The sequence below is a fragment of the Dermacentor variabilis genome, chromosome 4 (genome assembly GCF_050947875.1).
Source record: "Dermacentor variabilis isolate Ectoservices chromosome 4, ASM5094787v1, whole genome shotgun sequence".
NCBI classification, from domain to species: Eukaryota; Metazoa; Arthropoda; class Arachnida; order Ixodida; family Ixodidae; genus Dermacentor; species Dermacentor variabilis.
The window spans coordinates 52,467,483-52,611,661 of record NC_134571.1 but is presented as its reverse complement, the minus strand read 5'-3'; the positions used below and the strand labels follow the sequence as shown (position 1 = coordinate 52,611,661).

The window sequence follows — 144,179 nt, the reverse complement described above, 5'->3', positions numbered from 1 at the left end:
TATTTCTTTTTCCCCTTTTTTTCAAGCGGTGACAGTTCGTATTCCCTTTGTTTGGAAACATGACTTCAAAACTGATGGCCAGGCCCTACCCTATTTGACTTCGATATTGGCTCTGTCCAGCATACGCATAGCGAGACTCAATTCTACAACAATAATGAGAGGGTAGCTGTAGTCGTAATCAAACTTAATAAGACGTGTAGATTAAAGGTAGTACAAGCCTACGTTCTAACATCCAGTCACGATGATGAGGAAGTAGATCACTTTTATGAAGATGTTGGATCAGCAATGAGAAAAGTGCAAGCTCAGTATTCTGTAGTAATGGGCGCCTTCAATGCAAAAATGCGGGAAAAAACGGGCTGGTGAACAAGCAATTGGCAACTACGGCGTCGATTCTAGGAACGCTAGAAGAGAGAGGCTGGTAGAATTCGCAAAAAAGGATAAGCTTCACATAATGAACACCTTTTTCAGGAAGCGTAACAACAGAAACTGGACCTAGAAAAGCCCTAATGGTGACACAAGAAATGAAATGGACTTCATACTTTCTGCCGATCATAGCATATAGTGCAGGTTGTCGAAGTGAAAGGTAGGGTAAAGTGCAGTAATCATAGAATAGTGAAGGCTAGGATTCACCTCAATTTGAAGAGAGAAAGAGTAAAATTGGTCAAGAAGAAACAAGTCAACCTAGAGGCAGTAAGGATAAAGGTAGACAAATTCACGCAGGTACTTACCAACAGATATGCAGTCTTAGAACAGACAGATGAAGATGACATAGAGGTAATGAATCTTGAGAACAAGTTAAGGATCGCGCAAAGAGCGTGGAACGAAGAATGCTAGGCATAGCGTTAAGAGACAGAAAGAGAGTGGTTTGGATCAGAGAGCAAACGGGTATAGCCGACATTCTAATGGACATTAATAGAAAAAAACAGAGCTGGGCAGCTCATGTAATGCGCAGGTTTGACAACCATTGGACTATTAGGGTCACAGCATTGATACCAAGAGAAGGGAAACGCAGTCGAGGACGGCAGAAGACTAGGTGGAGCGATGAAATTAGGAAATTCGCGAGCGCTTGTTGGAATCGATTGGCGCAAGACAGGGCTAATTCGAGATCGCAGGGAAAGGCCTTCGTCCTGCAGTGGACATAAAATAGGCTGATGATGATTATGATGACGTCGACGACGACGACGACGACGACGACGATGATGATGATGATGATGATGAAGCTATAGCTTTCTCACTTATTGGTTGTCTGTGTACTGTGTGGTTGTTGCAGGGCCTCTATACGGTCAAAAGTGTGAACATATCGATGTTCGATACAAGGTGAGTGGAGATGGCGTGCTACAGTTTGAACCGTTTCGTTTAAAAAACGTTCATTCCTACGTGTAAAGTTATATTAAGGTAAACCAAATGGCCTAGCTCTGATTCGCGTTGGTGGAAATTTCGAGAATGACAATGAACGAAGAAAAGGAGGAAAGACTGCATGCATCTCATGGACTTACTGTAGCAGCGCGCGTGGCGGTGAAAGTGTTATCAGAGCCGTGTGAAGCATATTTGAAAACGTTACACCTGTAGAACAGTGTAGACAATGAGCAAGCTGCAACGTGGAGTTTCATCATTTTTTTTTCTTCTTCTGTTTTTGCGTTAACAGGTTGTTTATTATACCATCAAACATGGTTTCGGGCAGGCGTACCATTCCACATACGTTTATGAAGTTTTCTAAGATCAAGTTCATTCCCGTCTAAAAAACGAGCTGTCCGTAACACTGTAGGCAACTGTGATACCAGGAAAAGCAGGCAAATCTTGATTCAAGCGCGAAACCATCCCTCAAGAAAACAAGCGTTTCTTTGAAAACCCGAAGTAGTCGTGAAAGACATGGTATGCTAAGGATTGCGTTGCCAACGATACGCTGAGCGACGTTCAATATCAGCATGTTTTGCGGTGTTTACGTGAGCCGCCCAGTGCAAGGTGTTGTGACCATGTGCAAGTGGCTATAGGACAACATCCCCCGTAGTCGTTCAAGACGAAAGCCTATGTCACGAAGACTACGTCATTCAAAATGAAAACCATCATGGACGTGTCTTTAGAGCTTACTCTCGTATTTATGAATACGTCTTAACATGAAGGCCATGCTTGACTTGATCTGAGTGACGCCTGGCGTGAGCTTGCCAAAGATGTTCATAGCGTTTCCTTCGGTGCGTTCGCGACAGGCGTCATTTAGATCAAGTCAAGCATGGGCCTCAAGTTAAGGTTCATTTCTGAATACGGGGAAACAGTGCTTGAAGAGCAGGTTCGCAGATCGATTCGGAAAGCTCGCTGTGTTTTCCGGATCGGAAAGCACGGCGAGAGAAAGTGGGCACACGTAGAATACAGGTCTGCAACGACCGCGTTTCTTCCTTCGCACTGCGCCTCCGATTTTTGGCCGTGCGTGCAAATACACCGTGGTTCAATGACACGAGGGAGTCGTCAGTGTCGCCGCAGGGTGCGGCGTCCTCTCCGCTCTGTACTCGCTGCAACCTCCGCTTCCCCTTTGATGCGGGACCGGCCAGGCTCCGGGGAGTCGCCGTGCGGAGGCTGGGGGCCCACGTCTGCGCGACAACGAACCAACTAGTTAATGCCAATGCATACACGCTCGCAAGGGGAACAAGTGATAGCGATCCTGTGCAAGCGAGATGTGCATTAATTGTAGCGAACGCAGTGTGTCCGGTAGAGAGCTCCGGCATGATTTATTTGGCATCTGAAGAGGATTTTTAAGTACAGCAAGTTTTTTTAAGGGCATTGTTGTTTATGGTGCAGCAAACGAAATGGTGAAAGCACGAGTCCCGTCCTATGCAACCTGTTATGGTCATGGACATGATGTGCTGCAAGCAAGTTTCACTCCCAGGAAAAGAAGTGCACTGCTGCTTACTTTCTGCCTTTCGGAGCGTGACAAGTGCAGCAACGGAACGTGTCACAATATAACACCCTGATAATAACGTGAAGCTCATTTCCATGCTTAAGATAAATGCCGTAAAAGTAATGCGATTTTCTAACGAAACACACACACAGACACACACACACACACACACACACACACACACACACACACACACACACACACACACACACACACACACACACACACACACACACACACACACACACACACACACACACACACACACACACACACACACACACACACACACACACGCACACACACACACACACACACACACACACACACACACACACACACACACAAGCACACGCGCGCGCGCGCGCGCGCGTGCGTTTTTTTAAACCAGCTTCCCACACTTCAAACTTTTTTCCATTTGGACACTCCTAATGCTAACGCATTAAAATATAAGAACCGTGGGCAGGAGTCATACCTGGAGTATAGTTGCCTTACATCCAAGCGGGTATTCCAGAGCCAACGTTATAAGACGGGAAGGGCTGAGGAGTAACTTGTGGTTTCGGTCCTGCGTCGGCCACGAATGAGAGTATGCATTCGTTAGTGCGGCGACGGTGCGCAATCGAATCGTTCACCGGTCTGAGCAGACGATCCGGCGCATGCAAGTACACACCTGATCTATTGCCTTGGGGATCGAGTGGAATCACGATGATGGAACGCGGTGGCAAATGCGGTATCAGGGGAACGTGAGGACCTGTAACGACGTAATCGGTCACAGAGTCATCCTACGAGCACAAAGTGGGCACTGTTCAGTTGATTGAACAGTACGAAAACATCGTTGCTCTTGGAGAAAGGAGGCTATCCGCGAGGTGCGCAGTCGGCATATTATGAAACATAATCGCAGTTGAAAATGTGTCACGTGACTATGCTGTGTAGCATCACCACGTAAGTGGGTGATTAATGCACAATGGACTACGGCAATCCGAATCTAACGTAGGCAGGCACATCGCGCACAGCCTTGAAATTGTGCATACAAAGTTGCGTACCATCTTGTCCATTGTATTAGGACAGCGCACATTCTTGGCCAGTAAGATTATAGTACGCTGCGCTTTTCACTTGAGTTCAGCAAAAGAAACTGTCTATTAGGCGCTCTCCCTGAGTGCCCTATTCCACAGGTGATGAACGATTCACCTCTCACGCTTTTTTTTTTTGCGAAGGCAAGGGTACTTGCAATATATAGAAGAGAATCACCTGCTGTTCGCTTTTTGTCCTGACAGCGCAACATTAAGAGAAACGTAATCGATCTTGGCAGGCACCCTGAACGGAATATAAAGCCAACACTCAGTATTTGTTTTCTGAGGCGCCGTAGCATCTTTTGTGTGTTGCTGATTTCTTTTTTAACGATAACGTACGCATATTTTGCTTTCTTCTCTCTTTAGCGAAACTCGCGCCGTGTCCAGGCACGTCGATTTCATGATATTGCGCAAGAGCCTTGCGACGTTTCGCACGGCTGTCGGCGTTTTCGCTTTCAGAAAGCGTATTGGTCAAGTGGAAGCATTGACCTTGCCAGTGTTAAGAACGGCCCAGCTGAGGTGCTAGTTTTGCCAGCCGCGTATGATAGTCGCATAGACTAAAGGAAATGTTGGCGCATAGTATTTAATGTACAGTTTGATGCAAGACAATCTGGCACTGTGCATCTTTAATAATGATTACTGCAAATAACAGTGTCTGATGATACGACATCGCTCCTTATTTGCCTTATGGGACAATTGTACATATCTATATGTGTATATATTACACGTCTATCAAAATACGTACTGTATCTTCGCGTATCCTGGCTGAGGGAAAGCTTCACTGTACACTTACCCCGTTGTATATGCCGCACGGCCAAACTTTACGTCCACAAATTGTACTCTCCTAACTGTATCTCGGACCTCGAGATAGTTACACGTAATGTAATGCAAAGTTCGTGTCTTGACTTAGAATTGCAAATTTGTGCTTGCTACCCTGAATTTACGTTGCTTTTCAGTAGAGGTCGCGTAGTCCAGTCAATATTGTTACGGGGATGTTAGGGATATATAAAGACTGTATTTACGGTATGTATACAGGATGAGTCAGCGTAGACAAGATAGCTGACTACCAACAATGAAGCACCATCGCTCTGCATGCTGTTGGATGTATACGTTACGTACGCTTTTACGATAAGTGGAAGTAACGTTGGGGCTCAGTGTACGCACGCATACGCAGGCGCGTGAGTAAGTAAAACGATGTAAAAAAAAAAAAAAGAAAGTCGCACGAGACGACAACTTCATTAGCTGCCTTTGCGAATCTGAGCTGTTAAATTTGCTATAACTCGCTGTAGATATACCACACGTCTGTCGCGTGACTGTATAGCTGACTGCAGTAACAGTACTTGGGGCAGGCCTCTGCGCTCTGGGCTGTGACGTGAGAAGGGCGGCAAGAAGCGGACAGCAAGAAGCGGTCGCCCCGCTTTTGAAAGTTTGGGACTTTGGGAACGCAGGGATTACGTCGCACGATCTCGGGCTTGCTGCGCATGCGCGGTAGTCTTCTAGACTGGCTTATGCTTGCTCAGAAATTTGCTGTGCCCGGTACCTCCAAGTCGATTTCCTAAACCATTCCAGGTACAGTGTATACGGTGCCACGTGAAGGCCACGGAGGAACTGCGCGTGCGTACGTGGGCGCTGCAGACTTTCGCGCAGGTGCAGGCGTGCGGGACACGAACCGGGCTTAATTATTTAGGTACTAAATGTTTCCTCTCTCAACTCCTTCCTTTCTTTCAATTTCTCGTGTGAAAGATCTGAATGCTATTGAGGTGCATCCTCTGTGTATATGCTGCTACGTAGTTAGCAAGTCGATAGCTTCATGGTATCTGTCATTGTACCAGCGCTGCTTCTCAGTGGGCGTTCTTTCTCCTTCTCTCGCTGGCATGATTGGCTGACTTATCGTATGCTTGTGAAGGGCACAGAAGCTACCTGAAGTTGAATGAAGTCTATGGACTAAAGAGGAGAGAGAAAAAGAAAGACGGGAGAGGGGGGAGGCTTGGCATGTTCCATGCCTAGCCGAAGGGACACGTTTCAAGGAAACTAACGCGATAAAAACAGCGCACACGTACGCCTTCTGGCATAAAGTGCAGACACTGGATTTGCTCGAGGTTGACATCAACGCGCGCTTAGTTGAGCGAACGTCCATCTTTCCTCGTGCTTCACGGTATTTCTTTAGCGGTTATGCATTGAGAGCGATATGCTTCAGCTTCTAAAGGCCTCGTTTTCTTTTCGCAGCGTTGATGCACTATTCCGCTAAAAAAAAAAAGAACAAGAAATGTTTGCTGCATGGAAGAGAACGACATAACTAGCTATTTGATATATATGCAAGATCGTCATTAGCTGTAATCAGCTTCATCAGAGCCTGATAAGCTTCACTGCAACATAGAGACTTCTCATAAATATTTCCGCTTACTTTCATTCTGCTGCAGTCGTACCTTCTATATACCAGAGGAACCGCCTGTTCTTATCCCTACTACGTCTCGCTTCACTTGGCGTCCATTCTTATGCTCGTGTTGGCATAGTTCAAGGAAACCTTCATAGGGAAGACGTGCAGTGTAATACACGTACGATATTGCACGATATTTGCGCGATATTTAGCCCGATAGAAAAGTAAAAAACTATTCGCAGGCATGTACCTCGGGTCCTTGCTCTTGCCTCTGCGCGCGCTACGCCTTTGCACTGGATACGTATTCGAGGTGGTTAAGGCAGTTTGTTTTGACCAAAGAACTTACTTATATGCAAGTTAAGCCCCTTCGTAGTTCTCATTTTGGCTCTTGTTGTACCTTTTTCTTCTTTTTAGTTTAGACGAGATTAGGCCTGTAGGGAGCTTGCGCTTAAAGTAAAATGTTCGGTTAAGATTCCCGTGGTACTTGCTCGATTTCAGAAATTCCCACCTCTTGTGCTAAGAATGACAAGCTGGCCTCGTTGGATCTGGTTGGGACTGTACACTGTACGCGAATCGGCAGGTACGTCCGTATATCGCTGTTACATACAGTGTACATTCTATCCACCTTTTATAGTTTCTGTTTCTCCTGTTCCCATTGCATGTCACAACACTGGACTCGGATAAACGAAAACCCTTGCAGTCAGCGCCGAGTCTTTCGCAACGAGCAAGGCGTTGCAGCGTATAGACTTCGTGCGGTGACGTCCCAATAGCACAGTGACGCCAGCGGAAGCTCCCTACAGACTGCGTGCTAGAGCGGGACGTGCGTGTACCTGGTGTTGTTCTTCTTCCTCCTCCTCCTCCTCTTCCTCCTGATCCCGACGCGGGATTGGGGCAGCACACGATGGGATTGAACAGACTGAAGCTGCAGTAGACCGGCAAGTTGAATAGGAGGATTCCATACCACGCTTCCTCGCACTCGAACTTCGGCGTACACGTGCCGTCCACGTAGCCGCGGCCCGTCGGGTTCTTGGCCCGGCACGACCCTCGCTCCGCTGGCCGGTGTAGGGAAGAGAAACGGTTGATTTTGGACACGTCATGCACTTGCCGCACTCGCGATGGCTCTGCGAACCGCGACGCCGGCAGCATTGCCCACGCAGCGCCCGTCATCCATCGCGGTGGCTTCAGCGTCTATGTCGTTGTGCCGATAAGCACGAAATCGCGGGGGACACTGCCGCGTTCAGATGTGAGCGGCGCCTCCTGTTACCCTGTTGCTGCTCCAGGAGTGGCGCGTTAAGACTCACTACTCAATCGATTGCGCAATCTTTCGCGAGGAAAGGCGCTGCGAGGGTGTCTATTCTACAGTGGCAATATCCTCGGAGCTACTGACGCGTCAATGCAGCGATACGACGAGAGTTGAAGCTGCACCAATGCGCCTTATAAAGGATGTCTATTGCCAAGTTCAATAACGTGGTTTAGGCTGCTTTCCACGGCTGATGGCGGTATAACTTTCTATGGACAGTGCAAAAAGTTTGTTCATACGTATCTTCGTAATGACAGTGTTACACTGGATAGATGAATTAGAGGAAAACACGGAGCTCTTTGTATTAAAGCAAGCGCACAGGCATCGTCATATATGTTTAAGTTGCTTCTCGGCATGTAGCCCCAGCGCCAAATATTACAAAAGTGAAATTAGAGTTAATCTATATATAACTGTGCAAGGGCATACCAACGTGTGGTCAAATACCACATGAAAAAATATTATTCCTGCGTTGACCTTCGTGGCTATTTCCGCAGCATACATTTTTCCTGAGAGCACTGCAAGCGCCATATTTGCTTTCCGGTTTAAAAGACCAGATGTGTTAAGGAAATAGGCGACAACGCTCGTTCTTGCTTTGTTTTCCGCTTTCTTTATTTTACTCGTGTTACCTACTGTATTTTCCACTTTTATAAATACATAATCCCTGTTTATACACAACCACATTTTGGTGCATTAGCTGAAGATATCTTCTAAAGCGCACCGTTTGATGGCTTGGATTTTGTTCCCGATGCATTAAACCAGGCGTTGATCACGAATACTCATCGGAAGCTAATCGGAACATTCGCTAAGTGCCCATTTACGATCGTGGAGCACTGACCTGACCGTTATTATGAGAACAGTAGTGCAGATAAAATTACTTTGGACGTTTCCTACAACTTGTTTCAATACACGTATGCGCGTTCTTCAAGTCATATACACTTGCTTTCGCACATCGGTTATGTGGAACGCGCACTACGATATTACACGAATTCTTGCACAGGTAGCCAACCGGACATCTCTCTTGTCCAAGACACTTGGTCACTGGCATTTGCTCCAGATAGTCGAATAGCTTCCGGGAGTCGTTATATAGACGCAGGAGACATAACATACGACAGGCCACAGGACACACGGAACGTATCTCTGACAGCGCTGATTTCATGCGTGGAAAGCGCATGACCTTACAAAGTTTCACAGTCGCTGAAACGCGCCCTGTTCATACATCTTGCTTTTGTTCATCCGAAAGTTTTCATAACACTTCTCATTGAACACTTATATTAGTCCCGATTCCCAATGCCGATTACATGAGTAGGTTACTCGGCGTGTTTTTCTCAACTATATGCACACGAGCCTTGTAATTTTAGCGCCAAGAAATCTAAGCCGCTGTTTGTTCGCCGCGACTTCCTTTCTTACGCGAAGGAATGCTATTTGTGAATTACGTGGAACGTTACGCTTCCCTTCACTGCCGGCAGATCTGGCGCATTTGCATGTACGTGCAGTCAGATCCGACTTTACAGATTTTTTTTCCGCACCCATTCTTACCCCTATAAAAACGGGGTGAAGATTCTTCGGCACCTGAATAAATTTTACAACTACCTACGTACCTACCTACACAAACGGATAAAATGTATAGAACGCACAAAAGAGAATGTTACACAGTTTGCTCATTCACGCATTGTGACGTATCCGTCTCTTTAAACGTTAGAGAGAACAAAAAAGAAAAAGAAAAGACGGGAGGCCTCCTCTTCTACCTCGCCACTATCCTTCCATCGTGTTCGATAAAAATGTGCTCGGGCTGCCAAGTGACGGCGTCCTCGGGGGTGAGGGGTGGCATAGCTGATGTACGAGGCCTCGCATATGCTACCGCCTTTAACGAAGGCAGCCTGCAAACTGTTCCGCAATCGACGCGCGAAATAATTCCGCCGTCTCGTGGGACTCGTATATGAGTCAAGGTGCGTTCTCGTAAATATTTACAGCGTGCCAGCCACAATTTCGGCGTGGGCACCAGTCTAAACCTGTGCAATCCGCACGTAACTTTGACCTCCAAGCGACGAACATGGGCAAGTAGAAGACGCGCAGCCAATGCTTGAGCGACGCCTAACAGAAGCGGTGCTTAATTGCCTTACCTGTTCTTTTCTTTTTAAATCTTTCTATATCTTTAAACTATATACAACGCTTATCATTACGTACGGTGTTGCCAGCACGGAAAAACTCATTCAGTTGAGCTGTTTTGGAACCTTATTCTTTCAATTTACCGAAACGTTCGAAGTCAAGATATCTTCGTTCAACCAATTGATGACAGTTCCTAAAACGAATACATATTACTTCTAACTCAGTTGGTACTCGCGCGCTAAGTTTACCGAAGAACACGTGACAACAACTGATGTAAAAGAAGACATCTGATCTTCTTTACTCTTTGTTCGCGTTTCTGGAAGAACGATGCAAAGTGAAACGAAAAATAAATCAACGCAACGCGTTTTCGAAGATTACTGCAGCAAGATAAAAGGCGTTTGGCGTATAAGCGCCACTCTAAACTCATACGCGGTCATATAAATTCCGTTAATAACGGAGGCGAACAACGCAAATGATGCACATATACGTAGTTACACAGGTCGTCATCACACGGAGGAGACTGAGCACGTGGGATACTTTCCGAAGCTCGAATTCTGAACTAGTTTGACATCAACTTCTGCTTCTTCACAAGTTTCATACGTCTTTATTCTATGTGCGCGGTCTAGTGATATACTTTCAGATACAACAAAACGTCATGGGACTCCCATCTACTTTTCAATTTCGACAGTCGCACCTGTTACCTTCGCGTGAGGGGGTTATCTCCTGCTGGGTGAACACTACAGAAAACACCAGTTAAAAAGAAGGAGAGATAAAACAAAATAAAACAATAAGGAACAACAAATAAGAAAAGCTAGCCAAGTATCCGAATAACCCCACTCACCTGATTCCCAGAAGAAAGCGTCGCAACCAAGGTCTGAACCGAGGGCCAAAAGGCCCAATGCTAATAGGAGGACGCGCATTTTCGTTCTGCGTCGCGACGACGCCGACTAGTTGGAGGCGCGAGCGCGCGTCTTTACAAAAGTGCGAAGAAAGCGCGCGACGGCTTTTGCCCCTACAATGACGTCGGAGCGGCGGCGCTCTTCTCGAGAAAAAGAAAGCCTCGGCGCAAACCCCTCGCGACCACTCTTTTTATCCCGTGTCTCACCCTCAATCCCCAGACTATCGGATCACGAGAGGGCAACATGTTGCACTTCTGTCTCTATCTCACTCCAGCCAGCAAAGTGAGGCGCGATGCCCAACGACGACATTTTGTCGAGCATGCACGACTTGCACTCCGATAACGGGCGTTACGGAATTACTCGCGCGTGCTGCACGCGAGCGATAGTGAGACGCAAGCGAAGTCGGCCCAAGCGGAGGTTGCATCCTGAAGGGAAAGGGGCCTCGGCAGTGCTGTGTGATCGTGCGTAGGCTTTTCCTTTCGACGCGTGAGCGTGGCGGTCAAAACGATACAGCGCGCCGGGATCTGGAAAGGGGCGGCGGCGAGGCACTTCTTTCACCGCGCTCGAAGCGAGCGGTGGTTGGCCAAGAAATCGGCACGTCGGTGTTACGACGTTCTCCATTTTGACGAGAGCTCCGCGGTCAGAGTCTGTCTAGTTCTTTTCGCGACCACTATGATTCGACAATGCTGTGTTGTGGACTGCAAACGTAGCGACTGGCAATGTGTCAAGCTGCGACATAGTGTCCCTCTGCAAGGCAGCAGACGAGCGGACTTTCCGCTATCCGATAGGCGGCAGGATTTGCGAGTTTTCGGCCGTCACTTTACACCGGAATATTACTAACGCAATAGCGTTTCGCGAGTCCGTTGTTAGGGTAAACGCAAGCGCAAAGGCACAGGGCCTGGCCGTCTGACCGTATCGTTTCACGGGATGAGCAGAAGCGCAAATGAGAATGGTCTGCACTGTGCAGCCACTTGTTGGCACAGAGCACCGCAACACGCAGTAGCTGTAACGAAATGTATTCTTCGTTGCTGCTGGTGTAAATCTTTCGAAGGAGTGTAATCTCAGTGTAATCGTTAACACGTTGTTTGCTAATATTTAAAATGTTTTACATTTGGTTAGAGCAATATTAGCTCTTTGGCTGGTTAAGCTCTGCGCCAGCGGGTGGCTGGACCGTCGAGACCGATCAGTCAGTTCACGTACGACTACGCTAAAATTCCTTCATCAGCTTGAGTTTATGCCTCCACCATTCCGTCGAAACGCCCAGCTCGCCTGTGGTTACTGGAATACCAGAGACGTTCGGCGCTGCGACAGAATGCTCGCAACCTCACGGTGCTTCGACAGCTCTCGCTTGGGGTCGACTGCCAAGCAGCTGGCGGAGAGTTTGAAGAGGCTTCGCGCGCTCGCTCCTAGAGAACTGGAAGTCGACGACACGACGTGCCATCATAACGCAGAGCCAGTGAAGGCGGAGCTTAGCCCCGATCACTCGGCGAACGGGTTGATGAGAAAATGCATGATTATGCAGGAAGGTAACTTGTAATCGTCCGTAGGTCTCTTAATTTGAGACGTTTCACACAAATTGTGCTGCGAACTTTAGCTGTACCCTACGCGTCTTCAAAATTTGTCCGAACCGTTTCAGGGGCCCTTTAACTAGAGGCCACTTCTCGTCAGTGGTCGCACGCCCAGCTTGGAACGAGGGAATGCGCGGTGTTACGGTTGGCGTGTAACACCCCGGGCATAAAGGGTGCTCAACCACGATGCCTCATCGAAACAGCGGATGGATTCCTAATTTGTTATGGTTGTCGCGAGTGGTCGCCGGTCTGGCAGATGCCCGCACTGTTTACAGGCCCCTTTGTGTGTGTGCGTGTGAAAATTCCTTTCCACGAACTGTCCATCTATAGGGGAGGACCCTTTCCGCGAACCAATGACGCTTAGAAGAGAAGAGATCAGCCACCTACGATCCCCAGGATCCGCGGGTTGCCACTAGCAGAGGCAAGCTCGTGAAAAGTCCCCTGCTAGAGGGGATCAGCCACCCGTCCACAACCAGACGCCGTGCCTGTCACGTGACGTTGAGGTGAGCAAAATAGCGCCTACGATTTTAGTGGGCCTATTTAAGGGGCCCCGCAATGCACTTTTTCACTTCATTCATTCTCTTCTTCTTATCCTTCACCAACCATTGAATAAACAGTGGAAGTTTCGCACTAGAAATCGTCTCGTCCCTGCCTAGTCGCTATGGTCAACAGGACGCCTGCAGATTGCCGACAACATGTTCCTGTGTGTGGGCAGCGCAACCCGGACGAAAGGCAAGAGGAAGTACACAATACGAGCGCAGACTAACAACTGGTTTATTTTTTCAAACCAGGGACTGAAATATACAGAAAATGTAAACACGTGTAAAGTGACGCTTACAAGGGTGAAAGGGTATTAGCCCATCTTGCCATTCAAAAACTCATTTTCTTTATCCTGCAGAGTGATAGAAGTCTGGCTGACACATGCGCCTCAGTTTACAAGCAGAAGTTGGCTGGCACAATCTCGCGGTTGATTTGATTCATATTTTCATACAGTATTTCCGTTAGCTCAAACTTTGGTTTGCATAAGCAAACTCTACAATGCGCGCCCAGATTAGGACCTGTTACATTCCTGACCGCACCTTGGTGCTCCCTAAGGCGGATGTTAAGGCAGTCTGCCCAAAGTACTTTTTGCCGCACGAAAGTGGAATGACGTAGACCACTCCCACCGAGCATGCCACAAGCTGCCCCGAGTGTCTGACGTGGCACATAGCATTGGACGCCTGTTTAGGTCTCTTAACAAGATTGCATTACTTGTTTAACGAGTTCTTTGCTGAAAAGAAGACTTGAAAACCATATTTCATGGCTGTCTTTTTTAACCCGTACCCCATCTGATGTACATAAGGGACGACTGCATACTTTTTAACTTTTTCCGTCTGTTATTGGGCTGCTTCCCCTTTTTTTATTTTCTTCCCTAGCCCTTCACATATTGACACGATAATAGATTTTGGAAAACCGGCCTCCTCTAGATGATTGAGTTTTTGCGAAAAGCTCAGATTGGCCAGTTGGTGGCATGACTTTCTAAGCGCGGAACCTAAACACGTCATATCAATTCCTCTTTTCACAAGTTTTGAGTGTGCCGACACGTAGGTTAGAATTGGTTTTCTTGTCCTGCGGTTATATTGGCAACAAATATGTTGCGCTGTTAATCTTCACTGCAAATACAAAAATTGAATTTCGTTATTGATCGGCAGTTCATGAGTAAATCTGATACCCATTCCTTCTTTATCAAAGGCTGCGAGAATAACTCCAATATCTCTGGAACTGGTTTGAGAGCGGATAACTGCCAAGTGGTCGTTAAGAAACTTGAAGCAATTGATCAATGTTGCTGCTAAGACGCTCTCAAGTGCCCGGTCAACAGTGCCGAGAGAGATCTCGCTAAGAATTGGTACGACCTGAGAGCCAATGCAGATCCCCTGCTTCTGAATCATAATGTCATTATCCCAGGTAACGAACGTGGAATTTAAATAAAAAACCAATAGTTCAAGAAAACACTGAACCTGCACGCCACACTCATTCCTAAACATTTACTCGTCGTTCTCCGCAATGCAATCTTTGACTGTCTTGATTGTCTTGATCTTGATGATTGTCTTGATTGTCTTGCCGACAACGCCACGCTACCCAATAATAACATCGGTCGAGGTTGAAGAAACAGGTGTCGCAATAGCGGGTCTCGCTGATGGGGTTGTCGGTTTTTCCGGCCGGTCGTTTACCACGGCCGAACCGGCTGCCCTCGAGTTGTCGGACCAGGGGCAGCCGGTTCGGCCGTGGTAAACGTGGTAATCAAGGGCCGGAGGCGATTGCTCCGGTTACTACCACGCTGTTCTTTTTTAATTATTATTGTTCGAGAACCGAAGGTGTGGTGAGCCTTCAAAAGCTCCCGCTCGTTCCAGTAGCAACGCTTCAAGTGCGATATTGGGTTGGTTATAAAGAAAAATTAAATGGGAGATTAAGACCGTTTTTGACGAACATATGTGGAACGTGAGAACTGTGGCGTAGTGACTCATCTGTTGCTCGTTTACAAATAGATGTTCATGCAAGTAGGCTAATTTTTTATTGTGAATGACGCAGGGAACTCCTTCAGTTGTGGCAAGACTAGTTGCTCTGCTTCTTAGAGTATTTTGTGTCCAGTACTAGCTGCGGCTTCTCATGTTCCTTTACGAGCACCCGTGGAGGTCGGTCCTTTTTGACAGCGCTGAGTTAAGCCAGCGCCGTACTTCGGCGATTGCGCTGAATACGACAGTTAGCGACGTCCTATAATCAAGATGCAGTACACATACTTTCCCATGACGCTCACGAGACTGCACCCCTGACTTCGATGTTTGAGGGCAAAGCCGCTCGGATATTGAGCCTCTGCGCGACTTTCGTGCTGTATCCGTGAGATGTGGCGGATGGTTGCAATATACGTAGCTGGCATTATAGGGCAACTTGTGGCCAGCAATGTCCACTGCTTTGCTTCACGAACTAAGAACAGCTCTTTCGTCGTTTTTTATTTTATTCGTGCCCCGGCAATCTCGCATCGTATCGGCATGTAGACTGGAATACCAAACGGAATGCTTGAAAAATTGGCGAAAGAACTGAACCCGCCAGAGGAGAGCTGGGCTGTCGCAGAGGACTACCCACACCGACGCTGAACGATTAGCGATGCCGTATTCAATGTTGCAGAATGAGATATCCACAACAAAATTTCCGCCGAAGACGAAACGTCGCAGAAGATGTATCGCTATGGCACTTATCAGTGCGAGTAGTAGTGTTGCTTGCCTCTCTCGTCTGCTTCCCTCAAGACGCGAGCCGAACTTATGACTTCGCGCGCACAACATCACTATGGTGACAACTAATAGCAGTCTCCTCCGAGTTCGCGATTCTTTAATGGAATGCCTAAGCTGCGGATCGCTCCAATCTACGGCTCGTCCTTTTCGTGTGTCTCCAGTGGGAACCTTTCTTGGGTGGCATTTTCTTCTAAGAGATGAGACAGCCGAGTTATCGGCTTTGGCGAGGACATAACGGGGCTTTCTTTATAGCGAGCAGTTGGCCGCATATCGCAATATGGCCCCACGTATAAAGGGAGGAGAGTCGACATGGCATTGTGAAGATGGCGCATTCAGTCTACAACAGCAGTGCGTGAGGCGTGCGATACCGGGCCAGTTCCAAAGAACGCACCGGCCGGGCGGCCGTGTACAGGGACGCGCTCGCAGGATTCACCCTCGCGTGAAATGCTTCACGAAGGTGACAGTAATATGTCGCGCAGTAATTCATTTGCTGACTTAACTGAATGGGCTAGCTGTTTTGTAAAAAAAAAAGCATATTGTGTAAAAGCGCGAAACGCTTGACAGGGAGACAAAAACACAAGTACACGAGGAATCGTGTACCTGCTTTCTTAAACTTGCTATCAAACGTTTCGCGCTTTTATTCAAGATAATTGAGTGACGAAGATAGACAGTATTTCTCAAGTGTTTCTTGGCAAACAACGTGTGATTGACTAAGTGTGTGCATATATGTAAGAGAGGGAGAAAGAGAAGGAGGGACGGGGGGGGGGGGAGGGAGCATATAATTTATTTCTTTACAGAAAATTGAGCCAAAGATTAGGACCATTAAGCCTGATATCATATGCGTAACTGCAAAGCGCTCGTTTATAGCAAAATTCAATAACTTTGATCTCAACAAGCGCAGCAGGATATTGTTATTTTGATCACCGTGTACAAGATGGAGGCCACTGACAATTGGTTGGGTGCGTTCCTTGGCGTAAGAATAATATGCTATACAGGACAGTGTCAATATTATATACTCCACCATTTCTCACCATTTTTGGCTTCGATGAGTACTATTGTCTCGCAATTCCGCCGTTACGTATTTTTCAACCTCCGGCCTACACAACTCTAGAGAACATCAGCGCGCATGCGTGCCGACTCCCCACTCGTTTCTCAAACGCTATAGGTATACTTCACGTGCGATTGCGTTAGTGTTCCTGTATATCGCTACGGGAGCCATATGCAGGGCGACTACATTGCGTGAGGCTTCCCAGACTTCTGTCGGGATATACTTCACGGAGTCGAGACGTTGCAAGTAGGTTTTTCTTTTCTTCTACTTTCTTTTCTGGTGGGCCCGTCAGATATTTCGAATGCAGCCTTTCGTTGCGGCGGCGTTGGTTGCGACCAAAGCGGAAGTGAGATACGGCTGCACATCAAAAGTTTGTGTCAGCAAGCGGATGGGAGGAGAGGGGGGTACGAGATAGAGAAAGAGAGCACTAACGGCGCGACGGCGTCGGGTCGACTTTCTTTTCATTTGTCTAAACACGCGCGCGGAGTTGTCTTGCAGAGAAAGTGGCAAACCGGACGCGAAAACGTTTTCCAGGAAATTGCGTCCTCTGCTCAATCCGGGATTGAGATGCAAGCGCGGAATTATCTTTAAACCGTTTTCTATATGCTGTTGCTTTTGCCACGCGTATAGGATTTTGCATATAGCGAATAGCTGTCGTCGCCGGGGCGTCGCTGCGTCTGCGTTTTGTATCTATGCAGATGCCAAAACGAGGAGCAAGAAAGAACAAGCACGAAAAGAGGAGGGCGCTGATGTCGTGTTTGCTAAGGTCGAATATTATCTTCATCGTTGACCACGTCACGCGATAGCAGCGAGGCTGCTATGCCTTTCGGTGGGGTTCGTCGATTCCGATTGGTGCTCGGTCACCAGAGCCTCGTAGTCGGCATTGTCTTCGGCTGTCGCGCTCGAGCGTTCGTCCTCTCCGTCAACGCCTGCCGTCGTCGATGTTTTCTCGGCGTCAGGAGCATTCATCTTGCGCCGCAGTTTCTTCCTAGTGGGTTTTACAGTCCTGCGAGGCAGAAGAAAATTTGAGCTGAAATGGGTTGAACACGGAGAGACGGTGGTTTGCAGAAATTTGTGCTCTGGTTACTGTGACGGGTCAAAATTTCAGCTGCAAATCCCCATCGAAGAGAACACGTGTACATGTGCAAGCAAATGACCTCGTCCTATTCCTTCTAGCCTTCTCTTTAGCCTCGTTCTGGCGCTATTCCATCGTAGGTTCCTAGGTGGGAGTGTTGTTCTACGCGTGTAAGATATATGCATAAGGTAGTCACGCTTCTTGTGTTGCTTGCACTTTCTCATGCGTCGGCGAGGAGATTCTCTAGACTATTTCTAAGGTCAGATATCTCCATCCTAATCCCTTTTCAGTGCTTGCCTGCAGTGCTGCACGTGCGTTTGTGCTGCGAGCCAGGTGACGCTGTGCGATCTGTCTTCGTCCCCGCTTAATTGTTGATATTGACTTGCTGTGTCCGTGGTTTTGTTGTTGCTGAACCACTGAAAGTCATTGTCTTCATCACCGTGACCAGAAAGAGGATTATTTTCTGGGAGCGCGAAAGAAAACAGAGCATGCGTAACGCGCTTTTGCGAAAGGAACATCTATTGCATTCTAATTTACCTGCCACTGGCTTTAGTTGTTCGTTTGCATATATTACGCTTGACCAAGGCCGGGTGTGCCTCTCGGAACAGTCGAAGCAGGCAAAGTTACATGCCAACGTTTGCTGAAAGAAGTTGGAGCTTCGCTCGAAAGGCGTATATAGCACTGTAAGCGATGGCAAGTCATCAGACTACATGAAGTAGGATAAGTAGATTTACCAGCCGTATAAAAATTGCAATAATCATTCACTTAATTTAATTTACAAGCATGGTGTCACATGCGAACGGACAAACATGATCAGATTTCACTCGATGACCGCGAGCATTCGCCGTCACACGCTTACGTGATGAAGAGGGCCGCGGAGCGAATGCTTCGCGCTGCCTCTCGCTTCACAGCGTCTCCGCAACTTGAGATTGCGCGACTTACAATATTAGCCTTGCGTAAAAACAGCACACCTAAAGGTACCGACCATCTATGCTCGTATATAGACTTTGCACCAGCAGCAGATTACTTCCAAGACATGGCGCGCGGAACACGTAAACGCTTAACCGGACGGACCGCCATGCGCTGCCACGAACGACCGGGCTAGAGTAGGAGACGCCCGCTCTCCTCCTCCAGCGCTCGCTTGATCACGTGATCTCCAACACACTGCGCGAGTCAAGACGGCGCGCATGAAGCCACTGATCTCATCGGCTCACTTTCTCACGCTTTCCCTCGCACCCACAGCATACGGCGCTTGAAGCGCTGTCTTATCGCACTTCGACTTTATATGGAACACCACGGCGTGGCCAGAAATTCGCCCGGAGCGTCCATTTAACTGCTATATCGCGAGGAAAAGAAAAGACGCCAAGAACGCTTACTTCGTTTTCGGATGCTTTGTGACGACGATCCGCGGGACTTTACTAGACACCGACCGCTGCTCCGGCTTCAACGATCCCTTCTTTCGAGCCCCGATCGCAGTGGTCCTGCGCCCGCCACGCTTATCTACGCTTCTGCGTTTTGCCATCGTGTTCGAGGTCTTCTGTTTCACTCCCTTGGGTGGCGTCGTCGCTAGCTTCTTCGTCTTCCCCTTGGCACGCGTCTCAGTCGTTTTCTTTGTCATCTTCTTGGTGACAATCTTGGTCGTGTTCTTGATGGCGTTTTTCCTCCTCGCCACTTTTATAGTGGTGACGCCGTACCTCATCGCCCTCTCGGTCAGCAGCGGCATCGGTTCCGTCCTGTCCGTCGGACGTTCGGCGTCCAGCGCCCTGCGGAATGCCAGCACGGTGTCCGTGGTCGAGCCGTCGTCGACCCTCATCTTTGCGGCGGCGCCGAACTCGTCCGAGCTCCCTGCCAATTTGCAAGGAGAAAAGTTGCACAGGTGCTTACGGACTAGTCGATTATTCAGTTTTATATATTAAGCAGCGTACTTGAAAAAAAGAATAGAAGACGAGGAGGCACAATATAATAAGCAGACACAAAGCGCTCAGCTGTCGCAACGCTGCCGACTGGCAGACAAGCAAAACTAACCAGCCAAGCCAGCCTTCAAAACCAACCGACCAACTTGCCAGCCAGTCAGCTAGAACTACCGGTGCGCTTTTCTAGACACTGCCAAATTCCGCCATATTACAGCTCACCATAGACGTATTGTCGTATTCCGCCTTGTTTGAAATGAAATGTTTATTCTTCTCACAGTTACAAAGTAGCCATGGGAGAGGGTATGCCCTGCCACAAGCTTCTTGATGCAGCTTGAAGACCACGTTGCGTTCGTGGATCATACGACAGCAGTTCAGCCAGTGGACATGGCCGCTATACGACTGTCCTGTCGGCGCTTCCACAAAAGTAATACATTTCTACGCATCTCAGGGCAACACGGACACCAAGGCCTACATAAAACCAAGAGAACCGAAAAGAATTCGTTTCGTGCACAACATTTCAGTTAGCACTGAAAGTTCGAGCACTGACGCTTCCTTTCCTGAACGTTTGGCTTTTTGAGCCACTTAAGGAGGCCATACAGCAGCCTTCTGAGCGAGTTGCAGTTGACAAATTAAGAGGGTGAATTGTCCTAAAATAGCATTCCAGCATAGCATTGGGGCCTATCGACCGACCGCCAGATGTCGATTAGAACGATACTTGGCGCGGGCTACGGCTCACCGTGACCCAGGAAGAAGGAGAACAGTCCGACTGCAGCCAAGAGGAACAGCACGGCGCCCGCGATAGGCAGCACCTGCGCGGCTTTCCTGTACGCGCTCTCTCTGCGGAGTTGCGGGAGAGAGCGGACACACGGTGAGATTGAAGAAGGCGTCCTGGTAAACGGGTACTCACTCAGTTAACGCGAGGCAACTGGACGAACGTGTCAGGGTAAGTTTGGGGGATGGACACTGGGCATTGGTCGGTTTGTAGGAACAAAACAATCTATTACCTTTTCTCGAACAGTTTGCAAATATGGCTGCACAAGGTGGGTGATAACGCCAATAAGGTGGCAATAAATTCGGTTAATGATCGGACAGAAGGGAAGAGCACAGTACCGTGTAGTGCTAGTTTGTGCATATAGCTTAAGATGAATGTGTGGCGTGAGGTTAAAACCAACAGAAGCAATAAGGAGATGCAAAAAACGGGCTCTTTCTCTGCCTCCTCTTATTTCATCTATTGGCTTTAATCTTACGCCACGCATCCTTCTAAAGCGTGGAAGAGACTCTTCAGAGTAGCGTCCCCATGTTTAAATCAGTCACTGAGGGTATGAGGACAAGGATAAGGCGTTCGGCAAGGTCAATCTGCATTGTTACAATTAGAATTGGAGGGCCTCCTCAAATTAGTAGTATCGACGTCTTGAAGACTCCTTTATGTGGCGTTTGTGCACAACTAAATTTTCTGTATTTTGGCTCAGAAGCTTCCGCGCAAGTTCGCAAGGGGCGCACAGCGTTTGTATGAGCCACATGCAGACGGCTGGATGTAAGAGGCGACTAATTTTCGGAATTTTTTATTCGCTTCAAAGGCGCACTACTCCGTTATTTTATAGCAACGCATCACCGTCAGAGAAACCAACTTAGTGATCGTGAACATCGTTAATGTGGTATGTATATATCCAAAACTATGCGTATCAATACTGGGCTATTGAGACAATGCAAGCATATATGTGCCGCATTTCCTTTGAAAGTAACGTCGAAATCCGCGTTACTCGCTATTGGTGTTGTCGCCGTGTGCAATGGTGCAGTGACGAACTGTAACAGAAAGTGGCCGTCGTAGTCTACTACACGACACTAGAAAGCACGAAAAAACGTTTCGTTGGAAGCGATTTTTTTTTCGTTATAACTTACTTGGGTCTTGGATCTGAAATTAAAGTTTTGTTGTTTCGATTATTGTAGGGGTTAAGTTACGTTATAATCGCTTTGTAACATCACTGTGACCAGTGTTGTTTTATTTTCTCTTTCTTGTTTTTTTCAAGGAGCGCTTCCAGACATTAAGGGGACATTTTTGTAGGTAACAGGGGCCATGTTGCCATGCTTTTTCACTTAAGCAATGTGAAATTCAAAGAAACAATACAAAGAGCGCATAACTATTAATATTAAGTGATCTATAAAAGCGACCTACCGACACCTTCCGGTCGACACCTGATTAAGAGTACTTGAACTGAATGGCATTGCATGTACATGGAAGCACCGGTAAAAGTTAAATAACCATTGTTGTGTCACATAAACGGAGAACTACATGTATGATGTTCCAGAATGTTGTTTCAATATTGCAGAACAAGGAGGTTGAAATTAAAGCTAAAGAGTTTGATAAGTCAAGCGTACACACTAAAAATAGATCTGGCAGGTTATACTATATTTTCTACTCGATCGACTTATTTATGTTGCATTTTTAACATATGGAAGTACTGCACCTTTTGATGTACGGACCGAATAAGTGATTAATTTGGCAATAACTCACGGCATGTGGAGGTAAATTTTAGCGTAAATTATAACGAGTACGTTCTGTTAGGCAACCGGCGAAAGATTTCGAGATCAGGCGCCCGCTAGCCACTATATATATATATATAGTAGCGGCTCTTGTTTGTTTCATGGTAATGTGAATATGGCAAGGGGCAGCGGGGTATAAGAGGTTATTATTATGTTTACTACTTCAGCTAACTTCAATTTATGTGCTGTTGATACGGGTAATATGCGTAGCTGCTGAAGGAGTGGCATACTGGGGTGAGTACTGTTGGAGTAAGCTTTTATACGAATAGCACGTTTTTGAAGGCGAGAGACAGGGTCTAAATATGTTTTGTATGTGCGGCCTCACGTTTCCATGCAATAGCATAACTGCTGCGCACAAATGGGAAATACAGAATGCATAAGATCGAAAGTCGAAAGCACCCTCCAGCCTTTAGTAATTCATGACAGCGATGGGCTAATTTGGAGCAGACACTAATAATTTGTTGTTTTGAGTTCGTATCAGACTTGAACAGAACACCAAGACACTTGTATGGCGGCTCACTGAGCAGATTCGTGTTGGTAATAGTTAGTGGAACGTGGTCATAATTATGTTCCTTCTTCGCAAGTGAAACAAAGTGTACCTTACTTTCTGGGTATTAATAGTTAGCCGATGACTTATAAACCTCTGTGATACTTCGCCAAGTTCTTCATTAATTTTACATTGTAGTTCCTCTAAATTATTTGCTGTGAAAAGTTATGCAGTGTCATCGGCATACGTAATAGCTTCAGAATCTTTCAGGCCTGACGGAAGATCGTTAATAAACAAAGAAACAAAAACAGCGGACCAAGCACGGAACCTTGCGGAACACCCAGAATAAGTCTTTACGGTAGTGAGGTTAGATTGTTTACAACAACATATTGTTTCCTATTTGTAAAATAAATTTAATCAGATCATAAATTTTTCCTCTCAGACCGTAAGCGTCCATTTTCTGTTGCAGTATTGTGTGATCAATCATATCGAAAGCTTTGGATATATCTAAGTAAACTACTATGACTAGATTGTTATTCATTTCACTAATTACGAGTTGTGTAAGAACAAGAACTTCGGATGAGGTTGATCGTTTGGGCCTGAAGGCATGTTTATTAGGACAGATGATGTTATATTTATTTAGAAAATTCTGTATACGCTTGCAAAGTACCTCTTCAAAAACTGTATTAATTGCATTTAGCACCGATATCGGCTTGGAGCTTCGTATGACGGATCGCTCACCGCTTTCAAAGGTAGGTATGACCTTCGCCACTTTCAGTATATCAGGATACACTCCATTTTCGAACGAATAGTTAATGATACGCAGTAGATGAATTCCCAGTATATCACTGTTGTTTTTTATCTGTGTAACAGGTATCGCATTTGGTCCCGCCGCCTTACCGACTGAAAGGTTGCTAACTGCTGTAATTCTTCAATTTCTATGTCAGACAATGCAAAAGTATTGTTAACACGCTCTGACATCTTAAACGAAGGAGAATCAGCATGTACCAGTGCAGCTACCTTAGGCCATATGGAGGCAAAACAGGCACAAAATGATTCAGCTGTACCTTTGTCAACAGTTTCACGGAAAGTAGTGGTACTGGATCGTAGGCCGATTTCTTCATTTGCGATGTCACAAATTTTTTTTTTAATTTCTATGCGCCTGCTTTACCAGAGATTAATAATATGCTGGCCATGTACGTTTGTGACGATCACCGCGACTGGGACGTCGCTTTACCATACATCTCTATTCTTTTATTTTCTCACAAGAGATACAGACAGGTATCTGCACAATCCCGAATCCCCACTAAATATTTTTACAGGTCAACATCCCGGCACGTGCAGGAATGAGTTAGTGAACGATGAGACATACTAGACAGTTTCCGGCTAATTGCGGATCAGAAGGCAGGACAGTCCTCCTTTCTTTGTTCTTTTTCTCTTTGATGAACAATGACTCAGAAACAAGATTAGAATTTAAAAAGCAAGTCCTTACCCTCCACTACGGGCTCCGACATTATTCTTGACGAAAGCATCGTAGAAATGGAAATCTCCGAGTAATCTGAAACACGAACAATGCAGTATAGGATGACACACGTTCTCTCGGTCGGGCGACTTCTCTGTTGGGATACTATCGCTGCATCGTCTCCAGCGCCGCTATAGCGAGCTAAATCACTCGTCTGCGGAATTGTGCAAATTATTAAGTCTAGGTTGCTGTCATCGCTTCTTCACGGAAAGTGAACTGAACGCTGAGAGGAAGTTCTAGTGAGGGCGCCGTTCATTATCCTTGCGCAGAGTTACTGCATATGCTACCAAAGGTAGCATATAAGAAACTCTGTTTTCGTGCTCTGCACAGCGCCTACTATCGCGAACGAAAGAAACACCGACCACGGGATGCGAAAGAAGCGCAACTTGTCGACCGCCTGCGTTTCTCTTCCAGGTCGGCGTCCTTTTCGGTCCCCGTTAGCTCGCGCTGCTCGCATCACAAGAACAACGAACGTCCGCTGTGGAGCCCGCCTCATCGCCCTTGTAAGGGATTTAACCTTAAGGCCTTTGTAAAGGCCAACATCGATCAGGCCACGAAGAACACATAGCTTTTTTTTTTTTGCAGGCAGCCGAAGATGAACAGCATTTGGCTCGGACACCACCACGGCAGCCACCAGGAAATGCAGATTGCTGATGGCTCTCTTTCTGCCGCAGAAAGTTTGAGGTGTTAGAATTGATCGAGGCACATGGTGTAACCTGGCATAATGTAACCCATTCAACGGAACGCTAACAAGCACCCGATCCGTATGGCTGTTTATTTGTTTGCTATTTATTTATTTATTTATTTATTTATTTATTTATTTATTTATTTAATTGCTGAATGTCAAGCCAAGTCTTAAACCAACACTGACAGTTTAAACGATAGAAAATACATTCGTCAGATTCCGGGCGCAATATGTATTTCTGCTCACTTTAATCCACGCACCAGCTGAAATAATCTGAACGCCAGGCTATTTAATCCGAGTGCCAACCATGTAATCCTAGTGCTAACGCATTTAACCTCGGCAGCAGCACAAACAAGGGGCCCTATAACGTAAGACTATTCCAATGTGTTTTCTCCGATCTCGTGACGTCAAATTTGCGTAACCACAGACGCAAGTATCGGGCGGTCACCCTCAGGATAACCTTAACAGACCAATCAAACGCTCTCCTCGTTCATAAGAGGTCACTTTTGTTTCTTTGAGATACGAATAACAGTGCCTACACTTAGCGAGCTGTCTTATCTAATTGGCTGACAAGCGGCGAGGAGCAAGCTCAAGTGGCGAGGCATGCCATGGGGGCCGAGCCACTGCAATGAAAATCGATAACCGGACGAATGGGTGGTGCCGGCATCTTCGATTGGTCCGCTTTCCTTTACTTACCTTGCGGTGGTTGGTCGAAAATCGCGGCGGCATGCAATGGAAGCTTAAGAATGATGATAAGACAGATCTTCAGCAAGGAAGAGTTAGCAGAGCCAGGTCGTAAGCGTTACGAAAGTTCTCGAAAACGTTACACGACCACACAAAAGGTGTTATTATACGGAAATAAACGCATGCTCTCCGGCAGGTGCGAGTAGCCAGTGCCTGAGCGATCGGCGGCAGCCATCTTTTATTCCTTTCTGAGCTGGGCAGCTTGCGGCTATTCAGAAGGAAATTCAGCTTTTTTCGGTATAATAATGCATCTTTAACGCGTACACGTCACTTTGACGCCGTGAGGTTTTGTGGTTTTGTGTCGCCGCGTGACAGGCAGGTGAAGTGCGCGATGCCCGAATACTTTTGTCCGATAGCCGAGGGCTAATGGCGAAGAAGCGTCGATCGAGAAGTATTTCTTTTTCTTTCGTTCGGTCCAATCATGCATAATCAGTGCGTACACGTAATATCAGATGGGGAGCTATCGCGGTTTGACGTCGCGTGACAGAAAGGCGAAGTAGAGGTGGTCCAAAAAAGTGTTTACCCAATCGCGGAGGGCTGATTGCAGAATTGGAATTGAAACGTTTGGAATAGCTGTACGTTATAGCGCCCAAGTTGTGTGCTACATAGTGAGTTTAATCCAAGTACCAGCAGCTTTAATCAAAGTGTTAGTCAACTTCCTTCATGCAAGAAAAACGGCAGGATTGCGAACCAAAATGGCTGAAACTTTGGAATACAGTTACCGGAGGAATATGGCACTAATTTTTGTGGTTGCTGCTAATAGTTATCAAATGAATGACTTCGGTATTTCGCATTGAAATAAATGTCACATATTGGCTGACTTTTAGCGTTAAAATTGTCAGAAAGTATTTAGAGACTGAATGAACGCTTAAAGCACATCTCGTTAACATTTTATTCAAGAACCTAGAGCTCGCCAGTATAATTACTTATAGCTGTCACAGAATTTCGGCAAATAATGTACGCGGCTGATCGCGTTCTGGCGCAAATTTATTGTCGTCTGCTAGCAGAATGCTTTCAGGACTTTCTCGAGGACGAGTCGAAAGTAATCGCTTGGGCCGGGAAACCACGACGGCGTCAACAGCGTCCTACAGACAGATTTAGCTCTCACTTCAAATCGAAGTATAAATTAAGATTAAAATGTCTTATTTTTATTTTGCAATAATCACTCAAAAAGATGTAATAAAGAGAACCCCGCTCTTCCCTTCCCATGTTGCTGAAAAGACAAGCAACCACCTTTATGCATAAAACTGTTTACCTAACAAATTATCACTTTTTTTTATAACTGCAGCTTGATAATGAGAATTGTGAATATGAGATTACTGAAGCGATCAACATTTATTCGCGAATATTGATTTTTTATTTAAGTACAAGCGCTCCGAGCGCGTCTATCGGCCTCAATCAAAATACCACGGTCATTCGTTTTATAAGTGCTAGCAGCGAAATAAAAAAATAGTGCTGTCGTCTTCCGGTAACTGTATTTTGGCATTTTAGCTGTTTTGACTCAAATTGTTGTTTTTTTAGCCTGGATTAACTTGACAGCTAGTTCGATTAAAGATCCTGGCGCCTGGATTAAACACGTTGGCACTCGGATTAAATTCGCTGGTGCGCGGCGTATGCTTGTGCTGGCATTGGCACAAAATGCGTTGGCGCGAGGACTAAATGTTTGGCTTTTGGAATAAATAGTCTGGCGCTTTGATGATTTTTGTGGTGCTCGAATTTCTTCAGCCGGTGCTTGGATTAAAGTGAGCCAGTCGCCGGGTGACGTTGTTGAAAAGAGGTAAAACAAAAAAATTGGCAGTGGCTTAGCTTGGCTATGCCAGGATATACGTAGCGAAAGCTAAGGTATAGCAAGGTTAGTCTTGGTTAATCTTGATTGCACGTCCAGGTTAGTCTGGTTGTTTAGCTATGTTGCGGCGTTTAGCCGGTAGTTCGGCGCGCTGTTCGTCTGTTTCCTGGGCGATTCGTTTCCTCCTCATCTCGCTCCGATGTCGATTCCAGGCTTCTTCCTGCTTATCAGAATTGTCGCCGTCCATACTGCCGCCTCAACTGCGGTTGCGGCGCACGCGAGCTCTCCTTTTCAATCCTCCGACATGTTATCAAGCATGCAACGCAGCTGGCGAAGCGAGCGGAGGCGAGCGCGGTGTGACGAGGAACGCGGTGTGACGTCATGTGCCTCCTCGGAGCACGGCCACGGCGATATCGCAAGTTCGCGGCCAATGAAGCTTTCGCTTTAAAAGCACTTGCACTCTCAGTAGCATATCCTTCTAGAGTTTTAAGTAATAGAAAGGTGGTTTACCCGATGTTTCAGCTGAAAAAAAGAGAGAAGAGAGAGCGGGGCATTATTTACACCATAATATGAGTTCACAAGACACAATAGGACTGTCGCGCTGTTACCGGCATCGATATAGTAGCATTGAATTCGTTCCTATTAAGTAGAGGCGATCTCGTTGGTGCAGATATTGTGTCGTCCTATACTTGTGCGCTAGACGACGTACTTCAGAACGCACGAAAAACGTGTGCAACACAATAGTCGAACATAAAGAAAATGGCACAAAAATTTGCTGTTTTTTTTTTCTTTCTTGATTATTCGCATGACTTCTCTGTATAGCAGAGTACTTTGTAACGACGTACAAAGCTTCCTCGAGGTGCATCAAATCCATACACGTGTTTTGAGACTCGCAGTCTCGCCTCCCATCGCCGTTACAGTGTCTCGCTGTTTCGTTTTGCTCAGAATTGGAAAACTCGTCCAGCATTCAGTACTTCTAAATAGGTTTTGTGGTCGTTTCGTTTTATTAACGTAACGAAAAAAAAAAACCGCCAAACTTGTACTTCATCCTCTGTGCCCGAGGACTTTGCCGCAATGTTTAAGTGCCGTGATGGTGTTAGCAACTGTGAATTGCCCCTTGTGAATCCCGCTCTTTTCTTCGCTGAACTAATCTAGAAATATTGTCAACAGCGGTAAAGAGTAACGATAAAGAAAAATTAAGCCCACTCGCTTTTTGTGAGTGGTTGCGGAGCCCTTCTCTAACGGCATCCTACGTTGGAGGATTCCGCTAGAAACGCGAAATGTGGTATTTTTGTGGGAAATTATACGACGTTTTCAATGCCCACGTTTGGGAGTAGCGTTAGTTTGTGCGAAGTTAGAATACGGAGATAAGATGCGAGGCAGAACGCCGAGCTCTTACCCATGGCTGGAGTTTGGCTTTATCTTCTTCTTCTCCTTGTTCCTTGTTTCTTCAGCGAAGCTTCTTCTTCCGCTGACCTGTGCGCTGCGGATTTTCGTGCTTTCATGCTCGACACCGATGCGCGTTGTTCAGTTGGTTCCTGGTATAATGTTGTACCCACTCTGGGGGATCGCCGGTGGAAGTGATCAAAAATACATTAAAACAAGGATTTTGGTAAATTTAATTTCAAACGAATATATTTGACCACAGATATGCTGAAACTTATAGTTGGCAAATACAGACATACGAGGAATAATGATAACTGGCTAAATATTACTGTAAAGAAGAAAGTAGAATTATCGAAAGGAGAAAATTTAGCCTGCAATTCTTCTTGTCTCGTTAAACAAATAAAAAAATGGCTTCAAGAACGTTTGTGTGGTGAAAATTCACAATGGTAGCAGTGCGCAAGTGAAGCAAACGTATTTCCTTTTGATAAGTAAAGATATCACATCTTAACAAGACATCTCTTATACTCGTATGTTTGCTCTCAATGCAGAAACGAAATTGTGGGAGGGCGATGAGGATCATGGCGATGACATCGTTCAAAAGATGGCACAAGCTTACTGTGAAGATAGGCCAGGACTCGGGTGCTATTACAAGTTCGAAAAGATGATTACAATTATGAAAGAAGGCGATAATAATTTAAATAAAATAATGCCAGTGCGTAATACAGTATCGCAGCTTTACAAAACACGTACGCACACACGCACGCACAGACGTAATTTAAGAAATGGCAGGGAGGTTCACCCGCCCTTACCTACATTCTCTCGCCTGCAACTCTGCCCAGAGGGAAAAGGAGAAGTGGAAAGAAAAGAGGGAATGAGGAAGGATTAGGAAAATTTAAATAACAATTACGAGACCACGGGGTGGAGTCCCCCCACTCAACTTTTACCTCCAAAGGTCTGGTCTGGCTATGCCACCTTTGCGTCCTTTATGCAATGACAATGCCACACTTCTTTCTGTGACATGTCGCGGGTTCAATATTCAAAGGAAAAGATTTTTAGAAGAACCCTTTGAAAACCTCGGCTCGAATTTGACTCTTCTGCTAATTCTTTCCTTTGGGGCTACCGTACTGGTTTACAGTCACAGGAACGTTTGTGAAGTCCTGTGAAACTTTCTGCGCGAGACAAAAAGAATTGCATGCTAAAATTGTTCTTTTTACTACCTATGCTAACATAATTTTTACTGTAATAATCAGGTGTCTGATCATTCATATCCGTAACAGTAGACATTTTAATTCACATTCAAAAGATAATTATTTCATTTCACTTTATTTTCCTCAAAAACTAAAAAAAAAATTGATAATAGTTTTTCACCACCCGATTCATGGCCGATTTTCCAAAGTGGGTTGCCGCATTTAGAGGGACGCTAGATGTACAATCTTGCATCCCACTGTACAGGCCCACTTCGATGCTACGGAAACGTTCCAGAGTATCCGCGTAGTTTCAAGTTTATTTGAGTTTATGGAAACGATTACAGCACTGGAATATGCAGAAGACTTCTTCGCATGACTTCCCACTGTCAGGCGGCCGTACCAGGACTATCTATACATAGTAGCAAATTACAACCGAGCAGAAAAATCTAAATTTAAGCAAGACGATAGAAAACAGAGCCGACTGTAGAAATAGGGAAACAAAATTAAAAGGCAAATGATCAATTCAAGCAAAACACACAAAGGCACAGTAACAGTGCAGGCGTACAAAATTGCCTTTAACACGCTGGCTGCGGACCAAGCTAGTTGAACGACATCTTGAACTACGACCAATTGTATCGACCAATACAGTGAAAAATTTATTCTAGAACTCGAAACTCCAACTAACAGTGAAAATATACAAGTCAGGTTACATCGTTACCACGTAAAATTGATCAGAAACACCATGCACTAGAAGAGGGAATGCTTACGAAATTGAGCAAGTTATTGAAAATAAGATTTTAGTTACTTTTTAAACATATAGAAAGAGACGACGATGTTTTGCTGATGTCAGATAGACTGTTGCATGTCCTGGTAAGCGACCGCCAATGGAAAGGTCGCACGCACGCACTCACACACGCACGCACGCACGCACGCACGCACGCACGCACGCACGCACGCACGCACGCACGCACGCACGCACGCACGCACGCGCAAAATTAGAATACGGCAAGTTGGGTTTCCCTAAAAAATCCAGGCAATCTGGATGCTTGGCTAAATTAAATATTACCAAAGAATTTTCCAACGCTATCGTCCGAAATCCTTCACTACGGTCTCAAGGCCCTTAATGAGGGAAACTTATTGACCGACACGGCGATTCCCAAGGGATTCCATGCGATGAGAATGTTGCTCAAAAAACACGATTTAACTGAACACGTCGGTACAGTTCTCACTAACTATAGTAACGTCTTAGAGCAGCATTACGTTTTATATAGGTTACACTAAGCGTGGCTACAAAACGAAACTCATCTTTACCTCCCCCCCCTTTTTTTTATTTAGCGGGAAAAATCGCAACTTCCCCACGTATATTTTATCGCACTTTATCTGCAAGGGTATAAGACTGCCGCCTATAGCGAGTTCGTACCAACTGTGTAGATTATACTAAACAGAAGGACAGCGATGTACTTGCTATACGAACCCGTTTAGATTCCATTGAAGCCGAAGACAATAAAATCCGCGAGCCTTGTCGACTTCCGTGTGCAAGCTTGCATATTCCCGTAATCTCAGTGGTCCTTGAATGAACCCTCGCCCCTTAGGGGCATGAAAGTTGGAAGGCCATTCAACCTCTAGCTGATGTCGATGAAAGGCAGTGTCTTCTTGGCCGAATTGGGGGCGAGCGAGGACGGGGTATACGGACTGTGCAATTTATTGTGGGGTCGCGCTGGAGTGAAAACAACGTTTGATATCAACGTCAACTGTAGATGTTTTAATCGCCTTCCAACTTTCTCTCGAGTGCATGCATAGCCGCGGTCTGGCACCCACTTCGTTTCTTCTTCAGCTCTTCAAGCTCCGCCTTGGTCAAAAATTTCTTCGGACGCGGCATGGCAATGCGAGGGCGAGTAGCGAGCGAGCACAGATCTCATTCTGTGCCGCTTTACCGATGCACTTACGCCGGGCGAGCGCGATCTAGCGCTCCTCGGCCACGTGCCGAACGTGGAGTCACCGCCCACGGCACTCTATCGCCTCAATCCGTTCGTGAGGGCAGTAGGAAGAAGTGCGGGCTTCAGACGGCACATGTTCGTTATCACTCCACGCAATAGGCTAGAAGCTAGAAACAGACATATAATAGTGGCGCCAACTCGCCAAGGAAGACATTTCCTTGTAGGCATAATTGACAAAGGCGCGTAAACATATACTCCACAACGGATTCTTTGTAGCAGTGTATATTAGCCCGCCAGCGAACATTACTGAACTCCATAACGAAATTATTTCGCCGAACTTTATTGAGATAAGGCCATCAGCTTTCTACACTGTTACAGCTGGTTTGTGCTCACTGTGTTGTTTGCACGAACTAAAGGCAATGCGGAACAGTTGCTTTATTGGAAGCACTATTCAGGGCACATGAAGTAACATGAGGTAAGCACTATCGGCGAGTTCCTTCAGTCGTGCGCGTTATCTTCTGATGAAATGAAAAAAAAAATGAAAGAAGTGGGAAGAGGGATGTGTGTTAAAGGCAGGTGAGAACAGAGCGCGAAAGTTTTCTAGGCGCGAAACGCGTGGTCCGCTTCGACGCTGTCGCCGTAGAACCTGTTGCTCTGGACACTGCCGATGACCGTCACGTCCAGGTCGTCGTCCGGCGGTGACGTGGCGCCCCGAAAGTCGCCGCATTCCTCGCCACCCGTCACGGCTTTCGGACGGATATGGGACGAAATTCTGCAAACAAGGGTGTGAAGTCGTCAACGTGTTAATGCCGCTATTTTTTTATTTGAACTTCAGACTAGAGAGATCGTCCAACAAAAGCTTCCACAGGTGTTTAATTCGTGTCGCATGTCAGTGCGCTGCTTTCTTAACAAGAATAACAAAACATTCTAAGCGATGTGTTACCTCCATTGTGCTCATGTATTGGAAAGGCGGGCGCAGGAAGTCTAAACGAGAGATTGTCGCTCGATTTTCAACAGTGCTTCCTTCAGATGACTAAGAGTGCCAACAGCAGCAGGTAGTATACGGTCGGACGATTTATAATGGGTGCAACGTACATCTCACCAGTGGCGCTGGCTTTCACGGAATGCAACTGGAATCGCACTGGCTTCAAAATATTTTTTCCCGGCTTTTTCGTGCCATAACCACGCCATAGCAGGTGACTGCAGAATAACTTCGACCAGCTGGAGTTCTTTAAAGTGCATCCACTGCACGTTATGCGACAGTTTTTGCATTTCGCCCCCTTCAAAATGCGGCCGCTACGATTCGATCTTGCAACCTCGTGCTTAGCAACGCAACGGCAAAGCCACTAACAATCATGGCGGGTGAATCGCACCGGCCGATTTGTTGCGTTCCCTGGATGTTTCATTTTCATTGCACTAGCAATTACATGGACACTCTAGGCGCATTTGTGTCGTCGCCGTCAACGTAATGTTTCACATAAAGTCCGAAGACGATAACATCGTCGCCGCGCGTCGTATGCTGCATGTGCGAGTGAAAGCTTGTGAGGGTGAGCCGACGATGGCGGCTCAATCTTGTACGTGAAAGGAAGGAAAGCGGGGAGGAAGCGCGCCGTCTTCCTTCGCGCTCAACGCACCTGGGGAGAAGGACGGAGTGGGGACTGCGTTCTACTCCCGCGGCGGCGTATGGCGCGGACGCACGGGCCCTATCTTGAAGGCAATCTGCGATGGGTACAGATTGTGCCGAGTGCTGATAGTTTCCTGTGCGCTGTGTTCTCGCCGCTTAGTTCGCGCTGAAGCGAGATGCAGCACGAAGGTCACAGCTGGCTCGCTGCTTCTGCCGCGTTTCTCACTCCGGCGTTTTGACGGCAAGCGAGCGCGGCGATCGTGTGAGATGTCTTAACGTCTGCTTGTGCGCGAGGGACGCTATGCTTGTTAATTTAGTTAATAATCGAATGTTTACAAGCTTATACGGCCGACAAAACTACTATTCTTACTTCGTATAGCTGTCTCCTAATTTGATATCACAATCTATGCTTCGCCTTTGGGAGAAACTGCGACTTTTGAAGCGAAAGCTTTACTACGGCAACCAGCGAGCCATTTCGCCTCGTCGCGCCGTAAGCCGTATGCAGGCAGCCGTATGCCATATGCCATATGCCGTGGCCGACGAACGACCTTGAGCCGCCGTTGCTTAGCAACGCGGCAGCCGCGCTCCAACAGATGGCGCCGTTGACGACGCCGCTGCCGTCGCCGCTCACTCCACATGTGCTCCGCTGGGGTAGAGGGAGAGGAGGTGTCGCCTCGCGGGGAGTGTATATATATATATATATATATATATATATATATATATATATATATATATATATATATATATATATATATATATATGCTTCGCCTCAGTGTATTTAGTCGTTATGGTGAGCGCGAAAGAGACGCAACAACGACAGAACGAAGCGAGGAAGAGGCAACGCGCTCAAGAGACGTAAGAAGAACGCGCCGCATGACTCGAGAAGCGTCGTAAAAGCCTAGTCGTTACCTGAGCAGTGTGTCTTGTCGTGTCTATACAATAGAGCTTAACCAAACGCTTAACCACAAGCTAACACCAGAAGCGTAGCCATGCAGCTCTTGCTTTCGCAATTCAACTAGGGTTAACAAGTGCTAAACCACAGGCAACTTTTTCTTAATACCATGCAAAATTATAAAAAAAAATCCTCTGTGGCAGAGCGCTTACTTACTCAAAGCGGCGGACATTACCCACACCAGACGTCGAAATGCATATTTGACTAATTAATAAAAATCGTCATTGACATTTGGATTAATTACCTTATGATACATATTGCAATTTACAAATTGTAGCTGGTGAGCTTGGAAGGCATATTCACTTGGAACGACTTCTGAAGATTTCATGGTTTCATAATCTGCGCCGTAAAACTTGCGGTAAGAATGCACTATTGTTCCGCTTATTATTATTTTTTTTGGCAAAACCGTTTTATTCATTGAAGCACAAAAGTAACTGGAACGCCCATTTCGTCGCACACTGTGGGAAAGAATATCTCGACAAGTGAATATGCCTTGCGAACTCACCGGTAACAAGGTCATCAAGTAATCAATTAAAAATAATCAGTGATTTTATTAATTAGACGATTATATATTTCGATTTCTCGTGCGTGTAATGTCCGCCTCTTTGAGTAATGCATCTCGATAACTAGAATTTTTCTGTTTGCCATAGGTGATTTTTTAAGAAATTGTATAAACTACAAAAAAAAAAAACGTTATTTTCGAGATCCTCCGCTTCCCGCAGGTGAGCTTCGCCGTTTTTCATGAATGCACCACAGAACAGAACTTATACGCATCGAATGTGTTTAGCGGGTAAGCTGCACTATCGCGCTGTTATTCTGCCCCCCCCCCCCCCACTTTATGTTTACCTAACATATTTCTCAAGCAGGGTACATGATCCTGCCGATAAGACGGGAGATACGTCTGCGGCTTACTTTTGGCTGCTTTCCTTGAGGGTGTGTCGCACCGGCTCGCCCTCGGAGACGGCCAGTTCCCGCCTGTTCATCTTGAGACATTGCTTCGAGAGCCGCATAGACGTGAACGAGGCACAGGTTAGCAGCAGCGAGATGATTACTAGCGCCACCCAGAAGCCGTTCTGCAATGAGGGTAACGATTAGAGTGGGAATTCAAATAAGCCAGTTTCAAAACATTGCAAACAGCCCAAGTTAGGAATAGAGAGAGAGAAGCCCGAAGTTGCTCAATGTTTCGCCAATTATTCGCTCAGTTGTAGCTTTACTAGTGGCTGACAAATATTACAGCAGATGCCGTCGACTAGAGGCTCTCGGGCAGAGATCGTCAGCGTGTTTGTTGCTTTTTAGCACTAATCGATCAGTTTTTGTCATTCACGTTCCGTTAGGTAATAATTAGTTAGCAGCTGCATAGCGTGTCATTGTTCTCCTGCTTTTTTTCTTGGCGTGCCGCAGAAGGACAAGTGTAAAAAGCAGGAAAAGTATTTACCGCGTTTGACAGGATGACGTTGCACAAAAGCGACACCCCGGAGTCGTAGGCCTGTTTCAGCTCATCGCAGTGTCCAAGAGCAGCGATCGCCTGTGCAGTTTAATATAGAGCAATGAGCCGAGAGCAGTGAGGCTTCATAATGAAGCAGCTATTTCACAACTCATTCTGCGCCGTCATTATATAGGTGGCCATATGTACATTCTTACGGACCTTCACAAAATAAGTGCGCCGGCAACCAGTTTGTCAGTTCTTTCAACATATATGCGTTACCTCTTGAACATTCGTATTCGTGAAACCGCGGATGCGATTTTGGTTGGAAGCATGCGACACAAAGGGGCAGCATGCGATTACGCACGAACCTAATGGAAATTTGCAGACAAAGCACATAACTTCGACCTGAGTTCGATGCAGTACAGAAAGAGATTTCGGAAGGATAACATTGAACGAAACTCACATTGGTCCTGACGCCAGAAAATGCCGCTTCAAGTCTCAGAACCTTATTTCTCACAATGTTCCGGTAGCTCTGCAATGGAAGACAAATCCCTTGGCTCTCCATTTCTATAAACGTAACCATCTGTGTCAAAAGGCCACTCCCTTGATGTCGACCGCAGTTGTTACTGCAGACCATATATGTAGCCTGCCTTCTGTGGCACTACCGGTCAAACCAATATACGTAGATGGATTGAGAAGCACAGTTCTGTGTGCTCCGTACAAGCCATAAGAACAGTTCGCACTATAATAGGCACACTATAACAGTCCAACGGTAGATTACTTGGGCGTGACACGAAGAACGCAATATTAGATAACCTGCTTGCGTAGCTCTTCCGGAGACAAGCGGATCAGATTTTAAGGTGCCACTTTTTTTTCTTCTTTCTTTCTTTCTTTAAGATGACAGCCACGACGACGTCAGCGCAAGCCATCTGTGGTTGAGGTCATGCTCGGCGTATAAATTTCGTCACAGAGTATAAGTATATGAGCAATCGAGAGGCTACTAACCTTTTCGATGACCTCAGACATCTTCGCAGCCAAGGCGTCACCACCGGCGGCAAGACTTAACGTGATGTAGTCGATAAACTTCTGCGTGGACAAGCAAGCATGCGGGTGCGCAAAACTTTACGACCGATTTCGGCATATGTTTGGTTTCTCCATTGTACGCCTGCTCTGCGTCCCACCGCGCCCAAAGGAAAATATCCTTGTGCTTCGCACAGGTGTGGTGAGAAGCTGTTACGCGTATTAGTTGGGCACTTAACGAAAAATAAGTTTTATTTCGTGCCTCAAACGCGCGCACAGTCAGGAACAGTTCGTCAGGAGACACACGCAGTACAGCTTACATCGCACAGATGGGAGTGCACACGAAAGTAACCAATTGGACGAAGTTAGCAAACAGCTTTTACTCCTCCCGCACCACACGTACCATCCGCCTTCGGGCAGTCGTCACCAGCATGCATCACCACGGGCTGAGATAAAAGCTTTTCAGCTAAGGGCATCGTGTGCACACCTATAAAACAAGCCCTTTACCCGGAGAAAGGAGCTTACTTATAACAAAGTAGAGAGATGCAATAAATGCATCACTGAAAGCGGGGTCACCCTAACCGCGTCCTATTGGAAGCGGGGCAAGGATAAAGGTTGCATGTAGAGCCGAACGTAGGGGAGAGCCAGCGAAATAAGTTTGAGATGGAAAGAAGATTCAGCGTCTATTCCAAGTTTTGTTTATGTGAAGTGAAAAAAACTAGTTATTTAGTAAACTTGCCTTTGCGTTTCGGTACTATTCCACGTGATTCCAACATCTTCGGGCGGGACAAGCATCCGCCCGAAGACGGCGTCATCAGTGCGCTATAGCTTGGCTGCGGCTCCTTAGCCAACACATTAAGTCCATTGCAGTTGGACCGAGAAAATATACGAGCTCTAAATGACCTTGCGTTCTATAGGAGGGTTGCGATTTTCTAACGGCTCGGAAACCAAGCCGTTCGCTTGGCTTCGAGTGATTGACCAAAGTAGCGCTTTCTACAGGAAAAGTGCTATTCTCACCAAATACGCGAGGACAAGCGAACGGTTCGTGTTCCTAACCGTTGTACGATAGCAGGTCGAATATTTCTAGTATACACTCTACCGTAGGGGCTGCAACCTCACTTATGGCAGTGCTTTGCTTTACCGCCTGCCTCTCGAGAGGCTTTGGAGGTTGCGTTACTCCACCCGAGAAAGTGAACAGTTGATTCGACGTCGCAGGACAGCCATCCCGGTACTATAGGGGTCAGGAGAGGCCAAAGTGGGACAAAACACCGCCCCACACGTAAGTCATGGGAGAGCGCGCCAACGGAGCTAAAAGCAAGAAATGTGCCGCGCCAACCGGGACATCTAATGTCCCGATTAGTGTCCACCTGATGGACCGGTCCAGTTCGTCTGCTGCTGAAGTTCTGATTGGCTGAGCTGGAGTACGGGCGGGAAGGAAATAGGCGGCCCCAGCCAATCAGCACTTCAGAAATAGACGAAATGGGCAAGTCCACTATAGGTGGACACTTACAGAATACCCACCCCTCACTACCCCCACCTCGGTCACCTTATTATATACGCAATTTGTCGTTGCATTCATAGCTGGTACGTTGCCACAGCTTGCCACCGTTATTGTTGCAGCACCAATCAGTACTCCAGCGACATTAAGAGAAAAAAAAAACAAAGCGTTTTTACAAATAAAACAGTAATGCGTATAAGATTGCTTACGGTTATACTTGTTTCGGGTATCTGGGGGAAAAAAATGGGTCTGAGACACGCAGAAATGCGAGAACGGCGGGTGGGCTTCTATCACAAACAACGTGCTCACGATGTTTATGCGTTGCCTCTCTTCGTCCACGTAAGCCTTGAAGTCAGTCACGTACTGCATGAAAGTGTTCAAGTCCGCGTCCTTGTGCCGGTACGCTGTTGCTGACGGCCCGCTAAGCAGCTTTCTCCTTACTCGTCCGATTTCCTGGAATTTTCAAAGAAGCGCACTGTTATGCAGGTTCTCAAAGCCCCATAAGATATTTCCTGTCACGTAATTGATACCGACTGGACGTTTTCCCCTGGGCCTTTCATTCGAATATAAAACGCGGACTTGCGTCGCGTCGAAATAATACGCTGTTGTGCCATGAAACCAATATGCATCACAGTGATAAATCGAGAGAAAATAATTATAAAATTATCTGCACTGCGTGTGCGTGTATGTGCTTGTGTGTGTATAGAGGGGGAGAGAGAGAGAGAGAGAGAGAGAGAGAGAGAGAGCCCGACCTCGAAAATGCGGCATTGGTGCAAAAGCTATAGTTTGTGTCAGGACTGGGTGGCTTAGACGGGACAACTGTGCTCCTCGCCAGTGTATGTGTAAACAGCGCCTTTCGGTGCGCCGCCGTTTCTGTTAAAGTGAGCTTAGATCCGTTGCACGTGCAAGACATTTCAAAGTTACGCCAAGCTCTTAGAAAACGTGCGCACCAGAAAACAAATTTGACACTCTGATCACGTGCCCATGCGATGCACGTGAGCTCGTTCTTCTATCGCTGAAAACGCATATAACTATGACGCCATTTGTGGAAGTGTCCGTCCACGAAATGTAAAGAAAAGACACGCAGAGTTAGGGGATTAATATTTCTTTTGGTGTGTGCTTCATTTAGGTGTTCACACGACATGCCGATGGCTGCGATTTCACCAGCAGTGGGATTTAAATTTGACTTACTATTACTTCAAGGGGCTCTATGTCCGTCCTGATCGCCTTCTCGAGGGCGCTTGCACATTTTCTGAAAGCAAGAAAGGTTGTCCATTGATCCCACACGTCCTCATTCACGCGGAAGTGCGAGAACAGTGTACATTCGACTGACGGGCAAATATAGACTAGAGAGAATAGTTCGCCTATACATTTGGAGATGACGCTCCTGAAATTTCAAACAGGGCAATCTTGTCATGAGTGGAAGATTGGTGCGAGAGAAAAACAAAGAAAAGAAAACGAATGACTGGCAGCGGTGACACGCTTAAGTTTCTGCACTATGACGTCACTAACTTTGGCGAAGTCTCAAAGACTGTCGCTCGTTCTTGATAAAAAGGATTAGAAAGCGCCGGTTTTTTAAAGCTTTACGTGCACGAAAGACGCACCACAATCATGTGCCAAATAGCCTAATGATTGTGAAGTCCGGAACGCCGTGCGGTCTATGCGCGAAATGCAAAGTTCGGTAGCTTTATTTTTTTTTTATAATAATCGATCTTCCAACCAGCACATGTAAGGAGCGTATTGAACGTATCTGTCAGTCTATACTGAATTAGTGTGCCATTTAAGTGTTGTTCTCTAACACAGATGGTGTAACACTTCGGGCCATATAACGTAAAACTATAGCAATCTGTTTTTATTCCAATTTTCTGACTTCAAATTCACGTAATTGCCGACGCAGGCACCGGGCGGTGACCTGCAGCGTTGTGTTATTATAGCCCAACCAAACGCTCTCCTCGTTTGTAGGAGGTCACTTTTGTTTGCTTTAAAAACCAACAACATTGCCTGCATTTAACGGTTTTTCTTATCCAATTGGCTGACAAGAGGCGAGGAGCACGCTCAAGGGGTGAGGTTTTCAATGGGTCCGAGTCAGCGCAATGAAAATAGATAACCGGAAGAGGACGGTGGTGCCAGCGTCTGCCATTGGTCCGCTACTCCTTACTTATATAGCTCTCAATCGCTGGTCGAAAATCACGGCGGCGGGCAACGGAAGGTTAAGAATGCCGTTAAAATCGATCCTCAGAACGGAAGAGTTGGCAGAGCGACGTCGTGTACGTGGCTAAGTGCTCGATAACGTTATACTGCCACGCAGAACGTTTTATTAACGCAAATCCATGCTCTCTGGGCAGGTGAGGGTAGTGTAATGGTTGGGGTCGGGCATGAAATAGATGGTAGCTGGCCCATGCCGTCGTCCAACTCGTCCACGCTGAGAACGTTGTTGAAAGGAGCGACTTGTTCTCATCGAGAACGAGGAATATGGGATTTATTTACACTATCAACATGAGAACGTTACAGTTCATGCGTCTAGCATAACGAAAGAGAATGCACACTCAGCGGCTGCTTATAAACGCTCTGTCCTCTTTAGATGCCTAGGTTAGGGAAAACGGCCGTTCAACCGTCAACCAATTCCGAGCGTCCAAAGTCATCGTAGCCGACCCGCCTTTGAGGGGGAGGGTTTACACAATCACTTCCGCACAGGTTTCACTGACCACACCAAGGTGAGAGGGTTTTCGCAGACACGGGTCTTGCCCTGAGCAGGCGGCTCTTGGTCCCAGAGTTGACCCCGCAGACAGTGGCCGCCGCGTCTGTCCATTGACTGACGACTTCTAAGACCCGTGAGATGGCGCCGCAAAACACCTCCTTCCAGGAGTTTCCCCGCTCTAAGCAAACCGTGACGGTGACGGCGAATCAACTAACAATACTTGGTCCGCTAACTGCGTCTAGACATCCCGGCGCCGTTCGCTTGGGGACGCGGCGTATTGTCGTCCTTACAAAGCGAGTCGCCGCAGCAGACATTCCGGTGCAAACGGGTTGTTGACGAAGCGCATTGTTGTTTTCACAAAGCGAGTCATTGCAGCGGGCCGGGCAGAGTTTGACGGTCGCTTCCCCGAAGATTGCCAGCCCCCGCAGGTCGAACGTAACAGTAGACAGTGCCTGAGCGATCGGCGGGCAGCCATCTTCTATTCCTCTCGGAACGGGACAGTCTTTGGCTATTCAGAAATATATCCTTTTTTGTTCGGCATATTAATGCACCTTTAACGCGTACACGTCGCTTTGACGCGGTGAGTTTTCGCAATTTTGTGACGTCGCGTGACAGACAGGTGAAGTGGGTGCAGCCCGAAAACTCTTTACCAATAGCAGATGCCTAATAGCAAAGAAGCGTCGAATGAGAAAGAATAATTTTTCTTTTGTTCCACCTAACCATGCATAATCGTTATGCACATATCATATCTTATAGGACCTTTTCGCGGTTTTCGTGACGTCGCTTGAAGTGCGGGTGGCCCGAAAATTTTTTCAGCAATCGTGAAGCGCTGATGGCAGAATTGTAATAGAGAAGATTAGAATAGCTTTACATTATAAGCGCCCCTCATTAATTCAAACGCGATGCGCCTTAAAAACAAAGAAAAAGAAAGGGGCTTGCTTCTTACGCGAAGCTGGACGGATAAGTGAGGTAGTCCAGAATGTGGGCAGTGTACTTGCGGTTGAGCTCAGCGGCAAAGCGTATCTGCAAGGTGAGAAAAGAAAACTCTCTAATGAACTGATTTTTTGAGCACGCACACCTACGCTAGAACTGTATAATTAGAAATAATAATAATAATAATAATAATAATAATAATAATAATAATAATAATAATAATAATAATAATAATAATAATAATAATAATAATAATAATAATAAAGACCGACGCTTTTGAAGTTGTATTTCTCGCAGCAACGGCCTACATTTTTATCAAACGCATTGATCCCCTTAAGATTGCGGTTCGATTCCGTCGCTGTCCTTTCTCTACCTCTCACAACCGCGTGCACATACACCCTCAAACACGTACGCACATGCACTGAAGTATGCTTATGAATCCCACGCACGTGCGACCACGATAAAGGCTTCATTATTAGTTGATGTTTAACATTTATTTAGCTATACGGGAAAATGCAACGCGCATATATGTTTACTTGAACAGCAGTGCACTTTGCCGAAGATTCCGAGGACGTATTTCTATAGATTGGTGCCAAGCGCAGGTCGTCTAGCAAATCGGTGGGCTTTATTGTCAGTATAAATTAGCGTCAATATTGAAATTACAAGGTGTCCCCTAAAATTCGGAAATAAAAAAAGTAATTAGTGGATTGTAGTTATCAGTTAACCAATTGGTAATTAACGCACGAATCCCAAAACATCTGCTGCCCCGAATAACGTGTCGGAAAAAGAAAATCATCCCTCAAGTCTCTGTTGCTCTGAGTTTTGTAATCATTTAAGCATTCCGTGGAGCATCCGGTATATTGGCAGACTATTGGCAGGTTTTTTTTGTCCAGTGCACCCCAATGGAAACTTTGTGGGCATCTGTTTGTAAATAGCGAAACGGTCTACAGCGCGCCAAGAACTCTAAAAGACGTTTATAGACGGCCTGTGGGTAACGGAGCAAGTCTGACGTTTGCAAGAGAGAAGCTGGACGTACGTGGTCGACGAGGCTGGGATTTCTCCTCGCGTAGGGGTTGCAGATGAAGGCCTGGGCAGCCACGCTCATGTTCATGATGTTCCGGCCAATTACGAGCAGCACGGCCGACGCAGGAAGTGCGCCGTAGGCTGTACTGAAAAGGGCCCCGATAGTGACGGTATGCAAATGACTCGATCTGGATGTGCATTGATAGAGGTGAGGATGGGGAGTGGACGGGAAATTATAGTAGGACAGTCCGAGTCGGAGCAATTACAACTTGTAGGAATCATATACAATTTTGCTATACATATCAAAAGGCTTTAAATATGCGAAATTGAACAATACTATGATGTCAGGCAGGAACACGATGTCAGGAAACACGACGCGTATTCCTCCTGCACTGCACTGAATAAACTCGGGCACACGAATTTAAATACACGAGCTTTCTTTTTTCTCTTTAGTTCTTTATTTATTCTATTTTTTTTGCTCCAGTCACAAATGGAACTGGCGACATCATGCTCAACTGCATGACGCTACAGCTACTAAGTCACAGAAGCGGTTCATGTAATCTAAAGCTTGTTGGGAAATAACTGCCAAAAGTAAACCTCTCACAGTGTAGCTCTATCTGCCGCGGTATCCGCGGCAGGGACCTGCCCTGTACTCTTGTAGTAATCAATTATACATTTCTCCTAGGCGGTCAACCACATGGACACAACCATAGCGAACACCTTAAATGTCAACGCAAATTTTTCTGTGCGAATCGAACTTGAGCATCGAATGCGAATGGCTATAGTTTTGATACGACGATGCAGCTTTTTGCGTCTCTGACAATCAGCCCTAGGTGTAACCACATAATCTCCGGCAGTCCCGTAGCATCCGAGGCACGTAACAGCCACATATGCGACGAAATGTCCAGTGACCGGAGACTTGCATTCACGAGTCTCTGATGGAGCCGGGCCTGCGGTCAGGCCGAGTACCGCGGCATCTGTAAAACTTTCGACGGCGCGGTGGTCCTGTCCATTACGACGCACACTGTACTTCTCACCCTCGTGAAATTCGGAGCGTTAAAAGCCCAAGAGCATGCGCTGCTAGAGCTCGGTGACTGATCTGGCTACTCGTGGAGTGCCCTTGAAACTTCCACAAGGATATTATGCGAGTTTCATAATGGCTTCATCACAAAACAAATTTGTAATGCAGTGAAGTATACACAACGCTTTAAAAACATTCGTTTTGAAAGTATTAAATTTAAACAACGTGTCATTATTCAATAAACTTTTGCATCTCCAAGGCGCCCAAAGAGCAGCAGAGGATCAAATCAGCAAGTATTCTTTGCAATATACATCTGCATTGCGGTGAAGCTTGCAAAAGCACATCTGCCGCATTATGGAACGCTTTTAAGATCGTCGCCAAAACTTCAAAGACTGTACCAGGTCGATCCGAATGAGTTCTGAGGAAATCCGCAAGAAGAGGAAACGAGGAGGAGGGAATGCGCAGGCAAGGGAAATGTGGGGAGGGGGTAAGGGTGTAGGTCCGCAAAAAGAAAAAGTGCCATCCACTTGAGTGTATCATGCGGCCGTACGGGTTTCCCTTGCTTCTGAATCCTACATTTTGACTGAGTTAAATTAAAATGACAGCATATCTGCCTCACGTAATACCGGACCTCTGCCAACCGTCATGGGACACAGAACAAAGAAACAAACATCAAGTGACGTACATCAGCGATGATCACATAACTGCAATAGAGCAACCATAAGAAGAAAAAAAATTTGCTCAGGTGAAATAAATAAATACCACACTGGAACACACTGCTAATTTAGGTGTCATATATAACAGAAAATATATTTCCCTATTTTTAATAGAAACACTTGTGCTGTCTGTACCTTTCGTACGAAGAGAAAAATAAGCGATAGCTTATTCAGAAACACTGCGATGATATGTTCTGCAAGCAGTGATCCGTGCTCATATTCTAATGCGAACGTCAATAAATGCGGTGGTAACCTTTTCATTCTACCTTTGTGAGTAAAACATAATGCAAGTTGACGGCACTATAGTAAGACATGTAATAAAAATCTTATTTAGTGCAAGTAAACCACGGCCACCCCCAGATATGCCGTGCACCGATGCTCGCGTACGCACAAGAGTATAGCCAGGCCGGCGAAGTTCGAGAACTTGTTCTTCTCGGCGGGCATCGTCTCCGGGCTTCGCATCGAGATGCCGAGCGCGATGGTGACCACCAGGGACAACACGAACACGACCACGACCAGGGACGTCACGAAGGTGACCAGCCTCCTGGGAAAGTAAGCCCTCAGATGCTTTATTTGGTAAACGTGAATGAATGACGAAAGCAGCGCTCGTCATTGATTGATTGATTGATTGATTGATTGATTGATTGATTGATTGATTGATTGATTGATTGATTGATTGATTGATTGATTGATTGATTGATTGACAACTATGGGACTACGAGAGACGAAAACGAACTGCGCTTAGTAAATGTGGAAGGCTACATAGACTAGTTTTGTCCACCTGGACTTCTGTAAGGTGCACCTAAATGCAAGTACACGAGCGTTTTCGCTCCCGTCGACATGCGACCGCCGCAACCGGGAGTCGCACCCACCACCTCGGGCTCGTCCGCACTCCATAGTCGTAGGAAACGCTGTCTTTTATTGCATTAAGACGCCTTTTGACTTGAAGAACGGCCAAAAGCGAAGCTTGTTAGCAAGCGGTCTCTGGGTATATGTGGGCCAATAAGATATTTACCGTCATATATGATTCTGGACGGTGACAGCCGAATTGCGCCTAAAGAGTGCTCTTTTTCGGTGTCAGCCTTAATTGGCACGCGACATCTGACACACAGAGTTAACGTAAACTACAGCACAAACAGCAAGCTAGGAAGTTCTGCCTAGGCCCCCTACATAAACTGCATATCAGCTGCCGGGCTCGATTTACGGGTGTCGCTCGTGACGATTAGAGATACGGCAGGTGCGTGGTGTCCGAAACGTGTGCCATCGACTGAGCGAACTTCGCTATTCGCTCATACAGCAAAGTGACCACCGTTTTGTTTCGGCAACACCTCGCGCGAGCTCCTAAAATTTCGGCGCTTAATTAATGGCAACTTGAACTATGTACTTGTGATAACAGCATGGCCTCAGCTAAAGTTACATGGGGACGATGTTTTGTGTTATGGACAATATTTTACAATTTCAGCCGTGCCGCGACTTTACATAGCGGTTGTTATTACACGGACGCGATTTGCGCGGGAACGTGTTGTCACTCCATTATCATCGTTCACATATGCTATACCGACACAATGTTGCGAAAGGACGACAAATAGCTGAACCAGTTGGGATTCGTGTTCGAAAAAGGTTAGGCGTGCAGACGTGGACACAGGAGGAGGTAAACGAAAAGTGGTCGTCGCACTCGCATCTTGGCTCATCGACCTAACGCAGTGCACAGGGCGGTCTGCACTGCGCAGACACTGCCGAACGCAGACAGCCGAGGCCGCTGGGGTTCGTGGCGATATATTCTGGGAACGCAATTCCGAGACGTACCCGTGACTAGAGTGTTCGATATACTACAGTATCAAGGCGGTGCACGCCGGCGATAGCACTCACAGCCGCCGCCTGCCCGTCTGGAAGGGGTCCGTCCGCATTCCCAAGAAGCCCGGGTAGGCGATCTCGTGCGTGACAAGCACGTCCTTGGCCTGCGAGAGACGAGCAAGTGGGCCACGCCTCACTTAAGCCTCGCGCCGGCAGGAACTGCTTTACGCATCGAGCCTCCTTTACATCTTCATTGCTGAGGTCGGCAATCTTTCGGAAATGAAGCTCGTCGGACGCGCATCGAAGAGTAATTTTAGTGGCATGAACACAAGGGAAGAACTTGCTCAGGACGAAATGGTGGGCTAGTTGGTTATACATGTGTATTTGATCACAGCATGGTGTCATTAGTCTGTCTATCGGCGCATTGTGGCGTTTTTACTCTGTCAGTCATTGTCGATTGATTGTGCGCTGTGATCATATAGACAAGAAAAGAAGACACATGGTGTGTCATTGTTGTTTCCTGATAAGTTTGCTAACATTTTGAATGAGGAGGCCGAGTAACCGAAAAGCAGTGCCGAGCGCTGGACGACGAGTAGGTGGGCGAGGAGTGAAAGAAAACTAGATTGACGCATAGAAATATTGAATTACAAGTGTAACGACATGTTTATTTCATCGCGCTAACACAGTACTATAAGCATTTCAATTCCATAAGATGAGGTCTGTTTGATAAAGTGAATGGATAGGTGGTCGTGGGGATGATCGAGGGGGGGGGGCGGATATTTCTGAGTTCGGCTGTGGGCGTCACATCGCATTGCATCGCCGGCCTCCTGTAACGCACCTACGCTTTAATAAATGCATGTAGGGTCTTGTAGCTTTCAATTACTTTGGGAGTCCACGTTAAGAGACATGATAAAATCAAGACGGAACACACTCTGGACTCTCTGTCAGTGACAGGGACGCTTCACTGGCTCTTCTTTCATAAGATTAACTTATAATGTTATGTTCTGTCACGTCTTTATTGTTCAAGTATAATGGTTGTTGCTGGAGATTGTAGCTTATTTCAACACTTCACAATTTGTCCCAGATTTTATTCTAAAACGTGGACAATCAAACGTTTGCAACTGATCATATCGCTCGGCGCTCCACGAGGACAAAGTTTGCCACTTCTTTATGGGGCATAGATCAGCTCTTTCCTATATTGGTATTAGGGAAAAAAAATGTTACCCTATCGAAAATTATATTTCTTTAACAATTGTTAGAAATATCTTATAACACGTGAGACATTTCTCGTCCACTGTTTGCAATGTCGTGCAACATATGCCTCGCTTGTAAATGTCGGACTTCTGCTATGGAATACTGCAAGGAACGTGAATATCAAGGCATGTAAAGGAAAAGAAAGAAAGAAAGAAAGAAAGAAAGAAAGAAAGAAAGAAAGAAAGAAAGAAAGAGGTGGGGATAGGAAATGAAGTAAGGTTCCAGTTTACCGTCGTTATCTTTTTGCGGACGTTGTCTTGCACCGCCTCTGCTATCTTCTGTATCTTGATCACTTGTTCCACAGCGTCTGCGTTTTAACCACGGTATACGTCAGTGCTTTAAGTCGAGAAAGTAGCAGCTGATATCAGACAGTTTGTTCAAAATGGGAGGTCATGGGTTTTTTATGAAATTAGGTGCAGTGCGTGCATCTGAATAAAACGCACGCGTTACATTTAAATTGCACAATGGCGGCTTCGTGGAATTGAACGTTCGCCTCGGCCACTGGAGGCCGTGTGTACGTTCGAGTGCCTCTGACGCCCTGTTAGTGGCCGGCAAAGACAAGTACAGGCGTGCTTCGGCTGGTTGCCTGGACTTCTTCGCGGATTACTCACTTCTGGAAGCAATATGCATCAGCAAACTATACCAGCGAGAGCACAAGCAACCTCGGAAAATTTGTGTTGCGTTCTCGGAAGTGCTTTTCCGTATAACACGGGCGGCACACCGAATTCACGGCATATGTAGGGATGACGGACCTGGGGAAGTGCTTCCGCCTTTATATAAGCGTTGGGGTTATACGAGGAGCAGACCGGGAGGCCGGCGTTGTACCTTCCATAATAAACCGAGTCACTGACTGCCATAGTACACCGAGAGATTGACTACTCCACAAAGGCTAATTGTTCACCCGCAAACTGAGGTCACAACCGATACATTGGTGTCTGAGCAGAAAAAGCAACTTAATCGAGTAAAGAATGCGTGGCGTTCGAGAACGTTTTGTTTAGTGCACATCAAGAACATGCACCAAAATATATCTTAGCAAAAAGGAAAGAAATTGTTTGTTGAAGGCGGAAGGCGGGCCTGTAGTTTGGTTGCAGAGGTGTGTTTTTTGTGAGGGTGGGCGATGTCTCGGCGTACTTTATTCGGCTGTTATATTAAAGCAGGAAAACGGGTGCCAGTGAGCTATCCGGGCTTGGCAATCCAGAAGTACATATAAGGGTCATGCTGCCTTTTCGCATGAAAAGCACCTAGCCGTGAGGCAAACGTGTGTTACCGAGGCATGGCAGGACCAATACTATCTAACGACTCGTGATATTACCGCGTAAAATAAGGGAAGACACCAGATGCCATGACACAGCAATACCATGGGTCGTGCAACTTCCGCGCATTCATCACAAGGACGACCAGTCTGTATACTGTCTATAAACGCTCTGTGGACCACTTCACCTTCTTGTATAGACTTCCCGTTTTGTATATTCAAAGTCGATGTACACTATCTATAAACATAGCGTGACCCCAGTGTGACCCCAGTCTGCACCCTCTCGTCCATTGTGGTCCTTACACTTCCCAGCAGGTTGTTTGCAGGACATATTATAGACATCAGGCGACAGCAAGTGTAAGACAAAATGTCTACAGGCCGTCTATAGACAATCTCTATATCCCTCCCCCCTCCTTCTCCCGTTACAGAAAAGCTTCTGTAAAGTTTCGACAGGATGTAAAAAAATACATTTTGCTAAGGATGACTAAGACCCGACGCCCCTAAGGACCGATTTCCAAGATCGGCTCACACCGGAGCTCCTTAGCAATCTTCAAGGCTCAGTATATATTATGTAAAATCTGGGCTTAATGGCGACTTTCTCATCCTGTAGGAGTTCCGTAGTGGTATTGAAGGAAGAAAAGTATGGAGAAAAAGGTTCACCTCGTCTGGCTTCAGATTTTAGGCTGCCAAAGCGGCTAACCAGCTGCGCCCACAACTCCTGGATCTGGAAAAATATGTAGCCGCTTGTAGTCACGACAGATTGAAGTAGTGTATTGCCTCGTGTATTAGCCAATGACTACAACTTAGTTTATCTTTTCTTTTTGACCAACTTTGTTGATACCAGCTATAATGAAACTACGAAAGTGATATTTTTAAAGAGAAAAAAGTTAAACGGAATGACACCCACCTCATGGTCAGTCTTGTTCGCAGAATCGATGAGGTTGTTGAGACTTGCAGCCACTTCTTCCTAAGTTAAATGCAGTGAGGAGGAACTGCCTTAGCATCACCTGCTCAAACTACATGTATAATGTTAACGCTTTTTCGCCGCTGCCAAGAGGGTCACCTACGCACTATTAGTGGTGGCTTCCGGCAAGGCTATGGTATCGTTAGAAGCGCGAAGATGTCTTCTATAATACAGGACCCTGTATTTCGTCGTGTATTTACCATTCAACCACGTGCCGATTCACTCAACAATTTCTTTTTACTCGTTAGACTCTCACGTCATCGATTAAAATTCCATCGCTCTTTTGGTCGGGCGCAGTTACCCCTTTTATCTTTGGCACTAAGAAACGTGTAGGCCGTCACAATGGTGAGAATGTACTTGCCGAGGGATACTTGCCTTATTCGCATAGACAGCAATAGTTCTGCGTATCACTGTGAACAGGGGAGCAACGAACAATGATGTATAAACGGAATGACACAGGTTATTGGACTACTATAGATTGACAGAACAATTTTAGACGATTAGATAGGCGGATAAACGCACATCATTGGATTGACGCGCGTAAGTTGAACTCCTGGCGCTTATGTTTTAGCTCGCATTTCTCATGTGTGCCTCTGAGCGAGCAAAATTTTTGTCCAAGTTGCGCAATTCATACGTCAAGCTCCCAACATCTATTCTCTGCTGAGAGAGCTTTGCTCAAACAATAATAAATTATGAATAAAAATAAATTACCATGAAGTCCTATTATAGAAGATGAGTTTTACGTCGAACGCTGGAACGCTGAAATTTCTTCAAATGTCTTTATTTTCTCAAAATATTGAACAGGACTAAACTAGACCTTCGAGTAGACTCTCTCTTTCTTTCTCTCTCTTTGTTTTAACTTCCATCTCCGGGTCAGTCTTTTTCAGTGTTCAGTTGCTGTGATTTGGTTTCTACTAAAAAATGTATGTTAAGACAAATTTTTCGCAGACCATCACGTAGCACGGTGAATAAGTAGAAAAAAAAACGGATGACGCTTAAGCTTCGCCTTCAAGAGTGGAACGCGATAGCGTTATCGCACCCCGTTCGCACCGCCCGCTCATTCGCTCGGCATGCTCTTGAGTCACACAAAGACGAAACGTGCTCCTGAGCAAGCGGAACGAACCAAAGAACTCGGTGTCTTGAGGAAGAAACGATCTACGCGAGCCAAACGTCCTAATTGGCACGGACAGCCGGACCGCGACGCGCCATGAAGGCGGACGCGATCATGGGCCTGACGCCTCAATGGCATCGTCCTCTCTCTTGCTTGGGAGCACCACGCAGACGCATGACACCTCGCCAGCAGCACGGCACACATCGCAGGCGACGCTTTCCCACAAGACGCGCTACGGCGCAGCGATCACGTCAGAGGCGTCCCGCATCGGACGCTGCACCTAGGAATCGCGCTGAGAGCGGAAAGAGGAGCCGCGTCGCCTAAACAGAGCGAGAATACTTATTAAACGCAAGGGTATTGGGGCATCATCGCACCGGTCCCCGCACGGCCCCAATGCGCCCAAGCGAGACGAAGATGAGAAGCGGGCGAGTGGTGCGCCACTTGTCGGGGCAGCGCCGTACATTGCGAGGAGGGGGTCTTCTGTGTTTGCCGCAAGATGGCTCTGCGTGTGCGCCAAGCGCAGAAGAAATGTAGCGGAAACGTACTTCGTTACTCGTTTAACTGCGACTTCTGTAATTTACATGCTCATAATTACCGATATACACCACAGTATACCTTTCTACGGCACGTTTCTAGGGCAACACCGCATTCACTAGTGGCGCTTTTGTCCCGCTTTGAACCATCGAACTCGCGGCTTACCTTGAGCCTTTGTGCAAGGCCATCCAAAACAATGAACGGTTAACTGGCTTCAGGTTACAGTCAACACAGGTGAAAATATGGACGTATGCCGATGACATCGCTATATTATGTTCCAATAGAAATAGTATTTGTCAGACCGTGGCGGTAGTTGAATCCTTCTGCAAGTGCACCGGGGCGCAAATAAACTGGGAGAAGAGTTATGGGTTTTGGCACGGTGAATGGGAAGAAACGCCAGACTACTTCGCTCGACTTCGGGGGTCAACCACTGCAACAACCTACCTAGGCGTGCCTCTCGACTCTTATCGCGACCCTGAGCCGTACTGGAATGAACAAGTGGCGAGAATAAAGGAAAAGGCTAACGCGTGGCAGGGGCGACAGCTGTCAATGTTCTCGCGCGCCATAGTCTGTAACCTATTTTTTACGTCCAAGATATGGTATGTAATGAATGTGCTGTGTGCTTCGCGGATCAACATCCAAAAAATCCACCGTATCTTCGCCGTTTTCATTAGGGCATCGACTTGGGAAAGGACCAGCCGCACAAACTTGTTCTTGCCAGTAAAGAAAGGGGGCCTTGGGTTGGCACATTTATTTGAGCGACAAGTTGTGTCGCGCTTTATGTACCTTCGTGGTCAGAATGATGTGTTCCTTCGCACAGTCATGCAAGTGCGTTTATGTCGTCACCTTCCAGGATTTGTTGTATGCTCGTGTGAAACAATGCATGGTGACGTTAAAGGTTACCTTCGAGAAGTCGTGCTTGCGTACAGAATGTTGCATGTGCGGCTTTCAGTGCAGTATCTCGCCAATATTACTAGGAAAAAACTGTATAAGGACTTAATTGGCACTATGCTCCCTGTACCGATTTACCGTATGTCTAATCGTGGAGGCCCAAGAGATGTCCTCAAAAGGGTTAAAAGAATGCCAGTACACCCTTCGGTAAAAACTGTTTTCTTTAAACTACGCATTAACACATTATCAGTTAAAACATGGATGCATAACAGGGGTATTTTTGTCCCGTGGTCCATTAACTGCTTCTTATGCAAGAAACCTCAAACGATAGAGCATGCGTTTCCAGATTGCTGGGATCCCATATTTTTCTGGCATGTGCTACAAAGGACTTTAAAGAAAGAGTCACCTTTAGATCCACATGGAATAAGATTCTTACCGGTAGAAACGGAGGCTTTTCCGTATGACGCTATAATGCTCCTGGGCCTCCACAGTTTGTGGAAAGCTAGAACGCAGTTCAACAATGCTGATGTCAATTCGCGACCTACGCGTGATCTCTTCATTGAATCTGTAGTACGGTTCAGGGATGTCCATCGGGCACTCCCTGAACAGCCAACATGGATTGACATGCTAGATAAACTTGCAGCATTGAAAAATTTTTAATATGTCGTGCCAGCAAAATCCTTGTTGACATGTTTTTTTTTGTGTATTGTGTATGTCAAAGCCGGCAATAAAGCGTTAAAGAGCCCGTGTCGCAGAAAAGCCAGTGTCGGCGGCGTTGACCGTGAGCGAAAAAGCCCGGAGGCTATTCATAAATAAAAAGAACTTGCAAGATGGGCTGGGTGGGAATCGAACCAGGGTCTCCGGACTGTGAGACGGAGACGCTACCACTCAGCCATAAAACTTCTTTTATTGTTATGTTTGGATCAGACAATTTCGAAGGTTACCCGCCGTGGTTGCTTAGTAGCTATAGTGTTGGGCTGCTAAGCACGCGGTCGCGGGATCGAATCCGCCCTCGGCGGCCGCATTGCGATGGTGCCGAAATGCGAAAACATCCGTGGTACTTAGATTTAAGTGCATGGTATAGAACCCCACGTGGTCCAAATTTCCAGAGTCCCTCACTACGGCGGGCCTCATAATCAGATCATGAGTTTGGCACGTAAAACCCCATAATTTAATTTTAATTTCAAAGGTTTATGTTTTCATGCATCTAAGGACTAGAACTCACTTTTGAGGAAGCTGGTGTTGTAGACGGCTTGGAGGTGAGTGTTGCTTATTACTTTCCGTACTTCTCTTGCTAGCTGCTCCGGAAACGAACTGCTTACTAAGAGAAAGTAAAAAAAAATCTTTATGAGGAGATTAACAACGTCACCGAAAAGTGCGCTATTGTCTTTGTACATAAGCGAGGACTTCTCACTGCTTAAGCTGATATCAGTTCTTTTGAGAAATGTCCCACTAAGTGTAAGGATGTCATCATTTATCTGATAAAACAGTGCTGCAGGCTCAACTAGCTGTCGTAAGCTACTTTTTTGAAATCTTACTTCACTGCAAGCAGTTGTTGTAGTGCAACAAAACAAACTTTACTCAATGAACTGGATGAGTAAGAAAGAAAACAATCGGAAATGCTTCTTGTTAAGGCTGCGGAAGTGCTTGGTGGCTTAGAGGATGAAATAGTAAATTACCTATCGCTTGTCCTCAACTAAACTGCCTGCCCAGATATGACCAGCACATGAGAGATTTCAAGTACGCGCTAACTGGATTATGGTATAAGCACGTTTAAAGTGTTGCATGGTTTTTCATCTTATCGGTCCACGTCCGGGGAGCTAGCAACTTACTTCCGGAACCGAAAGTGCCCTTGACGGCTTCTAGCGTTGGCTTGATGTCGCCGTCGAGAAACTGGTCGAATCGCTGAAACAGCAAGCGCCACGAGCTTTTCAGTCGTGAGAACCCACCGTTAGCCTTCTGAACTTCATCAGTGCAGTGCACAGTGAAGCAAAGCCCCACACGTTCACCTCTTCACTTAAAGGAACAGGCAACCGCTCAGGACATGAATCGAGATAACCCTGCTGATAGGATGATTCCCTATCGTAGTGTCTAAAACGAGCCATGTTTTTCTCAATTAACGTGGATTTATATTTTTAATTCTGCACTAAAAGTGGCGAAAAATTACCCTTGACGCCCCACGCGGCAAAAACATGAAGCTACATAAGAGCTCCACCACGTGACCTTTCACTAGTATACGCGGTTCCTGGTCTTTCTATTCCTATTTAAATTTTGCATACTTTTTATTATTATAAGTTTTTCCTGACCTTAATGTACAGATGAGCCTTCGTTTGCAGTGAGCGGAAAAGTGGTGCTGCCTCCGCCTTTGTTTTTGATTATTTGGCTTGGTTCGTCTATAGACCGAACAACGACGACGGGGACCAGACAGCCATGACTGGCCATGACCTAGGCGCGTAAATGGGGAAAACCGCTGTACAAATATAAGAAAGGTCTGTACAACAACGCGAACTTATTGCACCAGCCTTCTATTTTCAAAAGTGGTTGAAACGGTTAAAATGCAAGTGGCTAACCGCAGTTACACTCACTGCTGTGAAAGCACAGTGATAGGCGGCTTTCACAATTTGCGAGGTGGGCTATCGACATCGCTCTCATTTGTGAGCGTTGCATGGAGGAGGGGCTCTTACTTATTTTCGATGCTGCTCAGATAAAAAAAATTCTGCTTACTAAATACCCACGCGCTTTTGGAAGTAACCGCTGCAGATGTAAACACTACCGAGGGTGAGCTTTGCATTGCGCCTTAAAAACTAGTTTCTTATAAATCGGTTATCAGTCCCCTTAAGTAGCGGCGCGCACTACCGTCAATATCAAAAAATAAAAAACTCACACAGTTCATGCTGTTGAGAAAGGAGCGCATGTCCTTCCTTATCTCCCAAGTCTTGGTCTGCATGATGTCGACAGCGTTTTCCGCTCCAAGTGAGGAAAAGATTTGAAAAATGTAGAACAACCTGGAATGGCGCATCAACACGCTGTTTGTGTGGTTTCTCAAACGATTATCTTCAGACACCTGCCAGTGCAGACTTAGAATATATGCTCTGGCGGTGCTCCGCGTTACGCAGCAACAAGGACCACACCGAATAGCGTTGGAACGCGGCTCTCCGTAGCCACGAACTAGAAGAACAGACATGGGCGGTCCATCGGGCCAGCGATGCTGCCGAGAGGCTATAGGCCTTTCGATCCCGACGTGGGAGCGGCCCACTTCGGGATAGGAATCTATAGCGCGACCTGAAGGACCTGAATAAAGATTTTCATGCCATACCATACCCGCCAGTGCTAAGCCGCGAGTTATAGGCTTTTCCCTATCTTTTTTTGCCTTTCTTTTTTATTTTGCGCTTTAACTCAGGGAGAACGCTTTTCTAAGGTTGTATAACAAAGGTTTGGCTGGCGTCCGCATATCTTGCGAGCGAGATTGAACCCTTTTTATTACCAGAATGTTTTCTTGTGCTTTTTGCAGTTGCCTCAGGAAGGAAGAGACAACTTTATTGGATCACCAGTCAATGAAAGTCAGGAGAGAAATCTCTTCCCCGTCGCCCGTTAACAATATATTTTCTATGTGTGGTTCTTGTTATATATAGTTGGTTTTTAATTCAGTCTTTATTTCTTGTTCACTGTTATCTTTTATGTCATAACACGCCCTGTAATGTTTCCTGCTGCCACCCTCCCCCCCCCCCTCCTTTTATGTAATCCCCCATCGGGGTCTTTAAGGGAAAATAAATGATGATAAATGATGATAACGCTACAAAAATGTCTCAGATGTCGCGTTGTAATTCAACGAATTGTGCAAGCGTTGCATTTAGATGTGCCCCCGCGAAGGTACTTGTAAAAAAATATATGCCTCACGAAACAGGGGCCATTGCCTGCTGTCTCACCAGCAGTAATCCACATAGCACATGCCTTATTATGAAGAAATTGTAACATATACACTGAAGGCAGTTCGTGAATGTTTTCAGATAAGACGCTACGTTTAGTAACTTTAGTTAGTAAAGATTACTGAAAGCTTTCGTTGCTCATAAATCCTGGATATTGCCTCTTCGGCCATCTGTCGAACTTCACCGCAATGAACCTGTGTAACTCAATGGGAAAAAAAAGACAGAACAAAGCAATTTTTCTGATGCGTTACAGCAGTGCTTTATGACCGAAACACTGCTATAAGGCAGCAGGGAAGTTATGACCAAGTGCCGTAAATTCGTATGTTACTAGACGGGAGTACCACCTCTACATTGCTAATTGAGTGTTGTTGAGATTTGGCCGATCTTTTGAATTACTTTTTTTATATACTGCCGATTGTGTTACGCTGATACAGTGCGGTGAAGTTTAACAAATTTCTTGCATTCCGCTGTATGTAAAACAAACTATACATTAAAGTAACAACGGCTATAGAAAAAAAAAGTAATGATGGAAGACATTTATACCACAAAAGCACTAGACGTGATATAAAGTGTATTGCCACATCTGCTTTACCTAACGTCAAAGACAACGACGTAAGCTGCAAGGGACTCTCACGTTTTGGGGTCAGTCGACAAATTAAGCAGCCTGTTTTTATATGTGTACGTGTCCTCGCGTTCTGCGTTCAGCGTATCGTGACAATATAATCATTTGAGAAGAATGTTAATAAATCTTACAATACCTAGAATCACAAGTTGAATAAGCAGTGTTCAAAGCATCGTCGCTTTGGCGGTATAAAGGGCTTGTATAACTCAATCTGGCTAACCAAAGGCACCCAGCAACCTATATTGAAAGTCTTTACTAGATTCCTAAAGTTCGTGCCGAAAAGTTTTGAGTGGGTGGTCCGAAAAGCAGCCAATCGCATTGAAACACCACTGACTTCACATCTTGCTATCTTCATGTCCCTGTTTTCGTTTCCTTTATTTTGAGTCCACGTATACAAGTGCCGAAAACCCCTGCGACTGACCCCAGAATTCCGTCTTTTTGTGATAATGTACCCTCGTCTAATATGAAAGGAAACACCATATCTGTGTTTGAACTGCCATACCTATAAACGTGGACGTCAGAACCTCACTCACTGCTATTTGTTAGGTTGTTCTCCTGTTGAAGAATCCCGCTCACTGAACTTTTCGTCATTACAAGTACACACGAGGAAAATTACATGCCTTGACAGCAAATACCGTGTTCCCTTTCACACTGAGCGAGAGTGTACATGAGGGTTATTCAGTTCGTACACTGATTAAGCTGTCATGAGAAGCGATTACAAAGGGGCAAAAAATGAAGTGATACGATGACCGACATCATAAACAAGCCGCGAAAAGGTGAGACACACCAAGAAAGAGCGTGCGCTAATAATATGTTCAAAACATCATGCAGTCCCGTTTGTTTGATCGATGGCAACGATGTACTGAACCTTTTTTCCACATTTACACAACTGTCTATCCTTCAGTTGTGTGGTTGGGTGATTGATCCGAACATTCCAATCAATTGATTGATGTTTTAAGGAACACTAAAGAATCAGTAAATTAGTTTAAACTGATAAAGTGTTCTCCCCGAATTATATTTCTTGATAATTTCGCGCGGACAGGTTGATTGTTAGAAAATAAAGTGCAAGCCATTCTTTTTTTCATTTCGCGCCTTAACCCCAGCGCCGGTAAGTCAATGTGACGTCACAGATTTCTAAGTGTCTGTTTTTCTTTTGGGGGGGGGGGGGGAGGGAATGCGAGCCGTTTTGGCTCATTAAATGTTCTTGAAACTTTCTACGTCCAGCTTTTCGCTATTTGAGAATACCAGCCAGGTCTATTGCCGGTAACAAATTAACCAGGTCCGAGCGGACGTTTTAAAAAATCCATGACGTCACTGCGATCTGATGCGAGAGCTACAAGGTGGAGTCGCCACACGTCTGTCGTTCTCGCACGTTTTCTGTCTCGACATAAGAGTGGCGCTTTTTTTTTCTCCATTGTCAATTTACTAATACAGCTAGCTGAATATTTTCGCCCCGTTAGTGTCCCTTAATCGCGATCTTTTTTTCTTATAGCACTTAATCTGGTGATGTCACGAGAAAACTCAAGCAAGCACCAGCGATGACGCCTTCGCTGCGGTTTCTCAACTGCAAGAAAGACAACCACACGACCGAGTGCGCGCTTGAACGTTCTGACTCCAAGGCGGGCGCCTCTGGGTCTTTCAGTACAGAATCCACTGATACGCTTTGAACTTCTAGCCAGAAGAGGTGGTAGTAGTGTGATAGTCTTTGTTTCAGATTGAAATACTTAAATAGTGATATATTGAGCCAGAGGAGGGAAAATACAACGCCTCGCGTGAGCCTCTTCATTGCGGCTGGCATGAGTGGTATAGTAAGCAACTGAACTTTAACAGGCCTATAGAAGGTTAACAGGCTTCTTTGCCTACGCAGATGGATTGCGTCCGAGTAATCTTGATATGCCTGATTTAAGTCCACGCACGCTTTGTCGCTGACAGGCAACTGTCGATTCAAATAGAACGATTTTTTTTTTGGCAATATTAACGTACATAATCGCAAGTTTCGTCGTGTTTTTTTTTTTACTCACTTCTGTAAATTAATAAATCCTATTCACCGATTAAACGTTTCCGATTAATTGTGTTAAAACTTTTCCGTCGACGTACGCACTCAACCCGCAGCGCGCGGTCGCACGCACTCACGTGATGAGAGCCGCGAACGCTGCCGTGGCGGCAGTGTACCACGTGATGCTGTCCTTCCGCGCCGGCGGCGCGAACAGCCCGCGCAGGAAGCCGCACTGCATGCGCGACACGGATACGCGTGACACCACCAAGATGGGGAGCAGGACGAGCACCACCACGATGAGCGTCGTGAGCGCGTACCACGCGTTGTTCAGCCGCGGCTGGTGTTGGGACGCCTGCGCGAGGTGGAGAGACCTCGCAAATTGTTTGACAGTCTATATGCAGAATCTCTACACGTGTCTTGCTGTCAGCTCTCTGGAATGAGCGTACACAGCGTTACATACTTTCGACCTCGCATTTTTTTTTCTTGAACGCGATAGCGTCATAGGCGGCCTGCGCTAGCTCTTCTAAGTGTCCGTCCAGCAAATAATGTGGCCCGTACCCGAGGGCAGGGCAGTCTAACACAGCGTGTCAAAGCGCCACAGCTGTCACGAGAGAAGAATGCGACAAACTGTCGCGCGACGCTCGCGAGAGACGTTTCAAAGAGCGACTCTGACACAAGAGAAGCCTGCGTGCGATCATGGCCTTGTTTAGAGCATTGGACTGCTACGCTGCAAGACAGAGGCTCGATCCCACCGTCGGTATATCGCATTCTTTTATAGCATGACAGGTGGAATTCACCTATATTTTTTTAGGTATCTAACAGAAAATTCGATGGATGTTGCGCGAACTCTATTGCGTCACAGTGTGCACGAAGTTGCAAGTTATTAAGATATGCGAGGTGTAGAAACGCTACTTTAGGATAAGGAAGAGTGTGCAAGGTCGCCCGGGACCGAAACGCGCGCAGCTGGCGAGACGTCACGATCTAAGTGCGTTGTCGCATAATTAGACAGTTAGCGGGGCTAAGTTCTGACCTAGTTTTTCTTTTCTTTTTTTTTTTTGTCTACAAATGCTTACAGATTTTCCGAGAACCACCAGTGTAGAAGTTTATGGACCGCAATAAGACCAAAGGAAGTAAACTTCAAAGCTATTTTATATAGACAGCTCGCAGACTTACGTGACCGGAAGAACAGGTCTATATGCATAAAGTAAAGCAGCCTATTTTGTTTAAAGTCAGCGCCGCGTACGTTTACTACTGTCCGTCTTGTCTTCCTCTCACTGTGCCTTTTTATATAGCCATAAACCACCAACGAGCCCAACTATTCACCCTTTTGGATTGTACGAATTCATCTTTTTAACAAAACAAAGGGCTGCTAGGCGAAGGGCTGTCTATTCGGCCCGGTAAACAGCGCAAGCAAGGAAAGCCTGGTTACCTGATAGTGCTGTAGTCTACACGGCGAACAACGGGAATAAGGAAACAAGAAAAAGACAGACAAGACAGAGCCACTGCGGCTTAGCGAGAGGTGGGGTGTTTCGGTGTGAGAACATCTCCTGAAATTATTTGTCAGCCCTCGTGCAGAGGGACAACAGACGTATACGGCTAAGAATATGAGAAGAACAACTCCGCCAGGTTGAAAACACCTTCGGAAAACTAAGCCCAGCATGGTTACGGCGTCGCTGCGTTCTGTCTCTCAGCTCGTATGTAAGGAATGGGTGTTACACCATGAGCGTGATCTATAGGTTAAAGTGCAAGCGATGCTGGCCAACTGCCATCATGCCGAAATGAATAAAATGACTTCTTACCAAGCTGGCCAGCCCCGTCCGCATGTCGAAAAGCTTGTCGTCCAGTATCTTGTCTTGAAAAGCGACACAAGGAAAAGAATGCGAACAAATATGAGCATCCATATTCAAGGTGAGGCCATTAGCAAGCCGTAGAATAATGTGTAATAATTCATTGATAACTGATCGGATTTCATGTTCCAAAGATGCAAGCGTGCCGTGAAAAACGACGCAGTCGGGAGCTCTCAGTTAATTTCGACATGTTTAGCGCGCATCTAAATCTAAAACACGGGCTTTCTTTTTTCTTTCTTTTTTTTCGTTTTTCGCTGTGACATCAGAACGTGGTTCCAGCTGCCGTTAATCGAGCCCGATACATTTAGCTTAGCAACTGGGCGCCGCAGTCACGGAGAATTACCACGGCCGCGTGCGCGGGTATAGCTCCTCTGTTTCCTTAAAACTGCTATACTTACAAAATATTAGAATCGAAACTCGAGTACGGTTCTTCTATGTGGGACCCTCACTCTTTTTCAATTGTACCTGCGTTGAAGCCATCCAAAGCCGTTCTGGTCTGTGCAATGTCGCCAACTATTCTCGCACCGCCACTGTCACTGCCATATAAAATCTCTAGACTTTCCTGAACTCTTTTACAAACTAAAGCTATCCCGTCTATGTGCCTTTTCTTTTTTTTTTTTGATGAGATCTTTTTTTACCTATCCTGAATTGAAGCACATCCTGTTCTCTTCCCCTGCTATACGTTTTAACTCGTATTCTCGACCCTCTATTAGAGAGCGAGAGAGAGAGAGACATTAATGGGAGAGACCATCGCTTAAAAATTCAAGTGGTATGCTGCCAGACCAACGTGTACTTCCATTCGTTCGTGCTGAATGGAAACACCTCCCTGCCTCCGTCGCCAGTATCTGCGACCACACTTCCTTCAAGACTGCCGTTTCGAACATGATTTCTACTTGTCGCTCATCCCTATAGCAACGCCGTAATGGCACCGAGAGTAATGGAATAAAATGAAACGAATAGGTGAGAGCAGCGGCACTGACACGGAGTGTCTTGTGCTGTGGGATGTCTAGTGCGGAAAACGACCATATTACATATTACAGGCGCGTGCTTCACACCAGCTGTAGCACATTCGCTCACAGCGTAGCAGCACTGATGCCTCTCTCGTGCGCATGCGCATCCGGTTGTGAGGTTTACTCGCGCGCAGTGCAAGTATGAAGCTGTTTGATTTCTCAGTTTTCGTTTATTTTTAGTGCGTCAGTTGCGAAAGATCTACCAATTCGCTTGTCTTTACGGTGCAGTCCCGACCTTATACTTCTTCCACATGCTTGCAACGGCGGACGTATTACAACGGCTTTCCCGCGTCTATCTGTTGATGGATACTCTGACATTCTAACAGAATATTCTCAATGGTTTCTGCACAATTTGAGTTCGCGTGAGTAATATAGAAAGATAACACTGTAAGCTGAGGACGCGTTCAAATTTTACCGAGACACGGGCTTCTTTTTTTCACCATAGAAAATGACTTACGAATGTCCTTTCTTCACAACAAGCAAGTGTCTTCTAGACTTTGTAAGGATGATGATATATATTCAAGCGCTATCGAACAATTCAAGGAAGAGGACAAACACTGCTCTTACTGGCAGTATACTTCAAGTATGAAGACGTCATTAAGTAGTCAACCAGACCAAAAGTGAGTGTTGCTCGTAAGTCTCTTTGTTTGGACTCGGAGCAAGTGAGCTTGCCAATTGCGTGACAGCGGGAACGACACAACAGAAACTGTCATGGCGCACGTTTCATCATTTAGTGCACGTTATGACGCGTCGTTCTGACAGAAACTACTGCCAACGCACCGGACAGTGTCATATATTTCACACCATTAGCGCTGAGCCGAAGACGTGTTTACCGGTATCGACGTCGTCGGTGAACGAGTCGGTGATCTTCGAGGCCACGTAGTTCCATAGGTGCACGTAGCTGGCGTCTGTGTACAGAGTCACGTTGCGCTGTCCCCCGTACGCGCACCCCGACAACTCTGCGGCGGCGACGGCCGAAGCGGCACCGCCGCTCAGCGCCAGCGACAGTGTCGCGAGCAGCGTCGCTGGACACATGTGACAGGAGCGCTTGGGCGGCCACTCGGCAGCAGCACCTGCAAGAAGCGGGGGGGGCTGCTTGCAGCGAGGAGACGTCAGCAGGAGCACACAACAGTCACAGGGTTCGGTGAACCTTTAGCGATATACGCAAGTATGGCTTACAAAAGGAAGCACATTGGAAGGCAAACCATGGCACAGTGGCAGCTAGTCAAGCGCCCCGGTCGAGACCTGGACCCGCTGGCGCACAAGGGCAAAGAAGATCTTACGCTCACCAATTATTTGTTCTAGCTCAGATTTCGAAATACCGTTTTTTTTTTTGTCCACAACCTTTTTACAAAGTACGCGACACCCTTTCTTGTCTACTTCGTCATGAAAAAAAAACATTAGACAAAGAAACATATCGAAAGCTATAGTCATATGCCCGTCCAGCTCCATTGCAGAGACAAACAGGTTTACGTCTAAGCAACTTGTTGCATAACGTTGTTGCAACGTCATTTGCATAAGCTCGCTGATGCAAGAAACGACGCCAAATGCAGTACAGTGGATGATGTAGACCTGAGAACACAATCTTGCGGCATAAATTTAGCGAGAACTAAGGTGCTGTGGGAGCGGAAGCTCTTAAAATAGATGCTAAAGTTAAGCTGTATATCTACTGTACCTTGCCCGACGCGGAACGAGACCGCGCGTACATTTGACGAAGAATGAAGCGCCGGTCGCGAAGTCAGTCGTTTGGTTGCATCGATTCTTTCCGAGACGACAGCCAGTTTGAAGCGAGGCTGAATGAAAGCACTACGCTTAACTATGTTGCGACAAAATCATCATTCCTCTTTCGTTCCGCATTTCGATGGGGGCGAAATGCGAAAACGCCCGTGTATATAGATTTAGGTGTATGTTAAAGAACCCCAGGTGGTCCAAATTTTTGGAGTACCCCACTACGGCGTGCCTCATAAGCAGATCGTGGTTATGGCACGTAAAACCCCATAATATATATATATATATATATATATATATATATATATATATTCAATTCGACGCGCAGTGCGTGCCCGATGCCTAATGGACGATCGCCGCGAGAGGAAAGGAACGTGGCGTGAGGTTAACATCACGGAAACATCGACGACGCGGTACAAATGTTCATGAAGGCTCTCCCCTTGTGGTGTGGCAATGCGTGCGCGGGGCAGCAACCATGTTGTGTGAGAGCGCGAACGCTTAACAGCGTGCATTTCTTGTTCCCTTCTCGCTCATAAACGTTCGCGCTTTCACGCAAGAACGTTCAACGCTAACTAGCCCGAACGGTAACGCCACAAAGCAAACACGTTTCATACTCACGTCCACCACGCCTAAACGTGGAGGCACGAGATCACCCGCCTGTCCAGTTCCCCGAATACGTCTCGAACGAAGGTCACTGAGGGCATTGGTGTCCTGTCCTTACACTCGCTGCTCTGCTGTTGTCATCTGCTGCCACGAATGACCGCCATTAAACTTCATCCTCTTCATCATCGTGCTGAACGATATTGCTTTCTTTCCACAAAGGAAAAAAAAGGGAAAAGTCACAAAAGAACAAGAAAAAAAGTGAAGCGGAAATTTACGACGCACGACTTCCCTATTCCGCCATCATTCCCACTCCCATTCCTTCGTTGACCTATAGAGAGGGAAGTATGCGATTTGAAACGAACGCACCAAGCGGACGAACCATCTAGGTTCGGTGGTTGGTTGGTCGTCCCAAGCGAAATAGCAGAAGTCCCACCAGATGCGTAACGACAGCTGTTTTATACATTTCGGCTGTGTGTGTGTGTGTGTCATGAGAAATTGTCAACTGATAAGGCAACTGGTCAATAAACCCACACGTGCTACCTGAAGGCATCAATGTTGCCGGATTCGAGACCCTCGTTATGTAATAAACGAGAAGAAAGGGGGTTAACCGAGGGGCCCGATTTTTATTAGTCATATCATAACAAGCCAACAAACACTGACACCAAGGACAACATAGGGGAAATTACTTGTGCTTAATAACTGATATAAAGAAACGATAAATTAATGGAAATTAAAGTGGATGAGCCGTCGTCGACGCGAAATGCGAAGGTTGTGGGTTCGGTTCCCACCTGCGGCAAGTTGTTTTTTCATCCACTTTAATTTCCATTAATTTATCGTTTCTTTATATCAGTTATTAAGCACAAGTAATTTCCCTTATGTTGTCCTTGGTGTCAGTGTTTGTTGGCTTTTTATGATATGACTAATAAAAATCGGGCCCCTCGATATATATATATATATATATATATATATATATATATATATATATATATATATATATATATATATATATATATATATATCCTTTGAGTTTATTTGTCTCACACAGCACGACGATAATGTCGATGAAGGCGCAACGGCGACGACGGCTCCCACAACTCGGATCCTATATGGAATCCTGGGGGGCAAGTAATGGAATTTCCTAGCGACTATGCTTCTTCCAAGGAAACCTGATGGTGATACTCGTGATAAATAACCAGGTAAAATGAGAGCCTGGTAAAGGCTCTCCTTTTACCTGGTAAAAAAGTGAAAGGTAAAGGTAAAAGGATAAAGGCAGGAGAGAGAGACCAACGTCTGGTTGATGACACTTGGCGGAAGAAGATTGAAACAGTTAAAAAGGAAGAAAAGGGAACAGAAAGATAGCTTACGTGCGCAGTAGAAGACGCAGGATAACGAACGCCCGGGTCCGTTGAATCTCATGAGTATTTTAAATGTGTAAGCATTTCTATGCCTACCTAATGAGAAGTTTGAGGATCCCGTAAGACAATGAATGGCCCACACCCTCCTTAAGCAATGGCTGATGCCCTCGTAAGCATGCAGAAATTCAAAGGTTCACACCTACGTAAGGCAGATACAAGCTCTCATCAAAGTGAAGTGAACAGTGCATAAATTTATTTAATTCACCCGTATACAATACACAGAACAGCATATGTTTTAATAAAGAACATCCGAACCATCAATAAAGCATTGCATGCCCCCCTCAGGGAATTTAATGGTGGTTCTGCAACAGCTTCGCTAAATGAAGGATAATTCACCTTAATTTACACCAAAGGTCGTGAGTTCGACTCCCACCAAAGATTGAGTGCCCGAGTGCCGTAATTAACTATATCTTAATTATATGTGGTTAATTAAATTCACCTTAATTAACAGCTATGGTCGTGGGTTCGAGTGCCGAAATGAACTTTATCTTAATTAAACCTGCCTTATCATGTTCGCTAGCGAACATGATAAGCGAACGACCGAAGAGGGTTTATAAGGGTTTATACTGGCCAGATCAAGTTACAAAACATTGGTAGTGACACCGGGCTGCGTGGAAATGAGCAAGTGACACAATGCTCATGCATATTTGGACAACTACCAATAGAGTTTCTAAGGGATTCTTTTTTTTTAATGCGAAGCATTCTTTGGCTCATCCTAGAACTTTGCTGTAATTAAGTAGGCATACGTTCCTGTATCGCCTCGTTTCACAAACACAAAATTCAAGCGTCCGATGCTGGGATCGAACCTCTGAAGACGAGCACTGCAGCCCGATACTCTAATGCTTAGCCCATATCACCTTTTTTCTTCTTTTTCTTTCTCTTTTTTATCGTGTTAGACCACGATAGCATGCGTGTTTCTCTCGTGCCAGCGCCAATTGGCTCTCTGAGATGACTAGCGCCTTCGACTGGTCTCAATGGGACTCTTTAGTCGAGTGTCGCGCTGTGCGCATTTGTTTTGCATGTTTAGTGTGAATTGTGCGCATCGTTTCATTTTTTATCCTATCCATTTGGAGTAGAATGCTAGGTATGCCTCCAGGAAAACCTCTCCACGATCCTTTAAAGAGCCCTTTTTATCTCTCTCTCTCTCTCTCTCTCTCTCTCTCTCTCTCTCTCTCTCTCTCTCTCTCTCTCTCTCTCTCTCTCTCTCTCTCGCTCTCTCTCTCTCGCTCTTTCTAGCGCGTGCGCGTCATGTCACATAGCACGTCACATTGCACATAACGTGTGCTCACACCTATAGTTTCCGTTCGGTAACAGACTTAGCCCTGTATTTCACTTCAGTCACGAGCCGAAGCATGTCAGTCTCTCCCATCCTTGCTTCGTGACATGTAATCGCTTTGAGACGCTTAATTGTGTTAGCCTGCAATATGGGCCGATCCGAAGACGGCGGATCGAATATGCGGACCGCGAATATGGGCCGATCCGGAAGTCTTCGGGATCGGCCCATATTCGCCAGTCCTTTACTCGTAGCAGATAACGCTACGCAGAAGCGGCGCCATAGTGTACTGCCTTCGGGATCAGCCAAAGTCTTAACCGAACAACTTCTAACGTATCTTCGCGGTGTGAAAAAAAAAAAGAAAAACGGTCGTAATACCGTCGCCGTCATACGTACTACCATCTGTAGTCGCACGCAGGCTCGCGTCAACGACAGCTGCTTGCTTTACTCAAACACGTTGGTTCATCTAGTAAGTCTCCAAAGAATGCCGAACAATGCTGGATAGCCAACAGATGCCTGCAAAATGATTCGCATAACATCGATTCCCACGCATAGTACGTGGAATATGCATAATTTTCACTTTAATTGCACGGCCGCTTCTTATCCAATCCCCCACTGTGCGTACGTGCCATAGTTTGGAGATCATCATCATTATCACCAGAATCCGCATCATTTAGAGACTGTTGATGAGCCACATCATTTAGCGGCTATTGATGGGTGAGCCGTGCACTTATTTATTTTATTTCTTTATTGGTTGCTGCGAACCACAGTGGGTCCAAGCCGAAGCATCACTTACCCATATGAATTCGGGCGATAGCCCGATTTTAACGGCTATTAATTGCCAGGCTATTACCAAAGTATTAAAGGCTTTGCTAGTACTATGAATACATAATATGCGATTTGAACTGATCGACGTGCAATAGGGTCAATGATCTCATCAGGGAGGATTAAGGGGTGGGCTACGTTGGTTGATGGGCCGCCTGGAGAGGGACACGTTGTTAACCCTGTGCAGTGGCGTAGCCAGGGTACAGTGTACTAGAAAAATTCTAGTTCACTATAGCCAGGGGGTGACACACCAGACACGTGCCTCATGCCCCCCTTCCCACTTCTCCCCGCCCCGAGTGAGAGAGAGAGAAAGAGAGAGAGAGGGAGGGAGGGAGGGGGGGGGACTTTTATTGTCAAGGTTGAGGGGAGTTTTCTTGCCCTGCGCTGTGGGCTAGCGTGGAGTCTGCTTCGCCGCGACGCTATCAGCCCATTGCGCCAACCGTATCTGGTCTTGCGGGTAGGAAGTTTTCGTCTTCATCTCCCACTCTTCGTGTGAAGGCATCCACATCCCGAGATTTCCGTGTTAATGTGCGGCCAGCCCAGCTCCCCTCCCTCCCTCTCACATCTGCCCCCCTCCGTTCGTGGTTATGGCGCAACGAATAGAGGTTCCGGAAGTAAATTTTGCTGTCGAGTACGAAAGAAGTAGCGCAAACACGAGGTGCGAGCGTTCTCGAGCTGTTATAAATAGATACGCGAGTGCCTCAGTGCCGCATTTCAACCGTAGGATGTTTCTACGGCTGTGGTCGCTCCGGAACAATTTTGAGGTTCCCGCCCCTTTTAAATCGTTTTTTAAGGGTCTATTGATTAACACCGTTCATTATTTCTTAACGAAAAAGGTATTTCTGAATTTTTTTAGGTAAATATGAGCAATATCACTAACTAGCAATGATTTGTTTCTTTGTTTTACCAGAAATACCGCGAGTTTGGCGCGTAAGTTCTCCACCATCTGGCACCAATGTGCGCTCCATTGCAATTTTTAGTTTTGTTTCGTTTGCCGTCGTCCAAACTTTGGAATGAACGGAGATGCACTGAATGACGCCAGTGTATTTGCTAGTTCTGTGAGGTAATTCTGGACATTTGTTTAGTTACGGCTTGTTCATGTTGTTTCCGACATTGTGTTTAGTAGTTAGCATTTGAACAAGTCCACGATCTCGTAGCCAACACCGTTTACTGATCGTTTCTCTCTGTTGTGAACATGGTACATCAACTTGTAAAACTCACCTGTACGAGTTACCATGCTTTGCGACGCGATTCAAGCAATGAACACAATAAAGCAGGAAGGTTAATCTTGATAAAGTTGACACCGGTTATATCTTTCGCGTTATGAAATTAGCTTAGCCATTTTCCGTAAGTGTGGAAAATTAGTGATGCCATGTTTGCATCTGGTTTAAGTGTTAGGTGGCGCCAAAAACTTAACTGGCATTTTGAAAAGTGACGGGCTAGCGTCCGAACCGTGGCTTGCCGCTGCTAGAAGTGACCTGGCAAATAATTTCCTGATTCTGTCTTCCTCAGCCTTCAGCAGCGGTGTACTTTTGTTTCTAAGATGAATCAAAAACGATATAACGTAGCTTTGACTTAGGTTAAGGAGATTGTAGAAACATTCTGAGGCAAAGCTGTGACAATGTTACAAAAATTGATGCGTACATTATGTTCTAATATGGACACTCAGCCACCCTTGTTTGTAAATTATGCTTGCCACTAGAATGTGTTGTTTCTAAAGTATGTTGCTGACGTTTTATGCTTGCAGTTAAACATTTCAGCACATCCTTGCATATACATTTTGCTATTTATTAGAAGCAGTTATTGTGCACAGAAGTATTCAGAGCTTTAAAAGCCAATATTGGTACACTAAGTGTTGATACTTTGCCGAGTTGTTTAAAAAAAAAAGTACCCTAAGGGTAGCACTGGCACTCATGGGTACTATCAGTTGGCAACAGCAGCTGAAAAATTTTATGAGAGTGGCTATCGAATGAAGGAGAGAGAAAAACATATTTTCAACAACCCTTAGTCAAGGCTATAAAACAAGCCATATGTTACAAAATGCTAGTACTGTCCATCGCAGAATGTGCAGAAATTTTCTGAAATAGCTTTTCATGATAGAATTACATTTAGCAGAAAGGCTGGGGCATTTCTGATGGCATCCTGCAACTGTGTAGGTCATGTGCCCCTGCATTTTTAGAGGCCTTCACATATTTCGTGAGATGTTTATAGTTTTTAAATTTTATAATATTAGCCTGACCTTGTCACCATTGCATGATTTACCTCCATGTGCGGCTGGTCTTTTTCGAACACCGCCTTCGTCATTCACTTTCTGCTTTCCAGTTGTGCTGGCTGACATCTGACACTAGTGATGTCCACTCGAGTCTTCATCAATGTGGACTTGGACCCCTTCTGTGCTGAGCTAGTGTTCCCAAAAGGTCTTGATGTCGGAGGCTTTGTCTCTCTTGTTTTTGGCCGCTTCAGCCAGGAGGCTCCTCATGGTGCACAAGACCATGGAGTGCGTCATATCTCTCTCCAATCTGCCGCAAGAGCCAAGTCTGGTACGTACAAATGATCCTCGTGCTGCAGACATAGCATGATGCAAAGTTTCATGAAGCTGATAGGTACAATAAAAATAGAAAATAAAGTTCTGCCCTAATTTTTTTATTACATGTTACTCAGTATGTGTCAGTATTATTTAGTGCACTGTACACTGAAATACAGGAAGACAGCTTGGAAAAGGAAAAAAGCAGTGCTGCTATGTTATGATTCTCTGTTTGTCTATAATAATTTAGACATTGTCTGGTGTTGCAAAACTTTAAAAAAAAAATAAGCAAGGAGTCACAGATACCTTCATGATTGTTACATTTTTACAGATAGCTTGAAAAATGAACTGTGCACATTACCTGTCTAAGCACACCTGTAGAAATTTCGTGACATCTTTCACAGACACATGTACCGTGGAAGCGTAGAAATGTACCATGATTAGGCATATAAAGCTAAAGTTGTAGGAGCTAAAAAGGGTTACTGTGCAAGCACACACGTGCTGCGCAGAGAAGTGTTACATCAGCAAGTACAGCCAAATCCAAATCAAATCAAACCACTTTATAAACATCATAATCCGAAAGTGCAGATGTTGAGGGGAGATGTAAAGAGTACATGCGTCTTGGTAAGTGAACCAGCAGTGAAGTCTGCAACAGTACTTTGCCACTAAGATGCTGTAGGGGCTCAGCATTCAGCAAGCCACACAAATTTATAGGCAGAAACATTGGCCACACATGGAAGTAGACTGCGCTCCTTGAAAGTCGTGCGGTCATCACCTAGCAGCATGTACCAGGCGCATGCAAAGTTGCATGAAGCCAATAGTACAAAAAAATAGAAAATCATTGACGCATAGCTCCGAGACACGAAAGGCGTGCTTGAGGAGGTTGCAAATGTGGGACAGCAATTGGCTGTTGTATGAAGAGTGAGCACAAGTACGCACACCTGTGCATGTGCCATGAAAAGAGAAATGAGCAGCAATGATTGCTAGCTATATACAGGTTCCTTTAGAGGTGCGTTTGCTGCTCAATTGTTGCCACTTTTTGATTACAAGGAGACAAATGAAATGCAGTCATTCAGTGTAATAGGAGTGGAAATTTGCAATGAGTGGGAGTATCTGGTTTGTCGTATCTTCACAGGAAAAGAACAACCTCTGAAGAAAAAAGTGTTCATCAGTGTGCCTTATGGAGAGCGAAACCCTCTCTGCACGCTACGAGATGCTCCGCTACCTGAGGACCTTGAGGATATTCCAGATCCATCCGACGAAGAAGCTGTGGATGATGTAATCTTAGGTAATGAGTGCATGCTTGAAGTCTTGCGTTTTGTTCAGTTTTGGCTCAGAAGCCATATCATATCATATAGCTCTTCTGCTTCATGCTTTGTTTTTTCGTAGTTGCAATTTTCTTGTTTGTTTTGTAGCCATGGACTTTTGTACACTCTTGTGAGCGTTGTGTGAAGGAAGATGTAATCAAATCCCTTAGTATGTTTCTTGTGGTTGTGGAGCTTTTCTGTCACACTGTGGGACATGTTGGCACACTGTGCATAGCGGATGCAAGGGCATGTGGAAAAACATCAAGGAATGTGGGAGGGATCAAAGGCAGAGAAAAGTTGAAAAGCAGGTAAGAGATACTTTAAAGGGCTCGTAAACCACCCTTGACATACTTAACATGTTTTAAATAAACACACATATTGTATATAGATGCTGTGAGGGTCATCTTTGACAAACATGGTAGCGCTACACACATGGGATCACACATTCAGAAAACAGTTTTTAGCTCCTCTTGGTGATTTTCTGCCTCCATTCCTCAGATGCTGTGTAGCCAGCAGAGTCACATGTGTGACATCACGGGGCAAAAGCTGTCGGTTAGTTAACCGACGAAGGACGAGCACGCCATCTTGAGACTCTCAGAGCCGACTGCGTGTTTTCAGAAGGGAGAGGACTTGCCCATTTAGCGACCACTGATCCTTCTATGAAGCTCCCATTCAGTCGGCATTCGATGGAGGGTGATCAGAGACTGACAATAGGATTCCTTTTTTTTTCTGGTTTTCTCTTCTGTTTGACTGACACGACTTGTAGCTTTCACAGCACTATGCGTGGTTGGTGAGATGGACTACAGAGAAGTACCTGACAAGGACAGAGGGGTAGAATAGTGAAGACAAGCCAGAAGCCTTGGAAACCATGTTGTCATTCCTCAGAGTCCTGTAGCTTTGCTATTACAGCATCTTTTCAAAGAACTCTTGTGGCTGTATGTTTGTTGTAGACTGGCACACAGCTGCCACACAGCTGCCACTATATAACAAATGTTTTAGTTCAGTGATAGGAGTCCCGTAGGTATTAAAACATAGTCTGTTGCTTCACAATATGTACAATTGCACGTTAGTGCAAGAAAGCCATCAGCCTTCTTCAAAGCTCTCTGCGGTGTAAATATATGTCTGAATGAAAGGAAAAAAGGGACACTAACGAAAAATATTTGGCTAAGTTGGTAGGTTACCCTTAGCACTCATTAGGGAAGTGTATTCATGTGCAGATTCTTGGAAATCCAGGAAAAATGTGAAAACAGGCAGCAACACCATCTGCTTGGGACTAGTAATTCCAACCTGCCAACTCTCCTGACCTTTTCATAAAGGTTACGAATTTGGGCTTGTGTGAAGATATTAAGAATGTTGCGTCAAGTTATACGTCATTGTGCTCGCGAAAAAGTTTCGCTGATTGGTCTCCGACCATACTACTGGAAGTCTTCCGGTGGTGAAAGGCCACCGAAGAAGTACTTGCTTCGAGCAAGTTGATGCAGACAAGTTCCTGAAGCAGGTGAAATCGCCATCATCACATTAGTTCAAAAAATAACTGTGATCCACGAACAGTGTGTTGCTTGTCAGTCTCTGTGCTATTCCAAGTTGGCTGCTGCTTGTGCGATGCACCTCAAGGTATATATTGTCACGTAGTAGCGACGGTGAAAAATGCAGCGGTAAAACTGTTAATGACGAAACTAACTTTTTATTGGGCGAACTTGTGCCCACAAAAGCTATTATACTCATAACACAGCAATAGTGGCAAGCACGGTCAGCGATCAGCGAAAATTTTATCTGCCAGTCAAACGCATTGGCTTTTATTCATGAGCCATCGAAGGTTCCAGAGTAATTGCTGGTGCCCACATTTGTTCCAGACAGTTCTACTCACTTCGCGTTGCACATACAATCAGATTACACAAGCTTTGGTGACAACAGACAGCAGAAAGAACCATCGATAACATTCGAGAAACTTCCGATACATGCGGGTGCGTCCCGCCTTGAGTGATAACATTTTTTAGATGGTGAAAAGCAGTTACCCGAAAAAAATATACAAGTACGCATGTCAATGCCCTCCTCTCAAAAAGCATCGTCCCAATGCTACAAACATAACAGGAGAGCGAAAAAACAAAAGAACACTTATTAAACAGTAACAAAACAACAAAAAACAAAGTCCAAAGTAATACAGTCCAAAAAAAGAAAGTCCGAAGTTCAGCTATGCAAAGTCCAAAAGTTCGTTAGCACTGGTGGAACGGCTTAAGTCGCACAACATGGACTACTTCAGGTCGTGAACGGCACAGCAAAATGCCATCTGGCACGACTTCATAGTTGAGTACGCCAATGCGTTGGGTGATCTTGTGGGGTCCGAAACAGCGGCCTAAAAGCTTCTCACTAAGTCCTCGTCAGTGTATTGGTGTCCAAACCTAAGCATGGTCACCGGGATGGTATTCAACGTAGCGTCGTCGAAGGTTGTAGTGTCGGCTGTCGGTTTTCTGCTGTTTCCTGATCCGCAGGCAGGTGAGCTGTCGGGCTTCTTCGACTTGCTGGAGATAGGCGGCGAAGTCGACATTTTCTTCGTCGGTGACGTGTGGCAGCATGGTGTCGAGAGTCGTCATTGGGTTCCTTCTGTAAACCAGCTTGAATGGCGTCATTTGAGTTGTTTCTTGCACTGCCATGTTATAAGCGAAGGTTATGTACGGCAGGACGGCATCCCACATCTTGGGCTCGATGTCGATGTACATTGCTAGCATGTCGGTGAGGGTCTTATTCAGGTACTCTGAAAGACCATTCGTCTGCGGGTGGTAGGCAATTGTCCTCCTGTGGCTTGTCTGGCTGTATTGCAAAATGGCTTGGGTGAGGTCTGCTTTAAAGGCCATTTCTCTGTCAGCGATGAGGACTTCTGGGGCGCCATGTCTAAGGAGGATGTTCTCGATGAAGAATTTCTCGACTTCGGCTGCACTACCTTTTGGCAGAGCTTTCGTTTCAGTAAAATGGGTTTGGTAGTCTGTTGCTACGACAACCCACTTATTTTCGGATGTTGACATCGGAAAGGGTCCCAACAAGTCTATCTCGATCTGCTGAAATAGTCGGCAAGGAGGCTCGATCGGCTCTAGTAATCCCGCTGGCCCTACCGGTGGCATCTTGCGTTCCTGACAGTCTCGGCATGTCTTGATGTAACAGGCGACGTTGACAGTCAGGCGTGGCCAGTACTACTTTTCCTGTGTCCTCGATAGTGTCCGGGAGAATCTGAGGTGCCCGGTGGTTGGATCGTCATGTAGGGTGTGCAGTACTTCTGGACGCAGCACCGAGAGAACAAGAAGAAGATAGTTAGCATGGGCTGGTGAGAAGTTCTTTTTTACAAGTAGATTGTTTTGAAGTATGAACAAAGACAATCCTTGCTTAAGTGCCCTAGGGACAATGTCGGTGTTCCCTTCCAAATACTTGATGAGGCTTTTTAGCTCCAGGTCTGCTCGTTGCTGTTCAGCGAAATCTTCCGCGCTTATTATTCCAAGGAAGGTGTCGTCATCCTTGTCATTTTGTGGCGGCAGGTCAATGGGGGTGCGTGATAGGCACTCGGCATCAAAGTGTTTTTGTCCGGACTTGTACATTACAGTGATGTCATATTCCTGCAGTCTGGGGCTCCACCGCGCCAGCCGTCCTGAACGGTCCTTTAAATTCGCTAGCCAACACAATGCGTGATAGTCGCTGATGACTTTGAGTGTCCTGCCATATAGGTAAGGGCGAAATTTTGCTGTAGCCCAAACAATGGCGAGGCATTTCTTTTCAGTTGTAGAATAATTGCCTTCCACTTTGGTAGTGACCGGCTAGCATAAGCTATCACCCAATCAAGTCCGTCTTTTCTCTGGGCTAGGACGGCACTGAGGCCTAGGCTACTGGCGTCAGTGTGGATTTTGGTATCGGCGTGCTCGTCGAAGTGCGCCAGTACTGGCGGCGACTGCATGTGTTGTTTTGAGTTCGGACCGGCCCTGGGCTGGGCCAGTGTATGGAAGGCGCTGCGATAACAGGTAGCTGGTGGCGGCGAACAGGACGGTCGTCAAGGGCTCCACTGAGTAGCGGCAACGTAGTCAGCGATATCATGAGGGTGTTCACCTTCCTGAGGGCGCAGTGCATTGACGGCGAACCCTCGCAGTCCCATCTCGTGGTAAGGACATTAGCGGTAGATGCAGCCGGCTTCTCCGTAGTGATAGCATAGCAGACGGTGGTTGGGGCCGCACCAAATGTCCGTCTTCTTCACGTAGCTGCTCTGGGCGACAAGTGGGCGTGCTGGCGGCAGACGACAGAACTGTGGTGTCACTGGGCCCTGCCGCGGGCACGCAGGGGGGAACATGATGGTGGGCTACGGCGGCGTATGGCATCACTTGCGGCTGAGGTTGCAGCGATTCAGGGGCTATGAGTGATTGCTGGAGCTCCTCATGTACAACGTTTGCAGTCGAAGCCACTTGAGGCTGTGATGAAGGGAACAACTTTTGAAGCTCTTAAAAAAAAAAAACCAGCCAAAAAAAAGACGCACACAGGAAACATACAAAAAGACAGGAAAGAGGCTGGCTAACTTGCCTCCAGAGCTCTGATTTCAAGATGCGGCAGATGTGCTTCACCAAAGGACGGTCTGATCGTACCGAAAAAAGCCACAATCTCAGCAGAAACCAATCCCTCACGTTGGCTGGTTTTTTCTTAAATACAATGCACCAACTAGCCCAACAACATGTTTTTCTGACGCTCCTCCCACACAACCATTCTGATCGTTTCACGGCCAGTGATTGAACTCCCGCGTAGTTTGTTGAGTTCGTGCGGCGGTTGAATTGTCGGTTCCTCATTTCCAGTGTTTCCTCGATGTTGGTTGCCTCGCGAAGAAACTCTTCGATGGTCTTCGGTGCGCTTCGTATCCTTCCATTGAAAAGTTCTTCCTTCACACCACGCATGAGTAGGCGGACTTTCTTCTCCTCAGACATTTCTGGGTCGGCGTGGCGGAATAGACGGCTCATTTCTTCCGTAAACATGGCAACGTTCACGTTCGGTAGCTGCACTCATGCTTCCAGTAGAACTTTGGCCCTTTCTTTCCGGACGATGCTCGTGAAGGTCCTCAGAAAGTTACTGCGGAACAGGTCCTACGTTGTAAGGGTGGGCTCCTGGTTCTCGAGCCATGTCCTCGCGGCATCTTCCAAGGAGAAGTACATGTGGCGCAGCTCGTCCTCAGAGGTCGATTTGTTGAAGGCTACGATCCTTTCAACAGTCTCGAGCCAAGTTTCCAGATCCTCCAACTTAGCTCCACCGAAGGTGAGGGGCTCTCTTGATTGTTGAAACACATTGGGTGACGCCGGTGCTGCCATTGCGGTCGTTGACTTGGTAACAATCTTCCTGGTTGTCTCAGGCAAACGTCTGTGCTTGGGGGGCAGTTCTTGGAGCCTCCGTTTAGCTCTCTGGTCCATGGCAACGTTGGTGTTGTCTTCGTGAGTCAGGCTTGGATCACAGCTTTGCAGGGGCATTCGGTACGCGAACACACTAGTACCTCCACCAGATGTCACGTAGTAGCGACAGTGAATAAAGCAGCGATAAAACTGTGAATGACGAAACTAATTTTTTATTGGACAAACTTGTGCCCACAAAAGCAAGTTACACTCAAATCATAGCAATAGCAGCAAACACGGTCGGCGATCGTCGAAAATTTGATCTGCCGGTCAAATGCATCGGCTTTTATACATGAGCCATCGAAGGTTCCAGAATAATCGATGGTGCCCTCGTGTCTTCCAGAAAGTTCTACACAATTCGCATTGCACATGCAATCAGATTACACAAGCTTCGGTGACAACAAACAGCAGAAAGAACCATTGATAGCATTTGAGAAACTTCCGATTCATGCAGGTGCGTCCCGCACTGAGCGACAACATTTGTTAGACGGTGAAAAGCAGTCACCCGAAAGCAGTACACGTGTCAATATCATTGTTACTGAAGTGTGGTTGTACCCACAAAAGACATGAGCTCAGGGCTAGTCTCTTTCTTTTAATGCATTATCTCCCCTCCCTCTGTGTTGTGTCCGCTGAATTTTCACAATGTTTCAGAGGTTGGCAGATACGGTAATTGTTTATCAATGTAGAAGGGTGGCATTACATTTCCAAGCGCACAAGTAATCAACCTGGCAAGCTTGGTTAAATTTCACCTAGGGGTAGGTGAATATTTGAAGTTTAGAATACCAATAGTTAGTGCGTAATATCCAATTCGTATTCGAAAAGAAACCACTATTTGGTATTTTCAAATACTCAAAACCAACCAAAGAGTCTAGAACAATGGACCATTAAAGTCTGACTACCGTCCTGTGTAAGCAAAACAAAGTGTTGCAAGTTATCGAGAGTGAAACAAGGACAAAAGTTTTGGAAGCATTGCAGAAACAAAATGAATAATTCAAGCTCTGTACAGTCGCCAACTGATTTTCTGCACTCCTAAAATTCGGACATGCTCGATTTTTCTGTCTGCTTCGTGGCACCGCCATTCTCCCTATAGACCATAATGTATAACAACTGCCGAAAGTTCGGACACCTTGCAACCTCTCATCTGATTTTTCGGAAACTCCTTGAGCCAACTCGATCGAGAGCACCATGCACCGACTCTGACTGGTGCATGGTTTGACTGGCTAAACGCCATTCTTGTTTTGAACGGAGCCTCCTTGCTGCCCCACAAAGTGGCGCTACTGCAAATTCCCGCTCATCATCATCGTTTCTGCCTGATTCAATCGAGTGGCTACACCAGTTCTGATCTGAGCTTAGTAAGCCATGTCAAGACAATCCAGCAGCTGATTTGTTTCTTTCTTAAGCCCCAACCAGACGTACGCGTTGAGACGCGTCAGCACGCGCCGCGCTCACTCGACGTCGCGACACGCCTGGCGGAAAAAGAGGACGCGCACCCAAACGGTGCACGAGTTGCCGCGCGTCGCCGCGCGTTTCATCGCGGCTGCTAAGTGTTGATAGGTTTCAAGGCAGCCCACCCTTCGCTTAATGGTCACATTAACCAATGTGTTAAAGATGGCAATGAAACACAATAAGGTTTAACTTAAAATTTGTTTCTATATGTTAAAAAAGATCGATATTGCAGGACTCCTAGTGGTTAAGTCAGCTCAACTGCAACTTAATACCCAGTATTGCTAACCCATTGAAACTTGCAGCAACGTTGGCATAGCATCACTAGCGTGCTTTGTGCCTTACGCGTGCTGCATGCTGTGTCATGTCCCGAACTTCGGCGATGAACATCTTGTTAATAGAGAGGTTTACCTTGTCCGGTGTTCGGGTAAACGCAGGCGGATGGGGCATTCGGACGAAGGCCTAAACAGGAGCGGCCTGCGTGGTGCAGCCACCTGATAGTGCAGAGCTCAAACAGACCAAAAACAGCTAATATTGCCTTAATCATGTGCATTCTGCTTTGCTGCAGTGTAAATTTTCGGCACTGACGTAATCGTGTTGGTGTCGAAAAATTTACACCGACAGCAAAGTAAAATACACTTGCTTACTGGAATATTAGCTGTTTCTGTCTGTTTCAGCTCTGCGCCACCAGGTGGCTGCACCATGCAAGCCGCTCCTGTTTACACCTCCGCCCCGACGCCCCGTCCGCTTGCGTTTATCCGAATACCAGACAAGCTTAACCTCTCTAGTAATGCACCCGTTACGGCTGAAGACTTCAGCGGCTGCCATCATAAAATACCAAAACCCGCGTGGAACTCCGATTAGAATGCATGCAGCTTGCTCGGGCTATAGTACACTGTACCCGGGCTTGCCTGCACACCGCGTGAAGGATCGTTCCGGAAGTCCCGTTAGTTCGCCGTGGTCACGTGAGGCACGCCGGGCGGGTGACGTGAACCGCAGCTTCCAGCGTGGGTGCAAAAACCTAGCAGTGCAAGGTCTCCACGCCGCGGCGCATCGACATGCGATGCAGCCTCCGCGCCTGACGTCGTGCATGCTCAGACGTGGTGCGGCTGCGTACGTCTGGTTCGGGCTTTAGTGCACAACACTGCAAGCAACTGGCCACGTTTTTTGTTTGTGCGACTGGTGTCGGCGTGACTGATAGTGGTGTTTGCTTTGTGTGCTATGCCGAGATTGCGGTGATCCAACGCGGCATACGGAAACATTGCGTCAAGTGTCTAATGGCGCCGACAGTGCCCGCGCAGACTGCGCTGGGGAATGCCGGCAAGCGGATGTCGGGAGGCCTAGGATTTGTTCCGAAAATGGTCTGCCGAGACCTGAGCAGTGGTTGCATTGCGATTCCAGACACTGTCTCATTTGACAGTTTCACAGGTGCTGTACTGACATGGCACAACTCGACGACGGCGAGATGATTTGTCAGGTTTCTGCTACACCACCGGACGATGACTCCGAGTCGGAAGATGATGCACCATGTGCTATGCTGCCGTAGTGTGCGGAGCGTGTACAAGCAGTGACTGTGCTTTCAGCCACCCATAGTGACTGTACAACCCTCTCCAAGATTCAGGCTTATCTGATTGCGCATAAACGGAACAGCGTGCAATGGTGCATTCACGATTTCTTCAAGCCTACTGCTGAGCCCGAATAAGTGCGTGGAAATAAAGGATTTCTTTTTTTTTTCTTGTTTTGCTTAATCTGCTTTCTTGGACACCTGTTTATTTGGACATTTCCGGGGTCCCCGTGAGGTCCGAATAAACGGTCGGTGACTGTATATGGCTTTGTGCTGGAGGCCTACATGACAACCTGTCATATTTTGTTGTAGGCTGTCAATTATTGTCTTCGGCACTCTAGTCAAGTAGTAGCAGTTTTATCTTTTACGCTACAACAACCAGAGATATTTTTCTTGAAACAGGCTCCTTTTCATGTGACTATGGCACTCAAGTCCGTCAGCAGCATTTTGTTTTCTTTTTCCATAACTTCCAATGTTTTTGTGACTATCATTTATTTAATGTTTCTGGAAAGCTAGTCATATAGCAGTCATTCATTATTAGAAGGCTTGTTTGCAACCAGGCTGTACATTTGAGATGCTGTTCTTGCAGTCTGTTAATAACAAATAATGAGCTTGTGTTTGCAACTTATTCTTTGCCCTTGATAGTCTTTTTTGCACTAGTCGTACAGACGTGGTACCTAATTGTACTGAAATAGCTATTGCTCCTGTAAATATATGCATCTGTGTTTGACTATCCAATATTCAATTCAATATTGGGGTTCAATTCGTATTAACAAAAGTTGATATTCTCCAACCTCTACTTTAATGGCACAAAAGCAGTGCACACACGTGTGTGAAAATAGCACCAAATTCTTCACGTCACGCTGATGTCATGGGTGCAGTGGCTTTAGCACAGAAGTAAAAAATGAGTGTTCTGGTATTAATGTTCTCTACTGATACCCCTGTCACACGGGCACTCGTGAACTCCGTTGACATGAAACTCCCTGATGGAGATTTACAGCAATTGAGTTACAGCCATCTACACGGCACGATGCAAGCTTCTGACTGGTGCCGCATGGGACAAGAATGATGCTGCTGTGCTTACTTTGGCACGCAACTGTTCATATATACATTCGCTGTTAAAGGCAGTTTTTTAAAATGCAGTATGTAAGCTAACAAAAGCACAGTGAGAAAGTTTGCTGTATAATACTGCAACACTTGTTTTCCAAGCATAGCGAAGTTGAAAGCGATGCTGGCCACACTGCGCTCCTGTGTTCGTGCACGGGCAGTGTGGGTAATGTTGTTCGAGCGGTGCGCTTCGAGTTGTGATTCTGTGCTGTGTAATTGTGTGTGTGCGTGTGTTCGCGATGAGCTCAACTGCTTCGAGATGAGTGACGAAGCGGATGAACAAATGATATGGTGAAACGACATTTCCCCATGTGGCATGGCGAAGTATAGGTGTAGAGGGTACAGGCACTATGTCCTTAAAAACAAATTAAAAACGCCTATTACGTGGCGTATAAACCGAGGCAAAAAAAAAAATAATGCTAAAATTTGTGAGTGAGCCAGTTACGACGATTTTATTAGCATGGTTTTCTTCGCAGCTGTAGCTATCTGGGAACTAGAGTGCTCCATCCAGCCGTAATGGTCATTGACAGACTCCCTCTGCCAAAATCTCCATTTAACTTCCTTGGCACAAGGGAGACTGTGACACGGAGCACAATTCCCTTGAGGTAAAGACAAAGGAGTTAAATGGAGTTCACAGGTGCCTGTGTAACAGGGGTGTAGTACTAATCAACCTTTCCTGCACCAAATAAAGACTAAACCTGGTTTGTGGTGTTGCTTGTCATATTCACAGAACCATTGCAGCATAGTGATTGTGCATGTTGACCAACATGAATATTCTTGGCTCCTGTCAAATAATCTGATTTTTTTTAATTGAGTAGTGTTGTCATGTTGCTGTACAGCATTTTCTTGTTGAAGTAACATTCAGCCTTCTTGTGGAAACAGACTTCTGTGCATCACAAAAATAAATGCCATATTGCTTTGTTCTTTGTCATTTTTTAGGGGAGGGGGGGATTATGCTCTATATTCCTCTATTGCGATTGCATTGTCATTGCATTGTTTTCTGTCTCACCACTCGCTGCTCAGAGAGGGATTATGGGCCTCGTCAAGCAGTTGATTTTGCTTTTTGCCCATAATTCTTTTCAAGAGGTTTTCTGGAAACTGAATTGGATTGAATTGGAATAATTTATCAATGTCTGTACATATTACTGGATCCACGTGCAGGTTCCAACAAAGGAGACGACAACAGGCAGTCCTCGAGGTCTGAAGAGGCTACCCCCACTGTGACCTCAGGCCTGCTGTGCCCATCCTGCGGGGGTTGGTTTAGCAATACTGAGGTGTTGCAGCTGCACAAGGCCATGAGTCATGCCCGAGTCAACCCCAACAAGCCTGTCAAGACACTGTACGGCTGTAAGGACTGCAAGAAGACCTTCGGCACTAGCGCCGACTGCCTGCTGCACAAGTGGAAACACAAGTTAGCATTGGATTTAGCTCTGCATTTCTAGTTTTATGTTTCCTTCTGCTAACATCTACTTACAGAACAGGTGATCATCAGCTGATTAAAACCCAAGACACATGCACAAGTTAACTAGCGTTAAAATTCTAGGGCTCAAACACCCCCGTGTCACATGGGCATTTCAAGTGCCTTTGAGGCGACAGTTTCAACTCTTCGAAGAACTAAGCGCACCACTATATGGCCAGCTTCGAAGACTGTCGAGCCAATAGTCTATCAAATGATGGAACTTCAGGGAACTGCATCAAAATTTTGAAGGCCTTTGAGCTGCAGGTGGGGCTACCTTAGTGAACTGTTTGTTTAAACAATGCAGCAGAAGAGAAAGAATAACAAGAAGTTGTTTACCTTGTAAAAATAATTTACTTTCTTGCAGCAACGAGTGCCAGTATCTCACCATGATGAAAACATGGTAACCAGCAGCTTTACTTTTGCCGGAGTGCTCAAACAATACCACCTAAATGCTCAATTCATTCAGCATACTGCGAGAGGGCTCAAAAGTCCAGCTAGAATTGATGCAGGTTCCGGTCAGCCATTTTTTGCCAGGGACTGCAGGGCTTGGCGGAAAGTTGGACCGTGATAACGCTCAGCCTGTTCTTACCTCATGCTTGCCGCTTGCATTCTCGCATCCTGGTTTTTTCGTTAGCTGCTTCATCATCAAACACGCATGTTTGAGAGTACTAAAACCTTCTAATTTCCCCCCAAAACTACAGCTTGGCCGTTCAATTGCAGGATAGCACGGAACAAAGTTGGGGGTGCGATTATAGCGAGGGGGGGGGGGGGAGGATCCTAATTTTCGGGAGCAAAGTTGTGGGTGCGTTTATTGTGTGAGTGCATTCATAACGCGAGTATGTATGGTAATTCTGCACAGCTAGGTTGTTAGCCAAATTTTTCATACGATATATACCACTTTTTAGTTTGCATTGAGTTCTTAAATATTTTTAATTGTTCATCCTTTGAGTCTTACAGTAAGGCTAAAGGCAATCAATTAGCTTTACAAAGGCAGTACTATTCATTATGCCAAGCTGATTGTTCCTTTTGCTGCTTTATGCTTGTTAACATGTCTGTACTTTGATTACTGCTTATTATTATTAACATTATTATATGTACCAAGTCATATTTGCACTAATCCACTTGTCAGTGTTCATATGCTTGTACTTTTTTAAAATTTTTAGTGCTTCCTTTTCTTATATTTACCCTGTCTTTGTAATTACAGAAGGCCCCCCTACCAGTTGTCTTGTTTTTCTAAATTTTGGAGCCTCCTGCTGTCATACGCTTCTAGTACTACATATAGATAACCTCAACACACTTTTTGTAATCGAATTGACATGTTTTGAGCATTATTCAGATAAGTCATGCCACCTATTTGGACTTCTTAAGGGACGCTCTGCTTGTTCTGAAACACTCATCCAATCATGGTTGGAATTCATTCGGTCACTCTGGATGGAATGCAGGCCAGAGTCTGAATGGCCGTTCCAGTGTAAATCCTGCAATCGAGGCTTCATCCGCCAGGCAGCCTTCGTGCGCCATCAGCAAACCCACGCCCTCGAGTGCAAGGAGTGCAACCGGGCTTTCACCGACCAAAAAGAGCTTCAGGAACATAACTTGGTGAGTTGCTTGGAATTTCCACGAGGAACTGTTCTTGTAGAAAGTGCTGTGTAGACTTCAAATGCTGTTAATAACATTATACTCCTGTCACACTTGGCGTTTTAATGTGATTCGAATCGAATGGCATTAGCATCGAAGGACATTATTCGGCTGCTACACAGCGATATTTAATTTCATTAGCACCGAATGACTTCCACAATCAAATGAATTCGAGAAACTCCTTCGGCTTTGCGCTCGGAGCAAATGTGTACTCTCAACCTTGGAAACAAAGCAAAACGGGACAGAGCGTTTGCAAATTGAAAGCCGTACTCGTAAAGAAATAATAACTTTTGCCTGTTTTAATGGACTTGTTACTTTAAAGAGACAAAATCTGTACGGCAGGCTGTTGCAAAATGTTGTTACTCTCCAGCTCAGCAGATTCTGGCTGCCGCCCATGCCGCTACCACTCTGCTCGTCGGCCATATTGTAAACACTCGGGCACCTGGTTGCACGTTTTAGTTAATCAGGCATCGGCAAGCACTTTATATGCACTTATGCAAGCACTTTATACCTACCTTGTTCTACTTTAGTCACCACGTTTTTTCGGAATGATCGCCATTGATATCACCACCGAATGACATTAAATTCTTTAGTGTAGCACCTCCGCGGGCAAATGACGTTCGATGCACAAAATGCCATTTGATTCCAATTACATTAAAGCACCCAGTGTGACAGGGATGTTAGTGCTGTTGTAAGGCATTTCGGGTACTGAATGCTGCTTTTCCCTATTCAGTGCTGTTGAATCATATTCTAGAAGAACAAGCAGTATACTCTGAACACAAGCCGTAAATTTCACATAAAATTTAATACTGTTAATAATACTGCACTTGCGTGTGGCTCTTAACACCTATGAAGTGTGTACTATACTTCACTTGCTGTAAGTCATACCTGTTTAACTCACTACCACGATCACTCCAGAAAAACCTTGAAACTTCGCAGGAATGCTAATAGAGTAGTACTGAAGCAGTGCTATACCATCCTAAAATGACTGAGTACTTCTCTTCAGTATCCCATAAAGGTAGCCCAACACATTTGTGCAACTTACTTGTGCTGCAACTTCAGTAAGAACGTGCACTGATATGTGTGCAGACACACCAGAATGGACGTGAGACGTTCCTCTGTGTCCACTGCGAGCAGCTCTTCCTCAGCAAGGCTGGCCTGGCACGGCATGTGGTGCGGTAAGCGAATTTCCATGGCAGTAACCATAGAACCAATGAGCTAGTTTTCTTTTTTTTGTAAGCTATATGAAGCCGACAGACAGTGAGTCCAAAGAAAGCACTGGGGCAGAATTCGTTCATAAAATCAATCAATCAATCAATCAATCAATCAATCAATCAATCAATCAATCAATCAATCAATCAATCAAAAGCTTTGTTAGTGGTGCACAGGATGAATTACTGCAAAACTATTTGGACCAATAGCCAAGCAGCTAGTATTCAGTATAGTACAAACTTGCGTGTACGTGTCGGATGCAAAGTAAAACAAGAATATGTATTGTATCAAGTTAACATATATTATCAGAACCCACGGCTCTCTCTTGCCTCCCCCCCCCCCCCCCCCCCCACGTCTCGCGCATGAAAGACGGCGTGTTTTTGCTCCGCCTTCCTTCCTTGCATGTGGGATATTGGGCCGTGATCTTGGCTGACCCTTGCAAGTCAGTTGTCAACCCATGTTGACACGGCAAAAGTACATTCTATATGCCGAATCTTGAAAAAAGTTGCCGCTAGTTTCATCCGGTGTAGCCGATAGTCCGTTGTAGCGCGGTCCATTCAAAGTGAACTTCATTGCATTACTAAAATAGGTAGACAAAACTAAGGCTGAAATATGGTCCATTATATCCGAAAGTCTGTTGTACGCGAGCATTTTAACGAGCATAGACTGTAGCGACACATTGGACCTTCACCTTTGGCTCAGGTTTGTGTAAAAAGCAGTCCATGGGAACAAGAAATTTTGTTTGAAATAACCGTTATGCTGCTTTTTTTTGGAGTTTGAATTCACTGGAGTTTTTATGTATTCAAATACATAAAACTTTGCTGGGACCAGTAGAGCAGTTCGACTTACCCATCAATTCGAATTAAGACATTTCTAATTATTGGGATCTAACTGTATCTCTTTGGTGTGAGTCTCTTACCTGTTATAGTTAGGCTGGAATTTCTGGCATTGTTAGTCCATGTTTTTTATTACATTCGTATTAATTTTTCTTTTCTCTCTTAGGTATCACAAGAATCTGTCAGCTGTGTCGACTGGTGAAAGAGTTAATGAAGCAGACGGTGTAGATCCAGAGACAGCTCCGGAGACAGCAGCCATGCTGGATTCTATTCCAGTTGCACTGTCCTGTGACCAGTGCACCTTTGGCTGCTCACAGCCCACAGAATTGGCACAGCACGTTGCATCAAACCACCCCACAGTACCAATATTTAGGTATGTTCACAAAGAAAAGAAAAATAAATGCTGGATTGCTTGTCTTCATTGACATTGTTATTGCTTTAATGCAGGAGTTCTCAAACTTTCCAGCCTTGGTTAACCCTACCTGCCTTCTCCTTTAGAAAGGTTAAGTTCTCTAAAGTGAAATGGCGCCTTTACATGGGATTTGCAGTTCAGCATGTTGCTGTAGCCATGTGTGGACTTTTCACTTGCAAAGTGTGTCGTCTCCGAAAGGCCTTAGCGAGCTGCAACAAAACATTTTAGCTTGAATGCGTGCTCAGAATTTTGCACGCATACAGCCGCAGTCATGTGTGCTGCCATGCATTGAGAGACGTGAGCGCTGCTCATTAGCCTGGACATCTTTTACTTTGTAATACGCATAGAATAAAGTGCAAAAGCCTAATAATATCCAAACTGCAATTTTAAGCAATATGTATGCGGTACTTAATAACGGCTGAATTATGTACAGTAACCTCATGTACTACATCCAAAGTACTAAGGCTTCACTGCCAGTTCGCACCACTTACAAGCTTTTGAGACTTTCTTTGCCAATTTAAAATAATAATTCCTACCTAAATCGCAAACAGCGTGCTTCATTCTGTCCCTATAGATCATGGTCATTTCATTTTTGTCAATGTCTCGCAACACATTCTGGCCATTTGTCAGTTTCTTTTAGGTGTTGTCTGCAAACATTGCATTCTCAGTGCCACTGTTGCAGTGTATGAATAGATTTTGTTAGAGAATGCATTCTCACTGTCCATTAATGAATGCTGACTGCTTGCGCGTAAGGATGTGATAACATGATTTGGTCGCATATTCAAGGCACTGAACTGCTCTAAATAAATCTTTCAGGGCAGAGACGCACAACAGAATTGAAACATCAGAAGATTATCAGAAAAAAAACTGCGGTGTGCTTTGTCAAGAAAGCCTTGTCAAATCATAGCAAAAAAAATTGAGTCAGTGTCAAAAGCTTGTGGGGCATGGCATCTGACAAAAATATTTTGTGAGCCTGTGATCACTGCCTGGATTTCAGATTTGCTATCTGTGTTGGTGTATTTGACCAGCATAGTGTTGCACTGCAGGCTAAAGCTGGGCAGAAGTTTGGATCTTTCACGAAACATGCATTGTGCAAACTTCTAAGGCCGTCTTTTACTACAGAAGATCTCCCGCAGGGCTTTCACGATTGGGACATTAGAATGTCGTGCAGTAATCTTGGCATGAAATGCAATGGTTCAATTATCCTGATAAGTTAACTGTTGCACTGTGAAGCTCAATACCGTGAGAGTGGTAACAAAGGCTGTTTTCATCTTGGCGCAGGTGCAAAAAGTGTGAGCAGCCATTTCTTAAGGAGGCTGAGTGTGACGAGCACATGCAGCATAAGCATCAGCTGCTTCATGTGGAGCCGACTTCGGATGGCAACTATCTGTGTCAGATCTGTGACCGTCGGTTGAAGACATTCAGCGGCTACTGGGGACACCTCAGGGGCCACACAAAGGCAGGTTTTTATCACAGCACCGCTCAAGTTGGCAGTAGACTGCATAGTAGCAAGCTTAGTTGCCCTGGTCTCTGCTCTTTATACCTGGCAGTTTTGTTCTGCTTACAACCAGCGTCTTTTTGTAAGTGGTTCAGCTGAGAAGGACTACCGTATTTACTCGCATAATGATCGCACTTTCTTCTAAAAAAATTGACGCAAATTCAGAGGTGCAATCATTATGCGGGTTAAGTTTCCCACGAAAAGAAACATTTTCTTTTTTCATCCCGCATTTCCTGTGGGATGACAAGCAGGTTGCTGCCGCTGTCAGTGCGAGACACCAAAACAAAAATGGCAGCCAGCGGAGCAAGCTGAACGTGCCGAACGCGATTGTATTTTTTTTTTCTCATGAGTACATTACACGCATTGAAACAGTTTCTTCCATATCAGTAATGAATAATGTTGTTAATATTGGCAAGTTTGCAATGATAACATAGCCATGTCCACTCGAGGGGACAGAAACAGAGACGGGCGCATTTAGCTGCCAGTGACGTAGAAACACATGGTGGGCATGCTGCGGGAACTGCGGCATTTGTCTTCACTGCTATCCTAATATGTCACGTTACCGCTAAGGGTGGATGAATATCTTAGCTGCATACTATATACATTTATATTTTTTTGTGACTGAAGTACAGCAGATAGTGTGTTCTATTCCTTCATGCTGTTTGTGTGTTTTATTGGTTTGGCTGACAATTATCATGGCTTCATACGGGCTCACAAGGTACACTCAATCCTTCCCCCTCTCGCAGGCCAAGCCATTTTTGTGTGATCAGTGCGGTCACCGCTACACCAGCCGGGGCAGTCTGACCAAGCACAAGCGCACCCACGACTTTGCCAATGCCACCAAGTGTCCACACTGCTCGAAGGAATTTGCCACCCTCGACTACATGCGCAATCACGAGCGACTTGTCCACACCCGCAACTTCAAGTTTTCTTGCCGGTAAGGTGTAGTGTATGCAGTTTCCAGCGAATAGTCTGAGCTGGCTGCACACTTCACTTTGTGTATTATTGAAGGCGATGCTGAAGTTTACTAAAATATTTAGCTGGATAAAGTAGATTTTCTTCAGAAGTGGGAAAAGATCCAAAAATCAGAGGTGGGTGGTGAAGCCTGGGACAACATTGATGTCACTGATCACTGATGTCACCGTTGATTGGGAAATTCGAAAAGGGTAGAGCATGGGCTTCACTTTCTGTGATAATAATCAACCTTTCTCAGACAATTAAATGCTTGTAGAGTGTTGAAGCCAAATCACTAAAAGCTTATTTTGTGGTTCTCATACTGCCTATTCATTCGTGGCCCAGAAAAAGCTCAGGAGGCCTATTTTGTAGGAGTATGCAAATACTGAATTGTATATATTGAATTGATTATCGAATCAAATAAAAAAGGAAAAGTCGAATGTCTAATTGAATGTCGAATATCAGAAAATTTAACACAAACCTTTATGCTTCCAAATTTTGTGCAAGAAATAGTGCTGCACATGTCCAGGAGGCTTATCACATTACCGTATTTACTCGAATCTAGGCCGACCCTGATTCTAAGCCAACCCCTTAAAGTTTGAAGCCAACAAAAATATATATTACCTCAAATGTAGGCCGAACAAAAAAGGCGAGGACAGCGTTCACAAAATGCAAACAGCATTTATTGAATCTGAACGTGCAGAGCCCATTCAACATCATCGTCACTGCCAAACTCGTCGCTGTGTTCCTTGTCACTGTCACCTTCAGACAGCGCACTATCTTCGGTACCATTAAGCGCATTAGATATGCTGCACTTTTTAAAGGCACGCACGATCAAAGTACCTGGGATGTCGTCCCACGCTGCAGCTGCCCAGCCCGCCAGCTGCGATAGTGATGCACGTTTGATGCGGCCCATTGCCGTTAGCATGTGGTCTTCGTCAGTCAACCAGTCCGTGTAATATTTCCGCAGACGACCCTTAAAAGGTTTGTTGATGCAGACATCAAGTAGCTGCAACTGGTCCGTCATGCCACCCGGTATGGCAGTGAGGTCTGTGTTCGCTTGGGTGAGCGCAGCCTTCACGTTGTCGGTCAAGTGCCCACGGTAAGAGTCGACGACAAGGGGCGAGCTCTTTGTCAAAAGGGCTCCTGGACGCCGTCGCCACACAATCTTAACCCTCTCTTCCACCATCGCACTCGTCATTCACCCGTTCTCATTTGCCCACACAATGACATTTCCTGGGAAAGTTTCTCGAGCAGGCAATGTCTTCCTTTTAAATATCATATAAGGAGGGAGTTTATGTCCATCAGCTGTGCAGCACAGCATTACAGTTGCGCGCTGCTTCTCGTAGCCCGCAGAGCGCACCTTCACTTCCTTGTCCTTGGCACCCTTTTCATTCACGGTGTACGCCACTGGCATATCAAAATACACAGCCGTCTGGTCGGCGTTGCCGATTTGCCCAAGGTTGTAGCCTGCCGCTTTTCTCTTTCACAGCACGTAGCGCGGAAAAGCTCTCAGCTTTCCTTCGAAATTGCTTGGCAGCTTCTGGGTGATTGAAGTGCGACGTCGGAGGCTGAAGCCAAAGCGCTTCATGAATTTCTGAAGCCAGCCACGGCTGTCTTTGAAATCCTTTGGCGTTAGGCCTCACTCCCTTGAAAGTTCCCTAGCTTTCGCTTGGAGCACTTCTGTTGTCACTGGAAGGGCAGCTGCTCTCTGCGTCCAAACAAAGTCGGCCAAAACTGTCTCCACTTCGTGGTGACGGCCTTTCATTGGTCCGCTAAATGCCATCCTCGTTGTGGTGCACGCAAATAGCTGCTGTCATTGTCCCCTCCAACGAAGGACGTTTTTCTCGTCAACGCGGAAGTCCCGCCTGGCTTGAAGGTTCGACGATGCTTCTGTGGCTATCACAACTTTTCGCTTGAAAGCGGCCCTGTAGTGGCATCTCCTGCTTGGTGTCATCGCGATAACACCACGCTGCACACCGATACAACCGTCAGGACACAGGTCAAAATGGCGACCTCGCTTGTGTACGGTTAGCTACTGGCACGGCTAGTAGCGGCTGCAATACTGACTTTTCGAGATGGCGCTAGCTATGCACCATATTTAGCAGTATTAATGAAAAACTGGCACGTTTTTTAAGATCCTCAAATCTAAGCCGACCCTAGAGTTTGGAATATGATTATTTGAAAACAAAAAAACTATCGGCCTACATTTGAATAAATACGGTACTTAACAAGAATCTTGCTAGCTAGCAGTAACTTAGGTACCTATAAATCGAGATAAAAGTATGCTCTACTCTTATTAAAGGGAACACCAAATTAGTATGCCAGTACTGGTAACAACTCAGTTCGTATACAAAAGTCCGGAGAATATTTTTTATCAATAGAATGTCTGCCAAATAGAATTAACTGTTTTCTTCCCTCTTAAACTGAAGAAATAGCGAAGTTGACCTAAATACCAATTGGGCTTTCAGATTAATAGTGGGCCATACTGTGCTTAATGGCAATCTTTGATGGCTTGAAAGTATTGCTTTTCAGTTTTCTGCCAGAAAACAGGAGAGTTTTTCCATCTTTATGGCAGGTAATTTTTGTTGGGTTATCGTCAGCTTGTTCAGGCCAATCTGTGTGAGAGACAAAAGTGGGGAATGCGCATTACGTAACTCGGCACCGCTCCGTGTGGTCATCAGCGCCCCCACCTCCTTCTTCTTATCCATCTGCCATCTGTGTAAATGCATCTGCAGCCAAGGGTCAGCACGCTGTCACATGATGTTTTCGAGCCCTAGTTTTGTGACGGGTAGCTCTAAGCTACGAAAAGACACCGTTGTGTGCCTACAAACGGTGTTCGGAACGAGGGGCCTTGTACGGTATTCCTTTTCGCGACTGTGAACATGCGACGGTCATGCCATGTGCTCACTTTCATTGGGGAGTCCATTTGTAGGCTTTCTGAGGGTCGTGCAACCACTGTGAATAGATCTCCATTGATTTGCTAACTGTGACTTTACTCACTAACACACGACGGCCTAATGGGCTAGACAGTGTGGCCAGTGGTGTGGCCGTGATGAAAATTCATCGCCAGCTGGTGTGACAATGGGCCACAAACCATCGCAGAAAGCTTGTCCAAGCTTGTCGCTAATATGTTCCTACGGGTGATTTATCAGCGATTGGTTGTGAGGTCACGCGTACGGGCTAGATTGATGGCCATTGAAGCGTCGTTCAGATCCGTGGTCATCCAGCTGGCAACTACCACAAGTACACGTCCCAAATTCATCTGTGTGCTCACATGTGGGTAAAAAGCTCCTATCTGCATGAACCTGCGTGTGTGAACATTGAACTTGCATATTCAAAGCGATCAGCGTGCCTTCTGGTGGCTAATTGGCCCGATTTTCACACATTCTTCCGTGCTTTCCACCATGCGCTGCTTTTGTTGTTCCCGCGGTTCACGTAGCGTTATTATTTAGCGTTATTTTAAATACAAAATAAGCACTCAACAGCTGTCATCTGTATCCGAGTTCAAATATCTTGGTGTTTTTTTTTACCTCCAATCTGTCATGGCACCGACATATTGAATACATTTCAGCCAAGGCGTGTAGGACACTAGGTTTCTTGCGACGAAATGCAAAACATTTTCCTTTGGAAACTAAGCAACTTCTGTATATTACGAAAGTTAGATCTGTCCTCGATTATGCTTGCACTGTATGGGACCCTTGGCTAAAAGTTGACATACAAAAGTTAGAACGAGTGCAAAATTTAGCGGCTCGTTTTGTGTTCCGTAATTACTCTAGGCATTTCAGCGTATCACGTGCGAAAGAGAATCTTGGCTGGGAACTATTAGAGGAATGAAGAAAATCACTCAGGTTAAAGTTCTTTCATAACATATTTCATTCTAGAACTGGTATTGAACGCCATAAGTACATACTTAAGCCTGATTATGTATTTTTACATCTAGATCATGTGAATAAGGTAAGAGAAATAAAATGCAAAACCGAAATGCTAAGAATGTCTTTTTTCCCCAGGACGATTTTGAACTGGAACAGGTTACCGCAGGACTCTGTAACAATTCTGTCTAATGATGCATTTTATTCTTCCTTGTTATAACATGTTCTTTTGATGAATGAAGTTGTGCTCTAAGGACCAATGCTGTCTGATGATGTATCTTTCTTTTTCTTCATTAAGATAACATATTCTGTTATTGACTGAAGTTGTGTTTCTCAGGATGTATATGTTGTGCTGTAAATTATTTTGCATTTATTATGAAATGACTTGTACTGTTTGTTGTATATACTATTTGACCCCCCCCCCCCACTGTAATGCCACACTGGCACTGTGGGTTCTGTAATAAATAAATTGTTTCGGTCTGGTCGGCCTAGTCAAACCTTGTTTCGATAAAGATCATGTACCTTGGGAATCCTGCGCACATCAAGGCACCGACCATGGCTGTGTCATTCACCGAAGGTGCCGATATTCGAAAAATTGAATACAGTAGAACCTCGTTTATACATTTTGGAAAAAAATGCAAGAAAATGACATATTAACAGGGAAAACATATGATCTGAAATAACTAAAAAATGTGACAGACTCAACTATTGTTGACATCTACGTAATGTGAAGTGTCGCGCGAATCTTTGTGGCATGAGGTGCCGACGTGCGTTGAGCTGGTTTTGCTCTGGCAGCCCAGATGGGTTTGTTGTTTTCCTGTTGTGTGTTGTTTTAAGAGAGCGATGGGAAACCGAAACGAAATCAAGCTGGTGGGCAATGCCAGATGCCGTCGAAGCGAAATGTGATGCCCGCGTTGCGCTACCTGCAATAGGCAACAGCGGCGTGTTTGGATTATCGCCTACTAAAGGTGTGCAGCACACTACCAATGGCACTATGCACCACGTGCAGTAAAACAGATAGGTGGCGATGCTTGTCGCAATTGGATGGGCGGTGATGGCTGTGAATGCGACGTGCAACAACCCGGGTGGAGATTTGCTGGTACCGGAATATGAAAGCATGCGCGCCGTCGTTTTCACGCCAGACGGGCGGCTACGTACTGTTCTCAGTCATGTGCACCTCGTGTCTTTTACTGTTCACATGGGATCAAAGGGCTAGAAAATGTATGCGATCACAGTCTGCTGCAGGGAACGGCGGCGTGTTTCAATTATTGCCTATTAAAAGTGTGTGCTGTGCTTCTGATAGCACCACACGTGAAACAGATACGCGAAGATACTTATCACAATAGGATTGATGGTGATAGCTGTGAACGCCGCGTGTGATGGCCCCGAAGATCATTTGCTGGTACTGAAATGAGAAACTGCGTGCGCACCAGCATTTTCACGCGAGATGGGAGGGCGAGTATTGCGGTGAAGCTGCTGCAGCGGGTAGCTATATACTGTACTCTATACCTCGTGCACTTTCTTGTTTACATGGGACCTAGCGGTCGGAAAACATGCGGTACAATCGCAGTTTGGCAATGTACTGAACGTTGGTCCGAAAAATCGTATTTTCCGGGAACATATGAACTGGTAAAAAAATTAGCTTAACTCTGTTGGGTAATTTCTTGTGTTCTCGAATGCAAGCGTTGGCACTGGGAAAATGCATGTAACGGGAACGTATCAACGAGGTTCAACTATATTCGTGACTGAATCATTCGAATATTCACTATTCAATTCAAAATAAAATATTAGAGTATTCGCATGCTCCTACAATTTTGTAATAGAACTTTTTGTTTATCATCATCTGGCTTCTCAGATGGTCAATCCCAGTAATGAAGGATGAAAAGTTGGAAAAATGAAGTGCACCTTTACATAATGTGGCCCCATCAGTTTACTTTTGTATTGCCCAGTGCAACACCTTAGACCAAGTTCTGGTGTGGTGCGTGCGTCTTCAGCACACCCTGATTTCCTCTTGGCTCCGTTCTTTTCACAGACTGTGTGGCCACAAGTTCCCAAACGAGCGCAAGCAGCAGACCCACATGGCGGTGGTGCATGAGCAGGAGCTGACGCGTGAGGAGCTGGACGCCATGACGCGCGTCCGGCACTTGCGCTGCTCCGATTGTTCTTTTGCCACTTACAGCGCCCTGCAGTTCCGCCAGCACCGGGCCACTCACACAGGGCGCTACCCCTTCTCATGCACACTGTGCGAACGGGCTTTCACTTTCCGGTCAGTCTTTTGTTGTTGTTTTTTATGCCCATAGGATTCTGTAAATTTGTTATCTATCTGCAATTCCATATCAACGAAATTTGCCAACACCCGTGTAATGCTAACAGAGTACAAAGAGTGCTCAAATGCATTTTCTCTCCACTTAAATTGCATTAAAATACTGTTGCAGCCTGCTTGAGAGCCTGCCGCCATTTTCGTTTACAGTGCAGTCCACTTATAATGATGCTATATATAATGATATATCGGTTGTAACGATGAGTTGACTTAAGAGTATCTGCTTATGCATGAGGGCTATGAGAAAAAAACAAAGGCTTATATAACAATATTTTATATTGCATATCAGATATAGCAATCAAAATTTTGCCTTCTGTATGGCGTTTTCCATGCAGAATGATCGCGACATTCGCATTGCTAAGTTGCTCTTAAATGAACGATGCTGACACGGGGCGAAAACTTTGCCTATGAGAGTTCGTATCTACTATCGTTACTTCGCAGTGCATCCCACCGCACGCCGATTGCAAAAGCCACGGAGAGCATCGTGAGTTGGCAGAGCGTGCTATAAAATGGCGCCAGGTGCTTCACTTCCATGTTGCCCACGATCGTGCTCCATGCATGAAGAGAGAGAGGGAAAAGAAAGGCAAATAAATTTGACAGTCACTTTAGCATACACTAAATAGGATGAAGGCAAAAAAGGCATGTGCGCTCATGAGACATTTATTGCATTACTTAACATTTTCATTCGAATGTGTTGTTGTTTCCAGTTGTTTTCTCTCGCCAAGGTCGTGAGTCTCAGTACCCTTATTAACTCCACCTTAATAAACTGTGCTTTAATTAAATTTGTTCTAATTAATGTGATGTTGGTCCAGTTGCCCTAGTTATCTTTATCTTAATTAACTGTGCCCCAATTAACTTAATTTTCATCAACACCAAAGGTGGTGGGTTCGACACATAACTTTCAGGATGTCAATTAGAATCCAACTTGGAGATATGGCCGATTCACCCATGCTTCCAAGTTGGTTCGCTGCATTTTTGGTGCCATAGTGCTGGGCAGCGGATTTTTCAACCCATGAGCCATCTAAGGCTTTCGACTTAAAAACGAAGTGGCGTCTGCCCTTTCTACACTTCCTCAACAAGTGCGGAAATGTCAGCCAGGCATTGCATTTGTCGCACTGACTCCTCCTCGGTGCCGTGCTCTGTGCCTGCCACGCCTCACGAGAACTGGTGATTTGCATCCGCAAAGGCGCGCGACAATGCGCACTCACTGGGCTGACTCATAGATGCCTTAATTTGCAGGTGCCACTTTTGTTGACAGTGTTTCAAAATGCTTAGATTGACAGATGTGGAGATCGCAGCAGAAGTAGCGCCAAATGAAGACGCTGCTGAGGTTGATCCCGCAAGCTCTGACGTTGCCCCGTTCCCAACTTCAACTGAGGCTGTAGCTAGTTTGGCCTTTCTACGCCACTACTGTGGCGCAATTAGCCTTTTGCAATGCATTTTGGCGCCATCGTGCGATGGCCACGAAAACAATTTGGCAGGCGGCGCTGCACGCCACGACCGCCGCCCCACACGAGACTCGCAACTAAACAATGTGTGAGACAAGACCAAAACAACGTTAAAGCGCTGTCATATTTTGTCATCGTCAGCTAGCCACGGAGCTCGCTGGTGAATGCTTTGTACCCGGAGGTTTCTTCAGCATGACGAACAGCTGGAAGAAAAGCGTAGGCAATGCTTTACAAGCTCCTTGACATGAAACCACTGCACCTGTGGTGTAAAGTGAATAAGTAATAAAACAGTGTGCAGTCATGCACAAAAACGCATGACTCAAACAAGGTATGAGGTGTAGTTCTTAGGGCAAATGTCACATTTCACCACTGCATGTCTTGCTTTATGGTGTGCCATACACTCTAAAAAAATCCACGCTTATCTAAGCGTGGGTTTGCAGTTTTCTTGTATGCTTAATCTAAGCACAATATTATTCATGCTTACCGATTACGCCTGCTAGGAGTGATCAGCAACCCCTCTTCACAAGCCCTGGCACATTTCAATGACGCCAAGGAATGTAAAATGTAAAAAGCCCCTCGGTATCTCTTTGTACAAAAGAATGAATGCCCTCTCAGCCGTGCTTTGCAGCGCTGCGCATTCAAAGTTAGCAAGCCTTGTGTTGGATAGGGACGTCAGGACAGAATATTCTACATTAAAATCATCATGCTATTGCACTCTTTCTCTAATTGTTGGTCCAAAATGCTTAAAATACTTGATCAAGTTCTTTTTCACTGGCCTCTTTCTCTAAGAAAAACGAATATGCTAAGCAGCAAAAGAAGTATTACACATATTTCTTCTTGGGGTAAATATTTCATTCATAACATTCATTCCGAGAAAATATGACATAATGAAACATTAATCCTAAAAACAAAACTTACAGCGTTAAAGCGTTTTCAGATCGCTGAGAAAGTCTTTATATGAGTTTGATTTAAATGCGCAACGGAGTGAACAAATCCCTTAATCTTGTTTGCACCCATAATATTTCTTGGCTTGTTCCTGCCTTTAAGTTTGTTAGACTAAAATTGGCCATATGCCGTCAGATATGTTACATATTACATACCATAAAGGCATAGGCACATCACTAGTGCCTTTTCAAGGGATGCGTCGTCACTGTTCTCATTGCTTTCCTGCTCACAGGCACAGGTGAGGAGCCTTGTTTCCCCACAGACAACGCATGGTCCCATAAGGTCACTTAGCGTGATCTGAAAAATAAAAAATAAAAATGTCTTAATACCCAAAGTATAATACTTTAGAGGTGAAAACATGTTTCTTTTAGCCTAACTGTGGTAACGAAGACCGCTTGCTTTTTCACTGCTTTAACACAGATTAAACTTCTGACATTTCTCCTAGTGACTGCTCTTAAAGTGTTGCAGTTTGGAAGTTTTTAGAAGTATGCAATAGAGAAAATGTGGTCAAATGACCGCAGTAATGAGAGCATGCATTGCAAGCCTGTGTTGCAAGCATGCTTCTAAAGCTATGTATGAAGGCTCAGAAAATTTCAGTATTTTGATACGATCAGAAGGAACTTTTTCCATTTTTATTCACTTTCATTAATCCTACATCCAAACCTTTGTTATCTTTTAAATGTGACCTCAAAAAAAAAAGAAAAAGAACAATGTGCAAGACGCATTTAGGTGAGACACATAGCTGTAACTGATTTTATACCATCATGCTCTTCATAAAGATAAAGTTAAAAATTCGAACACAACTGGCAACATTTTCGATAAAACCTCTTACTACCTCAGCAAAGATGAGCTAGAAAAATGTAGTTATGCTTAACTCCCAACCCAATGGAGATGGAAATTTTGACAAGAATGGCATTCTACGTGAGCTTCTCACACGTGAACTCTCACTGCGGGCATAGACGCGTTTGCAGCTGGAAATCAAGAGCTGCAACGGGCAGAGTATACTCATGTTCACTGAACGCAGTCACACTTCCTCTCTCTAAAGCCCGAAATGTAAAATATGCGGAGCTACACTACGCTAGATAGATATCCTAATTCAGAGTGCTATTGAGGTTGCAAATTAAGTAGCACGTGTGGTTGCAACCTTGCATGCAGCGCTTCAGAGATGCTGGTTACTGTCAGCCGACAAGTAGCTCACAAAATTATGAACTTTCACTTTATAAGCATGGTATGCTATGACCAGCATACGAAGCAACCACACGGCATACACATACCACATTGATGCGCCACTAACATAGTTCTAAATCATGAGAAGAAGCACAGTGCAAAATGCAGAGTGGCAACTCCCAGCTCGCCACCCTTGCCCGAGGAGAAATGGCAGCGGGCACACAGAGAAGGGTGAGCTGGCGAACATAAAATAAGAACAGAAATTGTGGGAATTTGGTACTTCAGCACAATAAACTGAACAATTCAGAGGACTTCAACAGCCCGGTGTTAAAACTTGTTAAAAAAAGCACGAGGCTGACTGCTCTCAATTTCAATCACCGCTACTGCTCGTGTAAAAGGTTCTCACTTTCCAAGAAGTGTACCATTATGCAAATATTGCACAACACATCATACAAGCACATGCCTGAAATAATAACAAATTGGCAGTTAGCCGCTGTTTAAAAAAAGCGAACTATAACTAGTGTTCTTAGCTCTATATTTCAATCATCCATGAATAGCAGGTGAGGGATCGCGACATATCCATTATCCATATGGAAATGCTGCTCTGGAGCCGTCAGACCGTGAGGCCAACCGAGACCGTCAGACCGGAAGGCCAACAGAATGCCAAGTTGCATACGTTATTTACCCACATAAAGTGTGTGTACATCTACAGAAATGCCAAAAAGGGGTCAGAATGACCAAAATAGGTGATACCTCCTATTTGTGGGGCACCTGTCCTCTTAGAATGCACCGTGCTACAAACATGGCGGTCAACCGCATCCTTTTTTTGAACTGGTCCGTGTACACAAAAAGCGCCGGTGGGAAGTCCAGATGTCTGGGCGACGGTGAAGGGGCCCTTGAAATGTGTCAGTTGCACAATAAGACGCACCACTCAACTCCAGAAAGTGCCACACAGGAAAATGAGCCTTAGTACATACTGTACTACATCCCGATTCGCTAAACGAACATAAAAGCCTTGTGCAATTAAATATTACTTTACTTAGTGCCGACAAGAATGACGAAACGACAACTAGCAACGATTGCTAACTAGCACTATCAGCTACTTCTACAGTGCACGCTGTTTCCCACATGAGCCCAGCAGTGCAGGTGATCTTAGCTCTGACAGATAACTACACCGACATCACGAACCTTTGCTGAGTGTTTATAAAGCCACGAGTGTGCATGGTGTGCAGTTGCGAAATGACAGCGTTCTAGCAGTGGACGCACAGAGACGACAGAAAAAAAAAAGCACTTCTCGTTTCACTCAGCCAGGTCGCAGAGGCTCAGAGATTGTTTGTTTTGCTAGTTCAAACATACATTTGCGTCTTTGTAGAGATTATACGTATGAGTCAGTAATGACAAAAACAGAGAGTTAACCTGCATATGCCAATACATACCTGTCACAAAGTGCTTCCTGCACAGTCTAGATGCTGCTGACTGCTGCCATGGACGCCCTTGCATATCTTGCCACTTCGCAGCCATAATCTAGGCTTCACGACGCTGTTGATCGTGTTTTACCGACGGAAATCATAGAATCCGCATTGTCCTGCTGGGATGGTCATGGGAGGTGCAGCCGTAAACGAGACACCACATTGGCATCGCCCCAAATTTTGATGGCAATAATGTTCGAAAGGTGTTCCATGCGCGCAGCAGCGAGAATGGCAAGGCTGACAAGTGTGTGAAAGAGCTTTATTGGAGGTCCAGTAAGGACGCGAATTCGGGCTGCACCCGGCTAGTCCCACGTTGGGACTGGCAGATCTAGCCCACCTGCCTAGTCACGAGCATGCCAGACAGCCATAATTTGCTTGTCTAGAGCGGGGCTGCACAGAAGTGAGTCCCACTCCTCCTTGCTGAACTTGGAGTATCTCGGCCCGCACTCCCAGAGCATGCGCGCTAGAGTAGAGGTCTGTCCGCAGGACAGGCAAGCATTGTCACGATATACATTGAGGTAAACCGTGTAGAACAGCAAGACACGGATATGTGCCTGTCTGTAAGAGTCTAAGAGAAATGGCTGGTGCCCTATTCCACTGACAAGTGCAGCGCCGGCTACGGCCGGACTCCACTCACTTGGAGGAGAGAGTCAAGTCCATCCTTGCGCCTGCCAAATTGCTTCAGTACTCAGCCGCTAGGACGCTGCGCATGCGCAGTTTGGTGTCGCAAAAGGCAGATAGCGGGCACCGGCCTATCGCTTGTGGGTCATTCAGACTATGTTGAGGACTCCGGGTTTAAGCACACGGCTGCCAATGAGAAGCAGGCTACACTGATGCAGTGCTTTCAGCCAAATAAATAAATACTTTTTGTGAGACTTCAAGTGAGTATTTACTGTGCCATGATTGGGGCATGATAGGGGATCCTTCTTCGGAGTGTGCATTTGGTTGCACTGCATGCGATTGGCCTAGACTGCGCCGACTTGCCGACTTCGCACGGCTGACGAAGTTGGTGCGGTCTACGCTAATTGCGTACGGCGCAATCGTCCGCATGCTCCCGGCAGACGAAGTCGGCACGGCCTAGGCCAATTGCGCACGGCGCAACTGAACGTGTGCTCCGAACAATGGTCCCTGATTGCGCCCTTGGTTCATTGATTAATTTGCAGAAGTTTCTGACGAGTTTTTACATTATTTTATATATCGAATTCTGGCCATATGGAACTATTTCGCGATCACAGTGCTGTTCGATATATCGAAGTTCAACTGTACCAAGTTCTATAGGTAGATCGATGCTATGAAAACTATGTTTTACATATACTTTATTTTGCAAAAGAAGAGTTAAGAAATTGGCTTACATCAGTTGCGACCCTGAAGCACCATAAAATGTCAGTACACCTCAGAAACCCTGATCCTTGGTCTGTACCACGCTTTTGCACAGAATACAAATTGTAGTCCATTGAACACAATTTGCTAGAAATCCTTAATAATTGTGTTCACGCTACTCCTCTGGCTAGCAGGGAATTGAAGATGTATTTTGTTAACTTATACATACATTCATGTACAACGATGCTAATTGAACGACCGCCTTTGATTTTTTTCATGATCTTATCACATATGCTTGAATGTTTGCTTCTATATTACATGTCAATTAACTTGTCAGGAGGCTTATATATAAAAAAAATTTCAAATTGATCTTGTTTAACATTGGTCATTGTTTTAGTAGGTTTTGAACTGTGTTTATCATCAATCACATACGTTACAAAGTACTACCTGTTATCGCACTGCCATGTACAATGCCTCCTGGGTCCAGTCAAGCTGCTTATGGCAGCTTTTAGCCCAGGGGACGTTCCTACTGTAGTCTAGAATTAATCAAATTTAAGTTGAATTCCCTGTCTGTGCTATCTCACTTTACTGCGACAAAATCACCTCAGAAGTGAATTTTTTCATTGTCCCCGCTGATTTCATGATTGCAGGCATCAATGGCAGCTTTCTTTGGCTCTTTTGGCTGTCTTTGTGGTAGGTTGGTAGCAGGTACGTCAGTGGTTGGTGGTCTGTAGTAGGTAGTTGAATTCATGAAGGAAAAAGTTTGTTTGCTCTTTCGCTCTCTCACTTCCTCTCCCTCTCTAGCTGACTCTCACTTGTTCATTCGAGCTATTCGCTTAGGTTAACAATCCAATGGTTTTTGCAATATTTTTTAAATATTGGTTTGTATTTGCAATTCAAGGCATGGTGGCTTCCATTGGTCTGTTTGGAGTGCGTTTATGTGTGCTCTTGATCGTTTTTGCAAAAGGGTGAAAGAAAGGCTAATACAATGCAAAAACACAAAAAAGCATAAAAAAATTATGAAATTTAATGTCCCAATGCAGCATATGGGCTATTGGAAGATGCGCCCATTGCAGATACCTTGATGAGATAAGCTTTTGAATGCGTTTAGAATTGGCCTTGTTGGTACAGCATCTCAAACACTGAAGGGCACAACTTGAGGTAAGGACAGACAACTGTGTGCTCCCCAAGTCGCATTGTTTGCTGCTAAATATAGGCTTTTGTTCATTCATTTAGGGAGGAGTGCAATATTAGCACAAGCATGTCAGCCAGAGGTTTAGGCCACGTTAGTCAGGAGTTTAGACTCTCAACTGGGAGCTTCAGCCAAAGAGCTAGATTAGCCACTGAAAAAAGGTCAAGTCAAAACTAGGGCTCGATGATTTATTGTTTAATCTTTTGAATAGCTTATTGATATAATAATCATAATTATAATGAGCTAAAATGTTCCAACTAAGGCAGCGCCTGCATGTTTGTTGCCACAAAAGCCACTTGTGAGCGCCGCATTTAGGGTCAATGGGACAAGGCAATACTCTCATGCAGCTAGACTTATGATTGTATTTGAGTGAGTTTGATATGCTTTATATATAGTCGTTCAAGCTAGGTGCCACTACAGTCACATTATGGGCGAATGTTGATTCAGATAGCATGTTTTCTTTGAAGTTTATATACAAAAATAATCAGTTTTGATATTTTTGCCTTACGTGTGTAGATGCACAGATTCGGTTAACCAATTAATTCATTGAATTTTATGTTCCAATCATCGGGTTTCAGTGTTCAATCAATGCCCAGCCCTAGTCGTAACACTAGCTGGCAATGCCAGGTTGTCACGAAATAACTACATTATCTTCTTGCTGATTTTCAAAGTTTGCCCATGCAGGTTCCAGCTGACATTGCATATGCGGCGCCAGCACCGACCAGGTGGCCCACTGATTTGTCCGCACTGCCCGCGACATTTTATCTCTGAGGATGCTCACACTGCACATGTGGCGTTGCACGGTGCCCCCCACGCAAAAGGCCTCGAGTGCACCCAGTGCAAGAAGCTGTACGAGACTCCACGGCTGTTGGAGAAGCACCAGGCCTCGGTTCACAATGCACAAGCAACACGTTTCACCTGCAACCTGTGCAGCAAGCGATTTCGCACATCCAGTGGCATGGTGGCTCACAGAAGGGTGGCGCATCTTGATTCATATGGCGGTAATGAAAAGTCAACAGCAAAGCCGGCTGTGCCCGCCAAAAACTGGGCACACAGGCCAGGCAGGTGAGCAGAAACATGCGTGTCTTTTGGGCAGGAACACGAACACTGGCTGCATGTGTTTATATAAGAAGGGAGCAGCTGTGCAGAAAGTTTAACAGGTTGAATGTTCACTGCATTGAGGAACAGTGTAAATACTATCCCCAAGGGCAGGAGGAAGGAAGCAGATGTCAGATATAGTGCCTTCTCTTGTTCGTGTCATATTCATGCTCTTCTTGAAGTTATTCTTCACAAATTTTGTTGTGCCCTCATCTCCTCCAACCAAGTCTTCTTTAAGCAGTAGTTTCTGTTTCAGCCACATTGCTATTTCTAAAGCTGCTACAAGCAGCCAGGAAATACAAGTTCTGATGGCACTTAATCTTGTTGAGCTCTTTGTGTCCACATGGATTTCTAGAAATCCAGTTTTTCAAGCAACGTACAGGCTAGAAAACTGTAGGGTAGCCAATTGGAAGCCTGGTGAAGCAGCAGACTATGGCAATAGGGTATCGCAACATGTTCTTTGTTTCTCACGAAGAACTCGTGGCTTTTGTCCCACAATGAAGAATAAAGCTGTCTTTTTCAATTCTTCCTCTTTAGCTTTACTCTCATAACAAGGCTCGGCAGAGTGTAACGACATGGTGGGAACACTACAGTAAACTTATCTATATAATGCAAAAAAGTAGAGATTATGCATATGGTGTTGCGGTGCTAGTGCACATGTTTACTGTAACATCAAACAATGTAATGAACAATAGCAATGCTGCTGGTGACATTTCACGACACTGTGGTCGACTGCAATGGACTAGAAACATTCTTGTGTTGCACAACTATTATCTTTGACTATGAGAATAGTGAGTCAAGACCTTTTCCAGATTATCATGTTGCTGCTGACATTTTTACATAAGTGAATAAGCAGAAAGCAGTCTTTCACTTTGATAAACGTTATGCACTCTTTGGATGAACGCAATGCCTCAAGGTGTCACTATCAATACTGCTCCTACTAGGTACACCTCTCGGTATTACGGTGTATATCTATGGTAGTACATATCGGCTGTGCCAAAAACTGAAACAAAACTGTATGGCAGTTACTTATGCATGCACATAACTTAACACTTTGCCTGTGAATAGGAAACTAAGGAAAAGTCACAGCAAATCTATGTTAACCCTCTTGCTCTGCAGGAAGTATGGATGTTCACGGTGGAAGTACAGCTGTGAACCTTGTGGCCGTTTCTTCAAGTTTGATGGCAGTCTTCGTGCACACCGGGTCTTCGTTCATGGCATTGAGGGGAAAACTGCTGAGGAGAAGTTCTGTCCAGAGTGTGGAAAATCCTTCCAGTGAGTTTTGCCTGTGGCTGTGACACTAGGCACTGCAGGAGCCGAGATGTACTAACTTATTCTCTGCCATTATGCATAGACAGGGCATTGCTGATTAAAGAGAAACTAAAGAAAAGTGTTAAGCCGATCTAGATCGACAGAGTATTCGTCTAGAAGTATCATAGTTTTCTGCATGCCAATACATCAATTTTTTGTCTAGGGCATTGCCATTGAAGGTCCTACTGCTGCTTATCAATTTGAACTGCCCGGGTCAAAGCAGAGGACTTGATGTCATCTCCGTGTGACTGCCCTCTATGCTTTTGTTATGTCTTTTGTAGACTCTATATTTAGCTTCATAAACAATGCATACTTATTGGCGGGTGTAGGTGTTCAGCTTGCATGAGTCACTCTGTGGGCTCTGCTTGGGTTCAGGTTACCAGTTACGGTCACTTTGAGCCTGCACTGCCGGAGCCGGCAGAGTGTCAATTGCCAAATGTTGCTGCCTCAGCCGTTGTAAAGAGAGAAAAGCAATGCTGTTTACAGTGGCGGGTCGTGACCTCACTCTGTGAATCAGAAGTGCTGACGCCACACATAAAAGGTACCATAGTTCACAACACATGGTGCCACTCTGATTTTCTATTTTCATCATATTCTCGCTTACAAAAGCTCTGTTTTCATTACAAATGAAGAATTTCATTTTCATTGAATTTCATTTTCAATTTCATCTTTCAATGTAGCTCAACCTAATATTTGCCTTTAGTGTCCCTTTAAGGTGACATATATAGAGGTGTGCAAATATCTGAATAACAGATCACCTATAATGTCAACATAACTTCCCTCTTTGAATAGAGCGGCCTCTATTCGTAAATACAGATAGTTTTCAAATAGTTTTCTCATATTTTAAACCGTCAGCTGAGGGTGTTCAGACATAAAATTGAAGCAATAGTGTCATAATTGTAATCCCAGTTGCCATAGTTGACACAAAACACAAGAAATTGCATAATGCAGCATGCTTTATGTTGCTCAGAGGTTCAGATGTTTCCAGCTAAACCATTATCATTCACACTCACCGATTGAAGTGTCCCGACTATGCAAACAAACTGCTTATTTCTTCATAATGCTTCATTTGTGCTTTTGATAAGCTGCACTTCATAATTGGCACTGTAATGACAGAAACTTGTTAACAATATGAATATGCACAGAATGTTAACATTGCTTTATATTGAGGTGAAAATGGCTGTTCATTCTCTCAAAGCTATGTGAAAACTATTCTAAAAGTAATTAATATTTGATTTTACTCACTTCTGTCACTATTTAATTCAAATTTTATTTTATTTGAGAAATACTCATAGTTAAACGTCAATATAACCAAGATGGTAAAATCGTCACCTCACTGTGTCATATTGAAATGCCATTATATTGAAATTTTTTCTTCATATCCTTTATCTTTTCTAATGTAACAGTGTTAAGGCCTCATTAGCCTTGTACATAACTGTGGGGAACATTAGTCACAACAAGAACACCATATCAGAGACCAAATCAGGCACTGAGGCAAGGCTCGCATGGAATACAGAGCTATGACTATACCAGGGTATCTACCGACCGGGAAAACCGGGAATTCTCAGGGATATTGAGTAGTCTGGAAAAACTCAGGGAAAACTCAGGGAATTTGTGCCTCTATCAGGGAAAATTAGCTGCAATTTTATTGAAAAGGTTGAAAGCCGCGGTAATGCTGGCTCGAGTAATAGACAGGAATCGTAATGAATCGACTTTAACGCCCTGTCGTAGGCTGGAGGAGTTTGCAGTGTACAGTCAACGACCGACTTTCCAGATTCCCGATAATTTGGACGGCTTCGTGGCATCACCACGTACCCCATAGAGTCAATGTATCAGAACATCTGAAATTTCGAACGCAAGAACCCGTCGTTATCCGATTTTCCGGACTTTTTGCCGTGACCGCAGGTCCGAAACGGCATTAATCAAAGCCACCACCGCTGCCGTTTTGATTACCTCGCCGCCTCGAACCGGCGCTCTCGCACGCAGGTCCGCTGGCAGCCGTAGCCATCACTGCGGTAACGCTAGACCTAGCTGCTTCGACGTTCGCTATTGAGCTTCTTGCCGTTGGGTGCCGTGTTTTTCATTGAAAGAATTCGCTGCTGTCAGCAATTACACCAACTGCGCCTTTGTGGTCCTCGCAATTGGCTAAAAAGCTTGGAAAGCACGGTGCATTGCATATTGCCGGTTCCCGAAAGTCAGCTTCGCCTCGTTACAGAAATGTAACTTGGTGAAGCATACGCAAAAGTATTGCAGTGAAGCATAACAAGTGTAGGAAGGGGCTATTGCCACAGGACACAGTATGTATTCCTTAATTATACACACGTGCATTCGGTATCTCCTGTTGCAGTACGGGCATCGATATGCCTAATACGTGTACCGACAGGCCTTCAGATCATATTCGAATGTGCCTGTGGGGGTTTGAGCTCTTCAGGGCAGTATATGACATGCATTTATTTTTTCCAACTGGTCGATTTTTCGGACGTTTTCGCGGCCCCTAGAGAGTTCGAAAAATCGGACGTGGACTGTGCAACTGACCAGGAAGATGCTTCAAATGGTCCTTGGGGCGAACGAGTGGCAGAAGAAGGACAAAAACAGAAAGAAGCTACGCATTAAGGAATGAACAGCAAAGGATGCGTGCTACCGCCGTGTTGAAGAAGTTTGAGCTCAAAAAAAAAAAAAAAGAAGTTTTGCCTGATGCCGAGGTGCAGGTGTCCCTCATCCAAACCAAAATAAACTCTTTAAAGCAGTGAAACACAACACTGAGGCATCGTGCGTGGGCTGAGAGTATGTCAAGACAGTTGAGGTTGACTTACGAGCTATTGAGAGAGAATCTCAATTGTGACGAAGTTTGGGCCTCATACCACTGAGCTTGATATCAGTTGATAGAAATTGCTCATATTAGAATATATTTTCTTCTGTATGCATCTCCTTCTTATTCGTATTTGAGGATGCTGGCATATGTCCGACTCGATTTGCAATTTTTTTTTTAAGACATATAATTTGCTGTGCATTTTACTAACCCCTCCTTTCTATTCTCTTTTTCAATAACATAACGCTACTCCTTAGTATTCAAACTGAATTAAGTTATTTTTTTAAAAATTCATATGCTTACTAGAGAGTGACAGCATCGGGTGACTTGATTTCAGCCCGCCTTGACGTAAAACATAGTTTTGCGTCACTCAGGGAATTTTGCAAAGGCACTCAGGGAAAACCTGGAAAACTCAGGGAACTTGAAGATGTCAACTTGGTAGACACCTTGCTATGCTGCGTAGGGTGTGCTAATAGGAAAGTGTGACTTGTGCAATATAATGCACCGATACGTGTGCCCCCTAGTGCCTCCTCGGAACCACACCCTCCAGATCATGGCCTCTGAGATATGGCAGGGCACGGACCAGATCAAGTGCCACCGTGGAGGCAGCAGCCATAGCCCTAGCAATAAGAGATGCAGAATGAAGGGGTCGCCCTGCATACATCCTGACGTATTCACAAACCGCCTGTCGGTTATACCGCAGAGGCACACTTCCCAGGTGCGTCACTCATATCCTGGGCCCCAGATTGACTGAGGACCATGCCGTCGTCTGGTGCCCAGGGCACACGGGCCTGAGGGGCAATGAGGAGGCGAACTGCATAGCTCAAGGGCTTGCTGGCCGAGCCGCTGAACCCTCCTCGGAACCCCCTTCAGATTACCATGAAGAAACCATCACTAGCAGGCAGATTTTGGAGTACCAGCGCCTGACCAGACAGAAGTGCGCTCCTCCCCATCCCAACTTAAGCAGCCAACAAGCCAAGGACTGGCGCTGCCTTCAAACAAACACATACCTGCACATATTGAGACTGCACCCAATCTTTCCAGAGGTATACACAACCAGCATATGTCCCTGGTGTAATGACCACACAGCCACACTGACACACATTACTTACCAGTGTATGGAGCGCCCAGCCCAGGCAGTATCCACGCTAGTGAACTCATCACAAACACTCACGACGTGGTCTTGAGAGGCACGGTTGTCTGACCTGGCACTGGGAAGCCAACTGGCGACCCTGGACCAGGCCCGGCGAGTCGCTACAGCCAGTGGGGCTCTACAAGAGGGCTCCACCCAAGATTAACCACACGGAGTTCCTTCGTAAAATAAAGTTTATTCTCTCTCTCTCTTGACAAACTGCTGTGCCAGCTGCTTTGCCAAGCGGATTGCAATTTTAAAAGATGTGTTTGCAAACAGCCGCATATAATTCAACTGTTTGACAGCTGGCTCTTACTGTAGTTTCCACTTATTGCCTCCGTATTCATCCACAGCAGCAGCGATATTTTATTATACAGATAAGCATAATTTGGTATATTGACGTTTAAAATACATGGTGTTCTATGGACACGAAGTTATGCAAAGTTAAATACTTTGTTACATCAAGGACATTGTTATATTTAAGTTTAATATTATATTGCAAAATAATAATGCAAATGTATGTGCACAATGCTTGCCTTGCATTAGTTCAACATGTGAAACTTCAACCATGCTCACCATTGCCCAAAGGTGACTCTGACTCTGATTCTTGAAACACTTCTTTTGCTGCATTATTTATGCAGGACTGAATTGAGCCTGGCAATGCACTTTCGCACACACACCCAGGAGGTCAACTTCAAGTGCAGCGTCTGTAGCAAGATCTATCGCAGTCGCTGCAGCCTGAAGAAGCACATTGCCACTGCGCACCGATCAAGCCTGCGTGTATTTTGTGCTGTCTGCAACCGGGGCTTCCTGAGCCATGCCTCCATGCTTCTGCATGTTAAATTTGCACACAAGGTTGGTCTGTGTTTTTTAAGTGACATGCAGTTGAATCATGCTACAACCAAGTTTATAGGGCTTCTAAAAACAAAATTTAATTTTGGCAGATATTTGAAGATGGCAAAATTTACAAATAGCCACGAATCTTGTGGTTTAGGGACACGGAAAAGTAGTTTTAATTGAGTAAGTTGAACATCAACTTGCTTGCACTTGCTGGCAAGCAGCGGCAATGCACTGCAGATTTCGCATTCTGTCAGGAGAGCATCGTGATATCATTGGCATGCACTCAGAAAAAACTCCAGATTGTACTAAAGGCTTTCATTGTGTAAGGTTTTTGGCAGAATGAATGCATACTCTGTGGTGGCATCTTCACTGTTCGATAAATCAAAATCATGAACACTCCTAATGATTTTGTCGTTGCTCATTTCTTCATGGTTGATGACGCAGCAGTCTGCCTTGACAAATATGCTGTAGGGTAAAGCCATCTCACGTTGATGATTTACATGACTTTCTTAAGCATAAATGTGCCCAGATGGCCTGAAAGACCAGACACATTGTTGCTGCTGGCTTAGGATGTAAAGTAATTAAGTCTTTGAATGAGCTTTCAAAATGGAAGCAGCACATTGGTGTTGTAGACTATGCATAAACCAGCTATCTTGCCACATTTTAATGACACTGACAATAGCGCTGGCTCTTACAGTCAGTCGCTGTTTGGCTGTTACCAGCATCATCTGGGGAGCACTCAAAGGCAGTTGATATCTGCATATTAATTGATTGTAAAAATTTCTTAGATCGGGACTTGCAAGAGTAGCTCTTCAGTTTTATATTTTTCTCTGCTTGGAGTATGTATGTCTAGGCTTGCTCCATGAAAACTTTGTTGAAGGGAAAATGCTGATGTTGTGGACTTCATTACAAGTACATTGTTGTATCCTCGGCTGGTGCATGCGGAGCGGCACTCAGCCCAAGCAAGCACATATGACGGCACCCGAATGAAGACTGCTTTATTTGTTATTAGCAGAAATATAGTATACAAGTAAGGGGGCCACCTGTGGCACCATTTAGTAACAACTAGGAATAACGTAACCATAAGCCATTTGGTAATAACGTAACTACAACATCTTTCCCTCTTAAACAAGTGAATCGCAGTTGATTACAACATTACATTTGGTGGTCTCCAAACCAGGCGGAATACAAAGCAGTGCAGTGAAAGAAGTATTGTTAACAGTGTGCCTTTCCATGTGGTTAGCGCCTTGTAGGGTGTCTTCTTTTCTCAAGTTCAATAAGAAAGCATTAATATTGTTCCTATGGCTGCTGTTAAACAATTAAGTTTATTACCACTTCTCGAAGTTTACAGTAATAGGCTTTGCCCTTAATATTTCATGTCTGTATCAGGGATTGCTGTAATCCTTGCCAGAAACATGCAAAGCAACTAAACCATTATTAGAATTCAAGTTTATGTGACCTCAGCGCAACAATATAAAACGTTAATGTGTCTTTTCACTTGATTCTGTTCTTTCTTTCTTTCTGATTGTTCCCCCAGTATGATGAGTGACCAATCCTGGCAAAAAACATGGAAGGGGTAGCATGCACAAGCGGTTGAATAAACACAATAACAATGGATGACAGAAAATATTGTTTAAACTCTAGCCCCTGCCATGTTTTTCTATATGAATTAGAATTTCTGCCATTCTTATTTTTGTTGTTGTTGTTGTTGTTCAAAGGATGGTGCCAAAGCCAGAGCAACAGCTGAAGTTATTGCAAACCCTCCAGAGCCCTCTGCAGATGCTCCTATGTCAGTCACAATGACAGACGTCAACCCTAAACCAGCCACAGCCCCAACTTCAGCCACACTTTCCGTTGCGGACGTGGAGCCTGTGTCCACTGTGCCTTCAGTTCAAGTAGTGCTGCCCGCGTCAACTACGCCTTCAGTTCCAAGCATGGCAGCTGCTCCCACTGTGTCTTCGCTTCCAGATGTGGCAAATGTGTCCTCTGCGTCCTCGGCTGCATGCATGACGGCTGCATCCACAGTACTTCCGGTTCCAGATGCAACTTCCTATCCAGCGGCGGCCTCCAATACAGCAGCAGCTCCGGTTCATAACACGGCAGCAACCGAAGCTTTGGTTTCCTTACCGCCGCTGTCTCCAACAGCCAGCAGCATTGTTGAATTGGAGCCGGTGCAGGAGATCACCGAGCTGACCCGAATGGAGCCCGGCACTCACGACCATGCCGCCGTGGAGCACTTGTTTGCCAGCATGCAGCAGCCTGCAGCCTCCTTGACTGTGGTGGCAGGTGGACCATCGATGACCGTTGTTGGCTCAGCGCAGCACATGCTGCACATGCTCTCTGTGTCCCAAGTTGAGGAAGTGGTCAGCGAGGTCTGCATGCCTCAGAGCAGTTGTCCAAACGTGTGGTAGTTAATGTGAGACTTGTTTATGTGAAAGTACATGATATAGATTCTTGTTCTTAAAGTGCAAAGGGTCGTGTTGGCTGTTTAGCCCCATGAGGAAAACCTGCAGTGTGTGCTCCGGATGCTAAGGACACATGACAAGCCATCATTTCTTTTCTATTTATTTTTCGTTAATGTGCCATTGAATGTTATGATTGCATGTTTACTGCTCACTATATTTCCCAACAACGTGTAAGGTACAGTTGTAAGTCTATAAAAAGGGGACAATTTCATTAGATCTTTGTATTCACGCAAGAAGATGCCGGGGCTCATATCACGTAACAATAAACGAGTTAAATATTCCACTGAAATCATTAATTTTAGTGATCCCTGAAGATCAGGTTTGAGGTTGTGTAGGAAAGCTTTTTCTGTTACTCTCTGCGAGACAGCGATTTCAGCATTTTAAACCTTTATCATCTGCAACACAAGCTTACAATCGAAGCAGATGTAAGTCAATTGAGGTGTGTAGAAACAATGTTATATATTGTGTACGATATATGTTGAAGTTATTATATAGTAAGACTAGTTTTTATTTGCAGTGTTTTCACACCGAGACTGTTGCAAATTGTGGAAAAAATTTTAAAATCTTGTGATGCTTTTTTTTTATGGTCACCGTGATACTGAAATAAATGAGGCACCTATGCTCCATCTGGTTTCATATTAAGAGGTGAGCTTTATTGTTTATTATGGAGTGAAAAGGCTTTCTCATTATGTGCATGGGGTGTCTTCTTTGAGTAAGAGTGACAACAACCTTGCTTTCATCCAAGAGTTTCATCCAAAATACAGCATTTTGGAAATTGCCGAGTGTATGGTAGCATAAAAGGGAATTTCATAGCTTAAATACCTTGAATACACCAGCATTCATTCATCTTTGAGCCCACTTCTGTTATGCTTACAACATTTTCTAACATAGAAGCCTGGCCAACTTAGTTATTCATAACTGACGTAAAAAAACGCACATTAACAGCACGAGAATGAGCTTGTTTGGGTTAAATACCACAATACCTACAAGTGGTGTGACGTTGCTTCACACTTATGCAGTTTCAACTGTCCTTTCCACATTTCACGGAGATCATATCTCATGGTTTGCTGTGCGCTCAGTTGAAAGCATTGTCGTCAATAGAACCCAGTTATAGTAACTTTCGATAGTTCTCAGTCATTATGATAGCTTTGAGAATACTAAATTACACTAACAGCTTCAAGTAGCTCCATAAATGCCGCTTTTTACAATCTACATTTAATCATATACGGGCTGTTGTAGTAATGGTTATATATTAATGGCCAGGGAAAAGGAAACAACATCAAGGAATGTTGGCTTATGAATGCTGGCTGCTTCCTATTCTGCTTGCCTAATTGTCTTTCCTTCTTACACAGGACATGTCGCAAGGTCTTTGGGCCGAAAGGTAACATGAAATCACTTTGCAAGTTGGCTTCACTTCAGTAATGCTGTAACCTAAGGAACCTGCAATGTGGCCAAGAAAAATTTTTATAAGACACTCGTGACACCATCGTGCAGCGGTGACTTTTGCATCAATGTTTTCTGAGATATAATTTAGGGAGTTATGATGAGCAGACAAGAGTGTAAAACATTTGTCTGTGTGATATTAAAACTGCAGTGCAGAAGTAATGTCATTACATTTGCTGACTCTTTAGTTAGGTTTGTGCTGAAAAACAGCAGAAATAAGTTTTGCTTCTTATCACACAAGTGTGTCTGAGAGCTGCTGTATGTAGATTATTCACAACTTATTTTAACATCACACAGGCCTTGCTATTTGCCTCTACTATGCTTGCTTTGAACCATCGTGTATTCCTACAGAAGTGTCATTTTGTTGTCTTGCATGCTGTACAGGCACAGCGGTACCACATTGCTACCACACTGAAGATGCTGCAACTATCATAATGAGCCAGTACCTGCAACTGGCTGAAGAGAGCATGAATGAGAAGTGGGTCATGTAATGCCACAGAGGACTCACCGTGATTTATGAAGAATGGCCTTGGCCCATTCTCATGACATGGTTTAGGAAAATTCAGTCCAGGTAGCCTAAATAGCATGAATGAGAAGTGGGCCGTGTAGTGCCACATAGGAGTCACCGTGGGATTTATGAAGAATGACCTTGGCTTATTCTCATAACGAGGTTTAGAGAAGTCAAGCCAAGTTGCCTATAAACAGCAGCATATGGGCATGCCAGTACCTTTATATCAAAGGGCTTTAAAGAGCTAGAATGGTCTTTATGCACTGACTAAATTCCCGCGCTGTAAATGGGTAATTTCTTGCTTGCATCCACCGAGAAAGGGTCTCAGATCTGTGCAAATGTTCAAGGATCATGCAGAAGTTAGTGGTAATTGTATAATGGAGTTTCTTGCCCCCAAGAACCTCAAGGCATCAAACATTTATTTATTTAGAATACCCCTAAAGCCTGTCATGGGAGGTTATTACATAGGGAGGACGTGCACTGAAGCAAAATTTCACTAGTACATAAACAGAGTAACAAAAGAAAGCAACATTATGACAGGATATAAGTGCTACAGCAATGCAAAAGGGTAGAGGGTGACACATCAAGATATAGTTACACAATAAATAATATTGGTCAAAGTAATACAATTAAACCTATATATAGCAAAGTTGGTAGTATCAGCAGTTTGCCTTGTTATATTGAAATTCAGTTTTTTATGCAAATAAGTACAGTCAATAGATTTTTCTTGCGTAGGGGCTGCAAGATTTGCAGAATTATCGTGCACTCAGAAAAAGCTATTTTCGATTAGGAACAATCATTTTGTTAATTTCAGAGATGACAAGAAAATACGTTTTCTTTTTCTTGCCGCATCGACGATATCTTCGCACGTAGAATTTCATAATGAAACTGTCTTCACATCGGCCATTCGAAGCGAAGCAAGCCACACTTTCCCATCCACTCCACCCCCATGGCTGATGGTATCACCCACAGTGGGACGACGCTATCATGGAAAGTGCAGATAGAATACTTCATCCTCCTCTCTCTTCAACGTGTCTCCTAAATGAGAGATTACGCAACCTCCATCACTAAACACTTGGGAAGACAACGCACAGTGCCACGCCATCTCAGCTCGCCCACGTTTGCACACGTGGCACATTACCTCTAAAACATTGCATTAAAACATTGCCTCTAAAATTGACTAGTTAACAACAGTTCATTAATTAAGTGTTTAATTATATTAGGGTACATATTGCATAAAAAGGACGTCTTTTTGGGCGAGTTGGTCACAATTCATCTTGGCTACTAGGCGCGAAAACACACACGACACAAGGAAGGAGACGGGACAGAGCGCTGGGCAGAGGAGACGGGGGCGCTCTGTCCTGTCTCCTTCCTTGTGTCGTGTGTGTTTTCGCACCTAGTAGCCAAGGTACATATTGCAATTTGCAAATTCTAGCCGAGGAGTTCGCGAGAGAGATCCACTAAGTACGAATCCTCGGGATGATACCAGTCTCTAGACATTAATTCCCGAACTTTGCGGAGAAATGCATTGATGTTCCAGTTACTTTTGTGCTTCTATGCATAAAACGACAGTTTAAAAAAAAGTAATTGGAACTGTGCAATTTTACCGCAAGTTAGACGGCGCATATCTTGTAAATGGTGTCATCCGCACAATTTCTTTCAATTTGATATGTCTTGCAGTCTCACCCGCTAGAATTTGTAAATTGCAATATGTGCCATGAGGTAATTATCTAGAAAGTTAATTATTTTTTTAATTAGTCAGTTATACTAATAAATCTTGTGCAAGTAATGTCTGCATCTTCGAGTACACTAGCTCATGTACTGGAACTGTGTTATCTGCCACAAGCAATTAAAGGATTACAAGTGTTTGTTGAAACACCCTATATTTGTTGCAGTGAGGTGTTAAGGTGGCGTTTGTTGTTTCGTTGCGTATAATTCCGTAGAGAACAGAGCCGGTGACTGGCGCATCGGCATCGGTAGTACAGATGGCTATACATACTGTCAGCCGATGTTATAACGGAGTGCTTGCGCACGGTATATCGCTCACGTGCAATAGAACAGGCTAAGCTCATTTAACAAGATAAGGCATTTGTTGGACATGAATTCAAGGCACTCTTAGCGAAATAAATCGCAGTTTCTTTGTGTATGTGCACACTTCATCCGACGGCATGTGCGACCTCAGCCGACCGTATACCGAACCGGGAGTATACACGGCACGCTCCGCACTCGAGGTAAAGCTTCATGCAGGGTGTTTAACAATGGGGTAATACGGGAACTATCAGGGAATATCGCATTTCTGGAAAAAGTCAGGGAAGTGTCAGATAATTTTCGTAGCTCTCAGGGAAATAGAGTTTTAGCCGTCTTGTGGTAGGCCGGTGGCATGGCCTTTTGGTAGGCCATGCTTGTGGAATCTCGAGAGCAGGGCGTCGACGTTCCGCGGTAATGGCAGCACGATGACAGCACACTCGAAGTTCACGGGGGCAGCAATGCGACGGAAGGCTTCATGGGGAGCCTGTATGTCTTCTTCGCAGTAGTGTTAAAGTACTTTGGTGATACCTCGCATGTCTTAGGTTCCGGCGCCTACCTGTCTGCTGTGAACCCTTCGGTTCAGTTGGCGCATGTAGCGTATATAGCCTGGTGAACTGCGTAGTTCGACAGTTATTTGCGGATAGTTGTATATTTTGACCACGTTCGCGCTTGTGGTCGTGAAGTGCTACACCTTGTGTTAAGTGCGTGCTGCTTTCCTTTACTTTCATCATGGCAACACCGAAGTGTAATCTTATGATTGAGTCGGCAGATCCGAAACTTGGCGAGCTTGCATTGTGGATTAGGCCAGTCTCGCGAAATGATCATTTGACTTTCTGCGCCCTGTGCAAGAAAGAGCCCTCATTCAGCAAGAGCAGTATCGAGCTACCCCCCATGCAGCGAGCAAGAAACAAAACCACTAAGCGATCTATGACCTTAACTACGTTTATATTGCAATTACATGGGTGCTCTAGGCGAATTTTCGCCGTCGGCGTGAGGTTCCGTATAATTTCCAAGTGTGCATAGTACCGGCTCGCCTAGCTAGCTTCCGTACAACAGACCTTGAAAGCAAATAAATAACTTGAAAAGGCTGAAGTAACCTTTGAAACCTTACTACAGTTCTTTTTTTTTTTTTTTTGGTCGGGAAAAGGTTTGTTACTAGCGAAGAAAATTGTGGAGACGCTCGACTCTCTGGCACCTCCTGATGTTGTTTTCCCCACATGGTTCTCGCGTCTCCTGGAATCCTGCTTTCTCGCGTAGCCATAGCGTTTCGCGTAGCACTTGTGGCGCCGGTACTCTGTAGGTGCGCAGCTTAATACGAGAGATGGTGGGAGTGTTACGAGTGTTGCGCTGCTAGCGCCACCTGACGGCGGAGATACTCAAGCGCAAGAGGAGCCATGAACCTGGCGCCTCTTGCGTTCTCGCCGGCACGCTTCACGGGAGCCTCTCGCGAAAGGCTTCGGGACGGGACGCCGAGATGGACGAGCATGATTGTTCGAACGCGTCTCCTTTCGCGTGACTGCGCCCACGAACGACTAAAGGTGTTAGTGTTCCGGCAGGGACGAACATATTAGTTCGATATCCTTGCGGAGTGAATCGGACTTCCTCGATTCATCGGCGTCCATTGGCACGCTTCATTAATTGTACTTCGGCTAGCTGGTCGTATTGTACAGAAGGCGCAATAAATACACTTTGGTTTGTTTACGCTACTGTGTTGTCGTTCCGTTGTCCCAAGAGCACGCTTTAGACCCCACATCTGGGCATGTTCGAGCGATCGTGTTCGTTCATCCAAGTGTCCCGTTCCGAAGCCATCCGCGGGACGGTCCCGCGAAGCGTGCCTGCAAGTGCGCGGTCGTCCGCGCGCGACGCCGTCCGTGAGCCATAGATAGGAGGCTGATCCTCTAGCTTCAGACTAGCCCTGCCGTCAAGCAGCGTTGACAGCGGAACATTCATGCCACCTCGCGCACTATTGCGCTGCTGCACCGACTTCTGCTGCAGCAGGTGCTATACGGGGAAGCCAGATTCCAGAAGATGCGAGAGCAATGCGGGGAAGACATCAGAGGGCGCGAAAGAGTAGAGCGTCCTAGAGTGTCGCCTCCAGATGGAAGGCGAAGTTTTTACAGCGGAGCTGTGTGCCTCTACCGTCCAAGGAAATTTTCTTGTCGTTGTAAGCCAAAAACTCCCCATACGTGGGCAGATCCCGGAGATAGTGCAATGCCGGGCCGACCCACGACGGAGGTGATGCAGGCGTTAAGCACACTCCATACGTGGGCCGCTCATGGTAGGGCTAACATTTCTTCATCTTTTTCTTTTCGATTAGGCAGGCGTAATTTACAAAAAAAGCTTAATTTGATATTCATTCTTAGTGCCACTTATGAACGTAAAACTATTATGATGAACGAAAATTGGGAGAAAACGGGTGGCTCGCCTCCTTGAAGAACACTCCCACTGGATATAGCGTGCAAAAAGCTGACGCGTACGGCTGAAACGCTACGCCGCTATGTTATAGCATGGCCTGTTTCAATCAAATCCCGGACGCGGCGGCCTCATTTCGATCGGGGCGCTTCAAATTCAAAACACTTGTGTGCCGTGCATTGGGGGCTCGTTAAGGAACCCCTGGTGGTCAAAATAAATCCGGAGTTTCCTACTGTGGTGTGCCTCGTAATCAAATCGTTGTTCTGGCACGTAAAACCCCAGAATTCAATTCAATTCTTCAACAGCAGAAACAAGTTCTTGTGTCCAGGTTAAGAGGAAGCTTTAGCTCGGGCCCAACTCCGACGCGGCCTATTCAAATACATGTAAAACGCAAAAACGTTTTTCCGGGGCAACCCCTGGACCTATCTTAATGAAGTTTGTTGTATTTGAGAGAGAAAGCTAAATTCTAGTGAATGTTGGAAGCGGAATTTCGATTTACGGCCTGAATTTTGTTAAAAAAAGTTTCAAATATTCGACCGTTTGAAAAAAATAGAAGCACGAATTAGTTTACAAATTCATAGCTCTGCATCAAGAACAGATGTCGCGGTTCTGTAAACAGCATCATTCAAAGCGGACAAATATGATATGTAATCTTACCTGAATTTGATGGTTACAAGGGTTTTGCAAAAGCTGTATTTCCATATTACAAATCTTTTTATATTAATGTGTAACATATCAATTTTGTCCGCTTTAGATGTGCCATTAGATGCAATTCACAGAATTATATTATCCTTTTTCTTTGATGAGCTACAGAGTTGTAAACTTGATAGTCTTGTTTCTTGAAAATTTTCGATTTTTGCTGATATTTAATAAAAAATTGACGACCTAACTCAAAAATGCGATACCAACAGTCACTAGATCTTAAGTTTTTCTTTTAAATGCAACAAACCTCGTCAAATTTGGTGCAGTGGTTGCCGAGAAAAACGAATTCTCCTTTTACATGTATTTAGATAGAAGCGGTCGAGCTAAAGCTTCCTCTTAATACATAGCTATAAGTATGTTACATAGCTATATAGTATGTCTGTGTTAGGCAGATCTTGCAGGCGTATCTCGACTTGTGAACGCTGCAACGGTACCGCATGCAGGAAACACCAAACCCTACAAGCTGGCTAGAAGGCACAGCATGCCGCTCTTGTCACATTAACTCAATTCATGAGGGCTGTTTTTGAAAGTTGGAACGAAATAGTTGCGCAAGTCTACAACTCAAGTTTCTCGATTTGACGCAAATTTTATTAACAGTATATTATGTCAAATTGGCCCCCACCTGCAGTTCCTGATCTCTGCTGGGGCTGGTCGTCACATACGCGACGACCAGCCGCGACGACCAGAATTTTTTGGACCAAAAAATTCCAAAATTCCCCTTTGGTGTCATCAGTGAATGAACGGAACGCCCTACCCCAAGATATTGTACCAATCACTGACCCGGCTGCCTTCCAATCTGCCCTGCGCACATTTTTAAATGTATAAAATGCTCAGCTGCCACTTCTTGCCAGGCCTGTTTTATATGTATATAAATTTTTTAAATGTATTTTTCCAACACCCACCTACCACGTGTGCCTTGTTGAAGCGTGCCATGTATTGCAAACGTGAATTTAACCCTGTACTCTCACCCTAATTTTTTCTCGTTTTTTTCTTTACAAACTGAATCTTTTACCCAAATCTGTGCTTGATTGTTGCTTCAGTCGTTTTTATTGTATTGACATATCATGCGTGAATTGTGCCCCCCCCCCCTTATGTAATGCCTTTCGGGGCATTTAGGGTATTCAAAATAAAAAAAATATATAATGATAACTTTATTGGCGGCGAGGAGTTGCGGAGTCGCCATCTATCGGAAGCGCCTCGCTGGCGTAGTATGAGGGATCACGTGGCACGCTTCTCATAGGTTTTGCTGTCAGCGCTCACTGAAAACACCACGCACGAGCTCTCCCGGACATTTCTGTACGTACTTTCGAAACGAGAGAAGTTTTTTATTGTCTAAATAATAATCTTGGGCAAACTGAAAGCACAGAATCGTTTACAGACGCTATCTCTTTAACGATTACGTACAGTGAACGCCACTGCGCGCGGTCGCCGCGATGGAGTCTCCCGAACCGGCTTCTTGCGTGAAAGGTAGGTAAACGCTGAGAGCAAACTATGTGAAATATGTTCTTATAGTGTTTGTATAACTAAATGGAGCGTAATAGAAAGAAGCCTCAATGCAGCGATCGCGCAGATTCGCAGCGACTGACTGCACGTCTGCATGCTTGTTCGCGCACTGTTTCGCTTTCTCCTCGCGCGCCTTCTCGCACCGTGCCATGAGCTTTAGGCCGCAGAATATGAGCATTTGACAGTATACAAGCAACCATTGTTGCGTGGGAGCTATCAGAGCTGTACAAAAATAATTTCATTGTAGAGACTTCGACGCCTACAGGGACTATGATGTGCCGTCGCGACGATTCAATCTTTTTTTCTTCTAAATTCTTTGACCTTTCAATATTATTTCTCGAGTTGTGTCGCACTGTATGTTTATCGGTGTTCTCAGCGTGCAATTTCCCGCTGCTCCTTTTTTGTAATCCAGTGCATTAATTCATAACACAAATATAACCATATGCCATGCTTTTTTAAAATGTGCTTCTTACCGCTGCCTTTCCACTCCACTGAACTTGCCAGTATCTATAGCATCGACAAGTTGATAGACCAAACCGTCATGACATTAGTCGTGCTGCAGACTCGGACGAGCGTCTCAGTGCGCGTCTTCAGAACATCGCAGACCGGGCGCCGTAGCAGAAATTTTCCTCGCGCCTGTGCTTGCTGCATACCCGAGTTGTAGCCGATGACTGTTCGCCGGTTTTATGTTTCGCTAGCCAAGCTTCACGCAGCTTCTTGTCCTGCGGCTACGTGTGAATAAGGCTGACACCGGCCTCCGTTACATGCGTCCGGCCTTGCGCCACCGAGCAGTAGCCTACCATGTTGCGCGCCTTCAAAGGCAGCCGCTACCTATTGTAGTGCTTTCAAGCTTTGTAAAGGAGACACTCGAAGCGGGAAAATTTCGCCACTAAATGAGGACCGCAGCGTACGAGGGAATTCAAACTCGTTTTCAGCTCGCTTCGGCGCTCCCGAAGCAGCCGACGCGGCCGCTATGTCCACGTGATCCCTCCTAGCACGTCACGCCGACGGTGGCGCCAGCTTTTCCAGTGGTGGAGCTCGAGGCCAATACCCAAGAAGTTTCGGAATTGAAGTCCATGCTTTCCGTAGATTACGCGGCCGCCGCGAGATGCCGCGACGAGCCCGCTTGGCATCAAAACGCCCTTGAAACTTTGTGCTCGGATGGGGTCTCTTGCGTTATGTGACTCCAGGTGCATGGTCGTTGCCACAAAATCCAGCCCGAGTTCGCAATGTACGCGATGAAATGTCTTTTCGAGCGCGAAAAAGACCATTCTAGACAAAATCCAGAATGATTTCCGGCACCGGGGGTTGTTTTCGTCGGCGGTGCATGACAGCACGAAATAATTTCGGGAGGGGCTGAAGCCCCATAAGCTCCCCCCTGGCTACGCCCCTGGTACGAACAGGCAGTATCCAACTCATTTCATCGTCCTTTTGTTATTAGAACGAGTGATTGTCTTGTGTTTAATTGCATGAACTGCGACAGGTGCAGTTTTGATGCTCTTTTTCTTTATATATGCATTGTCATTAAATATGTTTGCGAAGAGCGCTTTATTGCCAGAACGCTTATATATATATATATATATATATATCGCCTCATTGTCCTTTATTCGTTGAACGATTTATTCTTAGCTGAGAAGTCTGCGCTACAATGGTTGCCCATATATAAAGGCGACGGTAGCAAAGCTATGCAGGAGAAAATTGACGCAGAACGCAGAATAGAAGCGGACAAGAAAATCGACTGCAGCCGGGTGCGCGTTTTATCGCGCTTTGCTGGACCAAATAAAAGTTTATTCACTCACTCACTCATCGAAAAGCTTCAGGCATGCGTTCAACGTCGTCCGTTGACGATGCTAGCGCAGTCTTGCGCATGCGTGCTGGACATGCGCGTCGTCTGGAAGTTTGCAGGGACCGCATCATGTGTGTTTACCGAACGAACGAGTACGCCTCTACTGAGCAGGCTTTCGTAGGTTTACTTTTTTCTCCATCAGTACGCAAACTAGCTGACATTTTGTCTTCAAGGCAGACCAAATGCCCGATAGGTGTAGCAGACGGCAAGCGAGCACAGCACCAGAGCAGTATACGAGCGAACCTTTCCGTTCACGAACCTTTGCTGAAAATATCCATGTGCCTTAACTTTTCCCATGGTGGTGCTCTTTAGTCGAAGCTTCCTTTGTGATTGGTGCAGCATATGACGGATAGCTTGAGGCGGTTATCAACCAAGCTTATTTTCTGCACCGACGTTTCCGTTCTGGCCTTCTTTAAAGAACTTCTTAGCAGTCCTGTAGGCTGCAGGGAATGAACTTATCTGGCCACACTTTCGATGCTGCAGCTTTAAAGGTCCGTATTTTAGCGCGCGGATGCCTAATCATGTTCTAAAACACTATATATATATATATATATATATATATATATATATATATATATATACCTGGCGTTTCTGCGAAGTCCTTAAGCAATATTTAAAAATACTTTTTGAATTGGACAGATGGTTCCTCCGGAGACCTACCGTCATTTGTGGTGACCACGAGGTAACGGGTGATACATAGTAGTTAGTGTGTGTGTGTGTGTGTGTGTGTGTGTGTGTGTGTGTGTGTGTGTGTGTGTGTGTGTGTGTGTGTGTGTGTGTGTGTGTGTGTGTGTGTGTGTGTGTGTGTTTGTGTGTTTGTGAAAACTTATTTTGATGAGGTCCGGAGGCTCGACTTCTCAAGCCAAGGCGGGCCGCTCCCACGTTGGCACTGTCAGGCCAAGCCTTTCAGCGACATCATGGACCCTCTGGACTGCCCTTAGTTGGTCCTGAAACAATGGGCTTTGAATCCTTTTCTCCCACTGTGTCCATTCTTCAACGAGGTTGGGGAGAGTCGCGGGACACCCCGCCAGCATATGTCTGATTCCAATGATACCATTACAATCATTGCAGTCCATCTTAATCTCCCTCTCTGGATATATTTTATTAATGGTGTACGGTGTAGGATATGTACCCGTTTGCAATAAGCGCAGTGAGACTGCCTGAGCCCTGTTCAGTTTTGAATGTGGCAATGGGAATTGTCTGCGTCCTAAATAGTAATGTTTGGTAACGTCATTGTATGTTATTAAATGATCTCTAGATTCCCTGGCTTGATGGTGAACGGCTCGGTTGTGACTGTCACGGTTAGCAAGTCCTCGTGCCAAGTCATGAGCAACCTCATTGAGGTTTACCCGAGTCTCGTCCACTTTTCCCATATGCGCAGGAAACCATCGGATTTCAGTTTTCATAATCCCAATGTTTTCAAAAAGTTTAGCTGCAACTCCAGCTACGTAGCCTTTATCAAAACACTTTACAGCGGATTTCGAATCACTGTAAATGCAGGCCCACTTATTACTCCTGATGGCTAGAGGAATTGCCGCTTGTTCCGCCACCATGGGGTCCTTGGTAAAAATAGTGAGAGCGTCTTGCACCTTCCCTTGATAATTTGATACAATGGCCGTATATGCTTCTTTACCTTTCACCCAGGCAGCATCAACTATAGCTGCCAGTTGGTTCTGCTGCTCTATTTCCTGCAAGAGTGCTTTAGCTCTTGCCTTTCTCCTTTCGACGTTATATTCTGGATGCATGTTTCTGGGGAGAGGGTTGGCTCTGATCTTGTTCCTAACTTCAGTCCTTAATTCTACTTCAGCCTCTATTGGGCTCCTTGATGTATTCAGGTCTGCACCTATTGCCTGTAATATGTTCCTGCCAGCTCGTGACTTTGTCAATCTTTCGTGTTGCGCTAGCTGTTGGGCCTCCGCGATTTCTTCCATTGTGTTGTGCACCCCTAGACTCATGAGTTTGTCGGTTGCAGCGTTACTGGGTATCCCTAGGGCTACTTTAACGAGCTTCCTGAGTATCACATTAGGTTGGTTAAGTTCTGCCTGCTTCCATTTGAATAATCCAGCCACATAAGTGAAGTGACAGAGAGCAAAGGCATGTATTAGCCTCAAAGCGCTGTCTTCTCCTAAGCCTATGTGTCTATTGGTATTCTCCTTAGTAACCTAATGACTTCATCTGTTTTATTCGAGATATGTTGTATTGTTCTATAGTTAGTATTGTTTCCGTCTATGTGATACCCAAGAACCTTGATTTTTTCAACTAGCCTGATTGCGGATCCTTCATGAGTGTATAAGCACACTCTTCGCTTATCTTCCGGAATGTAACCTCTTGGTTTACGGCCCTTTCTGCGATGTTAAATGACCAAGAGTTCTGATTTGGCTGCCGAGCATTTCAACCCCATGTCTTTCAGTGTGTTCTCTACAACATATAAACTTTCCTCTAATCTGGTCTCTGTCTGTCCTACATTGCCCTTGGCACTCCATATGGTTATGTCGTCAGCATATATCACATAATGTATACCCTCAATTTTCTCCAGATTTCTTGCAACCTTGGACATTGCTAAATTGAATAGCATGGGTGAGAGCACAGCCCCTTGTGGAGTGCCCCTATTTTCCAAATTCTTAGCTTCTGATTTAAGCTCACCCAGCATGAGTTGTGCAGTTCTATTTCTAAGAAAGTCCTTAATCATGTTAAAAAATCTCATACCTAAACCCATCTCCGAGAGAACGTCAAGTATTGCCTTATGCTTTATACGATCAAAAACTTTTTCCACATCCAATCCCAAAAGAGCTTTCTTATGCGCTGGGCTAGCCTGTATAAGTTGATGTTTGATCAGCAGCATAGCATCCTGAGTTGACAGCCCTGGACGAAAGCCGATCAGGTTGTGTGGGAGGATGTCGTTCTGCTCAACGTATTTCGTGAGTCGATTTAGGATGACATGTTCCATAGCTTTGCCTAGACTTGACGTTAAGGAAATAGGACGGAGGTTGTCTAGAGTGAGTTGTTTTCCTGGCTTTGGCATGAGGATAGTATTGGCCACCCTCCATTCCTCTGAGTATACCCCTTTTCTCCAACATTCATTGAAGCGTTCAGTTAGATAAGAGATTGATTCATCATCTAAGTTTCTTAATATCTTGTTAGTTATTCCGTCAGGTCCAGCCGCCGATCTACCTTTAAGACTGTGAAGAGCCGCCTTCACTTCACTCTCAGTGAAGTCCCGGTCAAGTTCCTCACATATGCCTCCCGTATATTCGGGGCTCTCGTCTTCTTCGTTTGGTTGTTTAAGTGGGAGATACTTGGCTGCGAGACTATCCACGATAACCCTCTCTGTTTTATCTTGGCTTTCCTGATGAACCAACTTAGCTATATCTGTTCTCTTGCTTGTCCTTGTTTCATTCTCGTTGAGCAAGTGCTTGAGGAGGTTCCAGCTACCTCCATGTTTGAGTTTACCATCAGCCGAATTACAGATCTCATCCCACTGTTGCTTCACGAGGGTCTTCGAATGCTAATCAATTTCTCTGTTTAATTGCGCTATTTTTTTCCTTAGCCTTCTGTTAACTCTCTGCGTTTTCCATCTCTGTAATATAGCCTGTTTGGCCTCAATCAGATGCGCCAGCCTGCTGTCCATAGCTTCAATATTTTACTCTGTCCTGATTTCTTTAGTGGCCTCCTTGACGTCCTCTCTGAGCTGCATGACCCATGTCTGCAGGGGCTCCAGCTCGACATCTAGAGGCCCCACTTTCCTTCTGTTTGCCCTAATTTTTCTGAACTGATCCCAATCAGTGAATTTGAAGATTCTAGTTTCCTGTCTCGGTATGCGTGTGGTTATGTGTATGATGTAATGATCGCTTCCGAGATCCAAGTTTGAATTTTCCCAATTGGCTCCTCTTGAATTGTTTACAAAAGTAAGATCTGGCGTGGAGTCCCTGCTTGTGGACGTGCCACAACGGGTGGGATACGCCGGATCAGTAATCAAGCCTAACCCCAGATCCATGGCAAGACTCCATAGCTCCTCTCCCTTCTTTGTGTTCCAAGTGTATCCCCATGTGTGATAGGGAGCATTAAAGTCCCCTCCAATAATGAGCGGGGAGTTTTTGGCAACCGAAAGCACCTTGTTGAAGAGTGCTCTAAACCTCTGTCTCATGTCGTTAGGACTGCTGTAAATATTCAAGCATAAAATGCTTTGCGTCTTACCTCTGTTCCTTTTAAGTATTATCTCAACTAGAATAAATTCAAATCTGGAATGTCTAAGGTGAATATCATGCTCAATGTATGGCAACTTTTTGTCAATGAGGGTCGCCAACCCCCTCCCCATTTTTTTTTTGTCTCTACATATAACTTTGTACCCAGTGAGCATAATTTCGTCCGCTAAGGTTTCCTGCAACATAATTACCTTTGGCTTGGCCTCAGATGACCTGATCACCTGTTGCAGTGCTGCTTTTTTGTGTTGGAACCCACGGCAATTCCATTGCCACAGGTTAAATCCATGATTACTGGCCATGGTTATTAGGTGAGGCTGCCTTTCTATTGCCTGCTATTTTCCTCTTTGTGATGCCCCCCGACAATCCAGGAATGGACCTTATACTATCCGCCTCCGATGGCAGATACTCATCGTCGTCATCCCCTCGCACCTCCATTTTCCTAAGTTTTTTCTCCGCCGTTAGCCTCCATTTCCACAATTTGTACACTTTAAAGTTGGTCGTTTCCACTGCCTCTCTTATCGCTTTAATTGCCTCTTTTATTTCACTGAGAGCTCAGAAGACTGAATCATCCTCGGAACTCACCGCTCTCTTTTTAGGGGCAGGGGAGCTGGACTCCCCTGCGTCGTTGCTTTTGCTTACAGGTCTATCTACCTCTACCCTAGCAGGGCTTGACTGCTCTTTTTTACGAAGCTCTACTACCTGCCTGGTCAATTCTTCATTAGCTTTTCTTAAAGAAGCTGCTTCTTTAATTAATTGCTCTATTCTGGCATCATTGTCATCACCCACAGCCGCCGAGGCGCCCCCAGCAACCCTCGCCATACCTTTGACTTTGTCAGCCCAGTTGGTTCCTGGCGTCGTCTTCTCGCCAGGTATTGAGTCCCTTTGCACGAAGCGCACCTGCGCTTCCCGTGACTTGGAGCGCCTTCCCTCCCTGGATAGTGAGCGATGCCTGGATCTGGTGCGACTCCTGGAGCTTGAGTGCTCCCTGTCCTCGGGGCGATGGTTGGGCGCCAGCTGTTGCGCCTCCGACTGCGCTCTTATTGACGACCGAGTCCTGTTGCGCTCTCTTCGACGAAGTCGTACGACGTAAGGGACTTGAAATCTTTTCTTACAAAACTTGTCGCCGGTAGGGTGATCGCCTTCACAAAACTTACACCTAGGTACGCACACATGTTCATCTCCTGGGCTGCGAGTTCCACAACCCCTGCACTGAACAAAGTCAGGTGTAGGACCCAGATCAGAGCGGTGCCCGACCCTTCCGCAGGTGAAGCAGACGTCGAATTGCTTCCTGTAAAGGTAGCATCTCACTAGTGTGGATCCGTACCTGACAAAATTGGGCACTTTGAGTCCATCGAAAAGTACAATGACCGATCCCGACGTCTTGATGCGCTTAGCAGACAGTGCAAGCGGGTTCAAGTCATGCACAATATTTCTTGTTATCATAGCTTGGGAGTCTCTGATGTCCACTCTTCGGATGACGCCTTTGCATGTGGCATGTGGTGCCGCTTCGTATGCATTTACCTCGTATTCCGCTTCCATAATCTTGAAAGACTTGATTCTAACGTACTTCGCAGCATGTTCGGGCTTAGGTGTGCTGACTACGATGATATTTTGAGTGAAGTTTGGTCAGACAACATCTTCACGGGCCTCGTCTTCCGTTAGGCCGGACGCCTCGATGACTGCAGAACCAATCGTGGTGGTACTCACCTTGTTCAAATTGAGCCCTCCTCGAGGCCGTATAGTGATCTTTCTGTGCTCCTTAGGCAGTTGAGGCATCCTCGAAGCTTTGATAACCCGATTCTTAACCATTCCACCAACGGCGGTTTTCTTGAAGCCGTGCTTTCGCTGATTGCGTGGCAATGTGCTCTCCTCATCCACGGACTTTGTGCTAGCTCGTGATCTTCGGCCAGCCACTACTTGCCAGCCGAAGTCGTCCTGAGCGTTGTTTTTTTCATTTCCAGAAAAATCTTCATCTTCCATGCTTGTATCCGCCATGCCTGCGGGAAGGTGGGCTTACTAATCCCAACAAAGGCCCTACTCCTCACTAAGCTTAGCTCTGCTAAGCTCAAGTCGGCGTCTAGGAGCAGAAAAGGTTCCGTAAAATTGTGAAAATACGAGCCCCACCTCGAATCTTGGTGCCAGTTGATTCGCCGTCGCTTCGTGGATCCTGTGGTATGCTTCTTTTCGTTGTACTCTCAAAATTCGCGAGCGGAGCATGGAAAAAAAAACGGAGCCGATGCTTCCACGTCTGTACTGCTCGGCCCATAGTAATTAGTGGCTAACTAACAATAATAATAATTAATTAATTGTTAAGCAGTTAGTTTCAGCAGGCTCATTGTAATTGGGAAATGGAAGTTAGCTTTCCAAAAAAGCCACATCAAGTTTTGCATCTGGAGAAATGCGATTACCTGCGAAACTGTGGCTTTCGAAATTGTGGAACGAATTTCGGCTGTCAGAACGCGAGAAACCGAAACTGGGAGACTGCAGCCAGCGCAAAGGTCGCGCCCCTCGGGGCGACGTTCTGGTTACGTCACCCAGCTACGGGCAGTTAGCGCGCTGCTACAGCAAGAAGCACGGAGCCCAGCCAACACCACCTAAAAAGCATAAGGCAAGTGACTCCGATTCATGACGTCACGCTACCTGGCCCAAAATTTCCATTGCCAAGGCTGGCGTGACGACAGCTGTGACGTCAAAATCCCCACGGCTTACTCGGGATCATGCCCATTAGATTCTATGGCAGTCGGGCCAGGTAGCATGACGCCATGGATCGGAGTGAACAGGCCTTGTGATACTTAGGTGGTGCTGGCCCAGCGCGCTGGCTGCCTGCCGCTGGGTGACGTAAGTATAGAACGTAACCTCAAGGGGCGCGGCTTCGCGTTCTTCTCAGCCTCCCAGTTTGTGCATTGGTCTTTGGCCCTGCGCAGCAGTGAACATCGATTCATTGATTTTATGTTTGGATAAGCCTAGATTTTGGCAATTTCATCTCCCTTGGTCTCTAATCTGATTTCGTTATCCGCATGTGTTTGCGTACGCGCTGACAAGATTTTCCTTCCAGGGTGGACAGTCCGCCCTGGACAAGCTTAGTTACGAATGACGCTCTTCATTGCACTATATTTTCTTCACATCGTCTTACTTATTTTACGCCGCAACCAAATATAAAGCAACGATAACCCTGCAACAACTATGCGCGCAGAGCGTTTCCCTTCGGGTTTCGCAGATGGCGCCGAGCTTGTGCAAACGAACACAAGCGCTGGCTTTCGAGCGCGCCCTTATATGGAAGCCGTGCCGTGTTGCGAAAGTTACGAGCGATATTGACACAGTCAGCAGAGCGCTGCACTAACGATTGCCGGACAAGGCGCTTTCTTCCAATTGAATTATTACGCGCTTTTGTCAAATGCATTCTTCTCAGCTCTGTAATACCACAGTTCGTTGGCAGCAAGCTAATGAGGTTTCGGAGACTGATTTGTACATCCATGGTCGAAGAAATTGATTCGGACGTCAAATATGCGTCTTCGGCGACGAATGATAACGACCTCGGTGAGGCTGTTTACGTTTTTATGCTTCTATTATTCCGCACATAAGGTGGGCGATATTTTGGAATGCTGCCATCTGTTGTATCCTTCCTCCTCTTCGAATGACTTCCCACGTTCTCGCCTATCACACCGTCTACTGAGAAGTGGTTCTTTATGAAGAAGGGAAAGCGGGAAAGGTTAGCACTTCCTTCTGCAGTCATTGCTGGAGCACGGCTCAGCGCCAAATGTCTGCTTACCTACGCCAAACCCCGCCCTCCTCTCCCTCTCTCCTTTCATTGCATCTGCTACGGCTATCATGATACTCAAGGGAATAATTGAGACAGCCGTTTCCGTGAGTGACACGGTTTCCGTGAGGGATCTTGTATATGGCATCTTGTATACGTATGGCACTGTCTATCGACTGCAAAATCGTGAAGGGAAGGAAGTTAGTATTTCGTGCCAACAAGCCACTTCGCGTCAGACTTCTTGACCGTCGAATTACTCGAACATGAAGCGATGATGTTGTTGTTTCTTTGTTATTACTTCACTTTTGTTGGTTCTTATTGTTTCTTTAGCTTCCAGAGCTGTGTGTTTATCAAGTTTGTCCTTTGAAAATAATAAATTTCGCTTCACATACCAACCTTTACTGCGCAACGTGGTGAATTCCCAGGCAAAAGTGGGAAAGGTTACATCATTGTGGTGTCGAGCTCAACCTCAATTTGACCCCAGCCTCCCAATGTCAGGTGTGGTTGATTTGAGGGTGACGACTACTAGAAATTTTATCAGCTAGGTGAACAATTCTCATATCATCCTCATGTGAGGTTGAGGGACGTGTCAGTGTTCCATCTATTACGTTGCACCAAAAATGTAATATTTTTGTATTTGATTGGCTAACTTTTCACTGTTCGTTTAACCACGTGTGGGTACATATTGTCGTGTCTATTGCGAATGAATTAGGAATTGGGAATGGGCGCTTCTGTTCTTAGTGTCGTGCCGTGTTTCTGTGGCACCGTTTCGAAGAAAGGTTGAGGGCGGTCGAATGCTCAGTGAGGTCGAGTTTCGAGGTAAAAGTCTTGCGTGGATGCTTACTTTCATATCTGCTTCTCCTGCATGAGTGAGTCGGTGGCATTCAGTGGACTTTCGATATAAAATTTTACAGCTTTATAAGGTCGTCTACATAGAGGTATAGCTTACCTAAGCCATAAGACGGTTTGACATAGCGTGCTCTACAGCCGAGACATCCTACTGAAGAAAAATGTTCACGATGCATAACATTTAATTCGTTGTACGATGGCTTTACTCCTCCTGTATCAGGTACATCAGAACACGTTTACCCAGATTTATGCATTGGAGTCAGGAATAACATTCGACGAAGCAAGCATGGCCCTCGACTTGTGTTAACAGCTAGAATTTACGGCTGCGCTTTTGGATTCTGGAGCACTTGCTTTTAGAATGTCCAACTTTGCACAGTTGCCTCTGTGTGGTGCTGAGCAAGTTCTAAAAATGTAATCTTACTCGAATGGCGCTTAGTGATACCTTCCTTCCACAAGGTCGTGCTTCAAATTGATGCCAGGCTCACAAAACTGTGCTTGAGTTCTCATCAACAGTGGGACTAGACTCTCGTCTGTTATGCTCTTACTCGGCGTGTGATGCGTTGTGTTGTGCTGGGTATGCCTTTCTCTCCTTTTTTTCCTTTCTTTATCTCCGTTCTTTTCAATTCCTCTTAATTTCTTCCCTTTGCTAACTCTTTGGTAATTGTTAACTTGCATCTCTTCTTCTCTTTGCTGTGTTTGTATGTGTTCAAACGATTAACAACGACAACAATAATCGATCGATCGACCAATCAATCAATCAATCAATCAATCAATCAATCAATCAATCAATCAATCAATCAATCAATCAATCAATCAATCAACAAACCAACCAATCAAATGTGTATTATAGTGCCAAGGAACAGCTGTAGAGCCTTAGTACTGGTGCACTTAAAGAGTAATACGCAACAAAGAATTTACTACGAAGAAACAGAAAAAGATTAGGCAGGCGTAAAAGGGAGTTCATCATGCAACATGATTATCTAGATTTGTACAAAACACAGGAAATGAACTCTGACATAAATCTATACATGCAGAATACTTGTTACATCTTCCTTGAAGTCGAGCCATGGGAGAGTCTTTGATGCATCGAGGACGGGCAGGAAATGTGGAATGTTGCCTGGTATACTTTTGAGACACGGAAAATTGCACATGATTAAGCCGCTTTGGGCAATGTGATGTCATGGATAACCTTAAAAGGGAACAAAAGGTCTGACTTAATGCATCTTGATCAGGGTGCAGCGGTGGCGTAGAGGTAGAACACCCGCCTCGCGTGCATAAGAGGTCCGTGGTTCGAATCCCGGTGCCGGCAATTTCCCACCGGATTAAAAAAAAATCCGCGTGTTGATAAAATTGCACAAACAGGCCTGGAGTGTGGCCTGATCCCGGTGACCAGAACCGGTGACGCACTCCCTCACCAGAGCAGGATTGGCCACCCTGGTGCAGTACTTGGCCACAACCTCCTATATGAACACAACAATCAAACCCCGGCCCTCAGTCCCCAGCAGCTGCGCAGCAACTGACCACGGCGGCGGTCAGACCTGCGACGCAGCAGAGGGTGCTAAGAATCACTGGCTCCGGACAGGCCGCCATTGGAATATGAACCTGGCAACGTTTAACGCTAGAATGTTATCTAGTGAGGCGAGTCTAGCAGTGCTATTGGAGGAATTAGAGGGCAGTAAATGGGATATAATAGGGCTCAGTGAAGTTAGGAGGCCAAAAGAAGCATATACAGTGCTAAAAAGCGGGCACGTCCTGTGCTACCGGGGCTTAGCGGAGGAAAGAGAACTAGGAGTCGGATTCCTGATTAATAAGAATATAGCTGGTAACATACAGGAATTCTATAGCATTAACGAGAGGGTGGCAGGTCTTGTTGTGAAACTTAATAAGAGGTACAAAATGAAGATTGTACAGGTCTACGCCCCTACATCCAGTCATGATGACCAGGAAGTCGAAAGCGTCTATGAATACGTGGAATCGGCGATGGGTAGAGTGAAAACTAAATACACTATACTAATGGGCGACTTTAATGCCAAGGTAGGCAAGAAGCAGGCTGGAGACAAGGCAGTGGGAGAATATGGCATAGGCACTAGGAATAGCAGGGGAGAGTTATTAGTAGAGTTTGCGGAACAGAATAATATGAGGATAATGAATACCTTCTTCCGCAAGCAGGATAGCCGAAAGTGGACGTGGAGGAGCCCGAACGGCGAGACTAGAAATGAAATAGACTTCATACTCTGCGCTAACCCTGGCATCATACAAGATGTGGACGTGCTCGGCAAGGTGCGCTTAAGTGACCACAGGATGGTAAGAACTCGAATTAGCCTAGACCTGAGGAGGGAACGGAAGAAACTGGTACATAAGAAGCTGATCAATGAGTTAGCGGTAAGAGGGAAAATAGAGGAACTCCACATCAAGCTACAGAACAGGTATTCGGCTTTAACTCAGGAAGAGGACCTTAGTGTTGAAGCAATGAACGACAATCTTGTGGGCATCATTAAGGAGTGTGCAATGGAAGTCGGTGGTAACTCCGTTAGGCAGGATACCAGTAAACTATCGCAGGAGACGAAAGATCTGATCAAGAAACGCCAATGTATGAAAGCCTCTAACCCTACAGCTAGAATAGAACTGGCAGAACTTTCGAAGTTAATCAACAAGCGTAAGACAGCTGACATAAGGAAGTATAATATGGATAGAATTGAACATGCTCTCAGGAACGGAGGAAGCCTAAAAACAGTGAAGAAGAAACTAGGAATTGGCAAGAATCAGATGTATGCGTTAGGAGACAAAGCCGGCAATATCATTACTAATATGGATGAGATAGTTCAAGTGGCTGAGGAGTTCTATAGAGATTTATACAGTACCAGTGGCACCCACGACGATAATGGAAGAGAAAATAGTCTAGAGGAATTCGAAATCCCAAAGGTAACGCCGGAAGAAGTAAAGAAAGCCTTGGGAGATATGCAAAGGGGGAAGGCAGCTGGGGAGGATCAGGTAACAGCAGATTTGTTGAAGGATGGTGGGCAGATTGTTCTAGAGAAACTGGCCACCCTGTATACGCAATGCCTCATGACCTCGAGCGTACCGGAATCTTGGAAGAATGCTAACATAATCCTAATCCATAAGAAAGGGGACGCCAAAGACTAGAAAAATTATAGACCAATCAGCTTACTGTCCGTTGCCTACAAACCATTTACTAAGGTAATCGCAAATAGAATCAGGAACACCTTAGACTTCTGTCAAGCAAAGGACCAGGCAGGATTCCGTAAAGGCTACTCAACAATAGATCATATTCACACTATCAATCAGGTGATAGAGAAATGTGCGGAATATAACCAACCCTTATATATAGCTTTCATTGATTACGAGAAAGCGTTTGATTCTGTCGGAACCTCAGCAGTCATTGAGGCATTACGGAATCAGGGTGTAGACGAGCCATATGTAAAAATACTGAAAGATATCTATAGCGGCTCCACAGCCACCGTAGTCCTCCATAAAGAAAGCAACAAAATCCCAATAAAGAAAGGCGTCAGGCAGCCCTTATAAAAATTTCTAGCAACATTTTTTAGACAGTCTATAGACTTTTGTTACTAGAACCTACCAACAGTCAATTGAAATCCTACCAGCTGTCTTTATACATCCTAACAACGCTCTAGTAACACCCTAGAAACAATTGGCCACCAACTTTCAATAGAAACATGTTCATAGGATGTCTTTAAACTTCCTACCAATTTCCTATGAACATTTGTCTTTATACACCCTAGTAACATTCTTTCAAAAGAGAAATGTTCATATATTTTCTGTTAACTTCCTACCAACCCCCTATTAACAAGCTTTCTTTATACACCGTATTAACATTCTTTCAAAAGAAAAATGTTCATATATTTTCTGTTGACTTCCTACCAATCCCCTATTAACAAGCTTTCTTTATACACCGTATTAACATTCTTTCAAAAGAAAAATGTTCATATATTTTCTGTTGACTTTCTACCAATCCCCTATTAACATTTGTCTTTATACACCCTAGTAACATCCTATCAAGAATTGGATCCTATCAAGAATTGGCTTCCGTACTTCAACTGAAGCATGTTCATAGATGGTCTGTAAACGTTCTACTAACCGTCAACCAACACAAGTCTTTAGGCTCTTTAGTAACACTCTGGCAAAATTTTACTTACATGTGCTTATGTACTTGGTATTGACGTCTTACTATTCCCCTAGTAACATTTGTCCCACATACGACCTAGTACCATAGTGTAAACATTTGTCAGTATGTGTGAACATGTTGGTAAACGGCAGTATGCAACCTAGAAGGTGCGCGTAAATGGAAAACAAATGCAAGTTTGCACTGAAAGAAGTTTGTTCACACGAAAATATTTACGCAGAATTGTGAGAGAAGTAGTAGAGAAATTAAAAAAAATGAATAATGACTTGGTTGATTACGGCATGGCAGCTGTCGCATAATCTCTAGCAAGCATCGATTATGCAAGCTGATGTCTCAGAATGCTTGCAGAATGAACCAACCCTGCACAGAAACAAGATGGTCAGTGTTAACATCATGTTCAGGTTAGCATATCACATACATAGAACAGCTTTTTAAGGTTCACATGAATGCTAAAATTGTGACCGACATCCCTGTTTACTTGCAGAGGAGATGGCAAGGATGGGGCACATTATTCAATGCATATCCTTTGCTGCGTTGTATTTACTACGTATCATTAAAATTAGGAAAGTGTACAAAATGGGTTTCTCTACCAATTACCTGCATAAATGAGTTACTCACTAAAAAGTTAATTACATGGTTTATTCACGGTGAAATTTGTAGCACGCACAATAGACACGGACGCAGAGAAGGTGGACACGCGAGCGCTTACTCAAAGCTGGTTATTTTTGGAAGGAATGAACGTAACAGCGCCAGCTAGCTGCACCGAGCATGTGCAAAACGTGTCATCCATTTTTATATAAACAGATGACAGAGCTTGAAGCAGTATTCAAGAATACAAATGCTTTGTCAGTGATAGCAACCAATGGCTGACTGATGCATTTTTAAGCACATATTATATGGAACGCTTCTGTAATTTGACGTGTTCGTTTATTTTTACTCGAAAACAAAATATCAGTGTCAAAAAATACCGGTTCACAATGACATAGGTTGCAGTGGTTAAACAGGTGCGAATGATTTTCTTTCACATTCGCACTTGTCTATCCAGTGCAACCTATGTCATTGTGAACCGGTTCGCTGAAAAATATGTAATTGTGAACCGTGAAGCTATACGCTCAATATTTTACTGTTTCTCATCCTGTGCAGCCAGAGTAGGAAAGAGCAAAGAATGAGTTCATGATCAGACAATATTTACCAGACCTTAGTCATTGCGAACGCTGTGAAAACGAAGGATTTGTACGCTTCGTGTTTATAGCAACTTCAAGCGAACCCCATGACGCGGGGCAGCTGAAAAAGGTAAGAAAATCGTTCTTAGAGCATTTCACGTCGTTACAGTTTGCGCTATAATAACCTGCCAAAATGCGGCATTAGAAACTGAAATAAAATAACATCAAAATAATATGTTTATGAAAAATGATGGAAAAGAACATACCTTTTATTATAATTTGGAGATAAACTTCGGCGCAAAGCAGTCTTGAGGAACAGCTGTTCGCTATTTGTGCAGTTTAAAACACGGACAGTGCCAATATTAAATCACTTCACAAGACACTGCATCGCAGCTGGCAGAGAAGTTCCAGAAACGCTCACATCACGGAACGAAGAAAGCACCGTGGGCTTCGCAAACACCTTGCTGGTTGGCTTGCATCGATGAATTAGCCACAACACAGCATAAGCATAAATAGCAGCAAAAATAGCTAGATTGCTGCTACGAAACGCCACGAAACACCTACATCGCTCCGACCGTACCATGCCGGCGTCGCAAAGGAACTGATAGCGATTGCGATGGTCTTCCTCTTTGCCTCGACTCGGCCAACTGTCAAATTTGTGCACATGCGCGGGAGAGGCATGTGACATTCTTTCCATCCACCTGCTTCGCCTTGACCGCCGCGGAACTAAAGCCCCTCTTTAAGCCGAAACATCCCCCCCCCCTCCTCCGCTACCTTGCGATGGTTGACTCACACCTAGACATTCCTCGCCTCTTGGTGAAAGCTGTGGCCGGCCTTTGTGTACGCACCCCTTTCTGGGAACTGTACTTAGAGGGAGGAATGTACCTCATGGCCGAGGTTGAAAAAAAAAAAAAAACTGAGAAGGTAGCCGGCTCAATTTTGTTGGGCATTTAGGGGCTGTATAGTTTTATCTTTCGAGACAATTATTCTTCTGAAAACCGACTTTTTTCTCGAAATGTAATAAACATAGAACAATAAAATCATATTGGGTAAATTATGTGGTTATTCTATTTTGCGCAAGAGCATCCTTTAGCACTTGCTGCTTTCAAAGACAAAACATTGCTCCCTGGCGCCCAGCGGTGAAGCACATTGTAGTACTATATTTATAGTCAAATATATGTCCGAAGCGGGGCGGCTATGACGTTAGCATTTTTCAGACGCCCGAAGCACGGCAAAAGCATGGCCTTTGATATCCTGGCTGTTGGTATACGGAATGCCATTATTACGGATGTCATGACCCCTTGTCGGAGCTCAAAATTTTGTCGCCGTGTTGTGAAGCAAGATCACTGAATGTTAAGAGTGCATAATTATTTCTTTTCGATCTGTTTTCACACACAGCACGCTACCATCGCCATAAAGCACATCAGTTGACATAGTTACTTTGCCTTCACTTTGATGCAAGGTCCTATTTCCTTTAATATGCAGAAGCCGTCGGTAGGAGGCAGGGACGAAAGCGTGCGAATATGAACGCGTAGAAAGCTACATTTTTTTATACTGTAAGGGTAATTTAATTATTTTTTCACAGAAAAGTGTTGCTTGCACAGAGTTCAGCTTTTCTTTCTATTCGACCTGTGCGTTTCTCAGGTCAATACACGCTCTCACTCAGCAGTAGTTGTATTTTGCAGCCTTTTGGACATTTGAGCGGCAACGTTCCAGCGCCGTGTTACCCCGAGTTTCGTTTCTTTTTCTTCTTTTTAATAAATATCGTGACGCTGCTATGCTGACACGTTCCAGCTTAGGGCGTACTATTTATATCGCAGAATGCACTGACCTAATTATCTCGTTGCAAAGCTAATTGGTGGCATTGCAATAGCAGTGCGTGGTAAGGGCAAATTTACGCTCGAGCCTTACACCACACCACCCGCCTGCCCGCACGCATGTGGTCGGGTGAAAATTTGCACATTTCGTAGACTGGTACACACATTTCGGTTTACACTGCATGTGCGAGCCCAGTGTATGCCAAAGTTTGTGAACCAGTGGGCGAAATGTACAGTTTTCTGCACTACCGCATGCGTCACGGCTCAAGCGTAAATCGGCCTTAAATTAACCAGCCCCAAGGTCGGGATAAAGCTCTGCAACTGGTGCGCGGCCTGCACAGTAGTTCGCTATCACACCGGTCAGGTGGTGTAGCGCAAGCAAATTTTCTCGGAGTGTGCTGACGTCACCGCGCGCTCACGTAGTCCAGTAGATCCTCTAAAAGATTAGTTCTAAGAATTTACGAACATATTTCTTTAAACATTTTAGGAGCACTCCGTCAACAATTGGCTACCGACTTGGATTGGGACTATGATTTAAAACAATGAGCTTGACTCCTGAGTATGTCATATATCGGCATTAATGTGTGTTAGAAAAATTTATCAGAAACTCTCAGGTTACTTCCCATTCTAAATATTTTTTGGCAAACAGTACGAGCTGTGGACGTACTGAGGATACATGTCCTTCAAACAAAAAAATATAGTTCGATGATGTATAGTACAACATTCTTTATACAAAAGTAAGAAGGAGGTCTTTTAACGGTGTATTGAAAATATTCTTTATACAAAAGTAAGAAGAAAGTCTGTTAACAGTGTATTGAAAATATTCTTTATACAAAAGTAAGAAGGAAGTCTTTTAACGGTGTATTTAAAACATTCTTTATACAAAAGTAATAAGAAAGTCTGTTAACAGTGTATTGAAAATATTCTTTATACAAAAGTAAGAAGGAAGTCTTTTAACGGTGTATTTAAAACATTCTTTATACAAAAGTAATAAGAAAGTCTGTTAACAGTGTATTGAAAATATTCTTTATAGAAAAGTAAGAAGAAAGTCTGTTAACGGTGTATTGAAAATATTCTTTATACAAAAGTCAGAAGGAAGTATTTTGACTGTGTATGAACAAATGTTACTAGAATGTAAATGTTAATAGCCTGTCAATAAAGTAAATAGAAAGTTGGTAGGAGTTCTAAAGAATGTTAACGTTCATTTTTATAAGGGAGGGAGATACGATCTCTCCAATGCTATTCACAGCGTGTTTACAGGAGGTATTCAGAGACCTGGATTGGGAAGAATTGGGGATAAAAGTTAATGGAGAATACCTTAGTAACTTGCGATTCGCTGATGATATTGCCTTGCTTAGTAACTCAGGGGACCAATTGCAATGCATGCTCACTGACCTGGAGAGCCAAAGCAGAAGAGTGGGTCTAAAAATTAATCTGCAGAAAACTAAAGTAATGTTTAACAGTCTCGGAAAAGAACAGCAATTTACAATAGGCAGCGAGGCACTGGAAGTCGTAAGGGAATACATCTACTTAGGGCAGGTAGTGACGGCGGATCGGGATCATGAGACGGAAATAATCGGAAGAATAAGAATGGGCTGGGGTGCGTTTGGCAGGCATTCTCAGATCATGAATAGCAGGTTGCCATTATCACTCAAGAGAAAAGTGTATAATAGCTGTGTCTTACCAGTACTCACCTATGGGGCAGAAACCTGGAGGCTTACGAAAGGGTTCTACTCAAATTGAGGACGACGCAACTAGCTATGGAAAGAAGAATCATAGGTGTAACGTTAAGGGATAAGAAAAGAGCAGATTGGGTGAGGGAACAAACGCGAGTTAATGACATCTTAGTTGAAATCAAGAGAAAGAAATGGGCATGGGCAGGACATGTAATGAGGAGGGAGGATAACCGATGGTCATTAAGGGTTACGGACTGGATCCCAAGGGAAGGGAAGCGTAGCAGGGGGCGGCAGAAAGTTAGGTGGGCGGATGAGATTAAGAAGTTTGCAGGAACGGCATGGCCACAATTATTACATGACCGGGGTTGTTGGAGAAGTATGGGAGAGGCCTTTGCCCTGCAGTGGGCGTAACCAGGCTGATGATGATGATGATGATGATGGTGGTGATGATGATGATGATGATGATGATGATGATGATGATGATGATGATTTTAAATGTATGTGTGAGTTGAGGTATACTTGAGAGGGCTGGACTATGGTCGCCAGAACGGCAAAAGCGGTGCTTTAAAATAGACATAAGTTTATCTTGGACACGTTCAATGAAGTGAGAATTATATTTGTACGTTTCCCCAAGAATACTGAGGCATACCCTAATAGTGGAAAGCACACAGTAGAATACAACTTCAACAAAGCAACAGGGGTGTAGAAGTCACGTGATATGCGACAAACAATACAAAGAGCGCGAAGGGCTTGTTGTTTCACACGTTTAGCATGTGAATAGAAACTTAGCGTTTTGTCAAAATACACACCAAGACATTTCATTTCATCGACCCTGGCCATTGGACCATCTCGAAGGGTTTGTGGAAATTGCACATGGTGTGTTTTCCGAGTATAATTTGAAGACCATAGTAGGAGGCATTTAAGAGTAGCTTATTGTTTCTGAACCAGTTTGAGATTTCAAAAAGTATGTTTTTTTAGGTCGATGCTATCCTGAATACTGTTGACAGTTTTCAATAGCTTTAGGTCGTCAGGATAAAGAAAGAATAAAGAGCGTCCTGAAGAAATGTCATTTATGAACAGTACGATAGGAAGTGAAAAGTGCCAAAAACAGATCCTTGAGGAACTCCGCTAGTGACCTCATAGACAAAAGAGCTCTGTCTATCAGTGCCCACAAAGCACGATCTGTGTCTTAGGTAATTTGGTTCCAAGCAGTGATGGAAAAAGACATGTCCATGTGCGAGAGCTTTGTAATAAAGAGCCCCATGGCAAGCTACGCCAAATGTTTTACTTAGGTCAAAGTAATGACCATGTAATTGGCCCGTATTATGTGCCACACTGGAAGCATGCCATGGGTCAGAAATGTGACCAAGTTCGTTATTATTATTATTATTATTATTATTATTATTATTATTATTATTATTATTATTATTATTATTATTATTATTATTATTATTATTATTATTATTATTATTATTATTATTATTATTATTATTATTATTATTATTATTATTATAAACGAGTTTTCTATAAGTGAAGTATTGTCTGCAGCTGCCGCAGTGGCTCAGCTCTTATATGCTTCTGTGCTACTGGCTGCAAGTTCGAAGGTTTTATTCTAGGCCACGGCGGCTGCACTTTGAAGATTCGATTCAATCACATTTTACAGACGCAATATGCCAGCTTCTGTGAGGGGTACCTATAGGCAGAGAAGCAGTTTTAAGGTAGCTTGACTTGGCCCAGGTAATATGCGGCAGTGTTTACGTCCCGTCAACAAGAAGAGAAAAAAAGAGAACCTAGTAGCAAAGCCATTACTAAACATGTGTACAGATGTAATAAAGAACCGCCATATACTCCTTATATTTGCATCATAACATACAAAAATGCATCATCATCAGCTGCAGCAGCACCCGCCGCCGCCTATTTGTATGTCCATGCACTGCAGGACGAAAGCTTCTTTCTGCTTTTTTGGAGGACAAGTGCTAATTTGCTTCTCTTTCTCTCTTTGCAATGTTTATTGCATCAAATAATGTATACATGACTTGTATATGCAAAAAAGAATGTTTCAAGTGTACTTTAGGCAAAAAAAAAGAAGATTTAGATAAAGAGTAGAAATGAAAAAGCTACGCCGTAACAAAGAGCCTGCGGTACTCAGTGAAGAAAATCTGATATAGTACAGATCAAATGCCTTAGCAATATTACAAATACAGATGCTGAATACAAGAAGGATGCGAGGAAACATGCAATGGAGAAAAAGGAATGATGGAGGTGAAATCCAAGAATGCCCATGCAGTCATATTTAATGGACACTAACGAAAACCATTAAGTCAAACTAGATTTGCAAATTTCGTCTGTGGAATGCCAAGCAAGGTCCCGTTCTGATACCGTTAGCAGATCCTTAGTAACACAGAGAAGACTAAAATGTGAAATGACGAGTGGGAACGGCCACCTGCACTACGTATGCCCCTTATGTCATGTATTTCGACGTTGTCTGCTCAGGAACGCTTAAAAGTTTATAGGCAGACGATTACATTGCATTCTAAAGGAACTAAAGGTCCAACTTATAGCATGTTTTGAGGAGGTTTTCAGCAGAAAGATGCCCCGAATCTGCGAAAATATTTCGAAGTTTGTGACGTCACACTTAAGCATCCGCGCTTTAGTTTAGGTGAAACAATTCGAGAAGAAGAACTTCACCTATAATTTTATTTGTTATAATAATCACCCTTTGTTCGACAAACAAATGAAAGTCAAGGCCTTCAGAGAAGAATTTACCGCTCTAAACTAGTTCAGTGTTTTATCAAAAATAGCTCAAGGAAGACATTCACGAGAAGGACAGAACGGGTGTTAACTTCCAAAATAATTTATTTCGGGAAACCTGCAGTGGAGAAAAATTCGGACGCCTGCGCATAAGTGAGCGTGCGGTCACACAAAGCAGTAGCGATACAAGCTCCAGTTCCACATCGTCTGTCTAAGCAGCCATGTGTATAAGACGATTCTGCTAATTGCGATACGAGAATATCGAGGGAACGCTGACACACCCCGCTTCCTTTTTTTTTTTTCCTGATGCAGAACGCCTTCATTATTTCTCGGGCAACCTGGTCACGGCTTTTCGCAAGAATTCTTGCGCCGTCAGACCGCGGTGCGCATGTGTCACAGTGGTTCAAGGAATGCGACCCAGACATGTCTTTTACAGAAAATTTACCTTCCCTTAATCGGTCAGTAATACGTAGGCCCGTTTCGCTGGCGTAGAGGCAACATTGAGGGCATTTCTCGAACCACGCCAGCAGAGCAGGTGAAATAAGTCATAGGTCGCACGACCTTCCGAGTGCGGAGGCGGTGAAACAGCGCGGACCACTTGTTAGGCGCAGTGAATTCCACATATATACACGTCGTACCTACACGCCACTTCCTTCGAATTGTGGGCAAGCTTGTGGCACTGCCTATGCCATTCTTGTACCCCGTCTTGGTTCGGCCCTCCTGCGTGATCTCTTCATGTTCCGCAGCGCGGTCTTAGATACACTAGTCAGAAAACCGAGCAAGCGTGGAACCGAGTTAACTAAAGAAGCCGCTAAATCTGCAGCTTGAAACTCTCTTCTCACACGACTGCTGCAGCGTAAGCTGTAAAGTAAGTGT

The 144,179-nt window shown here is 45.2% G+C and overlaps 3 protein-coding genes and 1 long non-coding RNA gene across 6 annotated transcripts; 1 reads left to right on the top strand and 3 right to left on the bottom strand.

Annotated features, from left to right (window-relative positions):
• Positions 1-1,623: 1,623 nt before the first annotated feature.
• On the bottom strand, positions 1,624-10,865 carry LOC142577756 (uncharacterized). Its single transcript, XM_075687208.1, has 5 exons — positions 10,585-10,865; positions 7,168-7,389; positions 3,561-3,641; positions 3,366-3,455; positions 1,624-2,582 (listed from the first exon to the last, which is right to left on the bottom strand). Exons 1-4 carry the CDS (start codon positions 10,661-10,663, stop codon positions 3,382-3,384), a joined length of 456 nt encoding a protein of 151 aa, XP_075543323.1. The 5' UTR covers positions 10,664-10,865; the 3' UTR covers positions 1,624-2,582; positions 3,366-3,381.
• Positions 10,866-32,142: 21,277 nt separating this feature from the next.
• On the bottom strand, positions 32,143-55,494 carry LOC142578203 (uncharacterized). The gene is made up of 18 exons (XM_075687604.1): positions 55,383-55,494; positions 54,331-54,403; positions 53,724-53,819; positions 49,906-49,965; positions 49,659-49,722; positions 47,977-48,053; positions 46,568-46,656; positions 45,090-45,242; positions 42,975-43,107; positions 41,952-42,028; positions 39,499-39,559; positions 38,617-38,760; positions 38,517-38,537; positions 36,795-36,875; positions 36,253-36,321; positions 35,799-35,888; positions 35,276-35,436; positions 32,143-32,559 (listed from the first exon to the last, which is right to left on the bottom strand). Exons 7-18 carry the CDS (start codon positions 46,603-46,605, stop codon positions 32,388-32,390), a joined length of 1,200 nt encoding a protein of 399 aa, XP_075543719.1. The 5' UTR covers positions 46,606-46,656; positions 47,977-48,053; positions 49,659-49,722; positions 49,906-49,965; positions 53,724-53,819; positions 54,331-54,403; positions 55,383-55,494; the 3' UTR covers positions 32,143-32,387.
• A 13,212-nt stretch (positions 55,495-68,706) lies between these two features.
• On the top strand, positions 68,707-114,085 carry LOC142579143 (uncharacterized). Of its 2 annotated transcripts, none has more exons than XM_075689062.1 (14): positions 68,707-68,806; positions 70,066-70,283; positions 71,403-71,555; positions 82,252-82,501; positions 83,992-84,145; positions 85,274-85,362; positions 86,399-86,605; positions 87,926-88,103; positions 88,889-89,079; positions 95,001-95,234; positions 103,514-103,894; positions 105,047-105,202; positions 109,821-110,034; positions 113,837-114,085. In XM_075689062.1, the coding sequence occupies exons 2-14, from the start codon at positions 70,094-70,096 to the stop codon at positions 113,867-113,869; spliced, it is 2,430 nt and encodes an 809-aa protein (XP_075545177.1). In that variant the 5' UTR covers positions 68,707-68,806; positions 70,066-70,093; the 3' UTR covers positions 113,870-114,085. The 2 variants fall into 2 exon arrangements, with proteins under 2 accessions (XP_075545177.1, XP_075545176.1); XM_075689061.1 differs by lacking the exon at positions 113,837-114,085 and adding an exon at positions 111,738-113,110.
• A 22,042-nt stretch (positions 114,086-136,127) lies between these two features.
• Positions 136,128-137,797, bottom strand: LOC142577755 (uncharacterized). Of its 2 annotated transcripts, none has more exons than XR_012827058.1 (3): positions 137,326-137,797; positions 137,089-137,180; positions 136,128-136,256 (listed from the first exon to the last, which is right to left on the bottom strand). It is a non-coding gene; the product is annotated as an uncharacterized LOC142577755 (long non-coding RNA). The 2 variants fall into 2 exon arrangements; XR_012827057.1 differs by having other exon boundaries at positions 137,094-137,180.
• Positions 137,798-144,179: the final 6,382 nt, after the last annotated feature.

Excerpts from the sequence above, each read along its gene's own strand:
- LOC142577756 (XM_075687208.1), bottom strand. The coding sequence starts at position 10,663 with ATGCGCGTCCTCCTATTAGCATTGGGCCTTTTGGCCCTCGGTTCAGAC. Across the intron at positions 7,390-10,584 it reads CGCTTTCTTCTGGGAATCAG|CGGAGCGAGGGTCGTGCCGG; the intron begins GTGAGTGGGGTT and ends TACACCGGCCAG. Across the intron at positions 3,456-3,560 it reads TCCCCAAGGCAATAGATCAG|GACCGAAACCACAAGTTACT; the intron begins GTGTGTACTTGC and ends TGGCCGACGCAG.
- LOC142579143 (XM_075689061.1), top strand. The coding sequence starts at position 70,094 with ATGTCCACTCGAGTCTTCATCAATGTGGACTTGGACCCCTTCTGTGCT. Across the intron at positions 89,080-95,000 it reads AACTTCAAGTTTTCTTGCCG|ACTGTGTGGCCACAAGTTCC; the intron begins GTAAGGTGTAGT and ends TTCTTTTCACAG. Across the intron at positions 103,895-105,046 it reads TGGGCACACAGGCCAGGCAG|GAAGTATGGATGTTCACGGT; the intron begins GTGAGCAGAAAC and ends CTTGCTCTGCAG.
- LOC142578203 (XM_075687604.1), bottom strand. The coding sequence starts at position 46,605 with ATGCGGACGGACCCCTTCCAGACGGGCAGGCGGCGGCT. Across the intron at positions 39,560-41,951 it reads ACTTATCCGTCCAGCTTCGC|AAAATGTGCAAGCGCCCTCG; the intron begins GTAAGAAGCAAG and ends TCTTGCTTTCAG. Across the intron at positions 36,322-36,794 it reads TGTCTGAGGTCATCGAAAAG|AGCTACCGGAACATTGTGAG; the intron begins GTTAGTAGCCTC and ends CTTCCATTGCAG.